Source organism: Hydra viridissima, unplaced genomic scaffold (assembly GCF_058129835.1).
Source record: "Hydra viridissima isolate aposymbiotic clone 2 unplaced genomic scaffold, HvirCarnegie_v1 scaffold_2, whole genome shotgun sequence".
In the NCBI taxonomy this organism is placed as follows: domain Eukaryota; kingdom Metazoa; phylum Cnidaria; class Hydrozoa; order Anthoathecata; family Hydridae; genus Hydra; species Hydra viridissima.
Window position 1 is genome coordinate 19,019,759 of NW_028324301.1, and position 112,344 is coordinate 19,132,102.

Genomic DNA, 112,344 nt, shown 5'->3' on the forward strand with positions numbered 1-112,344 from the left:
TATCCTTTGAAGAGGATAACTGTTGATCCTACGCTGGTGAGCTCCAAGAACTTGGAAGACTTTGTCACCGAGAGCAGTCGTAGATTCTTCACCATCACTGGTCTACCGTCAACTTTCCTCAACAAAGATGTGAAGCTCTGGTCTGCAGATGCTGACTATCAGTTGGCGAAGAACACTGTCAGTAGTGTGAGAGTTGTGAATGACATAGCAGAACGTGGAGTTGCCTTAATGGACGAATACAACAAGCTGCACACAAACGATGGGGAGCAGAAACAGTGCCTTCTCTTAATTGTAAAGAAGTACCGCCAGCGATTTCCTGATCGAGCGAAGAATACCCTGGCAATGGACTAACTAGACGGTTTTTGTCACTTTGACAGTCTCAACACAGAAGGACAATAATAATTACAATATCTAACACTATAACAGTTGTTTAAATGTGCTTCAATAAAGCAATGTTGTGCTCCGTGATCATATTTGTCCTAATCATTCATATTGTAGAATACTGAGCATATGAGCCTTCTGTGGGCACTTTTATAGATATAAACTCTGTGGTAGAGACCCCTAAAATGTATTTTTTTCAAATAAAATTTTCAGTACAATTATTTTTTCATAAACGTCAACCATTGAAGGGGGTGCCCCGTCAGAAAACTGAAGAAAATTTTTTTTTTAATGAATATATATATATATATATATATATATATATATATATATATATATATATATATATATATATATATATAAAACTTTCAAGTTATTTTTTTACTTACTTTCTGAATTTGGGGGATAAATTCCTAAATTGGGCCCTTTCGCCCCTAAAACGTAAATATTTTGCTAAAAGGAATTTTATGATTTCGATGTTATATCAACCCTAATTCTACTTATTGTAACGAATCCAACGATGTATGACAATGTCCGGGGTCAAATCGCAAAACTAAAAAGTGGTTGTAGGCAGGTATGTGTTATTTGCTTACATTATTTTGTTATTGAAGGATATGAAAAACTTCCCAGTAAACATCGAACAGTTGGTAAGTAGTTGGCCCGATCCTAATAACCAACTATTAGCTACAGTTGGGCCAACAGTCGGCTATTTAGTTGGTACCGTGAAAAAAACGTAACGCTTTTACCAACACTTAGCCAACTGTTTTTAAACAATTGTTTGCCATTAACGGCCCAACAGTAATAAAACAGTTGGCTAACAGTTGGTACCATTACCGGCCCAACTATATGATTTTTTTTCGCGATTTCTTAAATTCACTTTCGCGCTTAAATTGAAAGTGAAAAAGTTATAAATCATGTTTTGAATATTGCTTAATAACAAAGTATAACTTTGCTTTTTAATATTTAATTTTCTATCTAATAGTGATTGTTTGTATATCAGATTTTACCAAACAGTACTACTGTCGACACACAAAATATTGAATTATTTATTGATAACTTAGTTGAATACAAAAAAAAGAACAAATTTTTTACACTTTTATTTCCAGACCGTTAAAGAAAAATATTTACAAATAAAGAACTAAAAATATTCTATTATTGTAGTTAATATTATTAAAGGTTTGAAACTAATATTGGCAACTTTAATTAAAAACAATATTGTAAAACGCTAATATTTAAAAACGTGGCGATTTATTAGATAATTATTAATAATAAAAAAAAAATTAGATTTATAAATAAAATCAAGAAAAATAAGCTTTTATAAATTTTCAAAAGAAAATAATAACTAAATATTCTTTTCATTGATTAACTGCAACTGATTTTTTATAACCTTGCTTTTCGTCTGTCTATTTATTCGCCCATCTCCTTGATCATTTGCGCCCTGAAACCATCTTGAAACCATCGGGTAAATATCTTTATCCTTGGAATTAAGATACTGAACTCTTACTGCTGCTAAAAGAATAAAATGAAAATAAATTTAAAAACTCAATTTATTTTTTGTTTAAATATAAATTATTTTTAAGTTATTTTTAAGCTCTTATACGTATACTTTGCAAATCAAGAATTACATTAACTGGTTAGCAGTTTTAAAAATATGTGCATATGATAATAAGTTCAAGTCACCAAGGGAGAATATAATATCTTACAAATTCACAACTAATGACAACACTGGCAATTGTCATAAGTACTAACATATTATATTCTTTCTTAGTGTTGTAAACATATTTTTGTAAATATAAAAATACAGTTGACTTTAATAGACTAAAAATTTACATAACTAGTAATACTTACATAGTAAGCACTTTAACACAAAATGATAACATCGCAACTCAACCTTGCCCATTCCAGTAGCTATCATCTTACTTGAAGATCCATTTAGATTACATAAAACGCTAAAATTTTTGGAAAACATGGCTCCCAACACACATCATATGTATTTTGGACGTTCAACTTTACCGCCAATAGAACGCAGATATTCGACCTAAAAACAAATAATGCTACATATTACAACTTTTTTTATTTAAACTATTTTTTCAAAGGTAAATGAAAATGTAATGCGGTATAATATAACTAAGGTATTATTAAATTACCTTTGATAAATTACAATTATAAGACTTATAAAAAAACTTATCTTTGATCTTATAAATTAATAGTTACTAGTTTAAACGCAACCTGAAGACTGCTAGAAACATTATAATACAAAAAATAATTTCAAACTTTATAGAGAGCCATCTCAGATTTCATCTGTATCATAAGGTTAAGCCTCTCCAAATCTTCCTTACTTTCCATTGGAAGGCCAGGGGGAACAACAATATCTTCATTATCCAAAAAACTTTGAACTTCTAAAAACTTATTTTATTGCTCCAGTTCTGTTAATCTTAACTCCAAAGCTGCTAACTTCTCTATAAACATACATAAATAATTAAATAATATTTGATTGCATTTGAATCTTATTGGAAAACTGGTTTCAAAAACACAATCTAGTTTTTAAATTGAAGACATACATGGATAAAGGTGTTATGGAACTCAAATATTTGGAGTTAAAATTTTAAACATTCATGTTATTTATCTCTGTAGGTGAATTGATTGCTGTAAAAATGGTATTCTAGCACATTTTTGTGCTGTGTTATTAAGGCCATGGAAAAGAGCGTTATTTAAAACCTTTATCTGCATAAAAAAGTAGAAATGTGTATTTTTGTAAAATGAAATATGTATTTTTTTAAAGCCTTCATCCATTTATGACTTTAGTTAAAACACAAATTATTTTTTTTTACAAAAAATATAAATAGTTTTCTTTTGTCAATATATGTCAGCATCAAAATCAATGTATGTATGCGTAACACATATACAATGTATAACAAGTAGTAAAACAAAAAAAAACAACAAACAAATAGTTTATCCAAAACCTTACTTTCCTGATCCCCAAAATTTTGAACAGTTTTCTCATAGTTTTCAGAAGTCGAAGTCCCTTTTAATAAAATGCTATAATTATATGCATTATATGAATATATATATATATACATATATATATATATATATATATATATATATATATATATATATATATATATATATATATATATATATATATATATAAATGTTATATATGCTTAATATGAAATGTATATGTCATATTGTATATGCAATTGCATATACCATTTATTTATATACTGCATATATTATGTCAATATTGTATATGGCATATATTATATGCAATATATACAAAATACATAGGGATGTCTGCCAATATTTTTAGGTGGATTTCTCTGACTTTTCCCTGATATTTTCCTGATCTTCTACCTGTTTTCCTTGATTTAATTTAAAGTTACCCAAATTCAACTTCACAAAAATTGACCTAGATTTGTTTAGAAAAATGCTCTTCAACTGCAAAAATGTAAACAATAATACAACCCACACTAAATGTATCAAGTATTGATACATTTAATATGGGTTGTATAATTGTTTACATTTTTGCAAGTGAAGATTCAAGATTCGCTTGATGCAAGTGAAGTTCATAAAACTATCTGCCAAATAAACTATTATATTACATGTACTATGTACAACTTATTTAAGTTATGTAAGTTTGATGAAGAGCCATTTTCCCTGATTTCTCCCTGATTTTTTTAAAATTCAACCTAATTTTCTTGATTATCCTAGATTTTTTGCAGATATCTGATTTCCCTGACTTTTCCCTGAATTCCCCTGATCTGGCAGACACTCTGTGTATATATATATATATATATATATATATATATATATATATATATATATATATATATATATATATATATATATATATATATATATATATATATATATATATATATATATATATAGATAGATAGATAGATAGATAGATAGATAGATAGATAGATAGATAGATACATACAAACATACATACATATACATACAGAAATACACACATAAACATACTACTATACACGCACATATACATTTTAGCTGTATTTCAACTTTTGATAATAGTTAAAATAGAGCTAAAATGTCTTATACAAATACAACAATGGTTTCATCATAAAAATAAATTGAAAACTCAACCAATGTTAAAAATTATATCTGAATGTGTCACTAATGGATAAATGTAAAATATTTCTACTTACCAGCGTAACGGTTATATTAAGAGGTGTACGAGAGTTTGAGTTTAAAAGTTTAATTAAAGGGTAGAAAAAGCGTTTGAAAAAAAAAAAAATGATAAAAAGCTTCAAACTAAACTAACTCTATTGAATAGTTTTAATCAATGAATGAATCTATTTGAATAATTTTAATAATTAGTCGCATGGTCTAAGTGAATATATTTATAATATACATTTACAAACTTACGGGGAACTTTTACGATCCAAAAACACGCGGTATACAGTCGGTTAATGGTTGGCGAGAAATGCCAACAGTTAGCCAACTGTAGCCAATACTGGCCCATGAGTTGGACCAACTAAAGCGTGTTTACTGGGTTCGCCTATGTTGTAGCGTTGCTTAGTCCTGATTATTTGCAAGATCCTTCTTGCATTGAACAATATAACATTGCATTCTGCTGTTCAAATAAGAATAATTATGGTTACTTGGTTCCATTGTATGTTTTGGAGATCTCCAGTTTACCAAAATATATGGGTTTAATTCAATATGTTGATTGCAGGTACATTTTATCCTTAGGATCCATTGAATTTTTGTTTCTTTTTTCTAATTGCGCCGTTAGCCTTTGTAATCTTTTTTAATTATTATTATCATTATTCGCGAGAAGAATTAATTAAACATTCTATGACATCATCGCAAATTAATTTTAATTTAGCAACCGAGTATTAATTAACAAACGTCTGCGTTATGGAACATTTTGAAAACGAAGCAATATTCGAAATCTATTGTTCGTTTATAATTATTCTAGAAAATTTAAAATTGTTTTGTTGTTATGTAGCATAAACATTTCGGAACAAAGTTACTTGTTAATAAAAACTTGTTGATCAACTTGTTTTCTTGAATCTTGTTTAGACCACCAAATATTGACTTAATTAAGAGGGCATACAAAGCTGTGTCTGGCTCGATGTCTTTGACTATATCAACCGGAATAAGAAGAGTTAGTAAAGCCGCTGAGAACAATAAGACATCAGAGGACACAAAATAATCCATCCAAAGTTAAGATATTGCCCCAAAAAAAAACTCATCCCAAAACGCAAATAAAATGAGCGATTGCGCCACTATTCTCCAAAATTTCGCAAAAAATAAAAAAATATCTTGTTTCGGTTTCCATATTAATCTCAAAGTACTTTTTTTATGGAAAATATTTATAAGTTAGCAAAAAATTTATAAGTTTTTACAAAGTAATATTCAAATTACAATGTGCCTTAAAAATTTTGCAGCTTTTTTAAAAAAACTTCACTTATATGAAAAATAAACGAAAACAACAAATAAAATGAAATATTTTTTAAATGACATTTTTTGGTTACAATTCAAAGAATTAAAAAAATAATGATAATGTTGCTTTTTTATTTATAAAGTGCATGAGTTTAATTGCTTAACGTTTCTCAATTGATATTTAAATTACGTTTCTCACGTGGTATTTTATAACGGTTTTAAATGTCATGTTTAAGCAACGGTTCAAAATGTAAATTCAAAAATTATTTTAACCTTTTTGAACACGAAACTTGAATCTAGAATATGATTTGTTTTTTGTTTTTTTAACTTCTTTCTGTGAAATCCAGATAACAAAGTAATTTTAATTTTTAGAATTTCCAATTGATTTTCCTAACAAGGAATTTTCTTGCCAGGAATTTTTCCGCTTTTCAGGCTTTTTTTGCAGGACATTATCCCTCCCCCTTCCTTTTTAATTTAAGAAAGGTTTTTTTTTTCTTTTTGTTTAAATAAATTTAATTAAATATTGCAAATATATGAAAAGCTAACGTTTTAATCATTTGATTAGTTATCTATCTTATGGCCTCGCAATCCCATTCTTCAGACATAGAAGTATTTGAAGGTACAAATAATAAACATATGTTCAGTATGTTGAGGCAACAAGATAGACAACTAATATAGTAATTGTAAGAAGCGTTATTCGCTGGACGTGAGATATTACGATCCTATTGATGTGGTTGAGTAAGTTATAAAAACCCAGAAGTCGAGCATGTACTATTACTATGGACCTTTGCTTACCCTTTAGAGATCTCTTTCACCATCAGAAGCTATATGGACTTAGATCAATTAAAGAAAATGACATGCAGATAGTTCCATCTGTTAATGGTTTTTTCTACGATAAAGAGGTAGTTTCTGGAATTAGATCTCTTTGCATTGAATTGGCATGGGCACTTAGATCATTTTGGTGCAAAAAATATATTTTTCACTTTTTTGGCACTTAGATCACTTAGCTCCACCACGCCTCATTTGTATTATAACAATATAAAGTATTTTTATATCGGAGTTCAATTTACTTTTATTCGACAACTAAATACCAAATAAAAACACCACAAATTAAACATCTCATCTTTTTTTCTTTTCGCACGAACAATTAATTTAGTTATCATCATTATATTCTGAAGTACAGTTTTTCTATTACCAAATAATGAATTGGCACTCACTGTTCAAGATATCAAGCAACTTGTATTAGTTTAGCTGTAAATCTGTCTTGATCCTTTAAGATTGCTTCTCACCTGGTAACAACTGTGGCTATATTCCATTTGTCCACCAATGTTGCAGTAATATAATTCTGTATATTTGTTACAGGATGGATAGATAAAGCAACGGCGATACTTCACTTATCAATTAACTTGGAGTAGACATTGTTCATTAATCATTTTATCGGTTGATTTCTTTTGTTTTTGGTGTTTGCTTCTTGTAAAAACAGACCATAACTGCGAAGCTTTCTTAGCGTAGGTAACTCCTACGCAAGAAGAGCTTTTCCGGGATCCTATTTACTCAGAAAGCTTTGATTCCGCTTTTCTTTCTTGTTTTTGATGACATTGATTCTGCAATTATTAAATACAGAGTCTGATAATTTGCGAACCAAAAGCGTTAATGTTGCTTTGTTGAAGGAATTTTTTATATAACTGTGCGTAATAATAAGTAAATTTATCATGTGATTTTTTTAATTGAATTTATCGAAACCAAAGTGAGTTGGTGAAAGTAGCAGTATGCGTTTACGAAATGCTTGTATGCAACACATTGCAGGTTTTGCAACAAATTTATTGTACCATAACCACTTTTGTTCTTCAAAATGTTTGCAGTTCGAAAAAGGTCATCAAGTATATATGCAAATATGTCTACAAAGGCTCAGATTAAGCATTGCTTGAAGTTGTTGGGGACAGCAGTTTGGATAATGTCCATGTTTATTAGACTGGGCGCTACATTAGTAGCAGTGAAGCAGTATGACGAATTCTGGGATTTTCTATTCGTGACAGAAATCCTGCTGTCATTTACTTCAATTTTCTTTTAGAAAATGGACCGAGAGTCTACTTTCGTAAGGGAGAAAACCTTGCACAAAGGTTGCAGAAACCTTTATATCATCTTTTTCCGTCTGTGCCGACAGGCCAAGTTTGCAAAAACTCTGCTTTATCTTTATGTACTCATGTACTACACTTGGAATACAATTGGAAAAAAATGGCAGCGCAGAAAACAAGGTAACACTCTTGGTTGTGTTAACACATTCCATCAAGGTGTAGCTCCAGAGAATAACTACCTTGAGGCACTTCGAATTATCAATGACACAGTTTTCAAAAAGCCTGCCAGCAATGAGGCATGCTGAAATTTGACTTCACTTGTTTGACTGTTTTCAAGAGGCAGCTCTTTGCAGGTCACCTGCAAGATTACGGGAATTTTTCGTAATTATTCTCACTTGCTACAAATCTGCATAAGCACGTAAGCTATGGGAAAACCATAAAGAAAATATATTATAAGACATATTCCTTCTTGCAAGAAGGTAAACCAATAATGACTCGCTCAATTTCACACCGTACCTTTTTAACATGGGTCATCCAAGTCAGAGTCTCTCATCCAGATAAAAGTCAGTCTACCAGATTATTGCCAAACTCCTTTCTGCATATGCTTTGTCATGCCCAGAGTGAATTACCAAAGTGGCACTTTGCAATTCACTAATTAAATAGACATTATATGATAGAGCCAAACTAGAATAGGAGGTGGCGTCAAAAAAAAAAAAAATCAATTGAAATCAATCCTGTTTCATACCAGTAAGTTGGATACAATGAGCTTCTCTCTCCACCCCCTTATTTTTATTACAGATATAAAAGATCGTCGTCCAAAATTAGACAAACGTTTTACGCATAATTTTAATAAAGTACGTAAATATATACTCATGCATGAGATTCTTAGTTTTAGGGGGTTAATGATATGAGTATTGACGTCTTTTAGAACGCTTATTTTTTGGATCAAGTTGTAAACAATTACGTAGTTTGATAATAGCAAAAAATTTTAATACTTAAAATTAAAAAGAATAATAACATCTAGTTGATAAACGAATGTAATTTAGGCTGGCTGGCATTTATTTTCTTGATGCCCCATATGGGACTGGCAAGACTTTTGTCACAACACGCTCCTGGCAAAAGCTAGAAGCATTGGTGCTAGTACACTTGCTAAAGTTATTTCAGGCATTGCTGCCACTTTTCTGAGTGGAGGGCGTATAGTCCATTTAATTTTTAAGTTGTCTTTTTAGCAATATGGAGAAGAAGTTCCAGTTAGCAATATGACTGCAGACTCTTGAGATGGTAGGTTTCTCAGAGAGGCAAAGCTCATTTTGTGGGATGAGTGCACCATGGTCAACAAGGCCAATTTAAAAGCATTTGGCAGACTTTTGCGTGATCTGAGAACAAGGCTCAATCACACAAGGCTGCAGGGATCAACCAGCTCCATACTTCTTATATGGGTAATTTTAAGTTGCTTGCTAAAGAGTTGGATTTGGCAGGAATCTCTACGTCTTTGCTTTAAATGGAAAAAGCAGCAAATACTGTCTGCTCTTACAACAGCATGAGTCAGCACAAGAAGTTATCTTCTTTAATGAAGTGCTTTACATCAATATAGGTCTGCTTTCGCCAAAGTGTTTTTCTCAAATGAGAAGTGTTCTAAATCACCTTTTTAAAGAGAAAGTGTTTTTCTCCGTTAAGAAATTTTCAACAAGAAAATTATTTTCGTCAAAAGAAAATAATTTTCATTTTGAAAATTTTAGTTATTTTTTTAACTGATGTTGCCACAAAGAATGCGCTGATAAGTAATTTTTTTTATTCGCAAGACAAGTTATTCAAAGCTGTCCGCATAACAAATGAGATACCTATACGAGCCGTCAGATTAATTTATAATAGCACTTACAACCAAAAACACCGAGTGTGCAACTTTAGCATCTTTGTTAAAATACAACCGGGGCATCTTTACTTACATACAATGTCAGCTGAGATTAGCACAATACCTTTTAGGCCTTTGCACATGTTTGGAGCTATAATTCAGATGTTTTTCTTCCGATAAACATTGCCTTGCCATCATAAAGATTTCTTATTTGTCAGTAAAATGAGTTACTTAACATATAAAAGTATTCCCTGACAATAAACAATTAGTATTTAATAAATTTGTTGTAGTACTTAGATATTAAACATTAATGAGAGACAATTGCACTACTAAAAGTGTTGTGAACAATGAGACAAATAAAAAACAAAAAACTACAGGGTGTAAAAGTGCAGTTTATCTTAACATTAAAAAATCCAGTTTTGTTAATTTATAAATTTTTTAAAAATTATTAAATTATTGCTAATTAGAAAATTATAAAATGGGAGATGCAGATGTTGAGATGCTTGAACAAAGCTCTTCTTCAACGTTAGTGAAAGATAAAAAGCGTTTTGAAGTCAAAAAGGTTCATCTTTTACTAAGACAATATAGTATTTTCCATTTATTAACATAGAACTTAATCATTACTTATCAGTGCTATTTATTGTTGAAATATGAAGAAAAATTATTCTGATCTTTTTCTCATTTCAATGATTTTGATTTCAAACACCCTAGAAGATTTGTGAATGTCATGTTAATAGGTTCATTTGATAATATCTATAAGCTATGCTCATAATTAATTTTAAGTTACTGTTTTGAAGTTATGTAAATAAATATTTATTTTTTAGTGGAATGCAGTTGCCTTGTGGGCATGGGGTGAGAATATTGATTGAGAAAGTATGATTGAAGCTTTAGAAGAAAATATTTTATATTTAAATTTGATGTAAAGGCATCTGGTTTTAGATATTGTGGTTGATAACTGTGCTATTTGCAGAAATCATATTATGGACTTATGTAAGTTTTTCCTTTTCTCTTTTAGACTTTTTTTAGTTTTTAATCTCTGATATTTAAAATAGACCTTTTTTCAAAAATTTCCATATATAAAGCCAGTGAACTAACTTATCGACATTTTAGTTCACATAAGATCAAAGGATTGCAATTAGTAATCTGATATGTGTTTGTATTATGGCTGTGGAAAATAGTAAGTTGTGTTAATCAAACTAAATGAAAATAAATGTAGCATAAATATATATGAACATGAATATGTTGCTAAAATGATGCATAATCCAGCTACATCTTAATGAAAGAACACAATAAAGTTATGTTAGTTTTATTTCTATGATATTAAAAGACTTGAAATAAGTAAAGGAGCAATAAAGATTTAAAAAAACAAACTAAATTGATATTTGAAATTGAAATTTAAGTCCTCTAATGGGATGAGTAATTCTGTTTTGAAGATAACAAATAATGACGAAACATTTCTGTTTAAAAATATATGTTACAAGTTTGAATTTCTTGAACAACTTTTTTTCATAACTTTTTAATATTATGATTTTACCTTGATTATTTTATTTGCTGTATTATTTTTTGATAATAGGTATTGAATGCCAAGCTAATCAAGCTTCTGTTTCCAGTGAAGATTGTACAGTTGCTTGGGGTGTTTGTAATGTACATAAATTATTTGATATTTTGATATAAGCTTACTTTAGAACAGGTTTGGAATTTGCACTTACCATAAGTTAATGAGTTACCAATTCAATTTTTGACTGGTGTTTTTCAAAGAGTTTAAGTAATATCAATAATAACATAGTGCAAGTTTGTTTTTGCATAATTTTTTTATAAAAAATTTTTTTTTGAAAAAAAAAAGATAATAAAAATAAAACATAAATAATAGGTCATTCTTAAAATCTTTTACAAAATAACCTAACTTCAAACTTTAAAAACTAAACAATATGATAATAATTTTCTTAATGTCTTTTAACACAAATCTATTTAGCATGCCTTCCACTTTCATTGTATTTCAAGGTGGTTAAAAACACGCCAAGTGTGCCCATTAGATAACAGAGAATGGGAATTACAAAAGTAAGTTTTTAGATAAAAATTCTGTACATGTCTTATGGTTTTTTCAGAGTTGCAGGGTTTGTAAAGTATTTAAAAACAGTTTTGTGTTTCTAAACAAAAGTCTGTAAAAATAATATAAATAATAGATAAGTTTATTATTAGAAACTGTTATGATGATGTAAACAAACTACTTTTTTACAATGTAGCAATAAGATACTTAGGTTCAATAAGTAAAAACTGTCTAATAATTTAATGTAATATGCTTTTATCTGGATCAAATGTACATGCTGTATATAGTATGTGAGTAATTTATTACATGCACTCTTTTGTTTTCAGATATGGTCGATAGGATATCACTTTCAATCGATCATCAAAGTTACTTTAATAGTCATTTACCTCCAATGATCTTGTTGGTGTACTAATTTCAAAACGTTTGAAGGTTTGAATGCTGTTCATACATTTTCTGGTTGCTGACGTCAGTGAACGTTAAAAATGTAAAAACTTTTGTTTATGAAGAATAAATCGTAGTATTTATGAAAGCAGCACTCGTTTTTTGGAATGTTTGTCTCACGCTTTGAACTTGATTATTTTGGCGCTGAGTATAAAAATAACAACAAAAATGTTGTATCATCGTTTTTATATGCAATTTGTGGAAATCCCCTTTTTATTTAATATATGTGGACTTTAATGTACTAAAGCATTCGGTAAATCTAATTAAAATGAAGTTGGCAGTGGTGGTAAGTTGAACCTTCGATATTACTCTTTGTGTTCCTGACTTGTTCTTCTCATTTACAACTGTTTTCTTTCTGAAAAACTTAATACCTGGAGAGAAGAACATTTTCTTTATAACTTTATTAGATCTTAAAAAATGGTTCTACTACCTGATAATTAAAAGTAATAGTTCAACTTCACATTAAATAAGATTTGATGAAACAATTTGTGAAAGTGAAGAGATGTTGAATGTTTTAAGTATTTATGTGAAATATTCAGAAGCCAAACTAAAAGAAGAGGTTTTCCTAACATTCATAAAATGATGTTCGATTTCAACTTTAAAACAAACGTGACTTCAGAGAAGTAGGAGACCTGCATATCATCTAAGCAAGTCCACTTAAAGTCCACTACTCCCATCTTGACTTTTCCCGTGACACCTTAGGTAATATGAAGATCAGGGTGAGTAGTTTTACCCGAAACGTTACCAGGGACGGCGGAATCTCAATATTATGGGTGATTACTGCTGTCATTTTACCAAGAACATCAGAATGCATCAAGTCACAGAATATGATAAATGCTTAAATATATATATCGATTTCAATATATGGTATGTTTAGATAAGTAAAGTATGCAATTAAAAGTACAATATCATTTAGGTATTATATTTTTTTTATATAGCATTTTTTGCATAATTTATGTTTTACATCTCATTTTTTAACAATAATTTTGTGTTTAAAAAAATGATAACTATGATTTATTTAATAAATAGTTAAAAATTTTGTTTGTTGTCTTAACTCTTCCGTAGGTGGCATCTCCTCCACACATTTTTAGGGCTGGCTTTCAAATTTGGCGAGAAAAAAAGATGCTCCGACATCAACTTCATTGACCTTATGAACCCTCCAGAGGTCCCTTGCTACACAAAAATTGTAGTTAATGTCAGGAACAAAATGGTGAATTAAATAAAAGTTTATTAGAAATTCATTTAACTGTTATTTTGAAACTTGATCTAATATGGAAATTTTTTTATTCTGATACAGTAAAGTTTGGATTATTTATGAACATTAATAAACATTTTTTTCTTTCCCGTTCGTGAACCAATCAATCCAAACAAGATTTGCTGGAGCTGCAATCAAATAGTTGCGTCCTTAGTTCTACGGCTAGAAACATTGATAGAAGCATATCAGCAAGATACTAGTACTATCATTCTGTTTCAACATCACTTCCATTTCAGTAATTATCTCAGCTCATAAGATCCCTACTATCCGCTGAGCAGTTATGTTTTTTATAATGTGGGGCAAGATATAACACCGTGATTCTGTTATAAAGAGATTCTACTAGTATAATGATTTATTTGAAAAAAATCTACACATTTGTTAACCAATAGATTAAAACATTTTATTCAATGTTGCTGATTTTTTGTAAATTAAATATTTTTATTTTTACTTTGTAAACTGTACGTTGCTCGAAGCTTTTTTTTTTTACTCAACTCCAAACGTTCAACCTATTATTAAAGTTTGAAAGTGATGTCATTTATTATCAGATGAGTAACTCTAAATCTACTCAATAAATTTCAATAAAAAACTAAATATAGTTTTTTACTGGGAATCTGTTTTGAATGTTTAAAAACCTTTAAATTGAAAAGCTATCTATTGAACACGGTGAAGTTCAGCACCCTTTAATCGTTATTACTCAAAAGCTACTAAACATATTTCTGTAACTTTTTTCCACAATGAAGCTTATATACAATTTGATTGTTTTGGTGATTAAATATTGGTTATCATTGTTATTGGGTTGAAAAAATATTAAATCAAGAAAAAGTTTTGGAAGTTTTTCTTTAAAATTCCTCTTTATCACAAGTTTACATTTTAAAATTGACAGATGTTGCTCGATCTTCCGTTGGATTCATTTTGTGGCAATTTTAAGAAAAGTGGTCATTCAAAAGAAAAGCAGGAAGGGGATAAATGGAAGGATTTATATAAGAAAAGCAGGAAGGGGGATAAATGGAAGGATTTATATAAGAAAAGGCAAAATCGATCATTTGTTCCATAACGTTACACCCGTGCCAGCAGCAGAGAGAACTTGTAATAGAATTAGAATGCAGACAAGCTTTGATAGGAAAACTCAAATCTCAAGAATTTAAAGCATATCATAAAAAGAAAACTCTAAAGCGATGTATTACTGGAGAAAATAAAGCAATTTATTGCTCAAAAAAGCTTTTTAAACTTTTGTGCCGAGAAAACTGGTGCATAACTGAAGAAAATGAGAAAAGATAGATTTGTATGAAAGATAGGTGATATACTGATACAATCTGTAATAAACTACTCCAAGATGTCATTAGAAGGTATAAATAAAATGGCGTCGAATTGATACTCGAAGAAGCAAATCCTCTATATTGAAATGAGTCAGCAAGTTATTTGCCAATCTTATTGAAAAGCAAGAAATTAGCCTCAGAAGATTTTAAGATCCAGGAGATGATGTCAAGTACTCGGAAAAACATTCGATTTCTATTTAAGTGTCCAATTAAAAATGTAATAAAACGATTAAAATAAATAAGTTAATTAGGTCACTTGTAAAATATATTTATTCTCGGCCGAGAAAGTTTTTGAACTGCTTTGTTGAAAGAAAAATTTAAAAAAATAATAATTTTAAATTTTTTTCTAAAATAGCTTTAGATAATGCTATTTTTTCAAAAACTACGATGATGTTATAAATACTTTAGGAGATTTAAACTTTTAGTAATTGGATTTTCCCATGAGTTCATTTACAATTGAAACTTAAACATGTGGGTTTAAAGGAAGTAATCAAATAAAAATCATCTTGGCCACATGAAAATCTTTTATGAGATTTGCAATTTGCCTGCCTAAGTTTCAATTAACTGTTTGCTATTTGGTTACAAATACATTAGAATGTTGTACAATAGAATGCAGCTTTTTATAAGATATACTGTTTATCTATTTTAATTAACTTTTGGCAAAAGGTAACTAAGAAATAATTATGCTTGAGGGAACACGTTCTTCTCGCATAATTATGTCATAATTAAATGTTGAGGTGTAAAGGTCACTAGTGCGATAATACAGGAAGTAAAAAGGCGTTAATCGTCAGTTGTCAATCGTTTCGAATTTAATGACAATTCTCTGATTTTCAAGATATCGAATATTTCCAAGATATTTAATAATGTTGAAGCAGTGATAGCCCGGAAATAAAGCTATGTCTCTTTCAGTGTAAATTTTCCTTTAAACTTAATTTCTTTAAGCTTTATTTTTTAATAGCCATATTTTTAAAAAAGTTTTATAAATTTTGCAATTCAGCTTACATGATGAACAGGTTCTGATGCTTAAATGAGAATTGCTTTAGGAAGTTACACACCCAAAAGTTTAAAACTAACTTCAAAAAGCTCCTCACAAATGTATTGAATGTTTATTCCAAAAAATGATTCTAGTTTTTATCATTTCATGATTTCTCTGCTCCACGATTATCTTTGGTATTCTAGGGTTGGTGTTAAAACACATAGTTCGAACTTTACTATAAGATCTGAACCTTCCTATCTTTAATATAATTTACAACTCTTGTGGCAATTGCTAGTCCTACCATTCTGAACCATTACGAAACTTTGAAACTCCATGCAACTTCTCTACTCCATGCAACTTCTCTACTTAAAGTCCATGCAACTTCTCTACTTGAAGTAGAGAAGTTGCATGGAGTGACCAGAACTAGTGGCACCGTAGCTCACCAAGCTGTATTCCCCTCGGCTACTACGTGTGGGTCAAACTTGAGACAGAGGTCAACCAAGTTCCCCATTACATATAAATACTTTTAAGATAGCTGTTGCTGAGCTGATCAATCATAAGAAGAAAAACACTATAATCAAGGCCTGTGCCCCATTCAGGTTCCGTTTCAAAACCATCGTGGTTACATTAAGTAATGGGTAATCTAATTTAGTTTAAATTTAAACATTTAAAACTAATCTAGTAAATTAGATTTATATATTTAAATTTATAAATAAAATAAATATTTGATTCATAAAATGATGTTTTTGTAATATGGTGCGTTGATCCAAATTTACCGTGCCACTCTGAAAATGTATTCTAGCAATTGGAAGATTGAGGCTGAAACAGATTTGGTATTTGAGCTCGATAAGAAAAAGATTGGTTAATTAGAATTGTCGAAAATGTGAATGATGAATAGCAACATATTTAAATTATATTTAAACTAACTCAGTGAAACCATTTCCGCACAGGAACTTTTGTTAAAGTACTTTCATCGTACGCAGCAGATTTTTTCACAAAGTTTTTCCCTTAGTTGTAATAGTATTGCAAAATATAGCTGATTTCTTCATTACTTTTCTACATTTACAAACGAAAACAATTTCCCAAATACTGCACAAATTTTGATGTTTAGACAAACTACGCTCAAACTGTCACCTTTTCTACGAGCGCTTAGCGGCGTAATTGCAATCTGTTTCATGAGTTACTTGCATTTGGCGCCGTCTATTGACAAAAACCCCATGAAATTTTCCCAGAACACCAACATCAACGAAATTTTATGATTTTAATTTTTTGTATTACCTTGTAAACCAGCCCTAAATATCTTGAGAAACACTTTGAATTAGATGCTTAAATTTCTCCAAGAAAACCTTTCATTTACTTCTAAAACTGTAGCAACTTTCAAGAAAAATCAAGTAAAAATGGTTCAACAGTCTTATCGAGTTGACAAACATTAGAAGATATTATGGAGACATTAAAGATACATTAAAGCTGACAAAAATCATTACAGATATATTCAACATTTTCTTAAAGTTGATTGCTAAAAGCATATAAATTAGTACAAAAAAATTGTAAACCGCTGAGTTAAATTTGCAAGTCGAAACATTTTATTTAAAAAGTAATAAAAAAACTAAAAAAATTCATAATGGGATGTGGCAATTAAAAAAATACATCACAATCACAGCAATAACAAAATGAAAACAATAAAAAATATGCTTTGAAAAAGTGAACGAGAAAAATGAACGCGAAATTTGTTAACTGTTTTGATAATAACGATAAAATTAACACAATATATAGAGCGATATGCGATAGTTTTATAGAGATTTTAACATAATCTTATCAATTCTCGTTTAGTTGAACGTAGTTGGCAGGAAAAAGACCGCACTTTCCTCGGCACGTTCCTCTCCACCAACCTTCGCTTACTTCTTCAATATTAGTGATCTGCTCTTCCGGATCAAAAGTTATCTCATCCTCATCAGCTAAATTTGAAAAAAATTAGCATAATGAATGCTAGGAATCAAATAGTCGCGTCGTATGGAGAATTTATTCAGGCCTCTTGTAACGAAGTTCAAGCACAAACATGCTGATAATTAAATTTATTACGACAACATTTTACAATGAACTAAATATTCCTCCAAAAATAATATCAACAAAAAAGCACTTACTAGCTTGATAATCGTAGATTGCAGTTGCAGTCACACCAAGCTCCTAGAAAAAGTAAAACATCTTTAAAACATTGAATTTAAAGTTTAAAACTTAGTGCATTAAAATAATTTTTAGGTTGAATAAAAAATGGAAAAATATGACCTGAGTAGGGATAAGGTACTAATTTAGTTAAAATTACTTACTGTTCATTAGAAAAAACGAGGTCAAACAAGAAAATATTTTTGAGTGTAAATAATTGATAAAAAAAAATATTTTTCAATGATTTCATCTCACAATCAACTCAAACGAAGTTAAAAGCTTTCAAGTGGTAAAATGCGATAATTCAGGTGAATGTTACTATCTGAAGTTGTCTGAGAATGAGCAGGCTGTAATGAAAAACAGGAGGAAAAGAGTTAGTTTGGTGGATCTGGGTAGCTGTAGTACAATACTGTACTTTTTCCTTAATCTAATTTACATAATGTACAAAATTAAGGTTTGAGGTCAATTTTAACACTGCCTTAACCTGCTAGCTTAAAAAAGAAAGTTGAAATAATTGATCTTAATTTACCCTTATTTTGGCTGAATTCATTTTGAAACAGGAGATATGCTGGTTCATCACAAAAAAGACGTTTAATCATTGGAAATGATTAGGCTTAATATCTCTGTTTCAGGAGAAATTGCAGTTACATTTCATTTGACTGTATGTGGCATTTTATAAAAAAACTGATAAGAAAAAAAAGCATTAGAAAAAAGGCAAGGAAGAGACGAGGAAGAAAAGAAAGGAGAAAGAAGAGGAAGAAGAGAATTATGATAATCACAAACAAATTGATGACAAGTAAGCAAATTTGTTGATTTTTGACAGTAAATGCATAAGAAAGATTATTTAAAATGTACTTATGCCACTTATTGCTATGAATTTTTTCTAATAATCAAATTCTTCAAGAAATCACCGGTCAAAAATCAGAAACTTCAAACAATTCGCATAATAAATGCATAAGAAAGATTATTTAAAATGTACTTATGCCACTTATTGCTATGAATTTTTTCTAATAATCAAATTCTTCAAGAAATCACCGGTCAAAAATCAGAAACTTCAAACAATTCGCACTGGTCAAAAATCAGAAATAAAAATTCTTTCAGACTTCTAGTCAAAATGGAATGTTGATTGTAATATCTAATATATGTAAATAATATTGCCCTAAACTTTAAATAAATTTGATTTAATTCAACAACTAATATGCAAACTTTATTGTTACTATTGCTTTTTTTTAAAGTATTACATCAAAAATTATGTTATATGTGAATAATTTTGTCACAAATGAGCTGTTTTCTATTTTTTAAAAATTAAAGAAATCAAACCAGTAAAAATTATTCTATAACTTCCTTTAAAAATGGCAAAACTTACATTCTGATTTTCAGAGATAGATTGAGGCGAGGTCACTGTAGTATCAATATTGGATTCAGCAGATGGAGCATAATTTTCATATATGTCATTATCAACTGACTCAGCAACTTTCTCTTCTGCAAGGGCCTATATTAAAGTAAAAAAGTTTTCTTCTGTTTTTATTTTTGTGAACAAGATCAGTAAAGTGGCTAGGCAAGAACTGGTAGAAGTAATTTTAAAAATCTTAAACAAATACTCTTTCAGCAGCTTCATTCTGCAATCTTTGTAGTTCATCAAGTTTCTCTTGGGCAGCTGCTGCAGCTTCTCGCTCTTTTTGTTCTCTTTGCTCACGTTTCTTTTTCTCTTCAGCAGCACGTTGACGAGACTCCTAAATATTTTTTATATTAAAGTTAAGGCTAACAAAAGAACTCAGCCCCTCATTTTAAATAACAAATAATAAGATGAAAAATTAAACAACTAACTTCTTCTTCACCTTTAGCTAACTGCTCGAACCTTGCTTTCAGGTTTCCAGTGGAACCAGACTCAGATCTTGGTTTATTAGTTTTGTATGAAGTACCATCTACACCAGTCATATCATCAAATGTACCAGCAGACTGAAAAGATAAAAGTAAATTAAAATTTTTTAAAAATGCATTTCTGATTAAAATGTACATCAGCATAATACTAGGAAAATATTGAAAAAATCAACAAAATATTGTGAAAACATTTTGATAAAATTAAAATTTTTTAAAAATGTACTTTTGATTAAATGTACATCGGCATATTACTAGGAAAATATTGTGAAAACATTTCGATAAAATCACTCTTTAGGTTTTAAACAAACTTTACAATTAATTTTAAAAACTACAAAATAAATTTTTTTAAAAAATACTTTGATGCTAACTTACACTGTCTTGTCTATCAGATTGAACACCAAACTTTCCACCAAAACCCTTGGAATAATCTGAAATTTAATGTAAAAAGAACTCAGTTATCATGCAAAATAAAGGTAAATACTGAGGTACAACATAAAAAAAGATGCAAAATATCACTACAAATATTTAAAATTGTTAAGAACAACCATAAAAATATATAAGTTCAGACCTTTCTGAGAGTCATGTTGCTGCAGCTTCTCTTGATAATCATAGCCCACTGCAGACTAGAAGACATCAATTTTTTGTAACTATATAACAATAGGCTAACAACATATTCATACAGATATGTTCTTAATAATAACTAAGACTAATACTTTATCCTGATGATCTGCCTGGATTCCAAACTTTCCACCAAATCCTTTGGAATAATCTGAACAAAGAACACAGTATTAAAAATAATTATTTACAGACACATACAAAAATATATCAGTGAAAATGAAAACCTTTTTGAGAATCATGTTTTTGAAGTTGTTCTTGGTACTCATATCCCACTGCAGACTGTAATAATAAAAAAAATTAATAAGGAAGATCTGGTTTTTTTTTGTCAGAACAAGCGAAATCAAACATAAACAGGATTCAAAAACACATACATTCAGAACAGAAATAAATTTTACAGAGGTATTTTTGAGTTAACTTTGTACTTTAAATGAAAATTAGAGTAATTAAAAAAAACATTTTTTTTTTTTTGAAAACTTTTATTGGAGACTAACAAAAAATGTTATTATTTATCTATTTTACTTGATCACTAAGTATTTAAAAAAAAAAAAAAAAAAAAAAAGTCTCAAAAAACACAGAAAACAATTGTACAAGAAAATGTTATACAATTATACTCAAGTTATGTTTGTTATTTTATAAGACAATTAATGAAAGTCCAAATTTGTCACACTTACGATCATGAAAACTGAAAAAAATACATATTTTTTGTCACAAATTATGATACTAGGCAGAGGTTACCTTGATTGTCTTTTTTTTGCTCTGTCTGATAAAATAAGTCTAATAAAATAAAAATGACCAAAGGTTTCAAAAGAACTTGGGTAAAGAGTCAGATTTCACAATATATTGCTAGAATTGAGATTGTAAGTGAAAAAGCAAATCTTTTGTTTTGTTGAGAATTCAATAATTTATGAATTTTAGAATAGCCAGCACAAAGCCCTAATTTGAATTCAATAATCCATAAATGCTCTTTTGGATTTAAATCAGGACTTTAAATCATTCTAAAGCAATTACATCATTTTCATCAAAAAAGGCTTAAGTTTTTACAGCAATGTGATCATTGTCCTGTTGTCAATAAATTCTAATTTACTTACACCATGATATGCTACACAACCCCAAACCATTGGATATCTACCACCATACTTAACTATTTCTGTCATGCAATTCAAATGAAAAGTTTCTCCCCTGTTAAAATGTTTGTGTTCTATCTAAATTTTTTAAGTTAAAGTTGGCTCTATGAGATCGAAGATTTTTCTTTCATAAGTGCCATTAAAAAATACTTTTTTTGAAAATTCTATCATTTCTTTAAACGACTTTTTTTTGCTTAAAATGATTTCTTACAAGCTATATACCCATTAAACCCAGCTTTATGAATACAATTTCTAATTCATATTGGTCAAAATGTGGCTTCTGTGATTTTTTCCAGATTATTATACAATCTTTTGCAATTAATTTTTGTGCACACAAATTAACATCTGTGCAGGAAAATTAGCAAAAATGCTATAACAAACTTTCTTATATTTCTAATCAACAATTATAAAAAACGCCTATAAAAAATTTAAAATATATTTTGTTGTAGTTATTTGAAATATTACTCATGTCAACTAATTTGAGCAGAGATTAACTCAAAAAAGACTCTGTACACTTAAATTCTGCTCTGACTGCATATTCGAATGTAAAAGTTTCAAATTAAACAAACAAAATATTTAAATCAATCTAAATAATACATTGACACAACATTCACCTTATCTTTTCTATCTGTCTGCACACCAAACTTTCCACCAAACCCTTTAGTATAATCTAGAATGAATGTAAATATTTTCTCAGTAAACTAGCTAGACAAAAATTTGACAAGCACACTGCTGTGTTTGTTTAACTTTACGTTTTGTGGTCAATTTTTAAATAATTTAAAATCTAACCTGTTTGAGATTCATGCTGCTGAAGTTTTTCCTGATACTCAAATCCAACAGCACTCTAGATAAAATGAAAAAATACCTGCGACTTTTAAAACTTGAAACGAAATAATGTAAAACAATGATAATGTAACAATAATAATTCACCAATGATTTATTTTTTCAAAAATAAAACCTTGTCTTGTCTATCAGACTGAACACCAAACTTCCCACCAAATCCTTTATTGTAATCTAAGTATAAAATAAATAGTATTTTTTTGAAGAGTTTACTTAGATAAAAAAAATGAACCTTAATTAAATATTATAAATCATTTTAGATGATGTTACCCTGCTGTGAATCATGCTTTGCAAGTTTCTCTTGATGTTCAAATCCAACAGCTGACTAAAAGTATATTTTTTAGTATTTTGCTTTAATAAGCAGGTTTCATAAATATTTATAGGCATTAGTTTGAAAAATGGTAGCAAAAAAATTATAACTCATATTTGAAAAAAATTTAACATTTTATGAATAACCTGGTCCTGCCTATCTTTCTGAACACCATACTTTCCTCCAAAACCCGTTGAGTAATCTAAAAAAAATAATTTTTTTTAAGTTTTATTTCAATGAATGTTTTTCAATTAATTTCTCAAATGAAATCTTGTAAAAAAAAAAAGTGCATTGCCAATGAATATTTTAATTTAATCTATGGCCAACTCTCAAAAAACTAAAATCTGATTTTTTATACTTTTAAATCTATTTCATCTATGGAACAAGAAATTGCAAAACTGAAACAATTAAGAAATATTTTGAAATCCAGCTAAATGATGGTTAGAAATTTATAACAAGACTTTCATATGTAGCCTTGTTGCCTGTAAACATAATTTTGTTTGATAGCCATTTGTTCTAATACTTATAAACAGTCCCATGTAGTTAGTGACAAGATCTGCAATGAATAAAATTTAAACCTTTCTGTGATGCATGTTTATCTGTTTTCCCAGCATAATCAAATCCAACTGCTGACTAAAATTTGAAAGTTTTTTTTATAAACTTTGATAAATAGTATAGAATAACTAATTTTGAAGTTTGCACTTAAATAGAAATATCACAAATTTTTTGTTTACAAATAAAATGAAGTTATACAGCTATTCACGAAAGTTTAAAGGATTGCAGAATTTTCAAATCTAATCTTTGGTTTTTCTTGAATAAAAATCTAACGGAAATAGATATCAAAATAATTATTTTTCCAATTTGGTAAATAGGTTATTTGTTAATAGAATAAAAAAAAGTAGGTTTTGACTCATTACCGTTTACTCAGAAATTTCATTAAAAGGTAGGTGATACAAATTAAGAGGTTTCACAAAAGTTTAAACAACTTTATTTAGGATCATTTATTTGCTAATTATTTGGTCTAGGAATTAATTCGTGCGGTTTGACAAGGGATTAAGAAACTAGCTTATTGTCTCAGCGTTTCTTAACCCCGAAATGATGCGCAATAACAGTGATCTTTGCATGCGTGCGAAGATCACTGTTATTGCGCATCATTTTCATTATAAATCATTTGATTTAAGCGTAAACAACACTATTTTTAATTTAACTGATAATGTCGATTTTTGTTCCTGATAAAGTGTTTTTGCGGGGGATTCTTCTTCATTACTTTAACATGAAGAAAAGTGCTACCGAAAGTCATCGTATTTTGGTTGAAGTTTATGGTGACCATGCTCTAGCTGAGCGAACGTGTCAGAAGTGGTTTGCACGGTTTAAAAGTGGTGATTTTTGTTTGGAAGACCAAGAGCGACCAGGACAGCCGAAAAAATTTGAAGATGCAGAATTGGCAGCATTGCTCGATCAGGATTCTTGTCAAACGCAAGAGGACCTTGCAAAATCGTTAGGAGTTGAACAATCAACAGTTTCCAGATGCCTCAAAGCCATGGGTATGATTCAAAAAATGTCTCATTGGGTTCCACATGAATTGAAAGACAGAGACGTGGAAAGAAGAAAGACCATTTGTGAATTGCTGCTTGAAAGACAGAAAAGAAAGGGATTTTTGCATCGAATCATTACTGGTGATGAGAAATGGATTTATTACAAGAATCCTAAACGAAAAAAGGCCTGGGTAAAGCCAGGTGAACCAGGTCCATCAAAACCCAAACGGAATATTCACTGTGCAAAGGTTATGCTGTGTATATGGTGGGATATGAAAGGTGTGGTGTACCATGAGCTTCTGACACCTGGTGAAACTATTAATGGAGAACGCTATCGACGACAATTAATGCATTTGAAGCAAGCTCTGGTCATAAAACGACCAGATTGGGGTAACAGACATGATAAACTCATTTTTCAGCATGATAACGCTCGACCACATGTTGCAAAACCTGTCAAAAACTATTTGGAAAATGTCGAATGGGAAGTGTTAACCCACCTGCCATATTCTCCGGACATTGCTCCTTCTGACTACTACTTGTTCGATTGCATGAATAACGATTTGATTGGGCAGCGCTTCACTTCTTCAGAAAATATCGAAAAATGGGTCTCTGATTGGATCACTTCTAAGGATGAAGCATTTTTTCAACATGGAATTCGTAAATTGCCGGAAAGATGGCCAAAAGTAGTGACTAGCAATGGACACTATTTTCATTAATGTATTCATCCATTTAGTTTTTGAAATAAACCTTCAATTTTCAATTAAAAACTGCACAAATTAATTCCTAGACCAAATAATTGAGTAGTTTTTCAATCAAAAAATTCATCACAACATCATCAGGCAGCTTTTAATTCATTAAAAATCAATTTAAAATATTGTGAATTTCAAATTAATTTCAATTGTGTGCAAATGGATCAAAAATCAGTTTCTAGTGACATCAAATGGCAAGTTATTGGTATGGCGCGGACAAAAAATCACAAACGTTCAAATAGGCAAAATACTTAACATTTCTGAATATTGCGTTAGAAAAACCATCAAAACCTGGGAACTTACCAAGGACGTCTCTGACATGCCGCGTACTGGGAGACCATCCAAACTCAGCAACCGTGACAAAAATGGTATATTCAGAATGAGCAGAGAAAACCCCAGACTCAGCTACAAAAAGCTAGCACAAATCTTCAATGAGTCAAAAAATAATCCAAAAGTTAGCAGAGAGCTCATGAGACGAACATTGTCGGACAAAGGTATTGGAACGTACATAGCTGCTAAAAAACCTATTCTTTCAATCACGGATAAACGTAAATGACGAGTGTGGTCCAAAGAAAGGCTGGGCTGGTCTGTAGAACAGTGGTCAAAAGTTATTTGGAGTGATGAAGCTAACTTTCAAGTTGTAAACCGCAAGAGAAGAATCTATGTCAAAAGATTTGCAACTGAGAAATATTCAGACAGGTTTTTGCAACATCATCGACAAGGCGGTGGAGGTTCGTTTGGCATCTGGGGATGTTTTTCTCACAAAGGTATAGGCTTCTGTGAGCTGTATGAAGGCCGAATTAATCAATACACCTACAAGAACACATTGAAATTGTGTTTAGTTCCATCAATCAGACACTTGTATGGCAGAAGCAAGCAATTCATCTTTCAACAAGACGGGGTTTCAGCTCATACAGCACACTCAATCAAAGAATATTTTTTGAAAAAAAAGTTCAATGTGATGCCCTGGTGCCCTAGATCACCAGATCTCAACCCAATCGAAAATATTTGGTCTTGAATCGACAATCAACTGACATACCATGAAATTCAATCAACTCAGCATTTAAAGCAACTTTTGAATGAGTACTGGCTAAAGGTACCTCGCGTGATGTGCATGAAATTAGTTGAATCAATGCATAAACGAGTTTATCTTTGCTATAAAAACAAAGGAGGACACTTCAAATATTAATTTGGCTTTTTTTTTCATTTTTTGTTCGAAAGTTGCAATTCGTTTAAACTTTTGTGCTTCTTATATTTTCTATAAGATTTTTTGTAATAGCTTTTTTCTAACTAAATATTAAAATTTTTATAACATGTTCATATTCATTTTAAAGCTAATTACTTTTTCTTTAATAAATAAAAAAAATTAAGTCGATATCATTTTACAGTTTTTCTTTATTAAACAAAAACCAAACATACTTGATAAAAATTCTGCAATCGTTTAAACTTTCGTGAATAGCTGTACTAAAGTGAAAATATTCCGAAAGAGTTTTCTTACCTGATCTTGTCGATCACTTTGCACTCCATATTTTCCACCAAAACCAGTACTATAGTCTGATTATAGATATTTAATAGTAAAAAATCTTTGATAAGTAAATAAGACAATATTTTAAGCCTAAAATGTTTTATAGTGATGGAAATTCATGAAAAGCTTGTAAGATATTTTTGCAATAAGAATTCATGAAAACAATAAAAGAAATTTTTAGCTATAAAATATTATGAAAACATTGTAAGATGCAATTTTATCAACTTAATATTTGTTTAGTGCTGCTAAAAGATTTGCATATCAGAAATGAAAGACAGAAAGCTAGGGTTTTTTATATATAAATTGGAACAAATTCAATTAAAACTTTTTTTTTAAAAAAAAAAATAGGAAAAAATGACATAATGTTAATACTGAATTAACAGAAAAACTTGGCAACTATTGCATATGCAGAAGAAAATGATCATATTTGAAAGATGATGCAAGCCTAAATACAATTTTAAAAGTCTTCTGTTTAAAAATGTTTATTGATCTAAGTTTAAGAATGATGGACAGAGCTTATGAACAGAGCTAACGGTATAAACTAGGTAAAGACAGCATAAAAAGAATGAGAATATATTTAGAATAGAGAAGTTATGTATTTAGAATAGTGTATTTTATTTGAAACTTTAATGTATGAGTACCTTTTTGAGAAGCATGCTTTGTTAACTGCTCCTGATGGTCAAATCCTAAAGCAGCCTGTAAAAAAAAAACAAAACATTATACAGATATTTATTACTTGGTTGAATAAAAAAAAGTATTAGTAACTTAAATTTAACCATTTGAATCAAATATCTGACCTTATCTTGACTGTTGGCTTGCACACCATATTTACCACCATAACCATAACTTCCTACTTTGCTAAAAATGGGTTTTATATATTTGACATAAAGAACAGAAAACCAAGGAAGAAAAGCCTACTTTAAATATCATCAAAGGAAGAAACAAATGAAATGCAAATAATTTACATAAACTGTAAGTAAGAGCATACTTACTTTGGATCCATTAATTCTAAAGATAATTTAACAAAATATACAAGTAAAAGATGTCTAAGAATATATTAGAAATGCTATAATGATTGTGATAAAATAAGCTAGAAAAATACCTTAGGAGAGTTACCTTTTTTAACTTTTTGGTCATCATCTGCTACAGCTTCTCTTAAACCTTGCATGCTAAATTTACAGACAGTAAATTTAGTATAGATTTTTATAGCACAAACAATATTTGAAACCTTTTTGACATATAATTAAGTAAAACATGATGGGTAATATCTATATAAAACAATATTAAAAAAATATCAAATAAATTAGTTCCATTTTGGCTTTTGTCTTTATTTTGAAAGAAATTATTGAAAGGAGCATCTATAACACTTGAATCTATAACACTTAAAGCAAACCAATAGATTATTAAATCTTATTAGAGATACCTTAAGGCACCAACTCGGCCTGAACCTTCTACTGTCTTGGCTCCCCATCTTTGTTCTTCTTCAGTAACATCATTCTATAAATTAAAAAGTTTTAAAGGTACAATTTGGTTAAAACACTCCTTATCATTGTCTTTATAGATTTAACATAAAGACATTTGTTAACTAACTTTATAACACACCCCTTTATTTCACAAGTCATCTGACTTCACAAGTTAACTAACTTCATAACACACCCCTTTATTTTAACAAACAACTTAGTTAATTGACTGGCTTAAATAAATACTTTTATAATTTTACTCCGAAGAAGAGATAAAAAAAAATTAGTGTTGTTTTTTAGATTTAGATACTAAAAAAAAACTAAAAATGTCTAAAAGAATTTTCTTTTTTAAAGGAATCTTTCATGCATAATTTTTACTAAAGCTATTAATACTTATCTTGTTTAGACAGGCTAATTAAGATTCTTCTTTCAGCAGATGTATAAATTTAAAATTTTAACCATGGAGTCTGATTTTTTTTTTTCTTCTCGTTAGTAAAGATGCAAGAAACATAAATGAGACAAAAGTTTAGGTAAACAAAAGAGGAATTTAATATAACTGTAAAAAAAATTTGAAGCAGGAGTTAATTATTACAAAAAGGTTGATGCTCCATTTATAAATTTGATAAAATAGTGTACATGTTATTAAAAGACCTGATTATAAAACCATTAAAATAAAGAAAGCTCTATTGTGGAAGTGCTAAAATTTTTTAATTTTTTTTTTTTGTATATGAAGAATTTCTTTAAAAGCATGGTTAGAGTATGAAATCTTGATTAAACTAGGATTCAAAACTGATTTTAGAAGAAAAGACTTATTTACTTTAATTAACCTGCATGCTGAGGAAAACTACGAATAACGGATAATTATGAAAATGGAAAACTATATAGAAAGTTTGTTGTTCAGCATTAGGTGAATTTTTAAAAATCGAACTCGATAAATATACCTAAGCCTATTTCATTTAACTATATTGATTTTCGCCACAAAATAACAGCTTACAACAAAGTCTGCATCAGTTTCCCAATCATCAGATCCAGTATCTTGAGTAGCTTTCACATCAACACCTGCTTTCCACATTTTAAAATCTACCTAGTGAAACCTAGAGAAAAGGTTTAACTCAAACTTTAATATCTTTCTGAAAAATGGACCAGAAAGACTTGTTTGGGTTGTATCGAATATTACGGGTAAACTTAAAATGAATTACGGAAGACGACAGAAGCTCCGTTAACTATTTTGGCTCCATTGATTCATTTTTAAAAGCGTTTTTGTTAAGCGAAAAGTGATTTCGCTTCGTATATCGAAATAAAGTTCTTTTGCAACTGAATTAAGTTCAATATTATTGTTTTGGTCAATATATATATATATTTATTATGTTAAGTATTTCTCGCATATGACATAATTAAGAAAGGGACATAATCGTATATGACGTATTATGTTAGAGAGTGTATCATTGTTATCACTGGTTATCATTGTTATCGTGCTAAAAATGAGTAAACAAATAATAAATCAAGAAAAAGTCCCTGAAATTTTTCCTCCAAATTCTTTTTATTATATGTCGACATTAATTGCCATAAAATTGACCTGTCTTAATCGATTTTCAATTGAATTTATTTTGCGGCAATATTAGGAGAATCGGTCTATTTAAAGATGAATGTAAAGCAAAATCAACTTATCGTTCCATAAAGCTAAATACAAGTCGGTCGCAGAGAGATCTTGTAAGAAAATTAAAATGCAGGCAAGTTTTGTTAGGAAAAGTACATAAGGAGGCTCACCTCCTTCAACTTTTTTTCGACAACTATCATGCCCAGGGAATTTTAGGGGTATTTCTTAGAAAGAATATTATGAAAATTAAAAAAAACAAAAAACATTTTCATATTAAAAAATTATTATCTGTTATAAACCTAAAAAATTTCAAATATTGTTTCTGAAAAGATCGACTTAAAAAAACTTTTAAAAAACATCCCAGTCATGGATACTGGTGGTGTAATTGTATGAACAAACCTCTTTTGGGTGGTGTTATTGCATGAACAAACCTCTTTTGGGTAGTGTTATTAGAACTAAAATAATCACACTTCCAAATTCTATTTTACCTGAAAAAAAATGCAAACTGAGAAAATAAGCAAAACGCTTTTCATTTTTTAAAAGAAGTTGCAGTAAGATGTTACTTCTTAGAGCTTTCAAATTCTGAGCTAACCAGAATGCATTTAAAGGTGATATAGTGATACAAAATATACATACAGCATGAATATCATGTATAAACTTCTATAAGTAAACAGCTAAATGTTAAATTACAAGAAAAATCGTTTTTCTACAAAATTATTCTATAAATAAAAGAAAGAGAATGAATATTACCAACAAAATAACTAAATATCACAAGAACAACAACTTTAATGTCAACTTCAAGTTTATCACAATCAAGTTTTGTATAAATCCCTGCAAACGCATTTAGTTTCTCATAAAAATTAGTTAAAGCTTTAGCTCTAATGTTAAAGTTAGAAACTACTTCAAAGATACCGAAATAAAATTGCTGTAAGCCTACAAAAGAAGCTTTGGGCAAAGGTTCCTAAACCATAATGTCAAATGGCTCATTCTGTTTTTTGCATTTTTCTCAGTGAAAGTTTTGATCAAGAAGTGAGTTAAAGTTTAGTTTTTTTCTAACTTTTCTATTGCCATAAGCAATATTTGTTGGAAAGCCTAGAACTTATCTAAATTTGCAACATCAACAATCGCGCTGATATCCACATAATCAACGATCTTAAAAGAAAAACACACTTATAACTACCATTTTTAAGGCAAATTTATCCCCTATATTTGTTTATCAAATTTTTAATGCAAAATCAATATCGAGGAAGTGAGATGCGAGATTACAAAATAGGTAAAGAACTACGTAAAAAGTATTAAAACCTAACTGATACTGTACTTTTAATTGCACCTTAATATACCACATTCATACACACATGTTAAGGGTTTATCTTGTTGTATTTGCTTTCTTTCTTCTATTTGAAAATTTTGTGTAGCTTTTTCTGCGACTTGATGCATTCTGATGTTCTTGGTGAAGTGACCAGCAGTAATCACGCATAATATTAAGATTCCACCATCCCTGGTAACGTTTCGGGTAAAACTACTCACCCTGATCTTCATATTACCTAAGGTGTCACGGGAAAAGTCAAGATGGGAGTAGTGGACTTTAAGTGGACTTGCTTAGATGATATGCAGGTCTCCTACTTCTCTGAAGCCATGTTTGTTTTAAAGTTGAAATCGAACATCATTTTATGAATGTTAGGAAAACCTCTTCTTTTAGTTTGGCTTCTGAATATTTCACATAAATACTTAAAACGTTCAACATCTCTTCACTTTCACAAATTGTTTCATCAAATCTTATTTAATGTAAAGTAGAACTGTTATTTTTAATTATTAGGTAGTAGAACCATTTTTTAAGATCTAATAAAGTTATAAAGAAAATGTTCTTCTTTCCAGGTATTAAGTTTTTCAGAAAGAAAACAGTTGTAAATGAGAAGAACAAGTCAGGAACACAAAGAGTAATATCGAAGGTTCATTTTACCACCACTGCCAACTTCATTTTATTTAGATTTACCGAATGCTTTAGTACATTAAAGTCCACATATATTAAATAAAAAGGGGATTTCCACAAATTGCATATAAAAACGATGATACAACATTTTTGTTGTTATTTTTATACTCAGTGCCAAAATAATCAAGTTCAAAGCGTGAGACAAACATTCCAAAAAAAGAGTGCTGCTTTCATAAATACTACAGATTTATTTTTTATAAACAAAAGTTTTTACATTTTTAACATTCACTGACGTCAGTAACCAGAAAATGTATGAACAGCATTCAAACCTACAAACATTTTGAAATCAGTACACCAACAAGATCATTGGAGGTAAATGAGCGTTTAAGTAATTTTGATGGTCGATTGAAAGAGATATCCTATCGACCATATCTGAAAACAAGAGTGCATATAATAAATTACTCACATACTATATACAGCAAGTACATTTGATCTGAATAAAAACATATTAGATTTACACAAAGCACTAACACCACACACAAACAATAAAAATACATTTGTATTTGAAAACTTTGAAACATAAACATATAGGGCCATTAGGAGCATTAAAGGACAGATCAATCAACACCCTCACACCATAAAAACTAATACAATCATTGTAGTGTTGAATAGGATAAAGACCATTTGATTGAACGATACTGACAGTTTTTACAAATTGAGCTTTAGTGTCTTTATCACCACATTGTAAAAAAGTAGCTTGTTTCTAATGATAAACTTATCATCTATTATATAGTCAGGCTTTTGTTTGGGAACACAAAACTGTTTTCAAACCCTGAAAAAACTACAAGTTATGTGTATAGAATTTTTATCTAAAAACTTACTTTTGTAATTCCCATTCTCTGTTATCTAAAGGGCACACTTGGCGTGTTTTTAACCACCTTGAGATACAATGAAAGTGGAAGGCATGCTAAAAAGATGTGTTGAAAGACATTAAGATAATTATTATCATAACGTTTAGTTTTTAAAATTTGAAGTTGGGTTGTTTTCTAATAGATTTAAAAATGACTCACCTATTTTTAATGTTTTTTGTAGTTTATTTCTTTCTTACATTGTTTCATTTTACTATTAATCACTATAAATTTTAAAAAAATTACATAAAAATATGTACATTGCAAACACCCCAAGCAACTGTACAATCTCCACTGGTAACAGAACCTTGATTAGCTTGGCATTCAATACCTATTATCAAAAAATAATACAGCCAACAAAATAATCAATCTAAAGTTAAAATATTAAGCAGCTATAAATAAAAGTTGTTTAAGAAATTGAAAGTTGTAATAAATATTTTGAAACAGGAACTTTTTATCTTTATTGACTTTCTTGAAGACACAAATACTCATCCCATTAGAGGACTTAAATTTCAATTCCTAATATCAATTCAGTTTTTTTGCTTATTTATTTTTTCATATTTTATAACTCCTTTACTTACTTTTAAAAAATGTTTTTTAATATCATAGATATGAAAATATAAAAAATTTTAAACAAATAAACACTCTTTTACATAACTTTATTGTGTTCTTTCATTAATCTATAGCTGCATTATGCATCAACTTAGCAACATATATTTACATGCATTTATTGTATATCTATTTTTATTCAGTTTGTTTGACATAACTTACTATTTTCCATAGTCATAACACAAATATGTATCAGATTACTAATTGCAATCCCTTGATCTCATGTTAACTAAAACATCTATAAGTTAGTTTACAGGCTTTAAATATGAAAGTACTTGAAAGAACCTTTATTTCATAAATTAGAGAGTAAATGCTACACCAAAACCTCAAAAAAAGATTACAAGTCAAAAAAGAGAAAGAAACACTTACATAAGTCCATAATATGATTTCTGCAAATGGCACAGTTATCAACCACAATATCTAAAACCAGATGCCTTTACATCAAATTTAAATATAAAATATTTTCTTCTAAAGCTTCAATCATACTTTTTCAATCAATATTCTCACCCCATGCCCACAAGGCAACTGCATTCCACTAAAAAACAAATATTTATTTACAACTTCAAAACAGTAACTTAAAATTAATTATGAGCATAGCTTATAGATATTATCAAATGAACCTATTAACATGACATTCACAAATCTTCTAGGGTGTTTGAAATCAAAATCATTGAAATGAGAAAAAGATCAGAATAATTTTTTTTTCATATTTCAACAATGAATAGCACTGATAAGTAATGATTAAGTTCTATGTTAATAAATGGAAAATACTATATTGTCTTAGTAAAAGATGAACCTTTTTGACTTCAAAACGCTTTTTATCTTTCACTAACGTTGAAGAAGAGCTTTGTTCAAGCATCTCAACATCTGCATCTCCCATTTTATAATTTTCTAATTAGCAATAGTTTAGTAACCTAAAAAAACTTTAGTTAGAAAAGAAACTCGTATACAAAACTCAACTGATATGCGGACTGCTTGGGATTACTTGTCTAGCTTATGAAGAAGAAATTGAATTTTAGGCGCATGCTCTGTGGTTACTTTATAATTTAACCAAAATTAGAAATAATTTTATGGCGCAGAGATAATGCTTTTGAATTTGGGTACGTCAAACTAAATTATTTTATAAAAAATACATTTAAATGCAAACCCCGTATATATAAAACAAGTGTGTACTTATATTTTTAATTTCAAAGTGAATTATATTTTTAATTTCAAAGTCAAGCTCGAATTTGATGGAGGAAGAGGCTTTCTGAAGGTAAATAGTTTCATTCTAAATATGTTTATGAGAACTATGATTCAGTCAAAACTAAAGAAAAATTGTAAAAATAAAAAATATCTTATTTTAGATCTGTTTGAACCTATTGTCAGATTGTGAGGGCGAAGGTTTAGAACTTGACAAATACAATCATGAAGACAAATCTACAATGAGTACATATGAAGAACCTCAAAATATAAAGAAGGTTCTGTAAAAGCTTCTTTTTTACTAGCTTTGGTTCCGAATGTTCCTGAAAGTCACTACAACGTTTCTATATTAATGAACTGTCTAAATTTAGATAAAATAAAACACTCATTTGTAGCTGATCTTAAGCTTTATCAAATAATGTGTGATTTTTCTCCAAGCGCTATGGCTACACAACCTTGCCATATATGCGAATGGAAACAAATGCAACCATTTAAAGAAGAGAAGCTTAGAAATTTTGGTACTTTAGAGGAACAGTACACAAAATTTTTTCAATCAGGTGCAATAAAGCGTTATGTTAAAGAGTTTTGCAATGTTAATAATCCTCCATTGATACACGTAGAAACAAGCAACCACTTAGTGGCAGATTATCTTTTCCCGCCAGAGTTACACCTAATGGAGGAAGCTGTTAACCATATTTATAATCAAATAGAGAAATGTGGTGGTGAAAACGAAGTGGCCAAAGTATCAATGATTTTAAACATTTTAAAAGAGGTCCAGAATAATGCCTTTAATGCCAACGCCTCCCGTAAAATTATTAAAAATTATCATAAGTATATGTGTGCATTGCCAATTGATTTAAAGCCATTGGCAGAGGGGCTTAGGTTTTTAAACAATTTGGTTGAGTCTTGTTTTGGACAAAAACTTCATAACGATTTTCAAACACATATTAAAAACTTTGAAGATCACTACAGAACACTTGTTGAAGACTATAGAATAACTGTTTCATTGAAAATTCATTTTATTATAAAACATATAGGTGGTTTTCGTGTAGTAAGAGGATGTAGATTAGGCTGCTACTCTGAACAAGCTGTTGAAGCAATTCATTACAGCTTTGTTAATGAATCTTGGAATAGATTCAAAGTTTCAGAAAGTAACAGCTCCTTTTCTGAACATTTGAAAAAAGCTGTTATCAGTTTTAACGGAAAAAACCTTGTAAATATTGCAAATATGAATCTATGTTTTAACTTTACTTAATTATAACTTTTTTATGATAATATCACAAAAATATGTTTATTAATAAACAGAATCTTAATAATATAAAACATTAGTTAATGTCAATGGTTTGTATATATATAATGTAGATGTATTTTACAAATGACATATTCATGACAGTCATATCCAAACGATATATTCTATTTATGACTTATTTTTACAAATTAAATGACTATAACTTTTAAATAATTGATAAGTTTATTAAATAAATTTATTTTTAAAAAAAATTTAAAAAATTCACGAATTTGGGAAAATATTCCTAAATTGGGCCCTTTTGGCCCCTAAAACGTAAATATTTTGCTAAAAGAATTTTATGATTTCGGTGACATATTAAACCTAAATCTACTCATTGTAACGAATCCAACTATGTATGACAATGTCCGGGGTCAATTCGCAAAACTAAAAAGTGGTAGCAGGCAGGTGTGAACATAAGAATGAAATTTGAACAAAGTTTGAATAATTCAATAATAAAATTTCAGTTGAAACTTAAATTTGCTGAAGAAAGTAGAATTCTTTTTATATGTGCTAAAACTAGACTCTTATTTAACACCTAATATTTGGACGACTGTTTTACAATAACGTCTACCTTAATTTTTTTGCCTAAATTGATTTTCATTTATTTTTTGAGGCTTTACAATTTGAATATTGTCATTCAAAGTGCCGAATGTATTAGTTATTCAATGTGCAAGTTGTTAATTGTTATCACTGTATGACATATAAATGTGATGCTTTCTCTAAGAAAAAAATTTTAAATGAAAATTATTTCTATACTACTTTTCATCACAAGTTGTATATATATAAAATAAAGAATAGATGTATTGAACACTATTCAGTACTTAGCAGATTTTCTTGAGAATGTCTAAATGGATTTCGATTGAGCAATTTTTCTTTTAGTTAAGGAAAACATTCACACAACTTTGATGTTGCTTCATCAAGATTGTTAACATTAAGAGCATACAGAACACTCCTAATGGAAGACCAGCTTGCATCCAATGTGTAGATTCATCCAAAATCAACTCAACATATCATTTTTATTGTAGAACTGAAAAAAACGTTATTACTGTTTATAAAGTGCATTTATATATTATGAATGACTGAATGTAACATATGACCAAACTTTGTGCAGAATTTAAGAGTAACATTTTTTAACCAAAATTCAAAACAAGATTTGGAAAGTTTTATTTTCTTTTTCAATAAATTAAAAATATCTGGAGGATGAACTGTCATTGAAAGTTGTTTTAAAATTTCAAGATTGATTTTCTGGAGGTGCAGCTTCATTTTATAGCAAAATTATTAGAGACTCCTTACAAACCTTTTGTGGAGAGAATTCTTTTAAGAGTAAAATTAAGTCTTAGATTAAGCAATATTTAGGTACATTTTGTAAGTTATGAGCTTTTGCATCTCTCATCAAGCCACAAAATAACATTTTTTGAGTAATACGATGTCACTAAGAAAGCAATGTTACTTGGTAAGAAAGCGATGTTTTTATCTGAGTGATCTATCTATGAGAGGAGTGTTTTTCTTCTAAGAAAAACACTCCTCTCATTGATAGATCACTCAGATAAAACAATTTTCTAAGAAAACATATTACTTGATTTCAAAACATTTTTGAGAAAAATAAACTTTTATAATTACTCAGAAAGGAAAATCCCAACTAAACAACTTGCCTTTCTAATTTGTAGTTGGCCAATAATGCTAGAAGTTTATTTGATAATGTTTGATTAAAAGGGTCCATTTTTGACAAATGTGGTGTTTGCAGCTCATCAAAAATTTAAACATGGTCCATGCTTAAAATTTTTAACAAACTTTTTAGAGAATATCCTCATAGCAGGGAAATAGCACAAATTTTAAGTCAAATTTTCCAAAAAAATATACCGCTTGTAAACTAGCTTCAAATGACTTCATATAGCACACAAACACAGAACTTTTTGAACGCCTAAAAACTAAATATCTCTTTTATAAGAGGCATTTAAGTCCTTCAAAGATGAGTAATAGGCATCTTTTCAGTATGTGTTATTTGTCAGTGCTTTGATAGTACTACTTGACTAAGGTCAGCATGTATATGTTTTTTAGCAAAAATTAAATACTCCCTGCATTGATGCCTATTCTAGGAAACGCACAAAACGCCTAAGCAAGTTAATAAGGATATTGGTTCAAATTGATGTCCTAAATTTTAATTAAATTAAAAGCAAAATTTTGATTGAAAGAATTTAAGTTCAAAGGTTTAAACATTGCAAAAAGGTCAACGAAATGACAGGGATCATTTCATAAAAGACTTTTCTAAACCTCCTAGCCCTAACCATAACATTATTGAGCAAAGAATTCAGAAGATTCACAAAATAAGGAAGTCACTTTTCTATCAGTTTTGACATAAGTTAGAATCCATATTATGTGAATTTGAACTGACTTATTTAAGTGATTTCCAATCATTTGGAAAGATTTTTGCCAAACTGAGAGAGTCATTTGTAGTCAAGGTTGCCTAAATTCAAGTTGGATTTGTACAACTTCAAAGTTGCAGCAATCACTGATGATGCTTGTCTCATGATGAAATTTGGAAAAAAGACAAGTCACATTTACATTGCCTTTTGCACATGCTAACTTTCTTTGTTTGTTTTAAGTCACATAAGATAAGTGATGATGTAACTGATGAGGATGATTATAATAAGGAAATGGGTAAGGTAAAAATGTAAGGTTAACAGAGAAATGGAGCTCTACAAAAGATAGCTGCAATTGTAGCTAAGTACTCGCTACTACTAGATAAGATTGCTAAAATTGTAGCTAATATTCATAAAATTATTAAAATGTTCAGGATGTGATGATGAAAATCTTCAACCTTAGTCATCCACTCTTTCAATCCAAAAAACAGAGGTTTTTTGGATTGCAAAACTCAAAGGAATACCCTTTCTAGAATACTACAAAGATTTTACGAACTTTGCAAAGAGGTAAACAATAAAAGATATTAGTTGTGTAAAAATACAAACACAAAATACTAAAGTTTAAAGAAAAAGAAAAGAATTTCAAGAAAGCAGAGAAATGTTTTTCTAGGTTGTCACAGAGAACATTTGGTCCATCATGAAGCAAAAGTACAAATAAAAATTATGTAAACTATTATGTTGATACTTATTGAGATTTGTGTTGCAATATGCTTTTTTATCAGGTTTAGTTAGAGTTAGCAACTGATTATTCTGCAATTTGCATTCTGAAAGCATGTTTATGAGTTGTGTGTCAAGCACTTCTGCTAACAAAAAAACCTAGCGAAGTTCAGCTTTATAAAATCTGGTGTTAAAATACACTTGAATGATGTTGATTGATCAATCAACTGATCCAACAATTGATTTGACCAAAATTGTGAAATTCCATGACAAGTGTACAAACAGTCTTGGAATACCAGACACCAATGTGATTTAAAAGACTCCATTCAAAAATAAAGTTTCAAGAGGTAACAACAAGTAACTTGTTGAGCTACCTCTTAAATATTTGTATTAGAGTGTCAAATGGTCAAAGCTATATACACTCTTAGTAATAAATATTTCATATTTCATTTTTAAAATGATCATAAAATATCATTTTTCATAGCAATCATTTCCTCTGATTTTTTTTTTAACGAGTTGTAAATCCCAATAGTTTGGTTAAACATACTTTTGTGTATGCTTAAAATTTTGAGGGTTAGAGTTTAATGGAAAATAAATGGCGGGAATTTTAAAAAGGTCCGGATTTTAAACGATCAACTTGTACAGTGTTGATGAAAAAAGTGTAAAAGCTAAACATTAACAAAACAGATTATTCAAATAATATCAGCAGAATGTGGTACACTTGTATTAGTTGGATGAGAGCAAAAAACTTTTAACTGTATTTGAAACATTTTTTAAAGTATGTCAAATATTTAGTAGATGAATCAGTACTCCTAATTTTTAAATTGTCATACATCGATAGATTTTGTAGATGTTGCTAAAAGCAATTGTATCGTGGTCTTAACGTTTCCATCCCATTTCACTCATAAACTACATCCACTATTTGGGCCATTCAAAAAGTATTATAATAATCCGTGTAATAATGGTACAAGCGGAGATCTAAGGGGTGGCCACTCAGGCAATGGCCACATAGTTTAAATTTAACGGCAGCCTTGTTAATTATGGATTTTTTCGCTTAAGGGATATCCCTAAAAATTTAAATTTGTCTGCCGTAATTAACCAGATGCCGTAATAAACGGATTTTGGCTATACGTTACCGACGTTTTATTCAATCAATTAATGCTGTGAAAAAATATTAAAAATATCGATCTTATATCGAAATTTCAACCGTGAAAATAAAATTTGACTACACAGTTACAAATTCCTGGATCCGCACCTGTGGTATCTCATCCCGGAATGCCATTAACTGTTTATGATATTTCTGAGTTAGTTAGCTATACTTTTCAACAAGCATTTAATGCTTTGAGTATCTTCTAGTTTTAGAGAGGCTGGATTTTAACCACTTAATTGCAACATTGTTGAGTGTCATGTGACATTGATTATCTTTCATCGTATGTCAATAGAGAAATGCATCTTCATTTTCAACAACAATTTATTCATAACCAGCTTTGTCTGAAAATTCATTTAAATTGGAATTCATATGTTAGTTATTACTATAACTAAAAGTTATTCAGTAGCCCCAAATCAATTACCATAATCTTTCACATTTTTTGGGTGCTGAAATCGTATCTTTTTGTATCACTCACAACTCACCTACAACATGACCTCGTTTTAAAATTGAGCCAAATTGGCTACAATTTATTTAATAATAACTGGAAATTGGAAAGTTTTTGCCAATTCAGTCAGCCATACTTACCACATATATAATAAAAATTCTTAAGAGAGTTTTTACAACACTGGTCAGCCTTACTTGGAGCATGTGAAACAAAAGCTGAAAAACTAGATTATTTTGAAAGAAAGAAAATAAGCAGTTGCAAGCAAAGAAGAAGAGCGAGGCGGCAAAACAAAGTGTTGTACTGAAGATACCATTTACCACCACTACCAACTAATTTCATTTAGATTTACGGTGTGTTTTAGTATATTAAAGTATAAAGTTACTTCATTCAAAATATTATCTCACATTCTGTATATTTAAATGTGAAATAATTATGAGTGGTACGACTTTTTCATTATTAGTTTTAGACTCCCCCCAAAAAAACGCAATCTTTTTTTCAAAAATTAAATAACGTATTTTAAAGGAAGATAATTCATTAACACCATAAATTTTCATGAGATCAAATAAAAACAGTTGATTGGGTAACTGAAGAATTCTTTTTTATACTTCATAAAGTTGTGTCAAAGTTCTCTATTGTTTTTTTTTTCCACTGTTTTACATTACCTTTGTTTGCATCTGCATGCCCCGTATATAATCAGTTCAAAGATATTTTTAAAATAACGGCCCTAGACATTCCATCTCTAACCAATTTCTATTGACGTCTTTATCTACTGAAGATTTATAAAGTAATACATGAGAACGCATCTCTGATTAAGTAATACATGGGAACGCATCTCTAATAAACTAATACATGAGAACGCATCTCTGATTAAGGGAAGAATGTTAGTAATTAACCTGTGATAGCCAAAGAAAATCTGAAGTTAAAAAGTAGTTCTATGTAAGGAGGTTACTTTACTTCACTTTTAATTGAATCTTTAAAATGTTAAATCGTAAAATCAAGTTGTTTTTTTTAAATTTAAAAAAACAACAAACAAATCTAAGTATTAGATATCGAGTATCCACTAACTCTAATTTATTCCCAAATTTTTTAGAAAAATAAAACAGTTCTATTCAATTACACTAGTGTGGTAAGTACTATTTTGGTCGAAGAAATGCTCCCTACCCCACCCCCGGTCATAATGCTACACAAGTATGCACCATTATCTTTACTCAAATCTCTTTACTCAAATGACTATTTTTTTGTTAGAACTTTTTTTTGTTAGTGACCACATACTCTTTACTAATCCTTACTTCACAAATTTTTTTTTTGTTCTCCTGCTGCTAAAAGTTTTTAAAAAAAACAAAAGTTGTTAATCTCAGCTAAATGATTTTATTGTTTTATAATATGAATATCGTTATTACAGTATTTTGATATCATTGTTGTGGCAACAATTATTATTTTATTTCTTCTACTAAGATTAAAGCTATCAAAGCGGTCTCTTATTGGAGAGTTTCTAAATGAAAAACCTCGATGTAATATTACAGTGAAACAAATATGAGACAAGTGTTTCCCAAGTTTACCAAATCAAAAGAAATTCAAAATTAAGATAACAGTTAGCAGCCTGGAACCTAGTTAAAAACTTGGCGAGATATAATTTTTGGATCAATCGTAATATCTCACGTCCAGTGAATAACGCTTTTTACAATAACTATATTGGTTATCTATCTTATGACCTCGCAATACCATTCTTCAGAGATAGAAGTAATTGAAGGTACAAATAATAAAACATATGTCAGGATTACGAGTTTCCCTATATAAAACAGTCACAACTAAAATTTAATATTGTTTTAGCATTAGCACTAGTAATTCAATTATATCTACACCGACAAAATGATAATTCATAAGGTTCGCGACAATTCTGTTACACTTTATAATTTTTACTAATAAGTCGAGACGACAGGAAAACATAAATCAAATGATAACTGGCAAAATTTAATTATAAAAGACGAGACCAGCAGTAAGTATTATCAAATAAACATCAAATAAATATTTTAAAGTAGGAACTAATATATCGTTACTATTTGCGTTAAGATCTTGATGTTGATGCTTTACGTATTTCTAAAGTGTCAGAAGTCAGCGAACCTACTATAACACAAACATTTTTACGAGACACATATAACCACACACACACTGAGGGCAATATCAAACCTATCAGAATACAAACAAACATAAAAAAACGCCGCAAATCACTAGCGTCGTCGCGCTCTCATCAAATGGTTTTAACAGAAAAACTTAATGAAAGTACAAAAAACTTATTTATTGCCAAAAATCATCATCAAACCTTTAACTCTCTTATTCTAAGTTAGCACAAAGAAGCGTCGTATATCAGCATTAACACATAGAAATGTCGTTCATAAGCACGATTAATATGACTCTTATTGGAACAATTTCCGTCATTGAAGCTTGAAGAAGTTAAAGGTGGAGTTTAATTGCGAAAGTCAATTAAATTTTTGCCAAAATTGATTTTAATGATGAACATGTATTGTTAATGGAGATTTGCAGAAAAAAGTACAATATGAGGTTTGGAAGAATGACAGGAATAAATAATGAAGACAGTTTATGTAAGATGGTGTAATGGGATTCTTGGTTGTTTTTCTTATTTAAAGAAAAAAAATTTTGTTTTAAGAGCAAAAGTAAAGACTGAGGGAAGATAGGATTGATGAATACATCATATCTCTTCAAGAAAAAGGTTTTAGTTTTTGTGCTGTATTTTCTGACATCTTTTGATTAATGCTTCGACCTTTTCACATTAAGTTCAAAAACTCCGAAATGGCACTCTCATTATTTGTATTACTATTCTGCAAAAGAAAACAGCATAATATATTCATTTTTTGACATCGATTCATCTTAAACTTTTATTAGCGTCCTGCTTTTTCTTCTTCCCGGTTTTTTTGTTTTGAACAATTTTAGGAAACTATTGAGGTTAGATATTCAGGGGATATCTTATTAAAGTTACTTTGTGGTGTGCGGGTTAAAGGTTAGTTTCTTGTTTCATAACGTACGTTCAATTACTTCAGTCAAATTTAAAGAAAGCATATAAATTAACTTATAAAATATTTCATCCAGGATACTATAAGTAAAGCGTACCTGTTGCTCTTTCAAAAAGCTTTCAGATGCTCACAAGAATCTGTGAGCTTATAACAAGTATATATAAAGCATGAAAGTTATGAGATAGCAAGATCCTGTCTTCATTTATTTAAGGATAAGTTGTTACTAGTTTATGCAGATATTGAATAATCCTATTTTTGCTTCTGCTAGTTTTGAAGGAGTAACAATTGTTACAGGTTCTTTTGGTGAAAATGTTGAATGAAAGAATTCAATGCGCCATATACAAAGCATTTCTAACAGCAATTTGAATTTAATAGCATGTGAAGTGAAGCATGTGTTGATCATGAAATCGTCCGTGTAACGTTTTTGAATCGTATTTTTAAAAACATTTATTTTAACAAGAGAAATAGTTTTTTATAAAGTTCTAAAAAACGCTGTAAATGATTTAACATAGACAAATAAGAAGAAAATAAAGCAGATTTGTTAAGTACGCAAAAATATTTACATTACCGATGTAAAATAATTTTTTTATGATGGGGAACTTGTTGTACTTAAGACCTAATTTTGCTTCCGGGCGTTTTTTTTTTCTAGACTATTTAATCAATATAAACCATTCAAAGTTTGTGTTGTTCTCTCATATTTTGCGCAAAAAATTTTACTTTTCACTTTTTTCTCATTTGGGCAAGAAACATCATCAAGGAGTATCGTTTTATTTAACCAAAAAATAATTTTTGATAATCTGAAATAAACTTTTGTTTTTTTATATCTCTTTTATAGTTTTATCTCTTACAGTTTTACAATACTAAGTAAAATATTTTTTTTTGTACTTCAAGTCATTTTTTTGAACAATAACTGCTAAATGTGGCATTGCGGATGCCTCCTCTTGGTTTTTTTTAATAAACTTTGTTTTGTATGAGGTTAGCTGGTCTTGTACAAAGGGCCATTGATTGTCCTTGTCTAGGACCGTGTCTTAAAGTATATATATGGTCGTAATATAATGATTTTGCTTTATTAAATTTTTTTTTAAAATAAATAAAGGAAAATAACATCAATTATCAGTTTTATTTTGATTTAGTCACATTTTTTTTAGTTGGATGCTCTTTGCATGAGATGGTTAGGTTTGCGGTTGGAAACTCAAATGTGATCGAGCTGTAAAAAATGTATTTTCTAATAGTTGTTATTATCATTTCAGATTTAAGGACAAAAATGTAATTCTTTAACTTGATGTACTAGTTGGTGGCCAAGGTACAATTACAAATGAACTAATTGTTTAACAGTGACTTAGGGTCACTGTAATTATATTGATATCAATAGGAAGCCATTCTGGCTCAAAGCACACGAATCTCCCCTAAATAGGTTTATAACATAGAAACCTCTTAAAACCCTACCACAACTATCATTAGCTGCTACAATCATTTAAATATGACCATAATGCTTAAGTGAAATATTTTAATGCAAAAAAATAAGAAATTAAAAGAATATTGTATATTAAATAATATTACTGTAAACTAAATATGTCAAAACAAAATCAAACATAAGATAATGACGTCAAACATAAGATAATGACGTCAAACATTAGATAATGACGTCTAGATGATCCGCAACCATCAAATGGTGGTCGAACTTTCATTTCAATATCTTCAATTCCAAATCAGAAATATTGTCATCTTGTGTAAATTGCTTGTCTGCTGATTTCTTAAGATACTTAATTTTTTAAACTAAAACAACGACTTCAATAACTTCTGCCACATAATGTCAAAAGTATTTCTTTCCACCTCCCAAATTTCTTGAAACAATTTCACTTTTCTTGATTACTTTTTATGATTCATTGCCAAACATATTTACTCCAAAATCAATATCACCATAACTTTCGCCATTTAAATTTGTGCAAGACTGTAGATTCAAAATGATCAGTTTTGGTATTGATTTTATTTATCTTGAAGAGGTTTTTTTTGACATTTTCATTGTTAGATTTTAAGTATAAAGTAACTTTCATTTCATGTGTGTCAGTTAAAATGTGTGATTTTTCCTCACACCTTTTTGTAATAGTAGTCTTTCCTAACTTGGCTTTTGGGTAGGTTGTATTATTTTAGGTGAAACAATTGATGTTATGGTAAATTCGCAGGTTTTAACTTTAATAAAATCATTAAAAACTTAAGGTTCGATATCCACTATTGGTTTATCAGCAATGCTTGCAGCCAAGAAATAAATTTCAATAAAGATATTTTCATTAAAGGGAAAAAAACCAGAGCATTTTAAACTGTTAATCATATTATATGGTACAAAAGCATCAGAAACCATTATGCCTGAACTTTTAGCTAACTCAATAATAGAAATGTTCACGTAAATTTCATGATTATCCATTAAAAAAAGAACTGGTTTCTCAACCAGGTTGTACATTAGGAGAAGCACCATTCAACATGTATTCCTTTATTTTAACACGTGGAAATACGAGTAATGATGGATTGCTACTGAATACCTTGATGCCCTAGGGCATTTTTTTGCTCAAAAAGTGACCACAAGAGTGGTCACCTTTTCGATACTAATAGCAAAAAGGTGTAGAAATGTTTTTTTATTACCCTTTTGAAGTCTTTTTCACCATCAGGAACTGTGAAGCTAATAGCTGATTGCCTTCTGCTGTCGTTTGGGCTATCATATTTCTCATGCCGACATCCTTTGACAGGTAAGATATGCGTGAGCCCCATTAAAAAGCTTCCCTCTTCATTGATTCTCAATTTGTAAAAGTCATCGAAGAGCTTTTTTTTCATGTGCAAAACATCAGGATAACTAAACGTACACTGACAAATGACTTACAAATTTAAAAAAAAGAAAAAAATGAAAACCTTAATATCAAAAGAGAACACCAAACAAATAGGTAAAAAAACATTAATAACAAGTTTACAAAAAGTAATGGTACTTAACCCGTCAATTTGTGATTTTTTAAAAAATATCTTTTTGTTTATTTTACTGGTCTCGTACGCATCTCCACTTGTATCAACAAACCGACTAATAAACTGTTTAATGAAAACAATGCGTGCCTAATAATTATAATGGTGTGAATGGACTTAGATCAATTAGAGAAAATAACATGCGTAGACGTACAGAAAGCTCTATCTGTTAATACTTTTTTCTAAGATAAAGAGGTAGTTTCTGAAGTTAGATCTCTTTGCATTGAACTGACATAGACATTTAGCCCTGTCAAGCCTCAAGTAATAAAAGTTATTTAACGAAAATTAGTTTATCTGTAGCAAAAATAAAGAAGTACGAAGAAACGCAAAAAAATGTTTTAAAAAAGAGCGGAACATATCACGATAGGTCCGCAAATGGTTTAAAACAAGAAAACATGACTAAAATTAAAGAAATATAAATTTTTAATATCGTTTTTATTTTTACAAAAACATACAAAAGAAAGCTTTTTTTTTTTTTGACATCGTAAGACTCAAGATCCTTACCTTTTCCCTATGTAGTAATAAATATATGCTTACTAAAAAATTATATGTATGAAATATATGTATATAAATATAGAACATTTATGTAAAAAAAATATGTTAATTTAAAATAATATTTCAATTATAGACAAATGATTTAATTGTCAATGGATATTTTACAAATTAATTTTATAAGTTTCAATGTTGATAATTGCTAATATCTTTACATAATTCATAATTTTGATAAGAAACGGTTTGCATATTCCCAATAATAATTTGAAACAAAAAATTTTTGATTTTATTTACGAATTTACATTTTCAAATATTTTTGCATGGGAATTTTAACTTGAGAACGAAAAGCAGCAAAAAATCAATTTTTTTTATTTGATTTTGTTGATTGAACTTGTCGTTTTGCATCTTCAAGCTTTTTCTTTGCACAAAATATCACGCAATAACTCATGAAATATAAAGCTACAAGCAAGAACAGACTGCTTTGTTTAGTAATTTTAGTCAGGAAAAGAAGTGAATTCTAAATTACGATTCCCAATAGCTTATGTACCTCATACTGCTTTTTTTTTTAAAAAAAACAAAAACAAAAACAGTATGAGACACTCTTGTGTCAGGGCTCTTTTCTAAAAATTCCCGTTACTTTTTTTAAATGACCCCATTCCATATTTACTACGACTGAAATTTAAAAAAACCTTAAATAAATTATTGTACACTCTCACGCATGTATGTATGTATGTATGTATGTATGTATGTATGTATGTATGTATGTATGTATGTATGTATGTATGTATGTATGTATGTATGTACACAAATTTTTATAAATTTCTATAAGTTATCATTGTTAAATGATTATCTATCTTACTTTCCACTAGAGAATTAGTTTATAAAAATCTACAATTGAAGAACTCGACGAAAGGAACAAAAATGTCTTAGCGCGCATGTACTTCAACATCTTCAATAATTAAAATTCAAAATACAAAATAAAAATTTTCAGCAAATATTTACAAATCTGTTTTATAAATATACGTCTTCAAGATTTCATGTACTCTTTAAAGTCAACCGCGGTGTAAAACAAGAGGTAAGCAGCATTTGTCTACAAAAAAACAAAGGTTTAATAAACAGTTGAAATTTAGATCTTTACGAAAACGCACAATAGAAAATCACATGGCCAAGATTCGAGAAAATGATTTGCTACTATTAAAATGTCTAATAGTGGCCTTTGTAGCTTACTAAGATTTAAAGTATGCGATTAATTGTAGTTGCTTCGTGATATTAAATTTACGAAACACTTTAAAAAAAATTTCTTATGATACAAGATTGATACTCACAGAAATACAATTTTCGGCCGCCTGTTTCAAGGGAATGTTCCCCAAAGTAAACCTCTAAAGCTACTGCTAGGAATCACTGGAGTGCATGATCAACATAAAGTAATTTAATTTTAAAAAAGTAGTCAGCGGTAGTGATGACATAACATTTATTTTAGGAATACCTTAATAGAACTTTCATCAATATCCTTGATAATGCTATCATCAAACTGATACCATTTACCATAGTAGGGATTCTCACAACTCGCAGTATAGTGGCCTGATTCAAAACTGCCGTAGTGGTTAATAACAGCGTAAAGACGATATTTAGTAAATTTTGATTGTGGTGCAACGACATATTTCGACATATCGAAGTTTTGCATCGGAAAATTTACAGTAGTTTGAATTTTATTATGCCAACGACCATCAAAATGAAATCTAAGTATTCAATTGAAGAAATCAGTTTTATTAACTTACAGCCTAGTTTAGTACTTAATCAAACAGTATCAGGTTTAACAACTCAAAAGATATTTGCAGAATTGTTTTTTACTCAACTGATTCAAAATCTTTTTAAAACCATTTTAACAATTATTCATCCAGTTTTCAAGCGATTTCAAAATTTTGAAAAAATATTTCGAAATTTTTCAAATTATCATGCTGCAACGAGTGTTACTGAAAGACCTTTGCTCATTCAATAACACTCGTCGTAGCATGAGAACTAATGCAAATACCAAGACTATTAAAAGTAGTGAACAATGAAAACACCTTTTCAGTTGTATTATTAAAACAGGAGGCAGTTTCCATATTTCGATAGTCTTAGATGCTTCACGGTATCTTCTACAGTTGGAACATTTCCTAAATCATTTTAAAACTGTTTGAAAAGTTAAATAAAAAGAGAGCATTAAGATTTCAATATAAATTTCGTCTTACACTGTTGTTTTATATACATGTATATGTATATGTATGTACATGTATATGTATATGTATGTACGTATGTATGTGTGTTAATATATATATATCATCCAAGTATACTTACCAGCTATCATTTCCGCCAATTTTTTCTGCTTTTGTGAAAGACTTAATACAACTCTATAAAAAAAAAAAAAAAAAAAAACTCACACAAAAAGAAAACGGCAAGTAGAGCAACTCAAACTTGTTGCACACAATTAACAAACCTCAAGAGTTGTTGACTGATTGCTTGGTAGTTGCAGTTGCAAGCAGTTAAATGCATCAAACGTTTTGGAGCGCTTATTGCAACTTAAACAAGTCACTGTACTGAGAAATTGACCCTAAAGTTAAGAGATTTTTAAGTTAACAGATTTAGTTATAATCTGTAGTCTAGTAGTCTCAAATGTTTTGGTACACAGTTTTTTGCTTATAAAATGAAAAGGACAAAAGATTAAAAAAAATTCTTTTTTATATATTGAGTAATTCAATAGCTACAAATCATAGAACAACATTCAAAATCACCATTTGCTTTCCAGGATGCACACACCTCATGCATGGGGACATTGTCCACTACTTAAAAGAAATTGCTCTTTAGAGACTCAATAGTTGGGTGTCGAGAAGAGAAAGCCAAACCCTGTAACACAGACCACAACTGTAATCTACTGGATTCAAATCTGGGCCACCTGTTGGTCCTGAAACTGACTTAAAAGCGGCTCAAAACAACTCCAGAACATTATTTTTGAACCACTCCTGAGTCAATTTCACCTTATGGGCTAGAAATGAAGCTTGGGAACCTCATCATAGGCATTTCCCTACTAAACCACAGCAGAAGCTGTATGATGACTTTTCTTAAATCACAAAAATGAGTTCTACTGCATTTAATGATGACAAAGTATAGACTATAGCTATTTTTCAAAAACTTCTCTGTGATAAAAATTTTCTTATCAGTAATCAGAGCTCATCTGATAGCATTATCCATGTACCAACAATATAACACTTTCAATTTCTGCTATCATAAGTAGATTCCCACCACCCTGATGGTATGGGGCATTTTTAGAAAACACAGAATGGAGGATTTCAAAGGGTTAAATATTCCATTGGTATTCTCAAACTATATTCAAGAGACTCCAAATAGTCACTGGTCTGAAAGATATTGCCTCTTTTCATGTCAAATCTTTTCTTACCATGATTGTAAACAACTGACACTAAAAAAATTTTTTTATAGAAAAGTAGTGGTAATCCTCACATGTCAAGATGAGATAAATATGTTTAATAGTTCACTCACAGTAAATACCTTTAATCATGCACCAAAAACATTTTAGACTAGATAAATCAGAAGTACAAAATAAAAAATACCATTTGAACAACTACTGGTTTTAATGATATATAGTTTATTAATGTTGCAAGTTTTTTCATTTAGAAACGTGTTAATTTTTTTTTAACTGCATAACTTGTTTGCATTGATTGGATAACTAGATGAGCTAGTTATCCAATATGTAAGGTTTCTTTGAATATTAAACAGAAACAAGTCTAAGTAATAAAAAAGAAAAACAGGAGGAGAGCAAAACAATTGAAAATTGTTTAAGCTAGGGCATGTTTCTTCATAAAAAGGAAAAATTCCTTCAAGTGGAAGTTTTTTCAAGTGGAAGCTTTCATCAAAAAAAAAAAAGCTACTTTTGTTACACATTTTTGTTCACAAAGTTTGTTTTGGAAAAGTGGTTAAAGAACTATATTTTTTCTTTACAGTTTTTATCAAATGGCATTTATACAATCCTTTACAAATATCAGCTGTGTTGTGTGCAGATCATCTATGGTGGTGCAAAAAAAAAAAAAAAATTTAATGGATTATCGCAGTTGAGTCTATTCAAGCTCGGCTTCATCATTAAAACTAAAAGATAAAGTGTTGACAAAACATTCTGAAAAAGAACTTTATAAAGCACTAAAGGAAAAAAAATCTAACTTTTATTTTTGAATAAATATGACATATACTGCTATCTTAATTTTGCAAAAAAATTTGATAAAAATATAACCCCTTTTGTATATTGCAAAAAAAAAAAAAACTCACTAAAGTTAAAACCCAACAAGTTTAACTAAGATTTTTTCATTATTACCCATTAAATTATAAACCTACATATCCCCTTAGGATAAAAAAAAAAAACAATAGATTATTGAGAAATGTTATACATAAATATAGCCTTGAAATTACTTACTAGTCATTTTCATTCATGCATACAAGGATCATTTACAAATCAATAAGGTTTTTTAATGTTTACTTTTAATTAACAATAAATTAATAATTTAAAAGAGGTATTTTTATAAGCATAGAAAAAGAGTATAAAAACTTACAAAAGTAACAATAGAGCAAGCTAAAACATTCGCTGTGACAAAAATTCCCTGAAAACACTCAACATTTAGAAATATTTTCCTATTTTTAAAACAGTCAATTAGATAAGAAATTGTTTGACACCAAAGACAAAAAAATAATTCATATTGTGGATTACAACTGATGTACTTAACATTAAAAATAACCAACTTAGAATCTTCCATGTATTGCAATTATATTATTGCAGGATTCAAGTAGCTCTATGCACAAAACATGAAAATGTTTCATGCATAGAGTTATTTAAACAGAGCATAATATGTTCTGTACTTGGCTTTTTTCATACTGTTAAATTGTGCAAACTAATTTAACTAAGTAAACATTTTGAAACTTACCTTAATTAAATTTTGTTATATAGTAAACTATTTTTACCAGAAAATTACCATTTTCTGGTAAAAATAGTTTATTATATTACAAAACTTGTTTTGATAAGAAAATGGCATTTTTGACTCACTATGGGTAATTTGTTATGAGCATTTTATGTATGAACAAAAATTTACTCATTCTGATATGCATAGAGTTATTTAAAAAGGTAAAATTATGCAGGACAAGTTACACAGCATAAAATTATCTTTACTTGAAATAGATCAACTATCACTGAATCATTGTTGAGTTTGTAATCTTTCCACGCAATGTCAGCAGCCACTTCATCAGAGAAATTTTCTGTATCTTTTGCTTTTATGATTTCCTTTTTTGCCACCTTAAAACAAATATAATACTGCAGAAACAGCAAGTAATGGATCTAGCAAGAATCTATTGTGAATTACACCAAATATATTTTTTATAAAATACACCAAATATATTTAATAAAAATACCTTGTTTACATCCTCATGTAGCCCATCCATAAAAAACATCAAAAGCTCATGTGCATCTTGTTGGTTGTAACCATTAAAATCAGGTGCAAATTTACCCAATGCTATTTTGAAGTCAATAGGTGAGACTGAACGATATTCTCCTGCTGAAATGACAATAATGAGGAAAGCTAACTCGCGAGCAAGTTCTCCAGGATGCGCATTTGTATTGCACAAGTTTAAGTGTTTCTCATACATTCCTGATGTGAAATACTTTCCAAGTGGCAATGTGTTAGCAAGACATTGGATTACAGAGTTCATATAACAAGTGTTGCCTAGATTCTTTAATCCAGTTAAGATTCGACCCTTAGAATACAAAGTTTCTCAATTAAATTAATATTTATTTTCATGTTTCATGCAATTGTTTTTCCTACTTATTAACAATTACTGTTACAAAATATAAAATAACTACATAATTTAAAATACATTTAAAGATAATACACAAAATACCTTTTTTGTTATTTATGCATTTTGCACATTGATTTCAATTCTTAATGTGTAAGAAAATACATTTATTACACTGACTTATACAGATTGCATTAAAAAATATTGATCATTAAATCTGAAGCATATTATTATGGGCAAAAACAAAATTATTATAAAATGTGATAAAATATCTTTCTTCTGCACTCTTATGCATACTTCCCACATATTAAAAGTCATGCCTACTGCAATAACAATGTTATTGAAGTGTCCTTAAGTGATCATTTACTATCAGCCTATGTAATTTTTACAGTTATAGCAGTGTATAAAAAAACTTTACATGTGTTTTGTTAATCATGTACTAACTAGCATTTCCTAAAGTTTGATATATGCAAGTGTATAAGTTAACCTCCTATTTTGATTTGAAAAGAGTAGCTTTATATATTGTAATTGATGGATACGTTGAGGTATATTTTCTACAGATCACTATATTCATCTTCTTACAATCTTAAGGAACATTTTTAAGATAAAAGCAAAAAATATTTTGAATTTAATAATAAAAAAAAAAGTTTTTTACATATTACTTTTTCCACCAAAATACTCTTCTTGCTTTTCAGATATATGAAGCCATAAACTACCAAAAAGTCTACCTTACTAATGTTGCTATTTTCAGAAAAGAAACATATCCATCTTCCCAAATGTTATCATCCTTTATGTCATCAAGTGCGTGAGATGGAATTTTTCAATTTTTCTTCCAAGCTTCCCAGAAACTTCTGGGACATTTTTATTTTATTGCATAATAACTTATTGTGTTACAGAAATCTCTAAGAACATTCATTAGTAAAAACTATTAATATTTTCTGCTGCAGCAAGTTCTTTTGCTTTTGATTGAAAAGAGTTACTACTATTAAGACAGTTTTCCTCATTTCTTCAATCCAATTAATCAGGGGACCAGAATTTGCAATTTATGCAAATGCCAATCACTTACTGCATTCCAAATCATCTACTATTCCTATGCATTTCTTATTTAAAAAAAAGAAAGAAAAATGTGTATAAATATATTAGGGAATTATTAGCACTTTTATATATATTTTTCATAATAGTTTCCTCCTCAGCATTTCACCACCAAAAAAGAGAATAATACTTGGAAACTAGCAGTTTCAATAGAAGAAATTTTCATTGACATCAATAAAACATCTTTATACTTAATATTTTTTAAATACTAACCTGCAACTATTAAAACATCTTTTAAATGTAGCAAATGAATTAAAAATTTAAAAAAATGTAAATTAACCATATAAAAGTATTCTTGTTAGGTTTTAATTTTAAGTTTGAAAAGTTTAATTAAGAAGTAAACTAAAAAACTCTAAAAAAAATAAGCTTTCACTCGGTATAAAAGTTGAAAGGATATGTTAGTCGGCTAGATTTATAAATACACTTGATGTATAAATTTTTGTCCACTTTTTTGAACACTTCTAAATGGCATAAAATTTTAACATGAAAAATTGTTAAAATGAAAATGTGTGAGTTTATCATCATACTCTTGAATAATTTAAGTAAAAAAATTGGTCAGAGATATTTTTTGAAACATCAATGTAATGAGTAGTACTAAACAAAGTAACCAATTCTAAACATACATATAATATCATTAATAAATACAATTTATATGCATATTTATGTTTTATAAAAACAAGTTTATACCTTACTGCCATAGACTGGAGCCAACTTTTCTAGCCTTGATGCTGACACAGGTTTGGTTGATCTGTCAACCAAAACAGGTGTGCTTTCTCTAAAAAGAAGTGCTTGGGTAAAGAAGGTAGAAGTAAGGAAGAAGCAAAAATAGAGTAAAAAAAAAAAAAAAGATTACATTGGCTTGGATGAACGATCAATAACAGGCAGGGGTTTCTTCAAGAGTTGATCAGCACCTGATTCATTTAGGTTTGGGGAGGAGAGAGATCTTTTCATTTTTGATTCTGCATCATTTTTAAGAGAAATTTTTGGTGCTGCTAGAGGCGCTGTTAAAGGTGCTGTTAGAGGCTCTGTCAATGGTTTAATTCCAACTTCAGGTTCATTTTTTGGTGAAACCTTTGTTGATAACTGGTGCTGAATTTCTAAAGGTAAATCCCAGTGGGTTGTTGCTGTGTTATGATCTTTATAATAAATTCTCCCTGTATGACTAATAGCTTTTTCCCAACCATTTGGCAAACCAAATGGTGTAGTGAAAGGTTTTTTAGGTTTTTGTGTTTCAAATGGAAAACCATTTGTTGACGAAAGTGAAGTATTTGGAATAACACTAAGTTTAGCATCAGGCATTTTTGAATTTTGACTGTTTATAGGTGGTTTTGAAGAATTTAATGAAGCTTGAGTTGATCCAGTAGATTTTGTTGCTAAGTAAGGGAAGTTAATATTTTGTGTAGACAATGAAGTTGTAAGATTGTTTACTGGTGTTATTTCAGATGTATTTTTTGATTCATTTGAAGTTGCTGGTGATGAAATAAAAGAGACAGGAGTTTGTTGTTCAACTGAATGAGATGGCACTTGAACTTGATAATTGGACTGTGGCTGCAAAGGTACTTGTGGTTTAATAGTTGGGGAATGAGTGGTTGAAATATTGAATTGGGTTAAAGAAGAGGTAGGTGGGAGTTTATTAGTTAACACATTTGGCATTGGAGAAACCTGCGATACAACACTGATACCAGCAGGTTTATCAAGCTTGATTGATGATCCTGAGGCAGGTAGCACTGTAGTTAATTTGCTTAAGCTTGAAACAACAATCTTGGAAACATCATTCGCTTTATCATTTGAATTAATTACGGATGGATTCTGTGGTTGATTAGAGATAACATTAGAAGAATCAGAGGATTCTTTGGGAACATTGTAAGTTGAAGAAACCTCTGAAAGAGATCCATTATTTGGCTTAACAGAACTTGGCTTTTCATTCTGCTCAGTACTTAAATTTAACGAAGAAGTATTTTTAGCTGATGGGATTCTCTCTTCAATAAGTTCCAGCTTAGTTTGTTCAGATTTTAGATTTACTGGAGTTACTTCAGACATAGAATTCTGTAAAACTCCACCATTAGAGATTTTTTGATTGGCAATCATCTGTTTCACTATTGGTACAGCAAAATAATCATCTTTTGAGGTAGTTGTATTTTCACTTTTTCCGTTTTGTTTTTCACCAGGAGGAGTAACATTGACATTTGCAATTGATGTAGAAGTGATTGTTTCTTCTTTCCTAGAATAACATGAAAATGTAAAATTCAATGGAAAAATTTCAATTTGGGAAAGATTGACTTTTCAACTTTATAACTTTAATGTAAAATTATACAGAAAATTATTTTAGATTTTCTTACATTTTACTGACATTAGCAGGGAGCACTGGATAACTAAGGTCTTTTATGAGACTAAGTGGATCTTGATCTATGTGCAGATTTTGAACCTAAAAAATTATTACTATTGTAATTAGAACTTTAGAACCTGAATTACTGGGCCTAAAATCTGTATGAAGCTTTATTTAAGATGACATAAAAAGAAATCCTGTTTTTACTTAAAAGAACTTTTTTAAAACAATTTTTTTTATTTTGCATTTAAATTTATATAAAAAGTTTGCATTTATTATTATAGAAAAACAGACTTCAAATAAAAAAAGACAAATAATGATAAAATACTTACAGCTTTGATGTATACAGGGTTTGTTGTTAATGAAGGATAGGATAGATGCCATTGTTTGAATCCACCCAACAGAGCAAACAATTTAAAATTGCCTTCAAACTTTAGCAAAATATCAGCAAGAATAGTAACAGGACATGGTATAGAAATGGAGTTTTCATTGAAATTATAATCAATGATAATAACATTTTGTTTTTCAAAACGACTCCTCCATAATTCCCAAGCTTCTTTACTGAGTTTCATTTCAATTGTATTAACATTAGCACCAGACTTTAAAAGGTTCTCTGGCACATTAATCATGCATTGATGAGAAATACTTGCTTCATTGTATTCATCAACAGGTCGTACATCAATTATTAGAGTAGAATGAGGATGGCTTTTAGAATCTTTTAGAATTTCATATAGATCATAAACAGAAATAAATTTGCAACTTGATTTCTCTTTAACAGTATTTATACTTCTTAAAGAAACCTCCCTCTTGTCCTCCTGATCCTTTGTGGTATTTTCTTTTTCTTTGACTATGTCAAATTGTTTAACTTTTAAATCGCTTGGAACATCAGGCAAAATCAGATCTACTTCCTCCTAAACAATCAAAAGTTATTTCAATATTGAAAATATTTCAAATTCGAAGTGTCAAAAAAATTTCCCTATTTAAAATAATATTTTACTACTTTTATTGCTTTTTTTAGTAATGTTTAGTTAAAAAAAACAACAACAAAAAAGAAAAAACAACTTACATTCAAATTATTTGAAGCTCTGAAAAAAAGATAAATAAAACTAATTGAAAGAAAGAGTAGAAGTGGAATAAGAATTTGTATGACTAAAATAACATGTAATTACAAAAAATTGCACTCCTAAAAAAGTTATTAACTGATCAGGACCTTTAAAAAACAAAGTATATTTACAATATTATATATTTCATAAATGTTGTGTGAAAAATTACAAACTTTGATTCCACTTTGAATCTGCTATTACCTTTCTGTTACAACACAGAGGATATGTTATATATATATAAAAAAAGAAATAAAATAAAAAAAAATAATTAAAAATAAGTGTTTTAAATGCCATGCATAAAAAAACGTTGAAATTCTTTTATCTTTGCAATCATTGAATAAAATGTAAACCATGTCAAAGCTGTAAATCATCAAACTTTAGAAAAAGATATTAACTTGTAAGAATATCCAAAAAATGATTTAAAACACGATAATTATTTTACTAACAGATTCATATACTAATATTTCATTGATGAAAGTTGCTAAGCACAATTTTGTGCAAAAATGAGTTATTTTAATATCCATAAGAATCATTATTACTGTTGGAGAACAGCTGTTACTTTATTGAAATACATCATCTGACAAGATAAGACCTTTTTGAAAGTTACATAGGACATCTAACCCATAAAGTCTGACCAATCACTCTTCAGATTATTATCTGTGAAGGAGAGGAAGCTTATTTCCTGATAATATGTGGCCGCAAAATATTTAGCAGAAGCAGTATTTGAAACAATTACCACTCACTTCATGTACTCATTTTACATTTTTTTTGAAAGCAAGACCGTGTTGTGGTAATACTAATAATAAACATTAACATAGCGCAAGAAAAACTAACACAAATAAATTCTGCCTAGGAAACATTTTATTTCTGTCAACAATTGATGCATAAATTTTGTGTGTATATATAATTGATGCATAAATTTTGTGTGAATATCATGAAACTGGGAAAAAAACTTCCTACTCCTCCCATGCAGAATAAACATTAAAGAGATCTAACAAAGTGGAATCATGCTTGAATGGCTATACTTGTAATAACAATTTTGATGAACTAATGAGTTGGACTTAGTTTGCAATCAATGTCCTTGATTTTTGAAAGCAAAAGCAATGCTATGATCAAAAATCTGTTAGGATTATCAGCCGCTTAAAAAATATGTGATGGAGAATTTCCAGCTGTAAAGCACAAAATAAAAGACATGAACAAAATAAAAAACAGGAAAAAAATTACTAAAGAGGATAAGATAAAATTTTAAGCTTATGCCTGTTTGAATTTATATTTTATCCTAATAAGCCGGAATATGTTTCATTGACAATAAAATGAAGAGCAAAACTAAAGCTTGTTGTGCAAGCATTCTTATTCTGGATGAATGTTTACATGGCAAACTACTGCTAAAAAATACTAGTAAATCTGTAAAAAATGAATGACTAACAATAGTTGAAACATATACCAGCAGAGTATGAAAACCCTCAATAAGACATTTAAACAAGGGCAGACCGAAGTGGCAGAATGACAAGAAGAAAATACTTACAAAAAATGTTTTTCATAGTATGAACATTCTGTAAAATTTAAAAGAAAGTAATAAAAAATTAAACATCTTTTCTAAATTTTTATAAAATGCTTTTAATTTACAATAAAAGCACCAAACCACTAAGAAAATTTTTTAAATAACTATTAAAAGTATTGTTTTCCTCAAGACTCTTATACATGAGAAATCTATTTCAGAATGTTACAAAGCAGTGCACTATTACTTAGAGCTAGACACAGTGGTTACATTAATTTATAAACTTAAAAAAGCAGACAGTTGATGCAAAATTTCATTATCTTAAATTGATATATACGACAAACAATCTCCGAAAATGGCACTCTCAAAAAGTTTTTACTGCTTTATTGTGTAAAATTATCATTAGCTTAACTGAAACACAAAACCCTGTTTCAAAACATTCAAGTTGATATAAGTTTGGGATTACTATCACATCTCGTCAAATTCACGATCAACCTCATCTGAAAGTACCAAAAAATCCTTCTGTGAAAGCATTGCGTAGACCTTATAAGTACATTTGCAGGTGCTTTTAAAATCTTTTAATTCTTTTAGAGTTTGATTTTTGTGTTTTTTCAGGTGGACGTAGAAATTTGTGTATTTGAGATGGTTAATTTACCAGCATGGTGCAAGCAAATAAACTTTTATATGTTCAAGGTGATGTCAAATGAGGATGGTTTACGAACAATTAAAACAATCAGAACTTGGGGAAAAAAATACCCCAACAATTTTGCCCTCTTGACCCCCATCAAAGAAAATATTATTTTGGCAAAAAAGTACGTTATTCTATAGTAGAACAAAGCTCGTTTATACAAATCAAATTTCATCAACAATAAATAAATTTGATTAAACTTGCTTTTTTTTAATGAATTTTGATTTGATTTAAGATAGCGGAGTTTTTTTTTTCAAAAAAAATTATCTTTTTAAATGGGATTCAAGAGGGCAAATATATTGGGAGATTTTTGTGAAAATGGCGGAAAATGTTGTTGCAAAAATCAATTATCATAAACATTAAAAAAAAAAAAGATGTAACCTTAACCTTATTGTTTAAACTCTAAATTTAGCTTGGTCGAAATTAGATTTCTAAACATCTCATCTGAAGTGCACCAAAGGTTGAGATAAGTTCTCCATGGATGTCTACCTATAAATATTATTTTAGTTCCTTGCAAATAATTGTATGTTAGTTAAAAACTGAAAAAAACTACTTGCTGTTATAGTCAACAACACAACTATAAATTTGTTTTCCATACTCTGGATGCTCAGAGCAGTACTCGTATCTTTCCTGATGAACATTGAATTTTGAGAGCAATGTTTCAGTTGCTTGTTCGCTAAAGATTCCGAGTGAAGATTGATGCTTTAACACAAGTTCTTCAACATGCTAGAAAACATCATGGACCAACGGTGCGACCGATATAGGAAAAAATAGGAAAAATCCTTTGAATTTCTGAAGTTCAGTCATAAAGCTTCCCTTTAGTATTGTTCCAAACATGAAGAAACAACTTCTTTAAAATGTCTCAGAGTTTCAATAAAACCAAAGACTTTATAAGCACAAGCTTTTTCAGTAATTCGTTGGAGAGTGTCAATGTTTTTTAAAAGCGTTTGGCAATTGTTGCCTTTGAATTGTCTACCTTGGCACAGCTGGAGCTGAATGTGCAACTCAGATGGCCATTCTTTTGCATCAGGCTGGAAATCTGAAAGATATTTGAAAAGACGGTTATCAATTCCAAGAAGAAGATGGAGTTCCATTGGCGGAATAACATCTAAAATGAACACTGAGTTATCCATATTGATCAACGCTGAATGAATTACATTTGCAAAGTCTACATCTGAGCCATAAGCAACAAGCTCCGCATATCTTTCCTTCAAAGTGCCAAAAGATCTTAGAGATCCACATTCTAATAGATTGTCAGAATCGACATCACACCAGCAGCAAGGATGCTTGCTTGAATGGGATTGAATTCCACAAATGAGATTGGCCACTTTTAGATTGCATGAAATGTAAAATGCCACATCATTCACTTGAATAATATTCATTGATGCTTTAAGAATCTCGTATATTTCAGCTGCATTTTCAACAATGGCATTAATTAGTTGACATTTAACACCGTCTCAAGCTATTGAACATGTTAACATGTGACTCTTTTTTTGCTGAGAACTACTCATTTTGTCACTATCGTCAGTTACCTTAACAACAGCCGAGCTCACTTTCAAAAATGATCCTCTGCCATCAATCCCAAGTTTGACAAATGGTTTTACCTGTAATCTCTGTCCAACTGCGCCTTGTTAGTTTAATCCTCAAAACTTTTGTTTTCCAATTCAGCAAATAAGACAATCACATGCACTAGATGTTCATGTAAAAGGCTTGATAACCATCGAAATTGTTGAGAGGTTGCAATGAACACGTCATATCACCGACATCTCTTTTTTGTAAAATAGTTCCACATAAGTTGCAAATACCATGTTGAACTCGTTCATCTGCATGATTTATGTCATTTTAACAAGTTTTCGGATTCTTGCTATAATAAAGTAATTTAAATATCTATCACTTTTTCTCATGCATAACAGACATACAGAACTTCTACAGTCTTCGTGACTTTTTGGTTTATTTGGTATTGGAAATTATTTCTTTAAATTGTTTCTTAATATTAAAGCTGACTATTTTCTTGCAACAAAAGTATTTTTTTTTTTTTGAGTGTCTTCAACTCACATTAATCCAACTACCACAATTACAGATTGTTTAAACCAAATTGGTATAAGGGTTGAATGAAAAAGAGATCAGATCTTCCAAATTATTCTTTAATTCCCACAATCTGATGTCACTAATTTACTTTGATTTACACTTAAGGTCAATCTGTGACATTGAAATTACTACAGTAAAATAATATACTAATGCTAATTTTCAATTTTTAAGAAAATAATATTTGGCAGCAAAGCTATATGTTATTTTTATGAAAATACCTTAACTATTTGCCTCTTGACCCTGATTGAGGGAGAAACTTTTTGAACAAAAACACAACTTTAACATAAAGTTGAGGGGTTTGTAAATTTTACCTGGTCACCGTTTCTAATCACATTGAGTATTGTTGATGAAATTTGAGTTATGCAAAAGTGCTTTGGTCTACTATAGAGTAACGCAGTTTTTTTTTCCAAAATATAATTTAGCTTGTCAAGGGGGTCAAGAGGGCAAACTTGTTGGGGTATTTTGCCCAGGTTCCGGTTGCGGTGCTTTTTTTGTAAACCATCCTCATATCACATCATCATTAACTTATAAAAGTTTTGAGTTTGCACCATGCTGGGAAGTTAACCATCTCAAACATAAAAAATTCAAAATCCATCTATTAAAACGTAAAAATAAAGAATTTAAAATTGCCTCCAAATGTATACTTAACAGCTAAATAATGCTTCTATAGAAGGATTATTTGGTCTTTTGAGATGAGATTGATTGTGAATTTGATAGGGTGTGCTGAAATATCAAGTTTTTCCTATACACCCTTTATCTCAAGAACACCTTCCACACTTCTCTGTGCAATGGTCAATTGTATTTTTTTTTGTCAGTAGCAAAAGGAAAATAATTGTTGCTCTTAAATTTACTTTTAATTTCTGCACTACAATGAAACATGTCCCTTAACATACAAACTTGGTAAACCCTCTTTGTTTTACTGATATAGATTCAAAACAATTATTTTGAAATATATAACCACAATTGATATTATCTTGCAAAAATATTACTAAAAATAAGTAAAATATTTTGCTCTCATTTACAAAATGTGAAAATGTCATAAACTTTGGTTTTACCTGCCTAAAATCCATACATACTAGTTTTCTACTAAAAATGCTGCTACTGCTACTGCTACGACTACTAAACTTTTAAGTGGTATTGCAAATATGTCATTAAATGCAAATATTAAATAAATATATGACAAAGCAAAAATTATTTTTTTGTGTCCTAAGAATTTAAAAGATCTAAAATTGTCTTATTTAAAGACTTGTAAATCAAATATATTTGTGATCAAAAGAAGTAATTATTTACTCATTACAGCTGTTTGAACTCTTTTGTTTTAAACTAGTACATCTTATTCATGAGTTTTTTATTACTTAGTGACTAATAATACAAAATGATTATATATAGCAAATAATAGAACACATACTTTTTCTTGCTTGCATCTTCAGCTTTCACTAGATTCATATATCTTAAATAACAATCAATATTGTTAAATTGCATTCTATTTTACATGTTGCATAATCTTGATTATCTGGATGACAACTATTTAAGCTAGTAGTTAAGCTAGGAAAATGATCAATACAATCTACCTTTTTTGTAAACACTGAGAAAGATCTTCTGCTCTTTCCATACCAGCTTCTGTATCACATTCCTTCAGTATTAATAAATATATCTTCTAAAAATAAAACATAAAAGCTGCAATAAAATATGTCAAAAGTGTTATCAAGAAGTAAAACATGTTCATTTTGTGATTTCTTAGTACACATTAAATAAAAAAAAATTTTTAGCTCACCATGGTTACTAATGTTACTTAAATAGATCAAAATATGATATATTATATATATGAAGAGCTTTGCTGTATATGCCAATTTTAAAAACAAATATAAATTTAAACAAGACAAAATTGAAGGGATTTTTGTTAAATACAGTTAATTTATTTAACAGATACTATTTAATAGATACCTTTTAAGAAGTACTTTTTAACAGATACATTTTAACAGATACTTTTCCACATAATAAAAATTACATACTTTACATATATATTCATTTACATTACTGAAAATTTACATACTTTATCTTTGTTAAACTCAAAAGATTTTCTAATTTTGTCATAGATATAGAAGTATCGCATGTACAGAATATATGCATTTTCCTCATCTCCGTTTTTGTAATGACTCTCTGCTTTTCTAAATACTTCATTAGCAGATTTGCAATATCTATACACAAACGCAAAGGAGATCAATAAATAAAAGTATTATAAAACTATCATTTAATTTGTGAGGAACTACAGATTTAAAAAATGTTACTACATAGATAAAAGTTCTTATTAGATACCAAAAAAATAAAATTCAATTGCAATAACAGTTACTAAGTGCATGGCACAAGTTCTTCTTTAAAATATATTATAGCATAAAGTACCAAATAACAAGTTAACCTTATCATCAGTGTCATTCCATTTTAAATTAGTAGCTTTATAACATAATTTATCTTAACCTTTATCATAACTCATATAAACCAAGAAAAGCATGTTTTGTTACTAGGCTTAACAAAGTCAATTAATTATAATTACTTTTGCTCAAATACTAAAAGCTGAAAAATCTGATACAAATTTGGGACTATATTTTACTAACTTCTTTTTATAGACTGTTTTTTTAGTAAATTAACGCATAGGAATAATTGCTGTTCAAATTTACAACATAAACCTAATAAAATCAAAATGTATACATTGCAAATTATTTTAAATTTTTATTAGAAATCTTTTTTCAGGTGTATATTTACAAGCTACTTTTTATTGAGACTTTAATTTTGTTTTTTCAAACCCTTTACTTCAACACTTGCTACAAATTCATACATAAAAAACCTTTGATACTGTAAAATATATATAATTTCTCAATAAAAGTCTCATCGTTTTGAGAAAAAGTGAAGAAATTCTCTTACAAAACTTCAAAGAATAATTTTAATACTCCTTTTACTTATGATTACTTTAATCTTTGGAGTGTTTATTAATATTTGAATTTCTATAAAAAAAAAAGTACAAAAAAAAAAAAAAAAAAAAAAAAAATCAAAAATATGATATATACACTTTTAGCAAATAGATGTGTATAATAATCTTTATTTCTTACTGTTTACATTGCGCTTGATTCTTGATAATTATTTTTATATTTTCTGCAACTTTATTCAATTCATCGACATTCTTGTAATTAAGTGGTTTATTGACAGATGAGCGTTTAACATTAGCAGGCATTATACAAAAATAGTAATTATTGCAACTAAGAAGTCTTGCAACTAGAAATCATCGATAAAATTAATTTCAACTACTCGTTTGACAACAATTTTTGTTATTTCATTTGAATTCCGGAAAAGAAGCTCAGTTCCGGGTAAGTTCTGGATGCTTACATTTCAGTCAGAGTTTTGAGTCCGGTGTCACGTTAAATAAGTAGCCCGTTGTCACGTTAAATAAGTAGCCCGTTAAAAAAGTAGACAGATAGCTCTGCGCATGCGATAAGCATGATATGATGTTAAGTTCTCTTTCTTGTGATTTTGTTGCAATTGAAAAAAAGAGATGCATGTGTATTCTAACGTGGTTACGATAAACGAGAGTCGATCTCTCTGAAATCTTTTATAATGTTTTTTTTTTTTGTTTTTCGTTTTTGCTTACTCAAAATTCTGAAAAAGGTTAGCATTTGATTTTCGAATAACAATAGTTGGTAGTTGATTCTGAATAATAGTTAAATTAAATGAAGTGAAATTTGTAAAACGCTTACTTCTTGAAGAATTTCATATATTTATTCTTGTATTTACAATTTTTATTCTGGGATTTTAAAAAAATAGCTGTTAATCAGGGTTCCTTTTTAAAACTGTTTCTTTCCGTAAAATATAAATGTTTGTTTTCTTTTTTTACACTTAAGAAAATAGTACATAAGAGGTCAGAACTATGAAAGGTTCATTTGAGAAGAGCTACAGGGTAAAAAAGGTACTTGTTTCTTTGAGCAAGAAAGTAGATTTAAACAATAAAAAGGACCAGAGGCAATCAGTTTTCATGAAAATTCCAAAACTCATCCACAAAGCTTTACTTAGTGGAAAGAAAGGGAAAGAAATTTACTTAACAACAGAGGCATAATTGATGCAGAACTTTAAGAGCAAATTCAAGGAGAAGATTAGTGATAGAATTGGAGTGATATTTTGAAAAAACCTTTACCCTGCAATACATACATTTAGGTATAAAGCCTGGCTTTACAAGCCCATAGAGAGTCATTTCAGCCAGATTTATAATACAGGAAATGTATTTGGGTTGTTGAAACAAGTTTCTAATTTTAACTTGTAAAAGAGCACAGGTTTTGTCGAATCCACCCTGAATCTTTTTCATATCTTTCACCAAAGAAATAGAACGAGTTTATTCTCAACATGGTATTCAATGTTCTTGATAGTTTACTAGAAAAAACATGTAATGCAAAGTATCAGAGGATAATGTTTAGAGAAAAGCAGTTAGAGAAAAAAAAAGAAAAAAAAAAAGAAATTATAAGATTGTCGGTCACAGTGCTACAATAAAGCTGCTACTATGACTGGATACAAAGCTAGTGTTCATTAAAGAGCCAAAAAAAAAAAAAGAGAAAGAAAACAACACAGCAGTTTTTATATATTATTTTTATCACTCAATTTGGTAGGCGTCCATGCACCCAAATAAGGATTAATGATGGTTACCTTTTTCAGAACTATCAATGCACTTTATGTTTTCTTCTCTCAATGCAAAGCAGTTCTATAATCAAATATTAACAATTGTTTTTCTAACATCATGGTTTTGGAAGATCTCAATTTGTATTGATTTTAATATGACCTTCCATGATAAAGCTTTTGATTTAAAAGTTCTCCAAAATTATTTTCATGATGAAAGAGAAGAGTAAGTGATTTCACTGTAAGAAAGAATTCGAATTTGTAATCAAAGGGACATTGAAGTAGAAATTCGTCAATTAAGAAAGAAAAAAACGGATGGTGAAACATCGAGGGATGCTGGTTAATCAACTAAAAAAGAAAATAGCAAGGTCATTGTCATTGGAATCATCTGAAAGGACTTAGTATTTAAAAAAATTAACCCTAAATATACAAAATATGGCGTTATTATCAAATTAAGTAACAAAAAATATCAAATAGTACCAAAAACTAATCTTCAGAATAATGATCTTTAAAATGAACTTGGAAATTTTACTGGCAATGCACCAGCATGCCCGCACGCTAAAGGTACAGCTTTGTTCGTTGTCGCGCCAGGTTCATTTTTTTCAAGTTGGTCAATGGCTGCAACAAGTGACCTCTGAATCTTGTTCAGCCTTATACAAACATTTTGAAAAGTTGGAGAAAGGTCTGCTTTAGTTCAGCCATGATAAGAAACAATTCCTTTAAAATGAGGAGGATATGTCATATTTGGCTTTGATTGGACTGACTTCCTTCAGATTTCCAGAGCTGTCATCTAAAACTGTAAACAAACCATCTTGACTGATTTTCACCAAAGTCAACCGTTTTCTACTTGTAAAATGTTAAGTTTATGAACAATCTTAGCGTCTCCTTGAAGTAGTTGATTACAAATGGCTTCTAAAGTTAGACGAAACTTAATAATCGTGTTTAATAGATAGGCTATGCCGAGAACACCTTGTTGAACTTTGGTGCTTTTCTTGACAGGTGGGATCGTATCAGAATCCTTGTCAGAGACCATCGTTTTCCTGGCATCAGGCTTGTGTTAGGACATTTCCAGACATCCCTAAAAATATTTTTAAAAAAATATGTTTTTGACAGGCAGTTAATTAACAGAAAAAAAATCAATAATTCACAGGAAATAGTTGTGGAATTCACAGAAGATAATTGATTTTGACCATTTTTACTGCAGTAAATTGACTATTTACAAATTACAGGATAACACAAAAAAACATTGATCAAGATTTTTTATATAGAAACATTTCGCTAAAAATAAAAAAATTAAAAACAAAAAATAACAGTATGATTTAGTAGTAATATTATTTACGTCTGGTTTCACGAAGCTTATCAATCAAAATTTTGCTTTAACTCCGAAAAAATGTTGTAGTGTTTAGTGCAAGCACTTGCGTCTAAAACTGACAACACAATGTATTTCATCAAATTTAAATCCAGCGAATAAGGCGACCACTCCACAGAGGTTATAAAATCAGAAAAATGCGCCTTGCACCATTTTTGCGTAACTTTTGCATTGTTAACTTGGGCGGTATCCTGTTGTATGGTTCAGTTTGTATTGCCAATATGCTCTTATAACCACAAAAGTAATACAGATTCAGGGATGTCTCGACGATACATTTCTTGATTGAATTTCACGTCTTAATTGCCAAAAGTAAGAAGTTTTTTTTTTTAACCGTAATGGACTGCGGATTTTGTTGAAACTTAACCACTGCAGGCGTTCCGGGAGTTTTTTTTTTTAAAAACATAATGGACTGCGGATTTTGTTAAAACTCAACTACCGCAGGCGTTCCAGGAGTTACTTTTGATCAAATTCTGCCGTTTTGATTGTAATGCGCTTGTTCCACTGAAAAGAGCTTTTCATCTATGAAAAAAGTATTCTGGCAGTTGCATGTTTAAAAAGAAGACATCGTAATCTTTCAAGTCTTATGCATCTTTTTTTTTTTATTTGACGAACCATTCGCAACTAATACCGGTCTCACAGCTATTTTTCGCATTGAAACTGTTGGATTCCTTCTGTGTTCCTGCGATTTCTTCATGATTCCTGCGAAGCCTTGCGCTTTGCTTCCTCGGGGGCGGCCATCATGACTAAGTTCCTGATATTGTTTGATGGTCCGACAAACCAGTTGCTGTATTTGTAAAACATATACAAATCATTACTTTTTATTTTTTATTTTGTTTATGTTAAAACTCAAATTTAACATTTATTTAACGAGTTGAACCAAAGATGTTTGCATAGATTCAATTTATTTTTAAAGAATTATTACTTGGAAAATATGGAAGCAGCAATTGCATTTAGCCGACACTCGATGTTTGCCTCCATGAACCATTTGAAGATCTCGGTTTGTCTGCAAAGTTAAAGGGAAGATTTTCCGTTTTTCGAGCAGGCACGGGTCAAATGGCTTGTAACTCAAGTGATTCATTATTTTGTTAGGCGAATAGCGAAGTAGCCCAATAATGTTCTTTTTCTTAACAAATCCGAAGATAGAACTCTCGGTCATCCATTCTTTCGTCGTACTATTCATCATGGTCTAAAGTTTCTTGAATCTTGACATAGGGCTCGTCGTTTTCGTGTTTCTGTTCTTACTGGTCTTTTAAAAGCTCTGTAACTTGTTTTATGGCAAAGAGAAACAAATAAAAAATATTTGAAAATGCTTTTTCTAGTTATTTTTAATTTTAGAAGCAAGCGACATGACCGATAGCAACACGATAAACAATTTTTAGTGTACCTAAAACTTCTTTACCGTGTTCCTATCTGATGTAATTTCAATAGCAAAAAGAAGCAATTAACAAAAGAGTTCGAAAAAACAATGGTAAAGGGAGGTAGTTGTTATTCATGTTTTGTGTGTTGATTTTCAGAAAATATGCCGCCAATCGGATTACTATTTGCTTTTAGTAATCAACACAAAAGGGGAACAAACATTTGAAAATACATTTATATTCAGGAAGAATTTTAAATCAGCTGCATGCTAATCAACTAATTCAGAACTAAAATTAGAAAAAGGTTGCATCATTATTTGAGATGTTGAAGGCTTAAGATTTCTTTAAAAACCTTCAAACTGAGTAAATTATTAGTTGTATTTTTAGCACAGGCTATTTATCAATTGCTAGTATATTTTTTTTTACATTTGTTTTCTAGTGTTAATTATTAAATCCTATGATGGATGAGTGGCCTCCGTCCTCTACCGACCTGAATCCACTTGATTTTTCCGTGTGGGGTATTTTGGAGTCCAAGGTCAATTCTAAATAACATCACAACTTGGCCTCCATGAAACGAATGATCTGTTACTGTAATTTCAGTAGTTTATGTATATTGTATCAAAAATAAATTGATTGTGAAGTACTGACAGAACTTTCCAGTCACCTTGTAGATATTCAGCATAATTTGTTAAATCACACCAATTGGCAGAAGAAAAAAATTACTCTGGTAAGCTCCAGAAAAACTCTTTGGTGGGAGCAATTTTGACACTTTCCTGATCTCAAAACTATAAAAACTGAAATCATCCATCACCGTCCGCAGAAGAAAAGTGCACTTAAAATTTTGCTTATTCTTAAAAAATTTAAAATGACAGCATTGAATATTTTTTGGCATTTTTACAGTATTATAAAAATTCTTTATTCTAAATTGGCATAAAAAACAAAATAGGTAACTGTTTAACAAAAAATTGCAAAAGATAATATAACAAATCAAGTTTTTATATACTTTTTTTTTCTAAAGCAAAAGATATTCAATAACTGCTATAAAATAATCTGCAATATCAGAAGAAAATACAATGGAAAATTGCATCTTTGATAGTTTCATCGATGATCCTTAAAATATGGTTGAGTTCAACAGCTTTTACTCAACAAGTTATCCAAGAGTGAAAAAAGCAGTTTTTCTCATTGAAAGAATAGAAAATGTGCACTATTTTCTACTATTTATACCTTTCTCTTCCTTACAAGCTTTTGCTGTTGTAGTCAACCAGACAGGTTTGCAGCCACTTCTCATACTCAGGATGATCAATTGGCCTTTTATATTTACTCCAGTGTGATTTGAAGTTGTGGTGCAAAGCCTCTAATGCCTACTCACTGTATTTTGTTAGTGGTTCTCTTTGTTTTTCAATGAACTCTTTCACGTGGAAAAATACTGCATGAACCTTTGGAGTGATGCTTCCTCTTGTCAGGGACAAGTATGCAATGTGAAATTCATCATGCAGTGTGAAATTCTTTTTACATAGCCAGGTTTCATTTTGTTTCCGAAGCATCCAGAAACCACAGAATCAAATTTTTGCTATGTGTCAATTATATCAAAGATGTCGAATAGGCAATCTTGTTCTACCATTATCTTAAGAAGATCCACATTCTTCAGCATTTTCCTGCATTCATTGGCAGCATACTGCCCACCATGAGAAGGGTGTGGTTTGATATGCAGATTCTTTAGCCAAGTTGAGACTTTTGGCCAAGACTCCCTTAGAATTTTGTAAAGATGGTTTACCACACCCAGAAGTAAGTGGAATTCCATTGGTGAAATGACGTCCAAGACAAGTGTGCTGTCTGGTACATTTAGATGTGGCAAGTTGACAACATTTTTGAATAGCTTAGCTTTCTTCAAATCCTGACCACTTCCATTGAAATCCTCAAAGCATTGTCTCAAAGAGCCAAATGTTTTAGGGGTGCCACATTGGGCTAAATTCTTGTGAGGCATCACACCATGTGCAAGGGTCAGGAGCTTGCATATGACTGAAGGCCAAAAACAATGTAGGCTAACTTCAAATCTGTTGAGAGAAGGAGGTCAATTTTCTCGATTCCAAGAAGATTGAAGATCTTTTGAATATTACTGTAATTTTCAGGCACATCCTCAGCAATTGCAACTAGCAGCTGCTTCTTGACTCCTCTGTCCCTGACAGTTGGTGTGGCTAAAGTTTTCTTGGTTGGTGGTGACCCTGCCTCCATGTTCTGCTCTGCCTCTTGAATGCCCAAAATTACTTTCAAGAAACCACTACTTCCATCAAGGCCAAGCTTTACAATGTGTGATGAATAGATTTGTCTATTCAACAGAACATAATTGAGGAAATCTGTAAGATCTTTGCAATGCATGACAATTTGTTGGTTTTTCTGCAACTTATCGTTACTGAACTCAATTTTTGTTTGGATGAAATGATCTTTGAGTTGTTTTTCTGCATCACAAAAGTTTTCATGAAAGTTAGGCTCCAAAATCTGACCCTTGGACACGTGATGGATAGTTGAAGCAAACTTCTTCATGTTTGTGTTTGACAGGCCTGTGTTGACTAACACTTGCACAAGATCATGAGTGCTCAAGATAGGACCATCACCAAAGAGTTTTTTTGCTCTTGATGAACCTGAAAGTTATCATTACATCACACTATTGTCTTGATTGTATTACATTCATAGTGACGTCATTATATTTTTTTAACTCTAGCAAAAAGCAACTGCCTCACTCATCTTCTTTAAGTTTGGCCTGTTTCCAATTTTTCTTAATCTTTAAGTGGGTGCTTTTCAAAAACTTTCAATCAACCAATCTGGTAGATTAGGCAGACACAGTTGTTGCCTCTTGTCGAACTTTGACAGGTGTGAAGTCAAAAAGAGGTGGTAAATTGACTTCTGCTCAAAAAGATGTGGTAAATTGAATTCTTCTTCTCTCCTATGGTGATTCGGCAAGTATCACATATTCCAAGAGGCACTCTGTTGTCGGCAAAATCAAGACTGTGTTAAAGTATGCTCAACACATCATCCATCAGATTTTATGAGAACTCTGAAAACAATACATAAAGCTCATCAGATAATGTATATCAAAAGAATTTTATGTTAAATATTCAAATGGTTTTATAAATAAATCAAAGTATTAAAGAAAAAAGAAAAAATAACACAATACCTTGAGCTCTTTCTCATGCAGAGAAAACAGACGGTTTTTCTGCAGTCATTGTGTGATTTGGCTTGATTCGGCTTTTTCTTCAATTTAAGTTTAGAAACTGAAAAAATTATTCTTTTTTTCTATAACAATACTGATATGTAGATTTTTTAAGCACACAGTTCAAAATTTGAGTAACAGCATAAGTTTAAAAATGGTAATTGCTGTTTCCTTGGTTTGGTAAAAGTTATATAGTTTCAAAATTAAAAATTATTTAATTTTGGTTAGTTTACTGCATGGAAGTGACAAACAATATTCAATTAATGATCGAAAAATTTTATACTGAATATCTAAAATTAACGTAACAAAAGAGCAATGTATATCATTAACAATTGCTCATTTTCAGATTTAATAAAAATGAAATTATTTGCAGTTTAAGATTCTCATTAGTTTCTCTAACCAGATTATATGTTTTTAATTGTTTACAATATGAAAATTTAAGGTTACTGCTGCTGTAAAAATGCCAAAAACTTTTAATGCTATCATTTGCTTTTTTTTATAAAGCAAAAGTTTAAAAATGAAATTTCTTCCCCGGACGGTGATGGATGACTTCAGTTTTTATAGTTTTGAGATCAGGAAAGTGTCAAAATTGCTCCCACCAAAGGGTTTTTTTGGAGCTTGCCAGAGTAATTTTTTTCTTCTGCCAATGGGTGTGAAATGTTCATTTACGTAAGTATCAGTGGCTTGCATCGTTAAAGGTTTAACAACGTTTTCATCAACATAGTTTTTAGTTACAGCACCATGACCATCAACATGATATACTGAACTTGTTATTCTATTAATTCCCATATTGAATGGACCAGTGATTGTACCACAAGTCAATTTCAAAAACATACTATCAACATTTTTAGTAGCAGTATCTGGATAATTACACAACCTGTCAAATTTACGATCAACTTCATCTGAAAAGGCTAAAAAATGCTTCTATAAAAGCATTACTTTGCCCTTAAGTGTACATTTGAAGAAAATTTTAAAATCTTATAATTTGTCTGAGCCTCCTTTTTACGCTTTAATAGATGGATTTTGAATTTTTTGCGGGGGTCAAAACTTTTATATGCTAATGATAATGTCAAATGAGGATGGTTTACAAAAAATCACGGCAACTGGAACTTGGGGGAAAAAAAATACGCTAACAACTTTTCTCTCTTGACCCCCGACAAAGTAAATATTACTTTGGAAAAAAAACTACATTACTCTATAGTAAACCAAAGCTCTTTTGCATAATTCAAATTTCATCAAAAATACTCAATATGTTTAGAAACGGTGACCATGTAAAATTTACAAACCCCTCAATTTGAGGGAGTTGTATTTATTACATGGTCATTATTCTTAAACACGAGAAGAAAAATTCTTCTAAACCTTAATTTTGTTATTGAATTTTGTTCTACTTTAAGTTACAGTTGTGCTTTTGTTCAAAAAATTTCTCCCTCAATCAGGATCAAGAGGCAAATAATTAAGGTATTTTCATAAAAATGACATATACAATCCCGGATTAAGGCGTAAGCAGTGTAGGCTTCAGCCTACACAACCACGGATTTAGGGGCACGGGCACTACATACTATCCTTTTTTTTTTTTTTTAAACTAGAAAAATTGTACAATCTGTAAAATAATTATTGACAATAAGCACAATACTATCCTGATCTTATTTTTATTTAAATAATATCGGAAATTTGAAATAGTAATAATCAATGCGTTTTGTCGTGCGGTCTTCTAAACCTCGTTTTATTTTTAGATTGTTATTTTTCCGTAGAACCGGTTGCACACCGATAACGTATGTGGAGCCGCAGACGGCAGACAATGCCAGTGCATTTACTTATTTATATTTGTCGTAGCTCGCCGCCGATGGTCATAAATTGGGTAAAATAGTATTTATACTATTTTACCCAATTTATGACCATTTTTTAAAATTTTTTTAAAATATTTTTTTTTATTTAAAATATTTTAAATGATTTTATAAAATATTAAATAGTATTAGTATTTCGTATACACGCGTCACGTGCATCGAAAATTCCTCCGTTTGATCGTACGTATGTTTTGTTAACACTATTGTAACTTGTAAATTTAAATTATAAAGGTTTTACTTTAGTGCGAGTAGTGCGTTTTATATATAGTTTAGTGTTCGATATTTATGTAAAAATGGATCAGAAACGACATATTAGTGGAGCCCAAGCGAGAAAGCGTGTAATTTTTAAAAAAGAAAAAGAAGTGATTTTACGGTGAAATAATTTTTTCAAACAAATAAATAACATTTCCCCTAGTTGTGTTGAAGATAATAAACTAGAATCTTCAAATGATATAACTATTACCAATAATTGTTCTACTACTTCTACTTCTATTCAATGTACTGCGTCTTCTTCAGATCAATCAGTTGTTGATGTAAATGAGGAATCAGAAAAATCTGAGCTAAATGTCATTCCTAATCCTCTTACGCAGAATAATACAAATAATTTTAAAGATCCAGCAGATTGGACAAATAGTAATATATATCGTAATTATATTGGAAAATTTGGATATGATCAGAACATTGATGCAGATTTTACCTCACCAAAACGATCTTATTCTGATTATGATCGTTATTGTAGTAAATTAATCTTTACGAAAAATCGAAAAAACGTAGAAAATGTTTCACGGAAATGGCTTGTTTATTCAATTTCAAAATTTGTATTATTTTGTGCTCCATGCAAATTATTTGGATGCAGTACTCAACTGGGAGATGCTGGATTTAATGATTGGAAAAATGGACATTTACTTATTTCCAGGCACGAAAATTCTTTGGCACATAAAAATAATACATTAAGTTTTATTACATTACAAAGTGATGTAGGTAGAATTGACACTCAATTGGCAACACAAGTGACTGATGAAAAGAATTACTGGAAAGCTGTTCTTCATCGAATTGTTGAAGTAATTAAATTTCTCGGTGCAAAAGGTTTATCATTCAGAGGTGATAATGAACAATTTAACAAAATTAACAATGGGAACTTTTTGGGAACGTTAGAGTTACTTGCTAAATTTGACCCTTTTATTGCTCAACATATAGAAAAATATGGGAATAGAGGGAAAGGAACTCCGTCTTATTTATCATCCACAATCTATGAAGAACTTATACTTTTGATGAAGAATGATATAATTAAAATTATATTAAAAGAATTAAAAGCAGCCAAGTATTATTCTTTAATTGTTGATTCTACACCTGATATAGCAAACGTCGATCAACTTGTTATTGCATTAAGATATGTTTTACCTAATGGTGTACCTGCAGAAAGATTTTTAATATTCATTCCGAACAGTGGTCATAAATCTGAAGAAATGAGCAATGTTGTAATGGATTTTCTTAATTCACACAATATACCAATTGAAAATTGTCGTGGCCAGAGCTACGACAATGCGAGAAATATGTCAGGTCAGTATTCTGGATTGCAGTCAAGAATTAAAAGTTTTAATTCATTTGCAGAGTATGTACCATGTTCTGCACATTCTCTTAACTTGGTCGGAACGTGTGCAGCAGAAAGTTGTAATTCTGCTACTTCATTTTTTATGCTTCTCAAGGAACTATACAATTTTTTTTCTAGTTCTACTGCACGTTGGGACATTTTAAAAACATATTTGAAGAAAAATCTTTGTGTAAAAAATTTATCAGTAACTCGCTGGAGTGCTCATTTTGATGCTTGCCATGCTTTATATAATTCTTATGCATTTATAATTGAAGTTTTGCATAGTATAGTTGATAATCAGAAAGAAAAAGCTGTATGTAAAGTAGAAGATAATGGGTTGCTTGCAAGATTAAAAACTTTAGAAACTGGTTTAATGATATGCATATGGAATTCAATATTAAACAGGTATTTTTCACTCTATAAATTAATTATTTTTAAATAATAAATTATGCTTTCATTTATTTTATTTTATTAGGGTCAGCTTAATAGATAAATAAATTAATATAAAGTTTAATATGATTTTAGTTTTAATGCTACAAATAAAAAATTACAATCAACTGACATTGATCTTCATACAGTATTAGACCTATATAATGGCCTTGAAAATTACTTGGTACAGATCAGAGATGATTTTGATGCTTTTGAAAATAAGGCTGTAGAAAGTACTGATTGTTCGGAGTATGTCAAAGATTCCAAGAGAAAAAAAAGAGAAAGGTATGTTTAACTTATTAATTTTAAAATACACATAAAATAATTTGAAAAAAGTCATAAACATTAACAACATTAAAAACTATTTTTTTTTTAGGCTATGGCTGATGAATCAAGATCTCAACCTCTAACAGAAATCACAGGGAAAATAGATTTTGTTAGAAATGTATATTATGTGATCATTGATACTCTTAAATGTCAACTTAGTTCAAGAAGACAAGCTTATGAAAAAATATCAGATATTTATGGGTGTATACCCACATTGTATAAAACACCGAGTTCTATTGTTATAAGGAACGCATGTGAAACTTTGGCAAAATATTTTATTGATGATGTTGAAAACTCAAGCTTACTTATAGATGAGTGTATTCTTTTTTCAAAATTAATTTCCACGGATAAAAATGTAAAATCTGTTCTCTCTATGTATAAGTACATCAAGACCAAAAGATTAGAGTGTATGTTTCCAAATTTAGAAGTAGTTATGCGTATGTACCTTAGTACAGCAGTTTCAAACTGCTCAGGCGAAAGAGCTTTTTCTGTACTTAAAAGAGTAAAATCCTACTTGAGGTCAACCATGAAGGAGGAAAGACTGAATGCATTAGCAATATTTAGCATTGAAGCAGAATTGGTTGAAAAATTAGATTTTAATGATACTATTAACACATTTGCCACTACTAGAAAAGGAGAGTTCTGGGACAAAACCATTTTCGATCTCCGTTTTGAATTTTTTTGATAATCGCGGGGTTGAAAATTTCTGACGAGGGCGAGGGGTGAGGGGTGGCGAAGACGGCGAGGGTGACGATGAGAAAACATTTTTTTCATGACGTGATAAAACGCGTAATGAAAAAAAAAATTTAATGATTACAAAGGTGTTTAAATCTTGCGCGAAAAATTTCTTTTTTTATTTGTTCTTGTTTTTGTTCTTGTTTTTGTTCGAGAATTGATTTGTAAATTTCAATTTCTCGCCATCCAAATCCTTTTTTCCTTAAATATTCAATGGGGTCAAGTGTTTTTATGCTTTTAATTTTTCCGTCCTCATTTCTCAAGATCCTTGTTTTTCCGTTCATTTTATTATGCCAAGAAATTTTTTTTAAAGGATTTTTGAGAATGGGTCCGAGAAGAAATTAAGATAAGATGGGAACATATTTTCTGTCTCTTTTGAAGTATAATCCATCTTTGAGTGAGCTTCCTGTGACCCAGGGTGTTAAAAACAGTCCGTCTCCTTTGTATGTGGCAATTTTCATTCCTTTTCCATTGCTTTTGAGGTAAGCAATACCATTTCCAACAATTTTTTCGATCAAAGTGGGCGCAAGAGCTCCCAATAAAGGTAAAAGAAGAGGAAGAAACCCTCCTTCTGATTTTATTCCATTTCCTAAAATTTTGTCAATCATATTGGAACCAAGAGAAGAGGCAACACCGCCCAAAGCGGCCTTGCCAAAAACTGGGACGGCTTTGGCTGCAACCCTTCCCAATAAAGGCAAAAGAGCACCAAGAAATCCTCCTTCTACTTTTGCGTTGTGTTCCAATTGAGTTTTGCTCATTTTTATGGTGACTCCAACTCCACGATTGAGGGCGTCCACAATTTTTCGGTGTTGGCTTTCTGTTAAAAGTAAAATGTCGTTTCCGTGAAGATTATCATTTGAAATGCGGATGCTCGCGGGTTTTCCTTCAATGATTAATTTTTTTATTTTGTCGATCTATCCCTGAGACACATTTAATTTGACACGAATGTAATTGCTCATTTTTAAAATGCCGGAAAAAAAATTTATTTTACTTCTCGAATGTGATAACGGATCGTGATGTCCTCTCCTCGAAAGTCGATTAGATTTCCGTTTTGATCAACAATGCGTGTGATCATCGTGGAAATTTCAGGTACTTTGACAGGGAGGTAAACCAAATGGGTGGGTCTTTCGATGATTTTAAAGCCAGGACCCACAGAGGGGTAAAAGGAGTAAATGCAATTTAATTGCGATCCGTTGATGTATGCCGAACCGATAACGTTGTTGACGATTCTGATCGTGTTGATGTTCGTGATTCTGACAATGTCGTCGGACTCGTATTCGGAATTCGAGTCTAATTGTCTTTTTGTGAAGCCCAAAAGGGATGCGATGCTGTTTTCCACGTTCAAATCCATCAAATAATTTAATCCAAGTTTGATGGTTGATTTTAAAGTGTTTGAATTGGATCCAATCTTGATGTTTTCTGGTGAGTAACTGATTTTATTTGCGGTGACGTAACTTGCGCTTTGAGACGCATAATTTTTGATTGTGTTTGAGACGGTTTTTTGCAAATAATTGTTGATGTCGATGATGTCGTAGCTTCCTTCTGGAATGACAACGTTTTCCCAATTGGCACCGTTGTTCATGCTGTACCGGAAAGAATTGTTTTTGCTGGTGATGTTTGGAAAGCTGTTGTATGTCTCAAGACCGAGAAAAGCCATCTCATATTTTTTTTCTTTTTCAAAAACGATTTTGTCCAAAAATTCTGTTTGAATTATGTTGGATGTTCCATCCACATCGATGATTATGCCTGACATTTTTTAAATGGGCGAATTTTTTTTACTCAGAAATTTTTTTTTTCTTCTGAGAAATGTTAAATCCGCTTCGATATTTTGTCTTAATTTTGTTTGTGGACAAATCAATGACTGCAAATCCGTGGGGTTGAGACCAGCAATATTTGCAAAATTTTTTGAATTCTTCTTTTTTCATGTCGCTCGAAACGTGGTCTCGATAAATGTGGTCAATATTTTTTGAGTCTTGAGGAAACAAGCAAATAAAATTGGTGTTTTCTAGAATGGTTTGTCTGGGGAGCATAAAATAATTTTGAGCAAGGTAAAAGCAGTCAACGTTGGAGTGTCTTCCTCGGATGTAATATTTTTCACACTTGTTTTGTTTGGTCAATTGCAAATCGTCAAAGATCATTAGATTGTTTTTTGTTGAATCGAGGTCTTCAGGTTCAGGCACATCGTCAGCTGTTTCAAAAAATTGACACTCCATGTCTGCTTCTTTACCACATTCTTTTGAAAGATCATCAATCACATCTTCAGGGTTTAGATTTAATTTTTCCATTATTTTTTGTACATTGACATCGAATAAATCGAGGATAATCTCTTTTGGCAAATTTTTTTCGAACGAGCTTTTCAGTATTTTGTACTCGGGTTGGAAAAGAGATTTGCCTAAGACTTGCAAATGGTTATAATCCAACCATCCAGGTTTGAGCAGTAAATTGAGAAGCAAGGTTGTTTTTCCGCAACCGGACTTTCCAACGATGATTCCTCGAATACTTCTTGGTAAAAGCTCGTTGTTGTTCCTTTCTTTTTTGCCAATATTCCATGACAAATCGGTCACTTCCATTTTTTTTGTTTAAAAAAAAATATTTTAAATAAAAAATGTACTGTGTCAAATGCTAAAGGAAAACAGAAACGATCCATTTGAGAAACGAGAGGACAAAAAACAACAGAAACTGGCACAAACCTGGACAAAAGGCTCACATCCACCGACATGTATCAAGAGTGGAGCAAACCGGTTGACCGAGTGGACAATGCAGCGTACCACCATGATTTTGCATATAAATAATTAAACGACGTTAAAAGCAGAAATTTGGCAGACCAAATGATGCTTGAGGAGATGAACTCCATTCCAAACCCAACTCAAAAAGAAATAAACGAAAGAAAGATTATCGAGCCCATCATAAAAGCCAAAGCCAAATTTGGATTGGGTGTCTCTGCAAAAAAAAAAAAAATTTTTCAAGTTTAAAATGGACGGATCAGCTTGGAGAGGAGCTTCACAAACCGGTCATTCGCCATTTTAAAAAAAGAAAAGTGTTTGTGAACGACATCGATGAAATATGGGCTGTCGATTTGGTTGACATGCAATCGTTTTCAAAATTCAACAATGGAATAAAATATTTGCTCATGGTGATCGACGTGTTTTCAAAGTATGGGTGGATCGTTCCGTTGAAAAGCAAAGCGGGACTTGAAGTGGCTGAAGCATTGAAAAAAATATTCTCAGAAAGAAAATGTGTCAAAATGTGGATGGACAAAGGAAAAGAGTTTTACAACAAGCACGTGAAAGCGCTGGGTGTTCAATTATATTCCACTGAAAACGAGGAAAAAAGCTGTGTCGTCGAGCGATGGAACAGAACGATGAAAGAAAAAATGTTTAAATATTTTTCAGCCAACAGCACCAATAAATACATTGATGTTTTGGACGAAATGGTGAAAAATTACAACAGCACAAAGCACTCATCCATCAAAATGACACCGATTGAAGCCAGCGAGGAAAAGAATAAAAATATGATCTGGATGAATCTGAATGGAAAGATGCCAAAAGAAAGACCAGAGCCGAAATTTTTAATGGGAGACAAAGTGAGGATCACAAAAAAGAAGCCCCATTTTGAAAAAGGGTACACTCCGAGATGGACCGAGGAGGTTTTTACCGTGTTTAAAGTTCAGAGAACGGATCCAACCACGTATAAAATCACTGACGCCAACGGTGAAGACATTCAAGGCACTTTTTATGAGCAGGAGATGCAAAAGACGGATCAGAAAATATTCAGGATTGAAAAAATCGTTCGCAGAACAAAAAGCAAATCACTGGTCAAATGGAAAGGATATCCAGACTCGTTCAACTCATGGGTGGACAATAATGAATTGATCCGTTTGAAAAAAATGAGTTAAAAAAATTTTCTTTTCATAATAAAAAGATGAATTTGGTGACGATTGAAAATTTTGATGACAGCAAATTATCGGTTGGAGAGATTTATTCCGCAACCAGACCAATTCAATATCAAAAGATCCCTCTTTTTTATGAGTACTCCTCTGGAAAAGGCCCGTTTGTTTTAAGAACCCCCGTTTTGTTTTCTCTGGGTGTGTTTGAGAACTGTAGTTTTGGAAGGAACGAGCTGGAGGGATATTCCATGTCCTTTCTCGGTTTCAACGAAAAAAACGGAATGAGCGAAAAAGAAAAAAAGTTTATCGAGGTGACTGAAAAAATATCAAAATTTCTTCGCGAAAAAGTCAAGGAAATGGCCCCAACTTTGAAAAAAGGAGGAAGAACGAAAAAAATAACGACAGAGGATCTGTCCATTTTTAAAAACAAATCTGAGATGCCACATGCAGCGCCCATTTTTTTCGGAAAATTGTTCACAAAGAAAAGTGAAAAAAACATTGAGGTTTCTTCTTTGTTTTTCAAAAAGGAGAACAAAAAGCTGGTGAAAACAGATCCTTTGGAATATATTCGACAAAAGTGTTACGCGATCGCTTCTTTGAAAATTGAAGGTGTTTTTGTCGGAGCGCAGATCGAGTCCATTCAGGTTAGGATTCCCGAAGTGGTCATCGCAAAAAATGAGACTTCAGTCCAAAGCATCATGGGTGATGATTTGGATTTGGGGGGAATGAAATCTGACGAAGAAGAAATGTGAAAAACGCAAAGAAAAAAAGAAAAATAAAATGAGTTAAGAAATTTGCTTTTCATATTAAAAAGATGTCGATTGAAAACGGATTCAATATTGATGCGAAAGATAAAGACGAAAAGACAGCATTGCATTTGGCATGTGAAAACGGCCATTTAGACCTTGTTAAACTTTTATTGCAAAACGGATCCGATGTCAACGCGCGAGATGGAAAAAAACAAACACCGCTGCACTTAGCAACCCAAAACGGTCATCTTGGCGTCATGAAAATTTTACTTGAAAACGGAGCCGATGTCAACGCGCGAGATGAAAAAAACAGGACGCCGTTGCACTTTGCTATTATAAAGGAGTCTAAATCAGAAGAAGAAGAAATGTGAAAAACACGAAGAAAAAAATGAAAATAAAATGAGTTAAAACATTTTCTTTTCATATTAAAAAAATGCATGCCCCTCACAAGTTTTTTAAAAACGTCTCCTCGGCAGAGAAACACGCTGATTCGAGTTTGGAGATTTCGAAAATGTATTTGGGACAAATGGATGAGAGGATCAAAGTGTTGGAGAAATTCAAAGAGTCGGATCGAACCAAAAATTTGGAAAATTTGGTGGAACGGATCAAAGAGCTGGAAAATTTGGAGGAAACAATAAAAAACCTGCAAAAAAAGACATCGCAAAATATTGTTGTGGCAAAAAAAGATTTGGTTCACCCAAACTGTTTTAACATAAACGGTTATCATGAGATTTTTGCTCAGAAAGACATTAAATTTGCTGCTCTTGTTAACACGTCAATATCGTTGTCTGTTGGATTGAATTTTGAAAAAGGAATCGCAGTCGTCACTTTGATGAACAAAATAAGTGACAAATTAAACTTTAACAAAAACGATGCCATTTTTTCTGAGCCTGTGGAAGACATCGTTTTGGATATAATCAACAACAGCGGAAATGATGTCATTGTCAAAAAAGGCGAAAAGCTTTGCAAAATAAATCACATCGATTCGAATTAAAAAAATCTGTCTTTGTTAAAAAGATGGAGATAATAAAAAACACTGAAAAAATTTATCCAGTTCTTCCAACAGCACCATCCAATGACGCTTTTCGTCTTCAAAAAATAGGTGAGATCCAAAAAGAAATGGAGGATGAAAAAGCGAAAAGAATGGCCTTGAGCAAAAAGTACCATCGAGTGGCAAAAATTATTCGTTTTGCGGACGATGGGTTGCAAACGGTGTGCATCTGTTTGGGGATTACAGAAATTGCACTTTTGTCAACCGTCGTTGCCACCCCAGTTTCGATTGCGTGCGAGGGGATTGCAGTTGGAATGGGTGCTTTGTCCATTTTTGGAAACCATCAAAACAAAAAAATGTTGTTGAAGGCTGAAAAGCACGAAAAAATAAAGGTTGTTTCCGAGTCAAAATTGAACACGATTAGCGATCACATTTCAAAATCGCTCATGGACGGTTTTATGAGCGATTCCGAATACGAACTCATCCTAGGCGAGCTTCAAAAATTTAAAACCATGACCGAAGAAATCAGAACAAAAACAAAAAGCAGCATTGACGAATTGACCAAAGAGTCACTGATCCAAAAAGGAAGAGAAGAAGCCATTCAAGCATTTAACAACTTTTACAAAAAAGGAAAATGAACGCAAACGCAAACGAGTTTTCGTTTTTGTTTAAGTTTTTTTTCTCCGTATTTTAAAATATGGAGTTCTTTAAAATAACTGACCCGAAAAAGAGAGATGAGATTGTGAAAAATTACATGGCCAACAGGGAGAAGCTTTACAATGAGAGCCCAACCGGAACGTTTCAGATGCAAATTATCAGACTGATCTGTCCAAGTTTTTTCAACCGTTGATCGAGAGCAACGAAAATGTGAAAAACGAGTTGAAAAGCATCGCATACAGGGAGGTTGACAACAGTCCACTGGCTTTGACTTATCCAGAAAGCGAGTCGTCTTTTGAAAGTTTAAAAAGTGTTGAAAGTTCAAATCCAACCAAAAGATTAAAACCTTTTAAAAATATGAATGTTGAAGAATATGGGAAAATCGCGTCTTATTATTTGAAGCATTATGCGATGAGAAAAAAAATGGGTGACACAGTGTTTGGAATTTACTGTAATGAAGATGGAAAAAAGTTTATTGGAAAAGAAGAAGTTACCATCGATGATAATGACGTCATTATTAATGGAGAAAAGTACGAGGGAACAAGAGGACTTTGGGAGTTGATTACAAAATCAATACCTAACGAAAACATTTACACAGATGCTGACCTTAAAAATTATGAAAAAATACTGATCGAAACGCATGCAATGGAGAAAGAAAGGATACCGACCGCACCAAAATCTTCGGGAGGCAAAAAGTGGGTAACAATTGTTTCAAAAATTTGGGAAAGAAATTCCACAAAAACAAAGGGTTCAAAAGGTCACGGAGTGATCATTCTTCCGAGCGATCCAAATGCTCTTGTGCAGCGACTCAGTTTGAGCATCGCCGCTGGTCATGCTGGAAATATCTCATCGAGAAACGAAGCTGTTGCCATTTGTGACGAGCTTTTGAGGCAGGGGGAAATCAACAAAGAGGAATACCGATCGATTCAAAAATACATCGAGTCGTGAAACACGAATTAATAAAAAATTTTTCTCATTTTTAAAATGCTCATTGTGAACAACAGAAGATATTTAAAAAAGAACGTCGTCGTCGTCGGAGGGATCGTTGACACGTTTAAAAATTTTTTGAGGAGAATGATCGCTTCAAACGCATCAAAGTCATCTCTTCAATTATTAAGAAAAGCAGCAGCAAGCGAAATTGGAAGAGAAGCGATCACCGCCGCCAGATCTGCCGGAAAAGAATTGGCCTCTTCTGCCATATCAACCGCCAGAGACATTGCCATCGACAAAGGAAAAAAAGCGATTGAAAAAGTTTACGCCAAGACGGGGACAGTCAATCCAAACCAATCGGTCAACACGATTGTGAACGAAGCAGCAAAGCAATATGAATCTATTAATCCGATGGAAGAGCTGCATAAAAAAATGTTTGGATCGTCCATCCAAGTAAAAAAGAAAATGAAAAAAAAGAACGCTTCCAGAATCCAAGATCTGGTCAAAATGGGGAGCGGTCTTTTGATTGCGTGATTTTTTTTTGACGAATCAAAAATGACATAAAATTTTTTTTTCTCATTTTAAAAAATGATAAACACCGACAGATTAATAATTGACGAAAAGCCTGTCTACGACACCGGCATTGAAAAAGTTGATTTTTTCGAGTACCTTCCAACAAACCTCGATTTAAATTCTTCAGGATCAATCGTTTTTGAGATTGATTGCCAGTCTGTGCAGACACTTCCGTCTGAGGCTTACATCCTCGTCGAAGTGGTTCTGAAAAAAGCAGACGGGACAGCTTACGCAGCAGCAGACAACATTGCTCTGGTTAACAACGCCATCATGTATTTGTTCAGTGACGTCACTTACGACTTATCAGGACAGCAAGTGGAAAGAGTCATGTATCCAGGTCAGGGAACAACCATGCTTGGATTGTTGAAATATCCTTTCGGTTTTCAGCTTGCCGATGGTTTGAAGCAAATGTGGTATAAAGACACCTCAAACGCGACTGGAAGCACGGGGTTCAACGTCAGGAGAGACCACTTGTTTGCAGACACCACATCCATTGGAGCATTTTCTTTTAGGATCCCTTTAAAGCACATTTTTGGTTTTTGTGAAACTTACGACAGTCGTTTACAGATTCAGACACACGATCACCTTTACAAAAAAAGAATACGATGACGCCATTTACAGAGCCGGAACTGTTACTGCAGGAATGATCAACATCAAAAAATTCCGACTATTCATGCCAAGGATTGAACTGGATGTTTTGAAAAAATCCGAATTTTTGAACCTGATGACAAATAAAATCACCGTTCCAGTGGCTTACAAAGCAAACAAAGTCGAAAGGCAAGCCATTCCAGCGGGTCTCACAGAACTCACTTGGACCCTTGGAAGGATCACGGACAAAAGCGTTCCGAGATATATTGTGTTTGGTCTTGAGACAAACAGAGGTTCCAGTCAAACTGCAAATCCAGCCGTGTTCGATTATTGTGACGTCAACAATTTTTTCGTGACCGTCAATGGGATTAAATATCCAAACTACAATTACGACTTGAATTTTGGAGAAAAGAAAATGGTCATGGCTCATTCCGATGCGTTCACTTTTGACGAAAAATATTATGGAACAAACGAGCTTGTTTGTCAATCCGGTTTGACACTGCTTGAATATAAAAATTTGTTTCCGTTGTTTTTTGTCAACATCAGCAAGCAAAAGGAAAGAGTTGTTTCCGAAACGGTTGAATTGGTTGTCAACCTAAAATTCAGAACGGCTGTGCCAGACAGCACCGTTATTTTCGCAGTGATCATTTCCGACAAATTGATCAAATTTGTTTCAGACGGAAACAACATGAACGCTGTTTATTAAGCGTCATGAGATTCTTGACAAAAAATTGATTTAAAAAAAATTTTTTCTTTTCAAAATAAAACATGAGACTAACAAAAAATTATCTGAAAAATTTGCTGAGAGAAAATGGTGTCACAATAACCTCAAACAATTTGTTGTCTTTGCTGATGATTGCGGTTGAAAACAATCTCGTAAGCAAAGATTCGCTTTTGGAAGGTGCAAAAGAATGCAGACAGGTGGGTCGACCGAAAAAAGAAATAAAAACGGAAAATGCGAAAGAGGAAAATTCAAAAAAACCGATCAACCCAAAATACGAGAGGCTTGGTTTGATTCGAAAAAAACCTGTTTCTGTGAAAACGACCAACATCGAAACAGGGTAGGTGGTTGAATACGGATCCCTTTACAAAGCGATGAAAAAGACGGGACATGGCTGGAGATATTTGGAGCGTCGAGATGGAAAAGTGGAAAATGGAATAAGGATTGAGATTTTCAATTCTGAAAAACTCGAAAACAGAAAAAAAACTCCAAGTCCAAAAAAATGAAAAAAAAAAATCAAAGTCTGAAAAAATGAAAAAAAAAATCAAAGTCCGAAAAAAAATTTTTTCAATTCTCGGAAAAAAAGAGTTGAAAAAAATTCTCGAAAAAAAAAGAAAAATTTTTTTTTCTTGGCATAATAAAAATGGAAAACAGAATGCGAAAAATCAGCAAGTCCGAAAAAATCGGAAAAACCAAAAAAATTGAATTTGAGTTAAATAATTTTCTTGGCAATAAAAAAATGGAAAGCAAAACTGTCAAAGAAAAAAAAGTTTCAATGGAAAAATTGAAAAATCAAGCCAAAGAAAGGGCAATAAAAGGATTTTCAAAAATGACAAGGGAACAGCTCGTTGAGGCAATAAAAACAACAAGACCTGTCATTGGAAGTGTTCCCCGTAGACGCACGACTGAGGCAAGACCTCTTTCGATTGTTCAAAATCCTATTGCGACGAGATCTGTTCCAGAGCCCTCACATTACCTCATTGACCATCCTCTTCCAGAGCCCTCACATTACCTCATTAACCATCCTGTTGCAAGACCACTCATTAACGATCCTGTTCCAGATTCGTCTCCTGTGTTGACTCCAGGAACTTTTTCAAGGTTTACGACAGCTGTGAGAAATGCGGCTGCAAACACATTCAACAGCATGTTTGAGTTCATTGATCCGTTTGTTCCAGAGGCAGTGAAGAAAACAGTGAAAAGTGTGGGGAATAAATTTAAAAAAGAAATCGGATCTTTCAAATTAATGGCCCTCAAATCAATTGTGCAAGGAACAGTTTACAAGCCACTCAAACCACTCATTGATTTTCAATTGACTAATCACGCGCTGAGACATGTGGCAAAACAATTTTCGCATCAAGTCAAAGGAAAACAAAAAGATGCTTCTGCCTTCTTAGATTTGGCGAAAGACGGAGCGATAAAAATTCTTCAAGAGAATAAAAACAAAAAAGCGAGCCTTGTTTTGACAATCGATATGGAGAGCGTCAGCCTTACAACGGGAGAGGAGGTGCATCGAATTGTGCCTTTTTTGTCAAAAGCTGGGATTATTTTGGAGTCGACTGACTTGGGAGATTTTTATGAAAAAGCAAAAGAGGAGATCCTGGAAAACATGGAAAAATACAACAAAATGGGCTCTAATTGCACAGTGTCCGCCATCTTGAAAATGGACATTAATTTAATTGACTACAGACCCATTGGTGGCCGGTCGTACATCCCTCTCGACGATTTTCTGTCAAACATAAAAGCAATCATCAACATGGAGAACGAAGACAATGAATGCTTCAAGTGGAGCGTCACCAGGGCCTTGAACATAAAAGAAAAACATGGAGAAAGGATTGACAAAGACTTGATTGAAAAATCGAAAGCGTTGAATTGGGAAGGGATCGATTTTCCGGTCAAGCTCGACCAAATAAAAAAATTTGAAAAAAACAATCCGGAAATCAGCGTCAACGTTTTCATGTGCGAAAATAAATCCGTCCAGCCATTGCGAATATCAAAATGCATGAACAGTAAGCATGAAATCGATTTGCTGCTTATTTCAGACGAAAAAACGAGTCATTATTGCCTGATCAAAAATCTGAGTCGACTCATTTCATCTCAAGCATCCCAAAAAAACGGGAAAAAATATTTTTGCAGAAATTGCTTGCAGGGAATGAAAAGCGAGGAGGATCTTTCAAAGCATTCAACCTATTGCAGAGAGAACAGCGCTGTTCGAATTGATCTTCCTCCAGAAAATTCGTTCATGAAATTTGAGCACATTGAAAGGTCGATGAGGGTTCCATTTGTGGTTTACGCGGATTTTGAAAGCTTTATCAAACCGATTGACTCGTGCGAGCAAAACCAAGACCAGTCATACACCAAAAAGTTTCAAAAGCACGTTCCGAGCTCATTTGCCTTTCACATCAAATGTTTTGACGAAACAGTTTATGACGGTGAACCATCCATTTCCGAATCGTCAAACGAGAACCAAGACGTGGCCCAATTTTTTATCGAAAGTTTGGAAAAAGAAATAAAAGAAATTTTTGGAAAAAACTTGAAAAAAAAAATGGTCTTCACAAAAGACGACGAAAATAATTTCAAAGAAGCCACCGTTTGTCACATTTGTGAAAAAAAAATCATCGATGCAGAAAAAGTGCGAGACCACTGTCATTTCACTGGAAAATATCGAGGAGCGGCTCACAACGAATGCAACTTAAAATACAAAATCCCAAAATTCATTCCGGTCGTTTTTCACAACTTGTCTGGTTATGACTGCCATTTGTTCATCAAGAAACTAGGTGGAGAAATAACCTGCATCCCATGCAACGAGGAAAAATACATCAGCTTCTCGAAAAAAATCAAAGTGGGAGAGTACATTGGGAAAGACGGAAAACCCAAAGACAAAAAAATTGAATTGAGGTTCATCGACAGTTTTAAGTTCATGCCTTTCAGTTTGGACAGTTTGTCAAAAAATTTAAAGCCAGAAGAGTTCAGAAACCTCTCAAAATATTTTGAAGGAGAAAAATTCGATTTGCTTCGGAAAAAAGGCGTGTACCCTTACGATTGGGTTGACTCATTCGATAAATTTCATGAAACGCAATTGCCTCCAAAAGAAGCGTTTTTCTCAAGACTCAGACAAGAGGGAACAAACGATGAAAATTACGCGCATGCGCAAAATGTCTGGAACGTGTTTCAATGCAAAACGTTCAGAGATTATCACGATTTGTACAACGTGTCAGACGTTTTGATCCTAGCGGACGTCTTTGAAAATTTCAGGGACGTTTGCATGAAAGAATACAAGCTCGATCCAGCCTGGTGTTACACATCTCCCGGGTTGGCTTGGGACGCTTGTTTGAAAAAAACAAAAAAAAAATTGGAGCTTTTAAGCGACCCAGACATGCTTCTAATGATCCAAAAAGGAACCCGTGGAAGAATCAGCATGATCTCAAACCGACATGGAAAATCAAACAACAAATACATGAGCAACTCGTATGATCCAAGTCAACCATCAAAATTTATTCAATATTTGGATGCAAACAACCTGTACGGATGGGCCATGTGCAAACCTCTTCCCACCCACGGTTTCAAATGGATGACCGAAGATCAATTGTGCGATCGGAAATCCATCCCGTGCATTTTGGAGGTTGATTTGGATTATCCTGAAAGCCTTCACGATGAACACAATGATTACCCTCTGGTTCCTGAAAGAATGAAAATCGGAAAAGTGGATAAGCTCGTTCCCAATTTAAATGACAAAAAAAATTACGTCCTCCACTGTGAAAACGTGAAGCTTTACGAACGATTGGGAATGAAAATTTCAAAGGTACACAGAGGCATAACATTTGAGCAACGGAATTGGATGAAATTCATTGACCTCAACACCGAATTGAGAACAAAAGCAACAAGCGAATTTGAGAAGGATTTTTTCAAGCTGATGAACAATTCGGTGTTTGGCAAAACCATGGAAAACATTGAAAAGCGAGTGGACGTGAGACTGGTGATAAAAAGAGAAAAAGTCACGAAATTGGCCTCCAAACCAAACTACGATCGTCACACGATTTTCGATGAAAACCTGATCGCCGTTCACATGAAAAGAACAACACTGTTTTTCAACAAACCGGTTTATTTGGGGATGTCCATCTTGGATTTGAGCAAGACTTTGATGTTTGATTTCCACTACAATTACATCAGAAAAAAATATCCAGGCAAAGCAAAGCTGTTGATGACAGACACGGACTCGCTGGTTTATGAAATAAAAACGGACGACTTTTACAAAGACATTTCCGACGATGTTGAAACCAAATTCGACACGAGCGATTTTGACAAAAGCCATCCAGCCATTCAAATCGCAGGGCTCAAAGTTGGTTTAAACAAAAAGGTCATTGGGATGTTTAAAGACGAAACCGGAGGAAAACAGATTGAAGAGTTTGTCGACCTCAGGTCAAAACTTTACTCTTACAAAGTCCATGAAAAAGAGCACAAAAAATGCAAAGGAATCAAAAGAAATGTCGTCGACAAATGCATCACCCACGACGATTACAAAAAATGCCTCGAAACCAAAAAAGAACAAGTAAACAAAATGAACGTCATCCGATCCCGTTTGCATGACGTTTACACCGAAGAAATCAACAAAACCTCTCTCAGCGCCGCCGACGACAAAAGGATCATTTTGGAAGATGGAATACACACGTTGGCATATGGTCATCACAAATTTAAAAAAATTGCAAAGCAAGAGCAAGAGACAGAGACAGAGACAGAGACAGAGACAGAGCCAGAGATAGAGACAGAGACAGAGCAAGAGCAAGAGACAGAGCAAGAGCAAGAGCAAGAGCAAGAGCAAGAGCAAGAGCAAGAGCAAGAGCAAGAGCAAGAGCAAGAGCAAGAGCAAGAGCAAGAGCAAGAGCAAGAGCAAGAGCAAGAGCAAGAGCAAGAGCAAGAGCAAGAGCAAGAGCAAGAGCAAGAAACAGAGGCAAAAAGGTTGATCGCAGAATGCAGAAAGATAATCGCAGAGAACAAAAAAATTTCAAGTAAGTCAAAAAGGTTGATCGCAGAGTGCAGAGGGATAATCGCGGAGCCAAAAAGATTTAAAAAAAAAAAAATCAACAAAATAAATGCAGGAACAAAAGGTAAGTGAAAAAAATGATGAGGAAAAATAAAAAAATGAACAAAATAAAAAAATGAACAAAATGATCAATGTGGAAGGAGTCATTTTGCCGAACGAGGCTTTGACCAATTTTCAATTGATGGAAGCAGCAAAAAAACTTAAAATAAAAAACTTTCGCGGGGTTTTTGTCAGGGATACATTGCCAAAAAAACCGAGAAAAAAAGAATGCGGGATCATCAACACCGGGGATTCGAGCACTGGAGGGTTTCATTGGGTGTGTTGGCACAAAGACGGAGACGAAAAGTTCAGCTTTGACTCTTACGCTCAACCCCCTCTCGTCGATCTCGTCAATTATTTGAAAAGCCCTGTCTTTTACAACAGCGAAAGGGTTCAATTTGGAAACACGTCTTATTGCGGTCACTTGTGTCTTTACGTCTTGAAAAAATGTGAAGAGGGAAACAGCTTTCAAGACGTTGTCAACACCCTTTGGTGATCACTTGCGAATTAAAAAAATTTTTCACCCTTTTAAAAAATGATTAACAAATTCAACAGAAACGAGTTCAGCGCTTATTTAGAAAATCTTACAGCAGACTCAACAAGCAACGTTTATATCAAAACGGATGGATCCGGCACCATCACTTCAGACATTGATTTTAACTCTCAAAAAATCATCAACCTGGCAGAACCAACCAACTCGCACGACGCCGCCACAAAAAATTACGTTGACACGCATTTAACAGGAGGAGGAACTTCAGTTGGCACAGCTGACTTGGATTTGAATTCGCATAAACTGATCAATGTGCTCGACCCTTTAAACGCGCAAGACGCCGCGACAAAAAGTTACACAGACGTTTTGTTGCAAAAATCTAACTTTTTAGGGCTTGTTCCAAATTCAAGCTTTTCGTCCTTGGGATTAAAATCGCAAACAATAGCATCAGCCGCCACGACAACAGTTTTCACTTACTCGGACGGACCTGGAGTCCTGAGAAGGTTGTGGTTGGCTCTCAGTGGAACTTTTCCTGGAAATGTTTTCATTCGAATATTTACAGATGGCGAGATTAACGTTGGAAATTATTCAGAAACCACGGAAGGAATAGGAGTGGACAACACTGGACTTGCTTGCGACTTGCTTTTTTCACCCATCGGCGGACCTTTTTACGCCAATTCTTTGCAAGGATGCAACGTTTTAAGCAACACTTCGTTGGGAGGATATTTTACTCTTGACATGCCGTTCAGGACAAACATCAGCATCCAATTGGTCAACAAAAATACCTCTACAATCACTTACTGGATTCAACCGTTCATTTCCACTCTTGCCTCCATTCCTGCCTCCATCCCTCTTTTCAAACTTTACTGCAAGACCTTCAGATATTTAAACACCACTTACGGAAACAAATATGTTTTGCTTGACACCAATGGAAAAGGAAATGGAGTTTTTCTAAAATACATCAGGATGCACATCATCGGCGCTTCTGGAAGCTGGTGGGAATCGAGAGTCAGAATGTACGACGGCAATCTACCTCCTGGAAACGGAACCGTTCTCAGTCCTTGGACACTAGGGCGTTCCGTAATTCAATGGAGAAAATTTTTTTTTCGATTTTTTTTGCTCCCTGGCAATTTTCCCATTTCTATTGTTTATGTAAACATATTGTTAAATTTTTTTAAGCCTGAATTAACGTTTAAGGTTGCCACCGTGTGCTAGAATTAATAGAATTTATGTATTTTTATGGTTTTTTACCATATAAAAGCCTATATTTAATGTAATTTTTTATACCATACATTTTAAGTTGGTAAACACAAAACAAACATATATATCAACAGAATTAATGGTAAGTTAAATATATATATTATATTGTTAGTGAATTGTATAGTAAATAACAGGATTGTATGTGGCAAAATCGTGTTATAACATGAATTGACATCTTAACTCAATCCCCTCGTGCTACACTCCATTTACAAGTTGACTGTTGTTAAGTGTGGGTGTTTTATTACATTGTTCAGTTTTTTGATGTATCCTTTTAAATTATAGTTGGCAGCCTTTTGTTAGCAAATACTTTTCTGTTGTTGAATCCAAAAATGGGTTTAATGTTACGTTTGTTTCCTTTGGATGGGTTTAGTTTTATCTTAATATAGTTTAAACAACTACCTAATATGAATACAATTTATATGTATAATATAATTATTATAATATAAATGAATAAAACATATATATACCTTAACTATATTGTTAGTATATGATTGGTGATTGCTTTAGACATGGCTGATTCAGCAATATCGAAAAGAAGACAACAGTCACAAAATATTTGGTTGATAGGAAATTCTATTGATGCTCTGAGCCAAACAATTATTCCTACTAATGGGGATATTTTGAAATTATTTTTTCACCTTAAGAACTGTGAATTTAAAACTGAGAAATCAATAAAATCAAATTCAATTGTTGCTGATGCAGTATGTGAAGCAGTTCTAGAAGTCTGGCATAAGACCGGTATTGAAACCCAAAGGAAAGATAAAATCAAAGAAAAAATAACTAAATTGCATGATGAATACAGGAACGTTCAAAAAAGAAAAGGCCAAAAATCAAATGAAACTAAACAAAATAATTTTGTAGCAATGCTTGAAGACTATTTTTTCATTGCCCACATTAACGCTGAAGAAACCATTTGGAAAGACAGACTACGGAACGATAAACAAAAAAGTGAAGACATTAAGTTTTTAATCGCGATCAAAGATAACAAAAGAGTAAAACTGGGAACACCAGATAATCAATACGCAAAGAAACTAAAAATGAAAGATGAACGAACCAAAACAGAGCAAGAGAGGGCAACATTAGTAAAGAAAGGCCTAAAGAATTCAAATATTAAACATTTAAGTTCGTCAGAAAGTGAAGGAAATCAAGATTGTGATTCATCCTCAAGTGAAGCAAGCATAAGTGAAATACTTGTGAAAAAAATGCAAAGTGATCAAAGAAAAACCTTGAAAAATAATCAAACAACCGATACTGAAAATAAGGTTCAGCTACTATTGCCAAAAAACCCATTCTTGAATCCAAACATTTGCCAAACCGCTGATAGGCTGAACTTGTCCTTGGGACAAAGAACAGCATTTTTGGGAGCTATTGCGAAGGAAGGAGGTGCTTCCTGTAGTAGTGTTACACTATCAAAGACAAGTTCCTATAATGCTAGTAAATATAATCGCCAAGACATTGCAAAAAACATCAAATCTGACTTTAACAAGCCGGACTTTCTAACAATTCATTGGGATGGAAAAATTATTGAAGGGGATGGGGAACGATTGGCAGTTTTAGTTTCAGGTGCACCAAATTATGTAGAAGGAAAGTTGCTGGGCATTCCAAAAATCATGAATGGGACAGGATTAGTCCAAGCAGAGACAAGCTTTGATCTCATTAAAGACTGGGAGTTGAACAAATCTATCATCGGTATGGTATTTGATACCACAGCTTCCAACTCAGGATGGAAAAATGGAGCTTCTGTCATTCTAGAAAAAAAGTTGAATTCTAAGCTGTTTTATTTACCATGTCGGCACCATATCTTTGAGATTATTTTGTCGTCCGTATGGAAACACCTGTTTGGCCCAACAACAGGCCCGACCAATATAGAATTTCTAAAATTAAAGAACTCTTGGGACACAATCCCTCAAAAGAATGACAATTTTAAATTGCTGGACGTAAATGAAAGCTCGTTGAAATCCACAAAAGAAGATATGATTAATTTTCTTAAACTGTCCCTCCAAGAACATACATTTATAAGAGATGATTATAGGGAATGCATTTATGTCACGTTGTTACTCCTTGGTGAGAAAAATGTGAAAAAGGGAGAACAATGGCTTAAGCCAGGAGCTTTCCATCACGCTAGATGGATGGCAAACATTCTATATGCAGCTAAAATGTATGCATTCAGTGAGTACTTAGGTTATGATAAAAATATGATTCAGAAACTGCATCGCTTTTGCCTATTTACAAGCTTGTTCTTTGTAAAAGTTTGGTTGACATCTTCAAACGCCATAGATGCTCCTATCAACGACCTACAGTTTTGGAAGAACATGCAAATGTTTAAAAAAATTGACCCAGGAGTAGCAGAAGCAGCTTTGATAGCTCAAACAAGACACCTATGGTACCTAAGTGAAGAAGTTGCACCCTTTGCCCTCTTTTCAGGATCTGTGTCCACCCATGAAAAAAAGAAAATTGCTTCAACAATTCTGAAAAAAATAAACGATGAAAATATGGAAACTGGAGTGCCAGTAATGCCACAGATGAATCAAAACGTGAAAGTGAGCTCTCTAATTGGAAAAAATTCCAGGCTTCTTTTTGATCTTTTGAAAGTCAATACTAAGTGGCTTTCACTATACCCCGATGAATGGTCAAAAAATTATGAATTTAACTACATATCTGGGATATTAAAGGACCTAAAAGTTGTCAACGATTTAGCAGAAAGGTCAGTTAAACTAGTTACTGACTTTAATCAAAGTCTAACACGGGATGAAAATCAAAAGCAGTGCCTTTTCCAAGTAGTGGAACAGCATAGAAGGAACATACCAAAGTTTGATAAAGCATCAATGTTGATGAAAAAGTAGAACTCTTTTTAATAAATATGTATGTAAATGCATGAATACAACTCTGTTGGACTTATTGGAACATCAGTTACCAACATTTTCTTTTATAATGGAAATACATATTTTTACAATTTATACAGTTTTTATTTTATTACAATTTTTCTTTTGTAAATTTTATCTCGCATTTCCAAGTCTAAGTATGTTTTAGTGAATTTGAATCTAATATAGAAACATTTTAATTTAATATCTGTAACATTGTTTCCAATTGATTAGTTATATACAAATAATAAGGAAATTAAAGTTTTCTATAACTTTGTTTTGTTACTCATTTCATAAACTAGTAATTACTTGAATCTCAAACATTTATTTTTTATTTTGCATAAAGGTCTAAATCAATTAATTATATCATTGTGTTCTGGTAGCAACTTTAATTTTTAGATTCATAGTTGCAATCAATTAAAAGTATTAATTAATGTTCTGCATTATTATCCCAAATTCATGAATAAGATTAAACTTTAATAATTCATGAAAACTTTAAAAGGCTGGTGGCAATGTTAAATCAGCAGGTATTGACCTGAAATTTGAATAATGGTCATATCTTATCAAGTAAAATGGGAAAATTACCAGGGAGCTTGTATTTTCAAAAAAAAATTTTTTCTGAACACCCTAATATACATATATATATATATATATATATATATATATATATATATATATATATATATATATATATATATATATATATATATATATATATATATATATATATATAAACACATGTTGGCCACAGTCCTCCAATGTCCTGGAATGTCCTGAAATGTCCTGGAAAATTAAATTTGTTTCAAAAATTTTCTGAAATGTCCTGGAATTTTTTTTTTTTAAATCAAGTTAAAAAATTACTAATGATATAAATTATATAAATGGTTTGAATTTAATTTTAAATAAGAGAGAATTATCTATGATTTATTATTTTATCGAAAGGTTTTCTTTATTTTTAATATGGCTTAAATTACTTTGAATTTTTGTTTTATTTTATTTTCCTTTTGTTATATCTAAAATTGTGCAGTTTTAAGTCTTGCCAATCAAATTCTAATATTTAGTTTTTCTAATGTTTTGAATTACTTTTAGTTTATTATCTAAATATGCAAATTTAATTTATAAAAAGTGTAAATAGTAAAAGTATATATAGCAGAATGCCTCGAGATTTACATTTTCCAAATACATGGTTGCAAGCACCTGAATGTGACAGTTGCATCATGTTCTTTTTGTAAAGAAGACATTAATGTTAAAAATATGGGTGAAAATGCATCTAAAAGTAAAAAATATAATAAGTTATTGCATGCAGCATCAAATACATTATGCAACTATTTTTCAGAATCGATTATTTCATCACCTGTAAAAACTTGTGCAATTCAGGTTATTGAAAAGCCATCTCCTTCTAAAACATTGGATATGATATTTATAAATGAACAAGTAATAACTGCTGAAATTAAATGGGTATTACATGTGGCTTTATCAAAATCTTTTCTCCACACAATACATGAAAGCCTAAAAACATTAATCAATAAATCTGAATGGAAGCTTGGTGAAAAATTGAAAGCAATGTCTAAGTTTCTCAATGAATATCCTTCATGTAGAGAAATCTATGAAAATCTATCTGAGATAAAGGATTACCTTTTACCTTATTGTGGCCATCGTGGGTGTGATAATCAAAACTGTTATAAACGAGCAGCAAGTATTTTTCCTTGATATTTAAAGTTTATTTAAAACTTAAAAAGTATACCAAAATTAAAGCAACCTCATGGAAAGTGGTTTAATATTTTAAAAGATACAATAAAAGATCCTTTATTTATTGCTAAATTAAAATTTGTTGAATTTATAGCTGAAATGTTAAATCTATTCTGAAAGGTTTTGAAAGTGATAAACCAATGGTCCCGTTTTTATTTGATGTTTTAAAAAGCATATTAGTTAACATTCTCAAGTATGTTTTTATTGAATGATGTATTAGAAAACTCTGATACAATTAAGAAAATAATCAAGCTAAATCTAAATAAATCTAGATAAAACATTTCCTTTAATGGGGTCCTGTAAACCAACATCAATATTTAACTGAACTGACAACATCTGTTGGAAATAATTAATGATATTGTCATTCAGCATTAGTCCTTTTTCTATCTCATTCAGTTCGGAATACCCAATAAAAGAGGATTTAAATTCTTTAATAGAATTAGAATGAGCAGTGTTTTGCAGTTGCAGATAAATATTAACAGTGGTAACTTCATGCAGCTCCTGACTATCAGCATATGTTACTTGTTGAATTTTTAATGAATCAGCGGGAACTACAAAGATTTCACAACTGTCGTCTATCACTTGATTTGTAATAATCTCTGATTCAAAAAAATCATTTTTTACTTCTGATTTAACACTTATATTTGAAGCTGCTTTCATAATATCATATTTTAGAACTACTCTTTTAGTCATTTTCCTCTTGCGCCGAACTGGAATATTGACAAGATTAGGAGATTTTGAAGCAGACTTTTACCAAGTTTCTGGTTTTGGATCAGGACGCAGGATAATGCCTTGTTCTTTTGTAAAAGATTCAGCATATGCAATCTTAAGCTTATCTAGACCATCAAATAAGTTATCTGTTGCTGATTGAAATTGACCTAAATGCGTCAAATTGATTATTTCAGTCAAGAGTTCACGACATACAGGAGGTGAGTGATGACTTGATTGTATTTTATCATGTTCTGCATTCTGAGTGGGAATACTATTTACATTCATACAATCACTAGAAGCAGATGTCTGACTATGTTTTAGATGGTGCAGACGCAAAGTTGCCAGGCAGCAACATCGCATTGACAGGAGTATTTTTTAAATCTTTGAGTTCAGCTGACTCTTGAACCTGAGATGAAGTTGAATACTTATTTTCATCCAACAATGGATCTAATATGAAATATGGAGAATTGCTGTAAGAGGGATCAAAGTCAGACCACGAGAGATTTTCTTTACAGAAAACTGCAAAAAAATGTTTGCATGGATATATACTATCAAACCAAGAAGGACAAGAACAGGTTGGCAAATGCTTAGCATCACCAAGATAACACTGATAAACTTCTCTACTTGTTGACTGAAATGATACAACATTGTACAATATGTTGATGACAGCACTAATTCCATCCATTGATATACCTTGTAGTTTATCAATCATTTTCATGCAGTGTTTTACTAAAGGCCGCTGGCTATTTATTAAATACATCACAATGTTGTTACTATATTTTCTATAAGATGAGTGTGCTCTTCCATTTTCATTCACATAGCTAAAATAATGAAAAATTTCTACTTAATATTAAGTAAGTAATGGAATAACTTATGCTGAATAGAAAAATAAAATCTTTTCTTTTTAATAACTATCAGCATAAATTTTTATTTATTTCAGTATCAAGGATATAAAATCCCTTTTTTTGGCAAATTACATTGACAATGACGTTTAATTATTTTTATTTGTTTTACTTGCCTCACTTTTATATCATTACTAATTATTAAGTAGTGGTGGTATAAGTAGAAATAACTAACTTGTCATAATTGTGAGGTAGGAACTCATCAATGCAAATACTTAGCATAGCTGTGAGAGATGAATTTTATCTTCTTTCCAAGAAATTGTATTTCAATGATTGATTTTGCTTTTCAGTGCCATTGTTTGTATTGACATTTCGCAAAAGGCGATGTTGCCTGAATGCAAACACCCATCTCTGAAAAAATATAAATTAAATGCTATTCAGGGTTCCCACAGAAAAACTAAATGAAAGTTCCAAGACTTTCCAAGAACAATTTCTTAAATGGTCCTAGCATTTCCCAAGATATCTGCTATTAAAATTGCAGGACTTTTCCAGGATTTTAACTATAAATATCAAGCAGTTTCTTAGATAAAAACTATTAGAAATCTCCAAAAAACCATTAAATTAGAATACAAAGGCTCAATTGAACATTTCTTTTTTTACATTTTAATTACATTTAAACTGACCTTTTGATTGCACAACCAAGTAATATTTAAATTATCCCTTAGTTTTGGGTGATTTTTCCATTCTTCTGTCTCTTTGAAAGCATTCACAGCATCTTTGCAAATCTCTTCTGTTTTTGCATTTGCAATTTGGTGAAGTTGTAACTTAACTGCATCTTTCACAATGCAACAGCCATTATTGGTTTTAGAGAGCCATCTTTTCCAAGCTTGTTCTTGATGAAAATCACAAATGAGGGCACTACATCCTAAATGAGGTGGGTCTTGAGCATTACATTATGCTGCTAAAAATATGAGAAAATTTGGAAAAATAAAGTCTTACCTGGAAACACATATTCTATTGTGTATATTTCTTCGTTTAAATAATCAGTTAATACAAATTTAGGCTGAAATGAAGGGTTCCACTGTTGCACGTCAATGCCTCAGTGATAGCTTCAGTTGTTTCGTTTTCACACTTAAAAATGGCAACAACTTGGTAATCCATGTTTGTTTTAACAACTAAAAAAAATGGAGGAAGAGCATACCAAGTTGTGCGATATGTGGCGTCGAGAAAAAGTAACTCAGTTCCATATCGTAAAAGCAGTCTCTTTTGCCACATTTCTTGATATACAAATAAAAATGAATCCTTAAGCTGTGGATCATTGTCTTCATGAACGCTGATACCTTTTGGTCGAAACTTTATCATAGGTTCTTGGCCATTGATTCTATATTCATTAATTTTATAAAGCAAACATTCTTGATCTATTAAAGATCTACGAAGTTTTCTCCTTGCATTCATCATAAGATTTCGAATAGTTTTATCCCGCGAAATGTAACGTTTGTTTTCTTTATTAGGAATGTCACTAGAACCAAACTCAGCTTCAACAAAATTATTTAGAAGTCTTCTCATTTCTGGAACAGTGTTGACACCCTTTTTTAATAACTCTCCAATTTTAATAATGAGAGTATCAGAAAAGGGTTAAGACCAGTTATCTAAAAATATTGGAAATATATTTTGCAGTTATAAACAAATTGAAAAGAAATGTAATAAATAAAGAAGAAAACAAAGTGTAAAAATATTTTTTTAAATTGGTTATTAAATTAAACTAAAGATAAAATACAAAATAAAAATAAAAATGAACCACAAAAAACATTAATGATACTTACCTATCCTATCAAATAGTTTTTATAAGCAGAAATATCTGGCAATAATAAAATGTACTTTCTGCACATAATTATATTCCCTTGAGTAGAAATAGCTATATGAAGTTTTTTTGACATTTCATTTCTTAACCATGTTCTATCTCTTGTGAGCTATGAGAATAAAAAAAAAAGTATTGAACAAGATATTTATAAAAAATTTACTAAGTATTTATACAAAATTATTATTAATTTGGCATTTTGGTACTAAATCATTTAAAATATTTACATAGGAATGTATATTATGGATGTGTAGATAGTATACACTGGTAAAAAAAAAACAAAACACATGAGAAATCTTAAACTGTGCAAACTAGGATGCCAAAAAGATGATAATTCAAAAAGAAAACTACTGTGTGACTGTCTAATGCAAGGGTGTACCTTCATGGTCGTCCAGGTGGCACGAGACAACTTAAATTTACCAAAGGGAAACTAAAACTTTGAAAAAAAAAAAAAAAACTCTTGGTAGCTTGGTAGCTTGGCGTGGCAACCAGACAGTTTATTACTTATAAAAGAGTGTTTATTATTATAACCATATTTTCAACTATGAAGATTTTATTCCTTGTGATTATTTAAAAGAAACCATTAAAAAAGCATTTCAAGTTATTATACACAAGGTTTAAAAGTAAATACACTCGGTGCATTATATAATTTTATTATATGAAGCTTATAATAAAACTTTATATAGTTTTAAAAAGAAGCGTACTTGAATTAAATTAGACATGCACGCAATTTAAAATGTTTCAAAGTGTTACATGACATAAAAGATATTATCAACAAACTATAGGTCAATATACTGCTGCATCTTTTTTCTTTTTTCTGTACTTTTCTTTTGCTTTAATATTCCTGTCCATTCCTTGTTGACAGTCATGACAACTATGCGCTGAAAAAATGAATGGAACCCCAGTGTAGGGGAAATCTTTGTCCTCAAAAAACACTCTGTGATTTTTCTTCAACAGTTCTACATTGAATAATTTGAACAGCATACAAGGTTATTGTTAAACATAAACAAATTAAAATACACAAATTACATAAAAATTGGATGCATTATGCCAAAAGTTATTTGAATAAAAATATTTGCAGCAGTTAAAATATCATCCACATTTATTATAACTCTAGATTAGATAAAGTTATTGATCTGTTGTAAGAAAAATAACTTATTCAAATAACTTTTTATGCCAACCTTAAAAGTTTTGTTTCATGCTTCCGGTGCGAGATACAACATAATGCACTGTGTGCAACAACTCATGCTCTTTAATTTTAGCACAAACATCTGGATATGTTGGTAAAATGTGTCTTTCAACAGCTAGAGTCAAATTGGGTGTCCCTACAAAAATGTTGTAAAAAACCATTTTGTTAAAAAGTTATAAAAAAAAATTCTTAACTGTGTTTACAGCATCACACTGTTTCCAACTTTTCCTGGTTACCCTTTGGGTGAATGAAATATATTGTAGCAACATTATTGAATACAAGCTTTACTTTACTGAATATATCAAACATACCTCAAATAAAATTGCAAAGAAAAATGGATATCTTGGTAAGCAAATATTTAATTCAATGGACCAAAAAGATAACCTTTCAAACTATTATTGCTCCCCAATATGAATATTGTACTTTTATTTTTCTTGATATTTTAGAAAAACTGCAAAACGAAGCAATGAGAATTATCTTAAAATTTGACCGGTCAACTCACAAAATAGAAATGCTGAAATTAATCACTGTACAAATAAAACAGTAGTTAAATCGCTGTTTCATTCATAATGCTACATCAACTGAAAACGAAATATTTAAGCCTCTCTATTTAAGAAATTGGGAGTTACATCCATATAACACTAGACAAGCTAGTTGTTTTCATAGAAGTAGCCAATCTATTAGACCATGTCAGAAGTCATTAATAATCATTTTATGCTACTTTAGTCACCTAATGCTACTTTAGTAACTTTACAAAATAAATAAAATAAAGTTACTAAAGTAGCATTAAGTTGCTAAATAAATAAAAAGATTTTATTCTAAAGATTAGTAATGTAGATAATAGAAAATATAATTAGAAAGTTAAATCTTACCCAATGAGTGTTGTAAATCATGGGAACAATTGTCATCATCCTTTTTACAATATAAGTAAACTAATTTACAGTTTTTGGATCTTCAATGCACCGCATCAAAGTGAGAATGATAAACTTTTATTGACATTTCAAATTAGCAAGCGATCTTTGTGAAGGCGAAATACCCATGCGCAAAATATTTCTGGATCAGGATTTTTCTTAAAATCGGTAACCTTATTTCAAATGTCAGTAAAAATTCCTAACCCGTTGTATTTTTGTTGGCGAAGTGTAATATTTCACGTTGGTGCAATGTTGTATTTTACGTTGATTCGACGTTATATTTTATGTTAACACAACGTTTTATCAACAACAAATAAAAAGGGCCAAATTTTGTCTTTTAAATAGATTCTTAATTCTTAAATAGATACTTATAAAACATTTGTCGAACATAAAGACCTTCGAACAATTGCAACTTTTCTAACAAGAATCTTTTCTTATAAAAACAACCCAGAATTTAACATAGTACAGATTGTATTATTCAAAAGAAGAATACAAATTAAATATCACTTCTCTCTCAGAATTCGTCGCTTTGGTGTTCATCATGGATTATTTTCCTTTGTTTATTTATGTTTCCCCCTTCCTACCGCCATCACGATCGCATGGATACCTTAACCATTGTTTTATAACGTCTTCAATGTCAGTATTAGTCGATTTTATGGCTTTGTTGAGGTGCACAACAGTTTAAAGTAAAGAATATACACAATAAAGACGCACAATTAAGTTCTACAAAAAATGTGCGTGTGTATATATATATATATATATATATATATATATATACATATATATATATGTTATAAATAACTATATAACTTTTATAGCTTCTGTATTTACAAGCTCTTAATCCTCTCCTGGAAATTTCAATTCAACTAAAAACAATATTATAATCATAGTTTAGATAATATGGTTTTAACTAAAAACAATTTTAAAATCTTTGTCAGTAGTCTCACTTTACAACAACTCATTGACTTAGGAAAGTAAAAGAATCAAACTTGCTCTATCTGCATTGCGTCTATAAAATGAGTGGGCAATAAAAAAAAAAAAAAAAAGGGTTGGTTAACATGAGTACTAATCGAGTGTTGCCTGCAAAAATAGGCTTGACTTTGAACCACCAGTTGAGTGAGAAAAATCAACCTTTTTGGTTTTTATTCTTGGTGAGTAAGAAAGGAACATTTAGCTCACTTCAGGTTTATTCTCGAACTAGCGAATTCGGAGGCTTCCAATTGGCTAAAGTATTGTAAAATGAACTTGTTAACTTGTTATGCGCTATGTAAAGAAAACAATAGAAACAAGTTATTATTTTAACCACTGATATCTATATTAATCCTATACTTTATATAAAATATTTTACAAATACTATATATATATATATATATGTAACTAAGTCTCTCTCTAAATATATATGCTAAATATATAAATATATATTAATATATAAGCAGAAAAGTTTCATTTTTATAACAACAGTTTATGTAACAACAATATGCTGAGAAGTATTCAATCTATTAAGCACATTGTTTGCACATAAACTGCTTACTTAACTTAAATTTCTTGTTTAGACCAGAACAGGAAGAATGGTGCCAACTATTACAATGATCAAATTGAATCCAATGTATTGTTTTGGTTCTTTTTTTTTTTTTTTGGGGGGGGGGGGGGATCAACAAAACCACATTCCTTGCAACTGTCATTTTGTTGTACTTGGGCTGCACTTTTCGTCGTACTATTTTTTAGGCATTCTTTGGTTTTAAGCAATAAAGATGATGGCTTAGTTGTTCTAGTACCAAATATTTTAAATGCACGCTGTCCGGTTGCTGCTGGTCTGCCACGAACCTTTGGTATTGGGGCAAAAAATAATTCATGCTCCTCAGATTGAGTTAATGAAACACCATTTGTTGCAGCCTCAGTTGCTTTAACAGTTGATGCAACATCAGTTGTTGCAACATCAGTTATTGAAACAGATGATGCAACACTATTTGATGCAACTTTACTTGACTCAACAATTATAGTGTCAACAGATGCGGTGCAATTAAAAGTTGGTACAAAGTTTTAGTACAAAAGGTTATCTGGACTCTCTTAGAACCTACTAAATTTAAGAATGATATAACTCTTTACGAAAAGAAACAAACTCTTAAAACCTTTACATTAATGTGATTGCTTTAAAGAGCACAAGCCTTTATTAGAATACCATTAAATAGCCAAACTTTAAGATCTAAGTTTGGTGGCCTCAGTCGATGCATGTACAATTCCTTGAATGTTCCCCTTAATAATCAGAGTTTATATATATGAGAATAAATAAGAATTTAACTATAAATATTTTACGGAGTTATTAGTCTAGAGACATTAAATTTCACATGCTATTAGAATTTTTTTGTTGGAATTCAAGCACAATTAGTTCGTTATACATAACTATAGCATAAAAACCTTTTTGTTGATGAAATTTCACTTAAGAGAATGACCCTTTTAGAGTTTTCCTAGTAATATGAAATAATCTTCAATAATAAAAATATTAGTACCTTTAAGCTTTGATGCATTATTTGGGACCATTTTTTCCTCCTTGTAGTCACACAGTTGGAAAACAATTGTTTAATTATTGTTTAAAACTGCAACATGTGTGCTTGTTCAATTTTGATTACGTTTAAAATGAAATTTTTCAGCCAATTTTTTTTTTCCTTTTTCTTTGGATTTTTCCCATTCTTTTTTGTTTCTTCTCTCAGTTAAAGCAAACTTTGGATCATTATTGTCTGTTGAAATCTTAAAATAGGTTTTACCTGTATATTTAGCTGTTTTTACTCTTCTTTATAGAGGATGTTATACTACTTTAATGACACCACACAATATAAACCTTACCTATTTAAAACAAAAAATTTGACTGTAATATGTACAGGTACATGTATGATTATTGTGCATGGTTAATGGAACCCTTTTTATAACATTATCATTTATTTCTAGATACCCTAATCAACAATGACTCGTTTTATTCTAGCCAGCCAAGTGGTGTTACTATAACCCAAATAACAGAATTAATTATCCATCAATAGTATTAGTTAACTATCTGCATTCTTAATCAGTATCATGGCAGCAATATCATCGGTAAACACGTAGATATATTGCATACCAAATTTAGTTACTCACAGCAAAATAACAAAATTATTTTCTAAAGATTCGTCAATAGTACCCCACTTCACCTTACATAAAATGTGACACACTCACTTTCTTGGTAAATTACGAAACTGTCACATTATTCCTTTGGCGCAAAGGATGCCAATGATCTTTTGATAATTGGGTAATGAATGCTTGAGCTTCAGTTGCCGTTAGAAACGATTGGCCTTTATATAGTCCATTTTTTAACAAGGTTCAGTTGAGTTTCACTGAGCTTTGTCTCGTTTAATGTCGCTTGCCTCATCTTAAAAGTTTACCGCCACTTAGTGATCGACCGGAACTGGAAATTTTCCGGTGTCACGTTAAATAAGAGCTCGTTAAAAAAGTAGACAAGCGAGCTATCTACGCATGCGTCATATTACGGCTACTTTTTTAACGTCTATATGTGTTAAATAAGTAGTTCGTTAAAAAAGTAGACGAATTGAACTATGTGCGCATGCGTTGTATCAACAAACAAGCAGCCATTTAAGTTTGGAAAATGTTAAACAGTGCATGCGATATTTTTTGTTATCAGAAGCCATTATTTGATTTTTTTTTTTTAGCATATAGTTTTAATATAAATTCTCCGTTAAACTTAGCTCGTTTTTCTACAAGAAATTTTACGAGTTTATGCTTAAATTTCTTGAAAGATTTTCCGACTACTTTACGCTTTTTCAACGTTAAATGAGAATTCAGTTTAAATTACATAAATAGATGTACAGATACGCAGATAAATGGGAACTTAATCTTCAGATTGGTATTAACAGCGCGAATTCGTGTAGAATTATTCTGATATTTTTGCAGAAAAAGTTTAGGAGAAATAAAATTAATTCATTTACTGCAGAAAACTGAGATTTGTAAAACACACGGGTTTCACTCGACACCGATGTCACCTAAATAGCGTATATTAAAAAAAAAAAAAAAAAAGTGACCTAAATTCGTAGCTCTTTCTTTTGATGTAAAATGCTTTAAATTAAAACGACGTTGAAGAAACTGCACAGTTAATACTAAACATTTATTTCCAATCTTTTATGTAAAGCAATCGGGTTTATAAATAAATATTTATATATCCATCTCAATACAAAAAGACCTCAGTAAAGTCAGCCCGTGCTAAGAACGTTACTTAAAATACATTTTTTCAGAATATTGAACAAAGCGCAATTCTTGCTCGAGGATTAGGATGACGCTCTTTTTCTGTCATATTTATACATCAAGTACAGAAAATTGAAAAGTAGTCAATCAAAACTCTAAAAACTAAATTGCTGAGATGTTTTTTCCTTCCTGTTCAAATGCAAATGCAGACTTACTCTCGATACAGTGCTTCTTAAAACTCCAAACAACTCTGTTATTTCTGTAACACTAGCGCCTGCCATACGTGCACCAAAACGTGTCCTTTTTTGAAATTTGACTAAAAATCCGTCAATAATTTTTTGTTTTGTTTATTTCTTAATTATGATATCTGAAAAAAAAAAAAATTAGACCAACATGATAAAGTACATGAATAATTAACTAAAAAGCCACAAAAAGTTTTTAATTTTGAAGATTTTGCTCTTTTAAAGCTGGTGTTCGTAGTATTTTGACCAACCCCTGTATATTTAAAAATCTAAAAGACATTGATATTATCAACTGAACTTGAATGTTAAAGTTGATACTAAATAATACTGACGAAACATTTCTATGTCTCTACAAGATTTCTAATTAAACACAATACCAGCAGAAATAATACATAAAATTATCTTTAATTCCCATTTATGATTACAAATGCATAACAAGAAAAATTCAAATAACAATCAATTATTATTCTCTTGTCTGCACATACAAAAAGAATTACAGTCAAAAGAAAAAGCACACCTTTTATGACTGTCTAACACAGTAACAAAAGGAAACATCTCTAATTTACCATTCTCAATACATTTCAGGTAATGTTACCTCATTTCAATATGTCTCCATAAAACTAAACTTGGATCAATACCATTGCATAAAGCTGTTGCATTTGCAATTGCAAAAAGACCACAATCATTTCCATTATTTTGTGTTTGACAACTCATCACTTCCACAGTTAAGTAGTTGCTTGTTTTACAATTCAAGTAGGAACGTGCAACTGTGTGCACTGATAATGACACATCATCTTTATTTGAACGATTAAAAAGTGAATCGTAGTACTGGACACACTTTGAATGTGAACCAACATCAGAGGAGACATTACTTAAAAGTACCCAGTGTGATTTTCTAACATTAACTATTTGCACAAAAGGATAACTTTCTGAATGAATATAACTAACTGAGTTAAAAGAACAAAAATACATGAACTTTGAAACCCGGATATTTTAGGAAACTGAGATGAATGTAAACTATGTGCAATATCAGTTAAGGTACCATCTAGCCAGCCAGATGGGTTTTTTGAAATATTTAGAGCCTCAGCTTTAGCCTGTGCTGACAACTTAGAATAAAAGTTAATGGCAACAGAAACTGCATTATAAATTTTAGTAAAATCTGATCTTCTACATTCACTTTTTTTAACGATATCTTCAAAATCTGATTCAACACTTTTTAAAACAAAATCAACTGGCTTCTCTTCAGCAACAACTAACATTTTGTTACTGTTATAATTGCTAGGAGAAGAGGAAGATTTTCTCACTTAATTAACTTTTATTTTCTTTCTCTCTAAATCATACCTTATTATGGATGTATGTTTTACATGTGTTCTTTTACCTAATGCTATGGAAGAGCAACTAGAACATTTCTTTATAGGATTCTTCATTTATATATATCAGATCAGTATTTTGCAAACAGTAATTATGCTCTTTTAAAATATCTTTATAGATCAAACCTTGATTTTCTTCTAAGTACGGCTTCATATTGGGCAAAGCTACAGCTGACTTCCAAAGTTTACCATTAATGGACACAACAGCACCAGTTGGTTTAAAATCATTAATTGTAGCAAACCCAAGCCAATCATGCTCCATACGGCTACCTTTACGACCAATCTTTTTGTAATTCCTTACTAAAACCTTGTCACCTACTTTAAAATTAAATTATTTGAAACCTTTCAATTGTTTTTTATCATAGTACTTTTGCTTTTTTTTTGTGCAATACAAATATTCTTATCTACTATAGCATAAACTGAAATATAAGAATCCATTCTTTCTTGAATTTGGTCTTCAGTTGCATTACCTTTCAAAATGGAAATATTATCACCAATAAAATTAGGATTACTATCATTAAGAGCTAAAGTTGAAAAAAGACGTGCTTCTCTGCCAAACATTTAAAAAAATGGTGTGTACTTAGTAGAAGATTGTACACATGTACGGAGACCAAACAAGACTGGCTCTAATAAAGTATCCCAATTATCCTGGGTTTCATTAGCTACTTTTGATAGAGCTCTCTTAATAGTCTGATTCGCTCTTTCATCTTGTCCATTTTTTTGTGGATGAAAAGCAGAGGTTATTAAATGCTTGATATTAAAGGTAGAAATAAAAAATTCATTTAAGTCATTTACAAACTCTCTACCTTGGTCTGAAATAACCTTTTTTGGAGGACCAAATCGATAAAACAAAGCAGTAAGACATTTAGAATCAAAAGAAGCAGAATTTTCTGGTATTGAAAAAGCTTCAACATACTTACTCCAAAGGTCAGTAACAGTTAAAATATATTTGTTACCTTGTGTTGTAAGTGGAAGGGGACCAATAAGGTCAATACCTAAAATTTCTCATAATTCATCAACCTTCCCAGCTAGCACTTATACGTTGTTAAAATATTAGAACAATGTCGCGCGGAGCGTTGGCCCAACGTCGGTTGCCAACGTTGTTTTTATATCATTATGGTTACAAATGCGACGTCGCCAACAACAAAAATCCAACGTTGGAACAACATTTATTTTAAGTCGGTACAGTGTAGGATTTTACGTTGGCGCAGTGCTGTATATAATGCCTATTCAACGTTGTATTTTATGCTGATCCAACGTTATATTTTATGTTGTTTCAACGTTGTATTTTATGTTTATTAAACGTTGAATTTATGTTGATTCACCGTTGTATTTTATGTTGATTCAACGTTGTATTTTATGCTTGTTCAACGTTGTATTTTATGTTGATTCCACGTTGTATTTTATGTTTGTTCAACGTTGTACTTTATGTTGATTCAACGTTGTATTTTATGTTGATCCAACGTTGTTTTGTATGTTTATTCAACGTTGTATTTATGTTTATTCAATGTTGTATTTATGTTGATTCAAATTTGTATTTTATGTTGAATCAACGTCGTATTTTATTTTGATTCGACGTTGCGTCTCTATATAGAAATGCCAAATATTTGGCGCCGCATTCTAAATAGATTCTTTAGATAAACCCTTTCGCTTAAAGGCAATACGTATACAGAAAGAACACCGTTTAACATGGTAAAGATTATATTATTCAAAAGAAAACAAATTATATATCACTACTCTCATAAAATTCATCGCTTTCTTGATCATTATGGATTTTTTTCTTTAGTTTTTTCCTGTTTCCCGCCCTCCTTCCGCTACCACGATCGCATGCATATCTTAACCATTGTTTTATCACCTCTTCAATACCCGCATCGGTTGATTTTACTGCTTTGTTAAGATGGAAAGCAGCATAAAGTAAAGACAATACTAAATAGTAAAAGTAAAAACAATAACAAAGTTAAAAAAGCCAATACTATATAAAAAGCTAATAATATATAAATTTATTCAGTTAAACGTTTAATTTTAGAAGAATATTTTCAAATGGAGTTTACTAAAAATTTAAACGCAATCTTTACTAATATAAAGCTACTGCTTAACATACAACTTAACCAACCATATACATGTAATGCTTTTTTGACCTTTCAGAGATTTACTTGACAAGTACAAATTTATTATTTTTATCAGCTGAATTACATATCAAGCTTATTTGAAAGACTATGATTTATTTATTACATGTCAAGGATAATGGACACAACTGGCTGAACTGTATACAATTTAAAAATATATGTAACATAAAATAACACCTCTTGCAGTGAAAAAGCTCATATATATATATATATATATATATATATATATATATATATATATATATATATATATATATATATATATATATATATATATATATATACACATAACATTACCATTACATAGTTATTCATTTACAAACAAAGAATAACATGTCATTCTTGATGTTAATACTATTTTATTGACTCATTGCCCTGGGCAAACTTTATGATGTATTCTCGTTCTCAGACTCCAATCACTTCTTTATAATTGCAAATATTTAGTTTTTGGTTTGTGCTCTTCTTACAATACCAAGTCGAATTTGGTTGGTTTGAGAAACCTGCATTTGGATCATATTCTAATGTCTGTTTTAATGCAGAATTAGAAAAAATAAAGGCATCTTGGCACAATCCAGGATACTTTGCAACAACATCTCTAAACTTTCCATCAGCATCAATGACAACCTGACAGTTCAAAACAGGATTTCTTTTTTAAAAAAAAGAAGCTAAAAATCTTCAAAATGTTAAAATTTTTAAAAATCCTGAGAGCAGCAAAAACCTTTTTGGGAAACATTGACACCATGTTAGAACAGCTGTTCACCTTAAACTATATGACCTTATATTATAATATTGTTTTAAGTTTAGCACTTATGTTAACTAACTTGATGTTTTCAAACTTTAAAGAACTATGATGTGGTATTTAAAATATTAAAAAAAACTTCAACTTTGGTAATAAACATGTTGCACTTTGTGAAATTGAAGAAATGTCTCTTCATAAATCAAATATATTTTTTTACATATTATTAACAACATGAAGCCCTTTATAATAACATAATAATGTGAAATAAAATACAGCATAAAAAGCATTAGCACCTAAAAAAAAAGGAAATATAGTTTTTTTTTTTATAAAGAATAATAGAGCAGAAATATTTTTTTTGAACCTTGCATGCATTACATGCAAACATATAGAGACAGAATAAATCTGTGAAACAAAAGCTTTTTAAGTTTCTCATGTTAACTATGCCTGTGTAAGAAGGCCAAGCAGTGTATACTTTAAACTTTTTGACTAATGACCTAAAGTAATATAATCAAAATGATCAGGTATCAAATCAAAATGATCAGGTATCAAATCAAAATGATCAGGTATTAAATTAAAATGATGAGTTTACCTGCAAATATATGCTGGCTCATCAGCCATAGTAAATCCTTTGATTTGTATCATTGTACCATCTATTACTCCAAGGAGACCTTTAACTCCGAATGATTGAAAGTACTTTCTCTTTGTTTCAGCCATCTCCTCTGGACTATCATACCATCTGACAAGGTGATGATAGTGCTGAATAAAATATTTGTAAAACTGGCGAAGTGTGCAACT

At 30.9% G+C, this 112,344-nt stretch overlaps 6 protein-coding genes, 1 long non-coding RNA gene and 3 pseudogenes across 14 annotated transcripts; 3 read left to right on the forward strand and 7 right to left on the reverse strand.

Moving 5' to 3' along the window:
- Nucleotides 1-1,640: 1,640 nt before the first annotated feature.
- On the reverse strand, nucleotides 1,641-5,133 carry LOC149892324 (uncharacterized). 4 transcript variants are annotated; one of them, XR_016450347.1, is made up of 5 exons: nucleotides 4,774-5,133; nucleotides 3,347-3,403; nucleotides 2,653-2,837; nucleotides 2,227-2,416; nucleotides 1,641-1,887 (listed from the first exon to the last, which is right to left on the reverse strand). It is a non-coding gene; the product is annotated as an uncharacterized LOC149892324 (long non-coding RNA). The 4 variants fall into 4 exon arrangements; XR_016450350.1 differs by lacking the exon at nucleotides 4,774-5,133 and adding an exon at nucleotides 4,554-4,767 and having other exon boundaries at nucleotides 1,646-1,887; XR_016450349.1 differs by having other exon boundaries at nucleotides 1,647-1,887; nucleotides 3,347-3,417; nucleotides 4,774-5,091.
- Nucleotides 5,134-10,125: 4,992 nt separating this feature from the next.
- Nucleotides 10,126-13,931, forward strand: LOC145183258 (RING-box protein 1-like). Of its 2 annotated transcripts, none has more exons than XM_090079951.1 (7): nucleotides 10,126-10,285; nucleotides 10,548-10,575; nucleotides 10,663-10,713; nucleotides 11,297-11,367; nucleotides 11,696-11,781; nucleotides 12,097-13,127; nucleotides 13,277-13,931. In XM_090079951.1, the coding sequence occupies exons 1-6, from the start codon at nucleotides 10,202-10,204 to the stop codon at nucleotides 12,107-12,109; spliced, it is 333 nt and encodes a 110-aa protein (XP_089936077.1). In that variant the 5' UTR covers nucleotides 10,126-10,201; the 3' UTR covers nucleotides 12,110-13,127; nucleotides 13,277-13,931. The 2 variants fall into 2 exon arrangements, with proteins under 2 accessions (XP_089936077.1, XP_089936078.1); XM_090079952.1 differs by having other exon boundaries at nucleotides 12,097-13,078.
- Nucleotides 13,932-17,224: 3,293 nt separating this feature from the next.
- On the reverse strand, nucleotides 17,225-29,224 carry LOC145194922 (uncharacterized). The gene is made up of 22 exons (XM_090077420.1): nucleotides 28,955-29,224; nucleotides 27,924-27,997; nucleotides 27,617-27,669; nucleotides 27,493-27,508; nucleotides 27,298-27,358; nucleotides 27,142-27,196; nucleotides 26,474-26,529; nucleotides 23,270-23,324; nucleotides 22,838-22,893; nucleotides 22,652-22,706; nucleotides 22,500-22,555; nucleotides 22,331-22,385; nucleotides 22,156-22,211; nucleotides 20,642-20,696; nucleotides 20,513-20,568; nucleotides 20,368-20,422; nucleotides 20,172-20,227; nucleotides 19,746-19,877; nucleotides 19,520-19,651; nucleotides 19,285-19,410; nucleotides 17,900-17,942; nucleotides 17,225-17,713 (listed from the first exon to the last, which is right to left on the reverse strand). Exons 1-22 carry the CDS (start codon nucleotides 29,030-29,032, stop codon nucleotides 17,574-17,576), a joined length of 1,521 nt encoding a protein of 506 aa, XP_089933546.1. The 5' UTR covers nucleotides 29,033-29,224; the 3' UTR covers nucleotides 17,225-17,573.
- Nucleotides 29,225-31,715: 2,491 nt separating this feature from the next.
- LOC145183233 (RING-box protein 1-like) lies at nucleotides 31,716-33,990 on the reverse strand. Its single transcript, XM_090079922.1, has 6 exons — nucleotides 33,801-33,990; nucleotides 33,512-33,539; nucleotides 33,374-33,424; nucleotides 32,656-32,726; nucleotides 32,369-32,454; nucleotides 31,716-31,919 (listed from the first exon to the last, which is right to left on the reverse strand). Exons 1-6 carry the CDS (start codon nucleotides 33,882-33,884, stop codon nucleotides 31,907-31,909), a joined length of 333 nt encoding a protein of 110 aa, XP_089936048.1. The 5' UTR covers nucleotides 33,885-33,990; the 3' UTR covers nucleotides 31,716-31,906.
- Nucleotides 33,991-34,036: 46 nt separating this feature from the next.
- Nucleotides 34,037-35,492, forward strand: LOC149892325 (uncharacterized). Of its 2 annotated transcripts, XM_090079921.1 has the most exons (3): nucleotides 34,037-34,104; nucleotides 34,222-34,259; nucleotides 34,351-35,492. In XM_090079921.1, the coding sequence occupies exon 3, from the start codon at nucleotides 34,539-34,541 to the stop codon at nucleotides 35,439-35,441; it is 903 nt and encodes a 300-aa protein (XP_089936047.1). In that variant the 5' UTR covers nucleotides 34,037-34,104; nucleotides 34,222-34,259; nucleotides 34,351-34,538; the 3' UTR covers nucleotides 35,442-35,492. The 2 variants fall into 2 exon arrangements, with proteins under 2 accessions (XP_089936047.1, XP_089936046.1); XM_090079920.1 differs by having other exon boundaries at nucleotides 34,052-34,259.
- A 12,107-nt stretch (nucleotides 35,493-47,599) lies between these two features.
- On the reverse strand, nucleotides 47,600-64,681 carry LOC145194914 (ubiquitin carboxyl-terminal hydrolase 8-like). 2 transcript variants are annotated; one of them, XM_090079162.1, is made up of 16 exons: nucleotides 64,399-64,681; nucleotides 63,348-63,492; nucleotides 62,866-62,951; nucleotides 62,703-62,744; nucleotides 56,984-57,002; nucleotides 56,250-56,828; nucleotides 55,931-56,016; nucleotides 54,445-55,812; nucleotides 54,279-54,366; nucleotides 52,119-52,460; nucleotides 51,880-52,002; nucleotides 49,150-49,263; nucleotides 49,011-49,063; nucleotides 48,740-48,829; nucleotides 48,160-48,412; nucleotides 47,600-47,763 (listed from the first exon to the last, which is right to left on the reverse strand). In XM_090079162.1, the coding sequence occupies exons 1-16, from the start codon at nucleotides 64,518-64,520 to the stop codon at nucleotides 47,701-47,703; spliced, it is 3,573 nt and encodes a 1,190-aa protein (XP_089935288.1). In that variant the 5' UTR covers nucleotides 64,521-64,681; the 3' UTR covers nucleotides 47,600-47,700. The 2 variants fall into 2 exon arrangements, with proteins under 2 accessions (XP_089935288.1, XP_089935289.1); XM_090079163.1 differs by lacking the exons at nucleotides 47,600-47,763; nucleotides 48,160-48,412; nucleotides 48,740-48,829; ... (2 more) ...; nucleotides 51,880-52,002; nucleotides 52,119-52,460 and adding an exon at nucleotides 53,969-54,052.
- LOC149892326 (uncharacterized) lies at nucleotides 57,337-60,837 on the reverse strand (annotated as a pseudogene). Its single transcript, XR_016450310.1, has one exon. The product of XR_016450310.1 is annotated as an uncharacterized LOC149892326 (transcript).
- A 9,335-nt stretch (nucleotides 64,682-74,016) lies between the features above and the next one.
- On the forward strand, nucleotides 74,017-76,755 carry LOC149892327 (zinc finger MYM-type protein 1-like). The gene is made up of 4 exons (XM_090078108.1): nucleotides 74,017-74,096; nucleotides 74,139-75,719; nucleotides 75,840-76,032; nucleotides 76,120-76,755. The coding sequence occupies exons 1-4, from the start codon at nucleotides 74,017-74,019 to the stop codon at nucleotides 76,753-76,755; spliced, it is 2,490 nt and encodes an 829-aa protein (XP_089934234.1).
- Nucleotides 76,756-97,595: 20,840 nt separating this feature from the next.
- LOC149892328 (uncharacterized) lies at nucleotides 97,596-101,948 on the reverse strand (annotated as a pseudogene).
- Nucleotides 101,949-107,905: 5,957 nt separating this feature from the next.
- Nucleotides 107,906-108,946, reverse strand: LOC149892329 (uncharacterized; annotated as a pseudogene).
- Nucleotides 108,947-112,344: the final 3,398 nt, after the last annotated feature.

Excerpts from the sequence above, each read along its gene's own strand:
- LOC145183233 (XM_090079922.1), bottom strand. The coding sequence starts at position 33,884 with ATGGGAGATGCAGATGTTGAGATGCTTGAACAAAGCTCTTCTTCAACG. Across the intron at positions 33,425-33,511 it reads AGTTGCCTTGTGGGCATGGG|ATATTGTGGTTGATAACTGT; the intron begins GTGAGAATATTG and ends ATCTGGTTTTAG. Across the intron at positions 32,727-33,373 it reads AAATCATATTATGGACTTAT|GTATTGAATGCCAAGCTAAT; the intron begins GTAAGTGTTTCT and ends TTTTGATAATAG.
- LOC145194914 (XM_090079162.1), bottom strand. The coding sequence starts at position 64,520 with ATGCCTGCTAATGTTAAACGCTCATCTGTCAATAAACCACTTAATTAC. Across the intron at positions 55,813-55,930 it reads CCTGCTAATGTCAGTAAAAT|GAAAGAAGAAACAATCACTT; the intron begins GTAAGAAAATCT and ends ATGTTATTCTAG. Across the intron at positions 47,764-48,159 it reads TTGATGAAAGTTCTATTAAG|ACAAATGCTGCTTACCTCTT; the intron begins GTATTCCTAAAA and ends GTTTTTTTGTAG.
- LOC149892325 (XM_090079921.1), top strand. The coding sequence starts at position 34,539 with ATGAACTGTCTAAATTTAGATAAAATAAAACACTCATTTGTAGCTGAT.
- LOC149892327 (XM_090078108.1), top strand. The coding sequence starts at position 74,017 with ATGGATCAGAAACGACATATTAGTGGAGCCCAAGCGAGAAAGCGTGTA. Across the intron at positions 75,720-75,839 it reads TGGAATTCAATATTAAACAG|TTTTAATGCTACAAATAAAA; the intron begins GTATTTTTCACT and ends ATATGATTTTAG. Across the intron at positions 76,033-76,119 it reads GAAAAAAAAGAGAAAGGTAT|GCTATGGCTGATGAATCAAG; the intron begins GTTTAACTTATT and ends TTTTTTTTTTAG.
- LOC145183258 (XM_090079951.1), top strand. The coding sequence starts at position 10,202 with ATGGGAGATGCAGATGTTGAGATGCTTGAACAAAGCTCTTCTTCAACG. Across the intron at positions 10,714-11,296 it reads AAATCATATTATGGACTTAT|GTATTGAATGCCAAGCTAAT; the intron begins GTAAGTTTTTCC and ends TTTTGATAATAG. Across the intron at positions 11,368-11,695 it reads TTGCTTGGGGTGTTTGTAAT|CATGCCTTCCACTTTCATTG; the intron begins GTACATAAATTA and ends AAATCTATTTAG.
- LOC145194922 (XM_090077420.1), bottom strand. The coding sequence starts at position 29,032 with ATGTGGAAAGCAGGTGTTGATGTGAAAGCTACTCAAGATACTGGATCT. Across the intron at positions 26,530-27,141 it reads AAAGCATGCTTCTCAAAAAG|ACTATAGTACTGGTTTTGGT; the intron begins GTACTCATACAT and ends ATCTATAATCAG. Across the intron at positions 22,707-22,837 it reads AGAAAGATAGGCAGGACCAG|TCAGCTGTTGGATTTGAACA; the intron begins GTTATTCATAAA and ends ATATACTTTTAG.